This window comes from Phocoena sinus, chromosome X, assembly GCF_008692025.1.
Source record: "Phocoena sinus isolate mPhoSin1 chromosome X, mPhoSin1.pri, whole genome shotgun sequence".
Lineage (NCBI taxonomy): Eukaryota > Metazoa > Chordata > Mammalia > Artiodactyla > Phocoenidae > Phocoena > Phocoena sinus.
The window spans coordinates 100,886,737-100,990,921 of record NC_045784.1 but is presented as its reverse complement, the minus strand read 5'-3'; the positions used below and the strand labels follow the sequence as shown (position 1 = coordinate 100,990,921).

General features: G+C 41.2%; 1 protein-coding gene across 1 annotated transcript; it reads right to left on the bottom strand.

Moving 5' to 3' along the window:
• Positions 1 to 24,062: 24,062 nt before the first annotated feature.
• IL13RA1 (interleukin 13 receptor subunit alpha 1) lies at positions 24,063 to 89,271 on the bottom strand. Its single transcript, XM_032619961.1, has 11 exons — positions 89,064 to 89,271; positions 82,386 to 82,525; positions 76,486 to 76,624; positions 74,579 to 74,699; positions 53,319 to 53,506; positions 50,424 to 50,575; positions 44,500 to 44,547; positions 44,081 to 44,213; positions 40,544 to 40,640; positions 37,425 to 37,509; positions 24,063 to 26,530 (listed from the first exon to the last, which is right to left on the bottom strand). Exons 1-11 carry the CDS (start codon positions 89,140 to 89,142, stop codon positions 26,438 to 26,440), a joined length of 1,275 nt encoding a protein of 424 aa, XP_032475852.1. The 5' UTR covers positions 89,143 to 89,271; the 3' UTR covers positions 24,063 to 26,437.
• Between the last annotated feature and the right edge of the window lie 14,914 nt (positions 89,272 to 104,185).

Genomic DNA, 104,185 nt, shown 5'->3' with positions numbered 1-104,185 from the left:
CCGCGGCGAATAGCGCGGACCCCAGAGATGGGCATGAGACGCTAAGGCTCCTGCTGCCACCACCAACGGCCCTCTGTGCGAGCACAGGTCACTATCCACAGCCCCCTTCCGGGGAGCCTGTGCAGCCCGCCACGGCCAGGGTCCGGGGATCCAGGGACAACTTCCCTGGGAGAACGCACGGCGCACCTCAGGCTGGTGCAACATCCCGGCGGCCTCTGGCGCCGCAGGCTCACCCCGCACTCCGTGCCCCTCCCTCCCCCCGGCCTGAGTGAGCCAGAGCCCCCAAATCAGCGGCTCCTTTAACCCCGTCCTGAGCGAAGAACAGACGCGCTTCAGCGACCTACACGCAGAGGCGGGACCAAATCCAAAGCTGTGCCCCTGGGAGCTGTGAGAACAAAGAAGAGAAAGGGAAATCTCTCCCAGCAGCCTTAAAAGCAGCGGATTAAAGCTCCACAATCAACTTGATGTACCTGCATCTGTGGAATACATGAATAGACAACGAATCATCCCAAATTGAGGAGGTGGACTTCGAGAGGAAGATTTATGATTTTTTCCCCTTTTTTTTCCTTTTGTGAGTGTGTATGTGTATGCTTCTGTGTGAGATTTTCTCTGTATAGCTTTGCTTTCACCATTTGTCCTAGGGTTCTATCCGTCTGGTTTTAAAAAAAATTTTTTTCTTAATAATTATTTTTTATTTTAATAAGTTTATTTTATTTCATTTTATTTTATCCTCTTTCTTTCTTTCTTTCTTTCTTTCTTTCTTTCTTTCTTTCTTTCTTTCTTTCTTTCTTTCTTTCTTTCTTTCTTTCTACTATTTCTCCCTTTTATTCTGAGCCGTGTGGATGAAAGGCTCTTGGTGCTGCAGCCAGGAGTCAGAGCTCTGCCTCTGAGGTGGGAGAGCCAACTTCAGGACACTGGTCCACAAGAGACCTCCCAGCTCCACATAATATCAAATGGCGAAAATCTCCCAGAGATCTCCATCTCAACACCAGCACCCAACTTCACTCAACAACCAGCAAGCTACAGTGCTGGACACCCTATGCCAAACAACTAGCAAGACAGGAACACAACCCCACCCATTAGAAGAGAGGCTGCCTAAAATCATAATAAGTCCACAGACACCCCAAAACACACCACCAGACATGGACCTGCCCACCAGAAAGACAAGATCCAGCCTCATCCACCAGAACACAGGCACTAGTCCCCTACACCAGGAAACCTACACAACCCACTGAACCAACTTTAGCCACTGGGGACAGACACCAAAAACGGGAACTACGAACCTGCAGCCTGCAAAAAGGAGACCCCAAACACAGTAAGATAAGCAACATGAGAAGACAGAAAAACACACAGCAGATGAAGGAGCAAGATAAAAACCCACCAGACCTAACAAATGAAGAGGAAATAGGCAGTCTACCTGAAGAAGAATTCAGAATAATGATAGTAAAGATGATCCAAAATCTTGGAAATAGAATAGAGAAAATGCAAGAAACATTTAACAAGGACCTAGAAGAACTAAAGACGAAACAAGGAACGATGAACAACACAATAAGTGAAATTAAAAATACTCTAGATGGGGGCTTCCCTGGCGGCACAGTGGTTGAGAGTCCGCCTGCTAATGCAGGCAACGTGGGTTCGTGCCCGGGTCCGGGAGGATCCCATGTGCCGCACAGCAGCTGGGCCCGTGAGCCATGGCCACTGGGCCTGCACGTCTGGAGCCTGTGCTCCACAAAGGGAGAGACCACAACAGTGAGAGGGCCATGTACCGAAAAAGAAAAAAAAAAAAAACTCTAGATGGGATCAATAGCAGAATAACTGAGGCAGAAGAACGGATAAGTGACCTGGAAGATAAGATAGTGGAAATAACCACTGCAGAGCAGAATAAAGAAAAAAGAATGAAAGAACTGAGGACAGTCTCAGAGAATTCTGGGACAACATTAGACACACCAACATTCGAATTATAGGGGTTCCAGAAGAAGAAGAGAAAAAGAAATGGACTGAGAAAATATTTGAAGAGATTACAGTTGAAAACTTCCCTAATATGGGAAAGGAAATAGTTACTCAAGTCCAGGAAGCACAGAGAGTCCCATACAGGATAAATCCAAGGAGAAACATGCCAAGACACATATTAATCAAACTGTCAAAAATTAAATACAAAGAAAACAGATTAAAAGCAGCAAGAGAAAAACAACAAATAACACACAAGGGAATCCCCATAAGGTTAAGTGCTGATCTTTCAGCAGAGACTCTGCAAGCCAGAAGGGACTGGCAGGACATATTTAAAGTGATGAAGGAGAAAAACCTACAACCAAGACTACTCTACCCAGCAAGGGTCTCATTCAGATTTGATGGAGAAATTAAAATCTTTACAGACAAATCTTTACAGCAAAAGCTGAGAGAGTTCAGCACCACCAAACCAGCTTTACAACAAATGCTAAAGGGATTTCTCTAGGCAAGAAACACAAGAGAAGGAAAAGACCTACAATAACAAACCCCAAACAATTAAGAAAATGGTAATAGGAACATACATATCGATAATTACCTTAAATATAAATGGATTAATGCTCCCACCAAAAGACACAGATTGGCTGAATGGATACAAAAACAAGACCCATATATATGCTGTCCACAAGAGACCCACTTCAGACCTAGAGACACATACAGACTGAAAGTGAGGGGATGAAAAAAGATATTCCATGCAAATGGTAACCAAAAGAAAGCTGGAGTAGCAATTCTCATATCAGACAAAATAGACTTTAAAATAAAGACTATTAGAAGATACAGAGAAGGACACTACATAATGATCAAGGGATTGATCCAAGAAGAAGATATAACAATTGTAAATATTTATGCACCCAATATAGGAGCACCTCAATACATAAGGCAAATACTAATAGGCATAAAAGGGGAAATCGACAGTAACACATTCATAGTAGGGGACTTTAACACCCCACTTTCACCAATGGACAGATCATCCAAAATGAAAATAAATAAGGAAACACAAGCTTTAAAAGATACATTAAACAAGATGGACTTAATTGACATTTATAGGAAATTCCATCCAAAAACAACGGAATGCACATTTTTCTCAAGTGCTCATGGAACATTCTCCAGGATAGATCATATCTTGGGTCACAAATCAAGCCTTGGTAAATTTAAGAAAATTGAAATTGTATCAAGTATCTTTTCCGACCACACTGCTATGAGACTACGTATCAATTACAGGAAAAGATCTGTAAAAAATACAAACACATGGAGGCTAAACAATACACTACTTAATAATGAAGTGATCACTGAAGAAATCAAAGAGGAAATTAAAAAATACCTAGAAACAAATGACAATGGAGACACGACAACCCAAAACCTATGGGATAGCAGCAAAAGCAGTTCTAAGAGGGAAGTTTATAGCAATAAAATCCTAGCTTAAGAAACAGGAAACATCTCGAATAAACAACCTAACCTTGCACCTAAAGCAATTAGAGAAAGAAGAAGAACAACGAAAAAAACCCAAAGTTAGCAGAAGGAAAGAAATCATAAAGATCAGACCAGAAATAAATGAAAAAGAGATGAAGGAAATGATATCAAAGATCAATAAAACTAAAATCTGGTTCTTTGAGAAGATAAACAAAATTGATAAACCATTAGCCAGACTCATCAAGAAAAAAAAGGAGAAGACTCAAATCAATAGAATTAGAAATGAAAAAGAAGTAACAACTAACACTGCAGAAATACAAATCATGAGAAATTACTATAAGCAACTCTATGCCAATAAAATGGACAACCCGGAAGAAATGGACAAATTCTTAGAAATGCACAACCTGCCAAGACTGAATCAGAAAGAAATAGAAAATATGAACAGCCCAATCACAAGCACTAAAATTGAACCTGTGATTAAAAATCTTCCAACAAACAAAAGCCCAGGACCAGATGGCTTCACAGGCGAATTCTATCAAACATTTAGAGAAGAGCTAACACCTATGCTTCTCAAACTCTTCCAAAATATAGCAGAGGGAGGAACACTCCCAAACTCATTCTACGAGGCCACCATCACCCCGATACCAAAACCAGACAAAGGACGTCACAAAGAAAGAAAACTACAGGTCAATATCACTGATGAACATAGATGCAAAAATCCTCAACAAAATACTAGCAAACAGAATCCAACAGCACATTAAAAGGATCATACACCATGATCAAGTGGGGTTTATCCCAGGAATGCAAGGATTCTTCAATATACGCAAATCTATCAACGTGATACACCATATTAACAAATTGAAGGAGAAAAACCATATGATCATCTCAATAGATGCAGAGAAAGCTTTCGACAAAATTCAACACCCATTTATAATAAAAACCCTGCAGAAGGTAGGCATAGAGGGAACTTTCCTCAACATAATAAAGGCCATATATGACAAACCCACAGCCAACATCGTCCTCAAAGGTGAAAAACTGAAAGCATTTCCACTAAGATCAGGAACAAGACAAGGTTGCCCACTCTCACCACTCTTATTCAACATTGTTTTGGAAGTTTTAGCCACAGCAATCAGAAAAGCAAAGGAAATAAAAGGAATCCAAATCGGAAAAGAAGAAGTAAAGCTGTCACTGTTTGCAGATGACATGATACTATACATAGAGAATCCTAAAGATGCTACCAGAACACTACTAGAGCTAATCAATGAATTTGGTAAAGTAGCAGGATACAAAATTAATGCACAGAATCCTCTGGCATTCCTATACACTAATGATGAAAAATCTGAAAGTGAAATCAAGAAAACACTCCCATTTACCATTGCAACAAAAAGAATAAAATATCTAGGAATAAACCTACTTAGGGAGACAAAAGACCTGTATGCAGAAAACTATAAGACACTGATGAAAGAAATTAAAGATGATACAAATAGATGGAGAGATTTACCATGTTCTTGGATGGGAAGAATCAACATTGTGGAAATGACTCTACTACCCAAAGCAATCTACAGATTCAATGCAATCCCTATCAAACTACCACTGGCATTTTTCACAGAAGTAGAACAAAAAATTTCACGAATTGTATGGAAACACAAAAGACCCCGAATAGCCAAAGCAATCTTGAGAACGAAAAACGGAGCTGGAGAAATCAGGCTCCCTGACTTCAGACTATACTACAAAGCTACAGTAATCAAGACAGTATGGTACTGGCACAAAAACAGAAAGATAGATCAATGGAACAGGATAGAAAGCCCAGAGATAAACCCAAGCACATATGGTCACCTTATCTTTGATAAAGGAGCCAAGAATGTACAGTGGAGAAAGGACACCCTCTTCAATAAGTGGTGCTGGGAAAACTGGACAGCTACATGTAAAAATATGAGATTAGATCACTCTCTAACACCATACACAAAAATAAGCTCAAAATGGATTAAAGACCTAAATGTAAGGCCAGAAACTATCAAACTCTTAGAGGAAAACATAGGCAGAACACTCTATGACATAAATCACAGCAAGATCTTTTTTGACCCACCTCCTAGAGAAATGGAAATTAAAACAAAAGTAAACAAATGGGACCTAATGAATCTTCAAAGCTTTTGCACAGCAAAGGAAACCATAAACAAGACCAAAAGACAACCCTCAGAATGGGAGAAAATATTTGCAAATGAAGTAACTGACAAAGGATTAATCTCCAAAATTTACAAGCAGCTCATGCAGCTCAATAACAAAATAACAAACAACGCAATCCAAAAATGGGCAGAAGACCTAAATAGACATTTCTCCAAAGAAGATATACAGACTGCCAACAAACACATGAAAGAATGCTCAACATCATTAATCATTAGAGAAATGCAAATCAAAACTACAGTGAGATATCATCTCACACCAGCCAGAATGGCCATCATCAAAAAATCTAGAAATAATAAATGCTGGAGAGGGTGTGAAGAAAAGGGAACACTCTTGCATTGCTGGTGGGAATGTGAATTGGTACAGCCACTATGGAGAACGGTATGGAGGTTCCTGAAAAAACTACAAATAGAAGTACCATATGACCCAGCAATCCCACTACTGGGCATATACCCTGAGAAAACCATAATTCAAAAAGAGTCATGTACCAAAATGTTCATTGCAGCTCTATTTACAATAGCGCGGACATGGAAACGACCTAAGTGTCCATCATCGGATGAATGGATAAAGAAGATGTGGCACATATATACAATGGAATATTACTCAGCCATAAAAAGAAACGAAATTGAGCTATTTGTAATGAGGTGGATGGACCTAGAGTCTGTCATACAGAGTGAAGTAAGTCAGAAAGAGAAAGACAAATACCGTATGCTAACACATATATATGGAATTTAAGGAAAAAAATGTCATGAAGAACCTAGGGCTAAGGCAGGAATAAAGACACAGACCTACTAGAGAATGGACTTGAGGATATGGGGAGGGGGAAGGGTAAGCTGTGACAAAGCGAGAGGGTGGCATGGACATATATACACTGCCAAACGTAAAATAGATAGCTAGTGGGAAGCAGCCGCATAACACAGGGAGATCAGCTGGGTGCTTTGTGACCACCTAGGGGGGTGGGATAGGGAGGGTGGGAGGGAGCGAGACGCAAGAGGTAAGAGATATGGGAACATATGTATATGTATAACCGATTCGCTTTGTTATAAAGCAGAAACTAACACACCATTGTAAAGCAATTATACTCCAATAAAGATGTAAAAAAAAAAAACATAGATGGAAAAAAAAAACATAGGTGGAAACAATACAAGCCCAAAATAAAACGATAGCTTGAAACGTAAATATACTAATAATTTTATTAAATGTTTGTGGGCTAAATGCTCACGTTAAAAAATAGTGTCAAATGGGATTAATTAATACACCCATATGCTGTTTAAGAGAGACTAATCCAAAATATAAGGATACTGATAGGTTGACAATAAAAAAATTGAGAGAGATAAATCATGCAAATAACATTTAAGTGATAGAAAACTTGTATACCTGTGTTTGTATCAGACCAGATACACTTAAAAGCAAAAAGCATTATTAGAGATATAGAGGGTTATTTTATAATGATAAAAAGTTCAATTCACCAGGGATGATTATGCACTTATAACAAAACCTCAAACTACATAAAAGCAAAGTTAACTTACTAAAAAGACAAATAGACAAATATACAGAATGGGAGGTCTCACACCTCTCTCAGTAGTTGATCAAGGAGAGAAAATAATGTCTCTGAGAATATAGAATATTTGAACAATACAATTAATAATTTGAGCTAATAGCCAATGTATAGAACACTGCCCACCAACAACTATAGAATACACACACAGAACATTTATAAAATTTGACCATGTACTAGGCCAGAAAGCAAGTCTCAATAATTTCAAAAAATTGAAATCTGATGATAATGCAAATAAGTTATAAATCGATAAATATAAAAGATAACTGGAAAATCTCTGTGTGTTTGGAAATTAAGGTACACACTCTGAAATAACTGATGGGTCAAAGAAGAATGACAGTAGAACTTAAAACATTTGTAGTTGAACAATAATGAAAATATATCAAAACTTGTGGGATGTAGCTAAAGCGGTGCTTAGAAGGAAAACTATCTTTCAGCAATGACGAAAGGCCAAGAAAGTTCATGAGTTAAGTATCCATTTCAATATTTAAGAAAGCAAAAATGATATGCCCAGCAAAATTAGGAAAACATGAAATGATAAAGATAAGAATATAAATTAATGACATAGCAATAAAGACAAGTCAAGAATGTCCTCTCTTGACGCTTCTATTCAGCATTGTATTGGAGTTCTAGCCAGGGAAATTAGGCAAGAAAAAAGAAATAAACAGCATTGGATTGGGAAAAAAAGAAGTAAAACAATCTCTATTTGTAGAGGACATGATTTTGCATATAGAAAATCCTACAGAAACCACGAAAAAACTTCTAGGATGAATAAATTAGTTCAGCATGATTGTAAGATACAAGATCAAGATACAAAAATCAACTGTATTTCTATACACTAGCAACGAACAATCCAAAAATGAAATTAAGAATGCAATTTAATTTACGATAGCATCAAAAAATAAAATATTTATGAATAAATTTTAGAAGTGCAAGACTCCTACAAGGAAAACCACAAAACATTGTTGAAAGAAATTAAAGATCGCAAGAAATGGAAAGCTATTTCATCTTCATGAACTGGAAGACATAATATTGCTAAAGTGGCGATATACAGATTGATCCTTGAATTCAGTGTAATTCCTATCATAGTCCCAGTTGGCGTCTTGGTAGAAGTTGACAAACTGATCGTAAAATTCATGTGGAAATGCAGGGGACCCAGAATAGCCAAAACAATCTTGAAAAAGAAGAATAAAGTTTGAAGATTCACACTTCCCAATTTCAAAAGTTATAAAAAGCTACAGAGTCAAGACTCCCTGGTATTGGCATGAGAATGGATATACAGATCAGAATAGAACAGAATTGAGAGGCCAGAAGTAAACCCATACATTTGTGGTCAGTTGATTTTTGACAAGGATAGCAAGACCATTCAGTGGGGGAGAAGAATAGTTTATGCAACAAATGACACAGGGACAACTGTATATCCACATACAAAATAATGAAGGTGGACCTCCTATCTCATACCATGCACAAGAATTAACACAAAATAGACCATAGACCTAAATATAAGAGCTAAAATGATAAAACTCTTAGAAGAAGTCACAGAAGTAAAAATTTGTGACCTCGAGTTAGGCAAAGACTTCTGTGACACCAAAGCACAAGCAACACAGGTAAATTAGAAAACATAGATAAGTTAGACTTCATCGAAGTTTAAATATTTTGTGCATCAAAGGACACCGTCAGGAAAGGGAAAAGACAATCCATAGGATGAGAGAAAATATGTGCAAATCATATATCTGTATCTAGAATATATAAAGTACTTTTATAACTCAATAATAAAAAGACAAATAACCCTATTAAAAATTGGGCAAAAGATCCGAATAGATCTTTCTCCAGGGAAGATATAGAAATGGCCAATAAACACATGAAAAGATGCCCAACATCATTAACCATCAGGAAAATGCAAATCAAAGCCACAATGAGATACCACCACTTTATACCTACTAAGACGCCTGTAATAAAAAAGACGGGCAATAGCCAGTGTTGGGAAGGATATGGAGAAATTCGAATTCTCAAATATTGCTGGTGGGAATATAAAATAATACAGCCACTTTGGAAAACAGGCTGGAATTTCCTCAAAACGTTAAATGCAGAATTACCATACCATGCAAAAATTCCGCTCCTAGGTGAATACCCGAGAGAAATGAAACCATATATCAACATACAAACTTGTACACGAATGTTCATAACAGCATTATTAGTAATAGCCAAAAAATGGAAACAACCCAAATGTCCATCAACTGATGGATAGTTAAAAGGAATGAAGTTCTGATACACGCTATAACATGGATGAAACTTGGGAACATTATGCCACATGAAAGAAGCCAGTCACAAAAGGCCACATATTGTATGATTTCATTTATAGGAAATGTTCAGAATAGGCAAATCCAGAGAGACCGAAAGTAGAGTAATGGTTGCTGGGAGTTGGGGAAGGAGGAAAAAGAGGGTGACTGCTAATGGGTACAGGGTTTCTTTCGTTTTTTTTTTTTTTTTTTTTTGGCTGCACGACGCGGCATGCAGGATCTTAGTTCTCAGACCAGGAATCGAACCCGTGCCCCCTGCAGTGGAAGCACGGAATTTTAACCACTGGACCGCCAGAGAAGTCCCCAGGGTTTCTTTTTGAGGAGATGAAAATGTTCTAAAATGATTGTGATGATGATTGTACAACTCTGAATGTACTTTTTTTAACATCTTTATTGGAGTACCATTGCTTTACAATGGTGTGTTAGTTTCTGCTGTATAACAAAGTGAATCAGTTACACGTATACATATGTTCCCATATCCTGAATGTATTTTTTTAAAAAACACGGAATTGTACACCTTGAAAGGTGAGACTATATTGTTCAGACATGCATTCAGAGATGATAAAACTAAAAGAAAGCAAGGAACTAGTAAATATATAAATATTAAATAAAGTCAAGATAGTGGTTACCCTGCGGGTGAGGGAGAAGTATTGATTAAAAAGAGACCTCCAGAGGGCTTCCGCAACGTTCTACTCCTGACCTTGATTTGTGGTTACATGGGTGGGTTTTTTTTCTATTTCTAAAAATGTATATACGTGCTTTGTGCGCATTTCTGTATAAATGCCCTATTTTGAATAACACGGTAAAATTAAACTCATTTGTATGAGTTTATGTGGACTACACTAAATTGTTAAAATGTTGGACTGAGCCAGGTTATTTATTCCAGATATTTAAAGAAAAGAGTTGCTGTGTTAAGTGTCCGTGAGATTAAGAGAGGGTGTAGAGGTGGAGCGGGAGTAGGGTAGAGGAAGCAAGAAGAGGATTTGACTTTCCTAAGAAGTACTACCCCTTGGGATCCTGAGCAGAGCACTAAAGATGGGGTAATAGTGGTGAAGTATCCAGGCTCTGCAGCCAAAGCAACTAGGTTCAAATTCTGCATCTGCCACTTAGTTCTTAGTTTCTGACTCCTGTGCCTCAGTTTCCACATCTGTAAAGGCAGTTTATAATCGCATCTAGCTTAAATGTTATTGTGAGGGTTAAAGAGCTAACCCTTGTAAGGTCTTGAGAATGGTTTTTGACACACAAGTGCTCAGCAACTATCATTTGTTATTATTTCTTCCTAAAGCTCTTAATAAGGTGAAGAAATTAATTCTGAATCCCTGTTGTACGTCTGCTATTGTCCTACTTTCCATTTTTCGTAGATACATGAAAATATTAAAATTTCATTAAAAAAATCTACATTTCTGACGTTTCACTCTTTCAGACGGGTTCTGCTTCCTCAGCCCAAAGGAGCAGTCAGGTGTTAGACATATGCCAACTCCCTTAATCCTCAAACCTATCCTGTGAATTGCTACATTCAATAGAAACTGACACTCAGAGAGGTTAAGTAAGAAGCCTGAAGTTGTACAGCTTGGAAGAGATAAGGTCACGTTTTGAAAACGGGTCCCTCTAAGTCCAAAGTCCTTGCATTTCCCACTGCATCATGTTGCCATGGGGTTGAACATAACCATTAATCCATAGGATTAATATACTGGGCTTGATTGTTTTTTTTTCCCTTACCATTGCTAGTGTCAGAGTTGGCCCTTTGTGTAGCTGGAGTAGCCAGCCTCTTCCATGGCCTGGTGTTGAAGCAGCTTCAGTGTTCCGTTAGCCTGAAACTATTTCCCCTGACACGCTCTATAAACAGGTCAGCGCTGAAATAATAATACTAACATGTATTATGTGTTTACTGGGCCAGGTACTGGTTTAAGTGCTTTGCATGTATTAACTCATTATGTCTCCAATCTCCCCCCACCCCCGCAGCATGCTGCTCTTATTATTCTTATTTTAACAATGAGGCATCTGAAGTTCAGATAGATTTTGATATCTTAATTTGGTTCAGGTCCAATATGTTAGAACATTTAAGACATTATGTTCTAGTTCAACTGAGTGCATATGGAGATTTAAAAAATTGGTTTAATTCTTAAAAAACTAAAAATGAAAGAAATCAAAATCTAGTATTTCAAGAGTTCAGGAAAATTAATATTTCTTTATCTACTTATATCTATTCTTTTCCGAAAGGGGCAGTCTAATTTGGAGTTATTTTTTAAAATTAATTAATTTATTTATTTAGTTTATTTTTGGCTGCATTGTGTCTTCATTGCTGTGCGCGGGCTTTCTCTCTAGTTGCGGCGAGTGGGGGCTACTCTTCATTGCGGTGCGCGGGCTTCTCATTGCAGTGGCTTCTCTTGTTGCGGGCCACGGGCTCTAGGCGCGTGGGCTTCAGTAGTTGTGGCAGGAGGGCTCAGTAGTTGTGGCTCGCGGGCTCTAGAGCGCAGTCTCGGTAGTTGTGGCGCAGGGGCTTAGCTGCTCCACGGCATGTGGGACCTTCCCGGACCAGGGCTCGAACCTGTGTCCCCTGCATTGGCAGGTGGATTCTTAGCCACTGCACCACCAGGGAAGTCCTTGTAGTTATTTTTTTTATCTCTATTTCTGTGTTTCCTGATTTTCTGATTGTTCTTGTTGTAATTATTATTTTGATTTTAGACACACACTTTTCACTTTAACTGACATGCCAATTCAGGATTAAAGATTCTCCTAGGGATTGTCTGTGTAAAGCTTGGAGTCTCCCTACTGCACTATCAATCATTCTAGAAGACAGAGGAACCAAGAGGATTGCTCCTTCTTTGCCCAGCCTTGTGGGTTTCATATTTTTTAGAAGTTAACTCCTAGCTAATTCTGACTAATCCTTCAAATTTCAGCTTAAATGTCACATCCTTAGAAAAGTTTTTACTCCCCTTCAAGACTAGGTCGGGTTCCCTTGTTACCTGCTCTCACTGCATCATGAACCTTTCCTTCATAGCAATGATCACACTTAGTATGATTATTTTTCTGTCTTTACAGTTAGACTGTAATACAACTTTTTGAGGGGTCCCATCTGCTTTTGTTCCTCAATGTATCCTCAGTACCTAGCACACTATAGCCACTCAATAAATGTTTGTTGAACGAATGAATGAAAGGATGAAGGTCCAGTTCCATTACAGAAAAGGAGGTTAGCAAACGAAAACATCAACGAGAAGTGGTGCCCCTGCAGGCAAAAAGTAAGATGTTCTACGGCAGTATCAGAAGTCAGAGCCAGCCAGTGACTCAATCAAAGCCAGGGATTTGGTGGGTCCAGCAAGGAGTTGCGGTCCAGGCCGGAACTTTGGTCAGTAGCTACCGGATAGCAGGAGCAGCAGGAAAGATCTCAATTCAGTGCTGGGATGCCAGACTGGAAGCAGTCTGTGGTCAAGGTCAAACCCTTCTGGAAAGAAAGGATGCTACAGAACACGTGCCCCCATGGTTTCTTCATTGGGGACCGAGAAATCAAGCTAGCTAAAAATAATTCGAGGGTGAATTCCCTGGTAGTCCAGTGGTTAGGACTGGGTGCTTTCACTGCCATGGCCCCGGGTTAAATCCCTGGTCGGGGAGCTAAGATCCTGCAAGTCTCAGGGCGTGGCCAAAAAAAAAAAAATTCCAGGAAGAACTGTAAAAGACTTTTTAAAAAAAACATCTTTATTGGGGTATAATTGCTTTACAATGGTGTGTTAGTTTCTGCTTTATAACAAAGTGAATCAGTTATACATATACATATGTTCCCATATCTCTTCCCTCCTGCATCTCCCTGCCTCCCACCCTCCCTGTCCCACCCCTCCAGGCGGTCACAAAGCACCGAGCTGATATCCCTGTGCTATGTAAAAGACTTCTGAGAGGCGAGGTCTTTCTTGCTGGCTCCGAAATATGTCCCCTGTCACCAAGCGGCTTTCGCAAAGCTGCCATTATAGATTCTACATGCTGCCCCCAGATGGCAGCAGTGCGTTAGTCTTGAGCTGGAAGGTACTGGTGAGCGCTCTGTCTCGCTGGCAGTCCCGTGACTGCCCCATAGTAAGCTTAGATTTCGGGTTTCCTCACCCTGTGCCGTGAAGGCTTGCAATGCGTCTCCTTCTGCGAGTGCTCGCCCCTCCTCCATTGGTCTTTCCCCGGCGCCTGGCTCCCGCGACCCCAACTCTTGAAGTCGTTCTCCTCTCACTGCCATCCCTGAGTGCCCTCCACCCTGATGGAAATCACGACCCGATGGTTCCCTCCAACAATCCAAGTCAACATGTCCAGAACAGAATTCTTCTCATCCCCCCATCCCCGACCCCCCACTCAAGTCTCCACTTCTCTCTGTCATCTTAAACATCTTCCATCCATTCCTGGTGAGCCCACCTCTAAAATACTTCGGATCTGCACCCTCCTCTCCAATTTGCCTGGCACAGGAGATCCTCAGCACCTCTCGACTGAGCTCCTAACACATCTTCTTGTCTCCATAATCTTCCCCCACAACCCAGCCTGGCACCATGATCCGTGCCTTCGCTCAAACTCCTCCAAGGATAAGAATGTCCCCTTTTGTTAATCTCGTCAGATTCTACTCACACTTCAAGACGCAGATCAATTAGCACCTTCTTTAAGAAATTCTTCTATCACTATTTCCCCTGCCTGTCTACAGCACCTTATTTGGACCTCTTTTTATAGCTCTAATTTTTAGCATTCTGCCTTGCAGATTATTCATTATTTATATAGATGAAGATCTCCCTCCATCCCTTAGCCCAGGGTGGCAACTGTGTGGCACAAATGCTTCAACTCACCTCCCACCGGCACACAGTAAGAGACATCACTATTTGATCCTAGCTGTCTTGCTACTGGGCCCAAATTCAATCTCAAAATCCTTCTCGAAACAGTACTCTAGGCAGAACTGGCCCACAAGATTAAACAAATTTTCCATCCCTGCCCCAGACTACAAGAAACATTAAGACAGAAAGCATGTGCTATTCTTTGAATCCACCACGGCATCTTGCACATAATCTATACTCATTTCAAGGTTTCTTGAACGAATGAATTTTAAAAGTGGAATGGAGGGCTTCCCTGGTGGCGCAGTGGTTGAGAGTCCGCCTGCCGATGCAGGGGACGCGGGTTCATGCCCCGGTCCGGGAAGATCCCACATGCCGCGGAGCGGCTAGGCCCGTGAGCCATGGCCGCTGAGCCTGTGTGTCCGGAGCCTGTGCTCCGCAAGGGGAGAGGCCACAACGGTGAGAGGCCCTCATACCGCAAAAAAAAAAAAAAAAAAAAAAAAAAAAAAGTGGAATGGAGCAGACCCTGGCAGCAGGAATGCTGCTCCCAGATTCCACAGTTCAATTTAATCAGCTTTTTTTTCACTCCAATATATCTACTGTATCCTGCTGGTGATAGACATGGTGTATATCAATATTTCCCAATGGTATTCAAAGCAGCAACTTGCTGAAAGCTGAATGACTAAGTGTACACTCAGCAGGTTTAAGAAGCACATACTTAACCATGCATAACTTTTCTCGGCCTAATATTCAGACCCATAAGCCTGTTTTTCTACCCTGCTTTCAGATTTTCAGTGCACTTAAAAATATCATGAGGGGGTTGTACCATTTTGGTCTTAATCCATGCTGAAATGCTCTTTCAATATCACATTTCCAATGTGCTTAAATTGGTCCTTATCCTGAGGGAAAAAATGATACAACACACATATGCTTTGTACTGCCATATGCAAAACCATTCCCTAGACATATTACAAGTTGGCATTTGGTTGCGTGTGTGTGTGTGTGTGTGTGCGTGTGTGCGCGCACGCAAGCGTGCAGGGTTTTATTTTCCAAGGAAACCTAAGTGCTGGTTGTGTAAGAGCTTTCTAATTTCAAGGCCAAACTTGAGTTTTCACTTCTTTCACAGATGTCATACTGTTCTTATAAAGAATCTCCAGAGTCCAATTGGACACTAAACTTATGTTTAGTCACAGCAATCTGGAAAGGAAAAAAAAAAGCTACTTTGTGGTGACAGGGCCATATTCATTACCAGATGCCAACATGGTATGGTTTTGAGGGCCAACAATTGTTTGTTGCCAAATCCTTGCCCCTACATATCACGAAGCATCAATATTCAAAAATCCACCGTGAGCCTGGTTGGATCCTGATTTGAACAAATTATAGAAAAAAAAATGATGAGACAATTGGGAAAATGTGAACACTGACTGGATATTTGGTAATATTAAGCAATTATTGTTAACTTTTAAGTGTAATTATGGTATTGCAGTTATTTTTTAAATAAAAAGCATCCTTAGTTTTTAGAGATGTATACTGATATGCTTACAGATGAAATGATATAATGTTTGGGTTTTACTTTAAAATAATTCATTTTGTCGGGGATAGAGAATGGGTGGAGGTATAGATGAAACAAGATTTTCCATGTTGATAATTGTTGAAGCCGGGTGATGGGTACGTGGTAGGTCATTTATTGTAACAATCTCTCTACTTTTATGTTTGAACTTTTCTATAATAAAAGATTTTCAAAAATCTACCACGGAAGTGGTAGGATGGTTTTGGGGAGGCTCCTTGTAATATGAATCTTATCCAGGAATAATTATCCACAAACATCCTGGACTTCCTTGACCACATTAGCAAAGATGAACTGATCAAATGTCTTAATGTCTTAAAATAAGGCAGAGGCCAAAAGGAAGAGGAAATGAGGCAGGGCGAGTCTGGAAAGAGGAAGTTGGGAAAGGCCTGCAACATGGACCCTTGCCAGAGTGGACAAGCCACTGCCAGCCACAAAGAGAGCATTTGGGGGCGGTAGTAGCTGGAATAAAATAGTAGACTCAAAAGAGGGAAGGTATCTTGCATAGGCATGCTGGTGAGGGCTAGTGGGATGCAGCTGGAATGTCAAAGCTGTAAAACAAACTCACCTTTTGGGTAGCGCTAGCTTTGTCTCCCCTCTAGTGCCTTTGGAAGCATCATGGCGATAAGACAATTAGAATTCATTCTTAGTCCAATTCTCAAGTCAAACAATAACTCATAGAATCATTTTCTGTTTTTGTCTACATTTTCAGATCTACAAGTCTTGGGTCAGCTGCTGTTTTTCTATATCTGCTTCCACTGTTGTTCTAAAAACAATCAAACGTTATCACTTTATTGACTGTGGAGGTTAGACCTGAAGGGGCTCCTGTAGATCACTTACTCCTTTTCACAGGAGAGAAAAACCGAAACTAAGAGAAAGGAACTGACCTGCCCAACATCGTGCAGTGCGGGGGCGTGGTAGGTTCTCAAAAAATATCTGTTGAAGGTGGAATTGTTAAACTTGAGTCTTGGAGAGTAAGCTGACTGTTCACTGGGTGGAGGGGGGAGGGGGCAGGGAAGGATGTGCAGAGAGAAGGGTTCTGTGCCCATGAGTCTTTAGACAAGTTCAGATTGTCTAACCATTGTTCTATTTGTCCATTTTAGTTAATGTTGCTGTGTATTAAAGAATAAGCAAGTCCTAATGCCCAAAGTATATTAAAAGTAGAGGTAGTAAAATAATCCCTTAATAAATGCCCTTTTGTTGGTTTTTAGGAGTGTCTTCTGGGAGTGTCTATGTTAATCCACCTCTTGGAGCTAGATGTAGTCCTGTACTTAGCTGAAATGCTGGAGGAGGGGTAAGAGGAAGGGTGAAGGGGAGGGCTCTTGGCTATTATCTCCATATCTAAAAGACAGTTTTAGGTTATAACCACAGGTCTATACGTGCATTTTTTGTAAAGTACCTATGTTCATTATGGACAAGGTTCATTCATTATTTTGCAACATCTAGGCTTTTTCGATGTCCTGAGGTGACAATGTATGATAAAAAGTAGAGCTAGTGAATTAACCAATTTGTAAATATCTTTGTTATAGTTGATAAAAAAGCAGCATCTTGGACATGGAATTGTTAAACCATCTCTGAGAAATGTACGTCAGGACTTGTTCATTAGGTTGGCAGCAGAGGGGCAGAAGGAAGTATAAATGGAGGAATGTATGTGGATGTGTTCATATTTATATTTTGATGATAACCATTAATGTGTATGCATCTCTTGGCTGTACTATAGGAATACATTGTTAAGTAATTCAATGGAAACATGCTTCCTTGCTAATACTTTAATAGCTTAGATCGGATAATGAATCCTCTTAGAAGCATTATACTTTGCGTACTCTGTTGTTTCATGTCTCACTTTTAATGGAATATTAAGGGAATGTAGTATCTTAATCATAACTCTGACAATAATTTTATCTAGAAACCTGTTGCTATTTTTATCTTCTGTGAAATCTTTGTCACCAAGAAAGACAGGATTACATTTTTTTCTTCCAGATTGAGTTGGTGTAGTGTATTCTTGGTTATCAAAATACTCATAGCTTTGGGACTTTGAAATGGTAAATATTCATGATGTGCGAAAAAGCATGATACATAACTGGATGATCTTAATTACATAAAAATGGATGCTTAGTTGTATAAATACACAAACGAGACCTAGAAGCACACATCAAATGGCAAACTGCTTGTGACGATGGATGACTTTGTTTTTTGCTTCTCGTGTTTTTTGGTTTCCTATTATGCACATGTTAACTTTTAAGAAATAAATGTTATTTTAAAAACCTTAAAAAAAATCTGTTGAATCCAGGATTGGTACATACTAGTATGACCCTACCAAGAAATTACAGCTAGCATCAGGTCTGATTGGTTGGTGCCCATGTCACATAGTTTTAATATCCCTCCTGGTTGAAAAAAATGAATAAATAAATAGAGAAAGCAAAGTTAGATTGTTCCTGACTTACGGGCTTTCTTCCTCTGTAATTCTAGTTCTGGTCTCCTCGGGGTCCCTACGTGCAGGCAGACCAGCTCTTGGCTGTGAAGGTCACAGCTAATCCAAATCTCCTCTTGGGGCTGGGTTTTGTCGATTATCTGTTAGCCTCCTTAGTGCACTGCACTCCCATCCTGAGAAAATGGTTAGTTGGCCTCCAGACTACCTATTTTACTGTCAAGGAGCAGCTATCGAGCGTTATTTTTCCAGTTTTTAATCTAACCCAGAGGTGAGGGGAGAAAGTGGATCTGTGCAGTCTTTTTCTGACAACTTGAAAAGTAAAAAAAAAAAAAAAAAAAACAGAAAAGGAAAGAAAGAAAAAAACTACTTTTGATTTTAAACATTTTTAGAAACAAATAAAAGAGTTAAGATTTGAATTCTAACATTCTAAGATTCTAATATTGCTAACTAGATTTATACCATATTTTTTTTCTAAAACAGTGCAATTAGAAAATGTCATACCATTACAAACTCAGTACAATGAAGGTTAATAGTATAATAAGATACTGTAAAAGCAAGATATATTGCTGCCACTAGGATTGTCATTTTCACGTAAGAAGGAGAAAGGAACTGGTGCCAGAATAACATTACATACAATCACAGCCATCATTTCCTGAAGTTCACTTCAAATGGTTTATTTCATCAACGTCTCAAAATAATCCTATGAGGTAGGTCCTTTTATCACCATTTTACAGATGAGAACTGAGGCTCAGACAGATCAAGTTAAGGAAACCTCCAAAAAAGTAGAACCAAAAGACAATTAATTGGGCTTCCCTGGTGGCGCAGTGGTTGAGAGTCCGCCTGCCGATGCAGGGGACGCGGGTTCGTGCCCCGGTCCGGGAAGATCCCACATGCCGCGGAGCGGCTGGGCCCGTGAGCCATGGCCACTGAGCCTGCGCATCCGGAGCCTGTGCTCCGCAACGGGAGAGGCCACAATAGTGAGAGGCCCGTGTACCGCAAAAAAAAAAAAAAAAAAAAAAAAAGACAATTAATTGAAACATGAGAGAAAGACATGAAAGTTAAAGAATCAGTCCAGGACATCCAATATACAACTAATAGGAGTTCTAGAAATAGAGAAAACAAAAAAGAGATAGTATGTGAGAAATGTCTCAAAAATGAAAGATGAGTTTTTTGATTGAAAGGGCTCACAAAAGCCCAGCCCAGTAAATGGGAGAAGATGCAGAAGAAGGCATATCACTGTTAAATTTTAAAACACTAGAGATCAAAAGAGAACTTTTAAAGCTTGCAGAAATAAAAGTTACATACAAAAAATAAGAAATCAATACAGGATTAGACTTTTCAAAAGCAACACTAGCAGCAAGAACATATTGGAATAATGTTTTCAAAATTCTAAAAGGAAATAAATTGTTTCTAATTAGGAATTCTTCACCTGGTGAAAATGTTAATGACGTATGAAGATATATTCAGACACAGAAGGGTTTTATTAAAATTACCTCCCATGCAATCTTTCTAAGGAAGTTAGTGCAGGATGTGGTCCAGCAAAACAAGGGCGTAAAGCAAGAAAGTGGACGAGCTGAGAGCTAGGAAACAGAATCTAACACAGAAGAGAAGCAAAGGGAATTCCCAGGATGACAGCCGGGTAGCGGGCCTAGAGGGCAACCATTCCAGAATGGATCAGGGGGGCAGCAAACTCCACTAGGGCTGTCTCCAAGAAAGAGAAATGGAACTCGTAGAATTGAGTATGACTAGATTACCTAATATGCTTGACCATACTGAGTGGAGTTTAATGGTTCTGATAGAAAGTTTGAGACTGAAGTCATGGCAGGTGCATAGCAAAACAAATCGAACCAAATGTACAGTGTGGGGAATATAGTCACTAGCTATGTGATATCCTTGTATGGTCACATATTGTAACTAGACTTATCGTGGTGATCAGTTTGAAATGTATAGGAATACCGAAGCACTATGTTGTGTAACAGGAACTAACATAGGTCAATTACACTTCAAAGACAAATAAACTCATGGAAAAAGAGATCAGATTTGTGGTTACCAGAGGCAGGGGGTGTGGGGAGTGGGAATTGGATGAAGGCAGTCAAAAAGTACAAACTGGCAGTTATAAGATAAAACAAGTACTAGGGATGTAATGTACAACATGATAAATATAATTAACATGGCTGTATGTTATATGTGAAAATTGTTAAGAGAGTAGATCCTAAGAGTTCTTACCCCAAGAAAAAAATCGTGTTTTTTTCGTATTTCTTTAATTTTGTATCCATGTGAGATGATGGATGTTCGCTAAACTTATTGTGGTAATCATTTCATGATGTATGGACATCAAATCATTACGTTGTACACCTTAAACTTATACGTGCTGTCTGTCAATTAATGTCAATAAAACTGGAAGAAAAAATCCAAATCAAACCAAAATAGACTATTTGAGAAAAACAAAATAAAGGAAGTACAGTTAATGGCACTCTACATGGATCAACTGTGAGCAATAATTATATGGTCTAATGCAAATATTGAATATTTAAACCAAAATTTGTTGTATTTGTGGAAGAGAATTATGAGTGCACGTGGTGTTTGTGTATGTGTTGGGACACATATATGAAAGCTAGTTTCTCATCTTCCATAGCAGAAATTTAGAAATAGATAATTTCTAAACCTAAATAAAAATAAGAAATAGCATTAAGTATTAGGGTATAATTCCAAAGTAAAGAGTTATATGTCAAAAGAAACAGCTAAAAATGTTAAAAGCAGTTTTAAACAACACAAATTTATTAGCTCATACTTCTGCAGGTCAGAAGTGCAGCCCAGCGTGACTGAATTCTCTGCTCAGGGTCTCACAAGGCTGGAGTCACGACAGGTCGGCCAGCCTGGGTTCCTATCTGGAGGCGCTGGGAGAAAGTCTGTTTTCAGGCTCATTCAGGTTGCAGGCAGGACGTGGTTCCCTCTGACACTTTCTACATGGCCTCCTCCATCCTCAAGCCGGCAGCAGCACTTTGGGTCCTTTCTGTGTTTTGAATCTGTCTTCCTCTTCTGTTTCCAGCCAGAGAAATTTCTCTGCTTTTAGGGGCTCAAATGATTAGATCTGACCCACCCACATAATCCAGGATAATCTCCCCATTTTAAATTCTGTCATCTTAACCACATTTGCAAAGTCCTTTTTGCCATGTAAAGTAACATTTTCACAGGTTCCAGGGATTAGGGTGTGAGGATCTCTTCCGGCAGGAGGAATCCGGGTTAAGGAGGGGCGGGGCAGGGGATTGTTTTTTATAAGCCCTGTGGTACTCTTTGACTTTTAAAATTATGTACATGTCTAATTTTGATCAAATGAAACCCAAAAAGTTAAATTCAATGACCAAATTTGCAAGTATTGAATTCAAATGGATTTTAGAGAATGCATCAGATGTAGTCATTATACAAGCAATCTGTATTATACAAAGTCCATTTTTGCATTTCTAGGCAAAATGACCTAAGATCTGCAAAGCACGTTAAGAAACATTTGTTAGGCACAGCCATGGCTGGGCCCTTGTGAAAATTCTGATTTGGGCGAACCACAAGGCTCTTCCAATGTATCAATTCCTTTGTTCTTACTGTCGTATTAAAGGGGCGACTCTGGTTATTTTTGGCAGCTACTGCTAATAGCTAACTACCTCCTATAGCAAGAATAAGAAGTGACCATAAACATATTTTCTTGATATGTAAAACAAAAGTCATCATCTTAATTTTTGCAGGATGTCAGAATAGAGCTAATCTAGTCCAGACTCAATTTACAGATGAGAACCCTGAGGCCCAGAGAGAGAAGGGGACCTGCCCGTGGCATTGCTAGTGCACGTAGCAAAGATCCTCACTTCTAAATGAGCTCTACGACTTATGGCCACTGTTATGAGCCTTGGGTGGGATGACATATCACTGTCTAACATCTTCATTTTATAGAAGGGGAAGCAGATGCAGATAGGAAGAGATACCTGCCCAAGGTCATTTGGAACTCCTACATTCTAATCCAGGTTTCTTTTCCTGTACAAAGTAGCCTCCCCCTGACTAAACAGCTGATACCATGACAAATCTTATTCACTTCTAAATTCCTAGTGCCTAGCACATCATTGCCTGGCTCAGAGAGGAATGGACACATGAACGAATCTTAAGACACTGCATAAAGCTCACTTTGCAATTAAATATTTTAAATTCTCAGTCTGTCGGCTGATAAGAAATTTGGCAATAATTTGAAATAAGATGTTTCTTCTTTTGCCTCCTTAGGACAAATAAGTACATCACTGGCTATATTATACAGGCTCTAAAGCCAGGCTGGCTTGTTTTCCGGTTCTCTCAGTCACGATCTGCGTGATCTTGCACACATACACTCAATCATTTTATGTCTTGGTTTCCTTATCTGTAACATGAAGATAGTAATCAACCTATCTCATGGGACTCACATGGGGATTTAGTGAAATAACACATGTAACTTGGCACACAGTAGCTACTCAATAACTATTAATTTTCTCTTTTTTATAGAATGGTCTACCTAATAAATGTTGAAAACTAGCAGTGAAGTATTTTCCTGTTGCTAATGGTAAACTAAAAGTGTGACCATTAGAAAAGATGGCTAAAGGCCAAAGAACCTTCAGGAAGAAATCTTGGGAATTGATGTCAAAAATACCTAGCACATCCAAATGTCAGTAAAACTGCTTCTTCTCTTAAAGTAAAAGCATGCCAAGATTTCGCTACGGTATTTACAAAGAACTTTATTGCTTGATCTAATCATTAGGGTTTAAAAGAAAAGAGAGTCTCTGAAATAAGTGTTCTTGCCCCCTTACTTTCTTCTAAAACTACTAATATTCTAGTAGCATGATATGCTACTCACATGAGCACAGAGCTGTGCTTGGAAAAGAGCAGGACTTCTTGGAAATGACAAAATGGTAAATTACCCTGGAAAGCAAATGGTCTCAGGTCATTCTGGCTCCTCTGCCCTGAGATAAGGTGAACATGTTTGTGGCTACCGGAATTTGTTTTCCGTAGATCTCATACAGATATACAGTCTCAAGGGTCCTCAGTTAAATGTTTTCTGTCATAATACTCAGCGTGTTGATGTGTTGAGGACCAGAAGGTGATTTCTTATTCAAAACAAAACAAAAGTATACTTACCTGGAGATGGATTTCCAGAATCTTCTTGGATCATTTTAGATAGTTACAGAAGTAACCTGAGCAAGATCAGCAGCCCCTACCCATACCCTAGGGCTTGGCTCCTGGAAAGATGCACGGTAATTAACAAATGTTGGGCTAAAGACGCACTCCCAGAACTTAATACAAATGAGAAAAACCCTCCGTGACACTCAAACCGTTTTGCTATAGTTACAGAAAACATGAAACTACATTACCATCTCTTAAGAGGGAAGCTATTGAACACTGATTTTCTTAGTCTCAAATCTAACCTGTTTATGTGATTAATTCATAACTAGAGGTCCCTCATCGTGTATATACCATGACAGTCTCCTTAAGTACATTGCACTCTTTTTGAAGCTTGAAATTAGAAAGGACCAGTTCTCCATTTCCCTTAATTGTCAGAACCATGATTTAGCAAATACTTACGTCCCTTTAGGTACTGTTTGCAAAGGCTGTACTAAACCAAGTGCAGGCCTTTATCAGAAAACACAGGCATGCCGAAAAGAGCAGGGAAGCTTATGATACATGCTTGTAAGATAAAAGAGCTGTCTTGGAATTTTTTCCCAACTTTGCCATTTCCCAATTCTTTTAACTCCAATTTCTTCTGCCACCCACTCCTCACGACACTTTCCCCAAAATAAGACAAAGGAAAACATTTGGGTGACATACAAAAAGACAATTAATATTTATTTTACTCAAGCTTTTCTGTTAAGAAGTTAAACAAAATGATCCCCATTTGAAGGCATTACCAAAAATGTTAACATTGTTTCACATATCCCTTCAGTGCGGGATGAAGAAAAAAACACTTATCTGAATGAAAGAATAAGAAGGACCATCCTTACAGTGGCTTTACTTTGATATGTGGAGAAAACAAATCCATAAAGTTAGACATAAAATAGCACATGAACCTACTAGTTTCCTACAGGCAGTGGGAATTCCACTGATGTGTTAAAGTCTCCAAGAGCTCTCAAGACCTGGGGATCAGTTTTCAGCAGTTATAAAACAGCCATAGGTACTCCCATAATTCACTGCCCACTTTTCCCTCAACTATTTTACCACTAAAAGAGCAAGACGGAAACACCCCCGCTCCCAGCCCACTCCCAGGCCACAGGACCGTCATCAGTAGTTCTTTGGGTAATCAGAATATCAAAGCATCCCCTCCCCGTGCTGCCATCTAAATAGGATGACAGGAAAAATGACTTTGGGTGAGGCATTTAGGTGTTTTGTTTCGCAGAAGTATAAGACCTGGCTAGGAAATAATCTCATCCCTACACAGGAAAACCGAATATTCTTTCTAGAGAAGAGTAGGACAGAATAGAACATCCATGCCCGTCTCCCAGCCTCAATCTGACCTCAAATATAAAAGCAGGGGGAGGAAACACCTTGACATCTGCCATTGCCATGAACCCCAATTTCCTCAGGAAAGCCAGGGCACAGTGGTCCTCCACTGTACCCAAACCTGAAAAGAGCAGGGATGTCTGATCTCCCTTCCCCTAAAAGCAGGAATTGGAAGTAGCATTATCTTATTAATACAAATGGATGAATGTTTGGAGAACCTGTGATATAGAGTTCTCAAGTTCCTACCAGTAATCTGAGTCTATGTGTGTGAGGAGAGAAACATTAGAGGGAACTTCTCATTTCCACACTTTAAATATGGAGGAAGTAGAAGTAGAGGGAATATATATATATGGATAGGTTGTGGGGAATGGGTGAGAATGGAGCCTTAACATATGCAAAAAAAATACAAACGTTGGAGCCCTGGATGGCTGGTTATCAATATAAGAAACAAAACCTACTAATAACCATTTGTGGGAGTAAGGGAAAAGAGAAAGACACAACTATTCTTTTTTTCTCAAGCAAATAGCAAAGTTCTAGGTGAAGACAATACCTGTTTTCTGTTTATAAAATGCATACAGAAACAGTAAATGCCGAAAAGCTTCAAATAAATGCAGAGTCACACAGAAGTTACAAAATATGCGAGAATTAGTCATTGTTTCTCAGTCTACTCACACTTTTCCTGAGATGCAAATTACTCCCTGCTCCTCTAGGTGCTGTGAGCAGATTTATATTCTAATTGCTCATGAGAGGTGAAAGACTACACCGAAGGGAATGAGGGAGATGCAAAAGGGGAAATCGAGGTGGGAAGAGGGGTGTTGAAAGGTCTGGAAAATGACTGGTGGAGAAAGAACTGAGGAGCCCCAACTAGACTGTGAATTCTTTGAGGGAGTTGGTGCCTCACACCTGGGGGCCTAACACAATCTGGACGCAGAGTAGATACTTGATTTGAGTAGCGGAGGTGAAGAATAAACAATGCATCATTAGAGACTGTGTCGCTCAAACTCTAATACCCAATAAGTCATTCTGCCTCTACTGCCCTTAAAAGCCTGAAATGGCTTTGAAAGATCTCAGTAAAGAAGCTGCTTCTGCTTTTTCTGTGGTCACGGCCAACAAGGATGCCTGGGCCTTTCAAAGCAGAGGAAAATGCTGCTGAAGGGGATGAAGACTCCGGACTATTAAAGGGCTTTAATAGCCACAGACATTACTCAGTGGGATCCCAAACAACAGATAACAGATTTTATCGATTTTGTTTGCTAGATGTTCTCGTATGACTCAAGTCTGACTTTTAGCATTTGCACCCAAAATGAATTCTCCTACAAATAAAATTTGTTGGTATTATTTGAGACAAAGAATACAAAGCAGGCATAGGTCCCTCAGGAAGTTGTCACAACTCCTGGTAAGATTAACTCGACTGCCATCATCGCTTTTTGCTTTTGTCCTCTAGTTTGAAGCCTTAGCAAAAGATGTCTGCTTTTTATAATTCAACAGAAATGACTCCACTCTTTTCTCCAAAGGGTCCATTATTATTTTTAGTTTTTCGGTGCACGACTCAACATAAAGACCTGTGGCTCTTATGAGCTGCCTGTTTTTAAACGGTCCAGTAGTTTCGGTTTCCATTTAACAAGTTCCCAGATAACAAATGGAAAACGGAATGAATCTTCACAAGGTCACATTGAAGGTTAAAATAAATTATCCCCATCACTGAGAGGCTCTCTTCAGGCTTTCTATCAGCACTACAGAGTCAGTTTCTTCTTTGGTTTGCTTCTCGTAGATGTCGTACTTCTTCCAGTGCTGGAAGGGAAGAAAAAACACATACACGATGACTTTTCTAAACAGTGTTCTTTCCCTGAGTACTCGCAGCCAATGCTTATTTTTAGGTTTCTGTGCATGGAACCCCGAGTATATGTTTTCCTGTTTTGTTTGGGGTCTTTTTTCTTTGACCTAAGAATCTTCATCCATTTGAACCATCAATTAAACAAAACAATCAGGAATTAACGTTAAAGGTGAAAAACACCGTGGGACTGTTATATGATATTTAATAGCCATCTCAAAAGATAAATGTGGACACCTCCAAAATTGGAAACGAAGTCTTTTGAAGAAGAATAAAAGAGCAGCATGCTTTCCTTACTTCAACTGTTTCTATCTTTATTTTTTTACCACTCAGATTTGACCATTGCTCCAGAGATGCAATAGGCTCAAAAAGGCATCAAGGTGAACGGCAATATATAAAATGTCCCAAAGTCTCAGTGCAGTTAAAAGTTTTGAAAGACCTTGCATTAACAGCTTCATGTAACATCATTTGCGAGACAGGGAATTATGCATACAAGGTAAACTCATCTTGAATTCAATTTAAGTGTGTATCTTACGGTGAAAGCCAATATCCTGGTCTTTGCCTTCCTTCCTTACAAGTCAAAGGAAAGGGTGAAATGGGAGCTCAGTCCCCTCATCTGTAAAATAAAGTTGTTAGACTAAACCAGGGGACTGCAAACTATGGTCTAAGGGCCAAATCCAGCAGGCTGCCTGTTTTTTTAAATAAAGTTTTATTGGAACAGAGCCACCCCCATTTGTTTCTGTACTGTCTACGGCTGTTTTCGTGCTACAACAGCACAGTTGAGTTGCTGTAACAGACCAAAAGGCTTGTGAAACCAAAAATATTTACTGTCTGACTCTTTATAGAAAAAGTTTGCCAATCCCTGCACTAGATTATTTCTAAGCTCCATTTCGGCTCTGTTGTTTTCTGGTTCTAAAGGCCTAGAAAAGGAAATGGAAAGAAGGAAAAATAGAAACAAGCAACAATGATGATTCAGCTGCCTCAGGTTGTGCAACTGGAGATGGACTCAGCAGGTCAGGAGCATCTGGTCTTAGAGAACATATGGAGAGATAAGTTGGAAGACACTGCTTAAAATATCCAAATTCTACTCAGCCTGTGATCTATAGAGCCCACGAGCCACAACCACTGAAGCCTGCACACCTAGAGCCCGTGCTCTGCAACAAGAGAAGCCACCGCAGTGAGAAGCCTGTGCACCGCAACGAAGAGTAGCCCCTGCTCGCCGCAACTAGAGAAAGCCTGTGCGCAGCAACGAAGACCCAACGCAGCCAAAAATAAATAAATAAATTTATTTTTTAAAAAAGAAAAAGTATGTTATAGGACCAGGTTTGGCAAACTTTCTGTAGATAATAAACATTTTCAGCTTTGAGGGCCATATAGTCTCTGCTGTTGTAACATGAAAGCAGCCATAGACAATATATAAATGAATAGGCATGGCTGTGTTGCAACAAAACTTTATTTATGGACGCCGATATTTGAATTTCATATTATTTTCTTCTTTATATTTTTTCAACTACTTAAAAGTGTAAACACCATTCGCAGCTTGCAATCTGTACACAAACAACTGGCAGGCAGGAGTTGGCCCATGGTCTGTAGTTTACAGAGAAATCCTATGAGGAAGGTAGTGGATGGCAGCATAGCCACTATAAAAACCACAAGTAGGAAAGGTAAGTAGGGTAAGTAGGAAAGCAAAGCCAAAATCCACGGACACAATCTGCAACAAGACCAGATGAAAGTGATGCCCCCCATGAACCCTGAAATATGAGTGGGTAGGGACAAATTAGAGATGCTACAAGAGCAAAATGGTATTAGCTATGGGAGAGTATGGAGAGGGAATCAGCAGGGCATCTGATAGATCGGAGAATTCTAAAACAACTCACTCAAACTTCAGCAAGCTAATTTATGAACAATAAGTGAGTCTGGCAGGGGGTTGCACCGCCCAAAAAGTGACCAAACGCAAGGAGTCCACAGAACAGCCTGAGAGCCACCTGAGCCCTATGAACTCTCAGAACCATCCGAAGCTCCCTTCCTGGGCAAAGTCCCACTCTGAAGAGAAACTGATAGGAACAGACTCCACACTGGCTAGGACACAGGCAAGAGACACAAACTATAAAGTCCAGATAAAAGTAGACGAGGTGAACAGGCAGAGCCAGATTTCAGAAAGGAATTCACTATAGTTTTGAGACATTGTCAAAAATAATAGAAGATGGAACTCTATAGCCATGAAATTAGAAAAAAAAAAAAACTATCCTAAATCAAGTCGTCTCCTAAAACTTTAGGGAAACTAATTTCATGTAAAAATAAGCAACAGAATAATATTCTTATGGAATTAAAAGATGCCAGAAAGATGTCCACAAAATATACACAGATGAAAATTATAATCTAATATTTCAAAACTAGCAAAAGTATATTAAGAAAAAGTTATGTGATATGAAAAACTGTGCATGATATCGAAGAATATAAAAATTCAGAATAAGAACAATTCAGAAATGACATGGTAAAACCCAAGAAACAATTAGAAGTAAAAGAGAATAATCATTTCAGAAATGAAGACTAGCTAGAGGAAACACAGGGGCAAATAAACACAACAGATAAAACTTAAGAGAAACAAAAGATGAAAAGGAGGATTTTTTTAATCAAAAAGAAATAAAGATAGATGAAAATTATTCGAAAGGATGTGACAAATATAGAAGACAGGCAAGGAAAATAAGGGAACAGAATAACGAAGTCTATAAGTGAAGACATTTTCACTGAAAGTTTTTAAAAAGATTTGAAACTACATACTGAAAAGGCACACTATATACCTTGGAAAATCAACCCAGAATGACTAATACCAAGACATATTCTAGTAAAATTATAGGACTTCGAAGGAAAAAATCTTTTGACAACCAGGCCAAAAAGACCAAGTGTTTTAACACAGAAAGAGTATTATATTGTCAGCAGACCTTGACAACACTTTATGCCAGAAGAAAATGCATGACATATTTAAGATACCCAAAGCAAGAACATGTAAGCCATGGATTTTATATCTAGCTAAAATGAATTTCAATGATTAATGCAGGAAACTCCATCAATATGTAAATAATCCAGGAAATGTTGGTCCCATGAATCCTTCCTGAGAAAAGTTTTGGAGTTTCAAAAAACCAAAATGACTGGAGAGACATCAACATAAAGATCGGGGGTTAGCATCAAATACATACCATATAGAATTAAGACTAAAGAGGGCTATAGGGAGACAATATAGTATATAATGGCCTTATGCACTGGAAATGTAGATCCTGGACAACTTTAAGAATGGGGAGAGAATGGGAAGAACATATGGAAAAATTGCTGTCTTTAATAATCGTTGAAAATTATTTTATAGTTTGTCAAGAGTTCAGAAATTCCTTCAGTTCCACCTGTTTCCTTTTCAGCTGTTAAACTCAAATAAAGATAAATATGAGCGTTTTATGAAAACATATTACGTAATTTGTTAAAAGTGTGGACTGGAGGATCAGGAAGCCTGGGCTCAGATCCCAGCTCTAACTCTTGTTAGTTAGACGTAGATACTAGCTCTGCTAGGCAGCAGCAGTGTAACCTCAAACAAGTTACATATAATCCCTCTGGTGCTTCACTGTCTTATCTGTATAGTGGAGATAATCCCTGTTGCAGGATGGGGACAAATTAATGAAGGAAGTGCCTAGAAAAGTGTCTAACACATAGCAAAAGTTCAATAAGTATGAACTGCTATTATTATTGTTGTTACTATTATTCCATTTACCAGTAAAAGTGCAGTCAGCCCTCCGGAGGAGGTGCATAGGTTATGTGCAAATACTACACCATTTAAGGGACTTGAACATCTGTGAATTTGGGTATCCGAGGGAGTCCTGAAGCCAATCCCCCACAGATACCAAGGGACGACTGTATTTCCATTCCTCTATGTTGTTCTCATAACCTTAAAGATGATTATAGCTGGATAACAAGATTAATTTTTCTCTTTTGGTTATCTGTATTTCTCATTTCTCTATAATAAACATATTTCTTTTAAAAGAAATATTATTTTAATTTAAAAGATGCACCCTGAATGTTACATTTTCATTGGTGCCTGCTCATTAGACCCAACGCTTAACTGTGTTGGACAGGAAAAAAACAATCAGAACACTGCAGCAGAAATGGCTTCTAAGAAAACATTAATTTATTATTATTATTTTTTTATTTATTTATGTTTTTGCGGTACTAGAGCCTCTCACTGTTGCGGCCTCTCCCGTTGCGGAGCACAGGCTCCGGACGCAGAGGCTCAGCGGCCATGGCTCACGGGCCCCGCGGCTCCGTGGCATGTGGGATCCTCCCGGACCGGGGCACGAACCCGTGTCCCCTGCATCGGCAGGCGGACTCTCAACCACTGCGCCACCAGGGAAGCCCAAATATTAATTTTTTAATTGCCTTTTTTCATTCCTGAAACTCTGATTACTCTCATTTTCACCCATTGTCAGCATCAGGGCCTTTGCCTGAGCACTGCTTCTATGCATACGTCTATGTAAGGTAAAAGGGACAAAAGCAAAGGCTCTGACCTGTTATTCAATTTTGTGAATTATATGTCAGTCTAACTTTAAAATGACTTGTAGAAAAAAAAACTCCACAGAATTACGGTCCATAGTTCAATTCTTACCCTGCCGACTTTTTAAACAAGGTAATTGACAATAGAATAATGGCCAAAGATGAAAAACATCCTAGATGAAAACAAATCAGTGTTTGGGTGGTGAACACAACTGGCTTTTAGTTGTTAGTCATCCTAGAAAAATACATGTATGTATATAGAATTATTTTAAAGAAAGAAACAAACGTCATAGAATAATGGAACATCAAGTTTCAGTTTAAGAGTACCTTCAAGATTTGGTCATTTCACACAGTGAACGGCCAACAGAGGTGAAGTGGGTTTCATGCACCTAAGCACCACGCAAAACACTGGCCTTGTGTGTACAAATCAGCTGATGATGTGCCCCCGTCTTCTTCAGAGCAACAGACACAATAGAAAGTTGTACAATATGAATTGTAGATCCCCACGCCTTAAAAATCACTGCAGCTTAAAAAGAACCTGCTGAATGTGGTGTGGAGGGGACTAATTTGGTACCATTTGAGGTGGCTATCAATTCAAACACTCACTTTGAAAATTGATAATTAAAGGGAAAGAATTAAACATGTTTCCTACCTTTCTAGCAGAAACCGAATTTCAGAACAACTAAGAAGCCTAGTTGAGGACTGAAAGCAGTGCTTTGTAGGAAAATGCTAGCTTATAAATGTAGATTAAATGATAGATGAGAAAAATCATCATCGTTTCACAACCCCTAATGAGATTATTGATTCAAGCAAGGATACTAATTGGCCAATAAAAAGCATCAGCTGAAGAGTTGACAGGGTGCTAACATTACCACCACACAGATTATCTTCAGGTGGCAAGGGGAGGAAACGTGTAGATGGCAGGAGGGGACATGCTATTATCGCCTTAAATACAGTGGTCCATCTCACTAATGGTGGGACAGCTGGATATTATCTGTCTCCTGACAATTGGGACAGCTGGAAATATTTAAATATGGACTGAGTATTAGATGATATTAAGGAATTAATAATTTTTAAAGCACAGCCATGCTATTTTGGCTATGTAGGAAAGTGATCTTAGCTTTTAAAGATACACACTGAAGTTAAAAAAAAAAATTCAGCAGTATTTGGAAATCAACTCCAAGTTAAAAAGCTGCTCTCCAATCAGGAATTCAAAACTGGCACAGTACTGAAAATGTAAGTGGTTTCCGAGAAGCAGAGGAAGAATGGATAATATTTTATGGATGAAAAAGAAATGCAGAAGCAGAAGAGAAGCAATTCCCTCCGCAAAGCCCCCCTACCCCCCAAATATGGCCAGCAGCCCAAGTAGTCACACAGAAAAGGCAAACAGCAAAGCAACAGGAAAAAATGCTGCTGGCCAAAATGTTACTACAGTGATGAGCAAAACATTGTCAAAACAGTAGAAACCTTAAGGAAAATGATACAGAGGATTTAATTTACCGGTGGCTAAACCTAAATAAGTTTTTTTTTTTAAAACAACCACTACTGATGGTGCAGCGTGGAAGAAGAAATTGTTTAGAAAGGGCATGGATTATTTCTTGGGATTAGAAGTTGGTAAATTTGGGCTACAATGGCTTCTACTTCAGGTTCTGCAATTCTCTCTCTATGTGATAGTCCTTGAGAAATTTCTCCATGGTCCCCAATGTCCCCATCTTTAAAGTGAGGAGCTGGACTAGAATTTTGAAAATTTATAGTTAAAGACAACTAAACATGTAAACATACACCTCATTAGATGACCTCTAGGGCAATGTTCACTCCATAATTATTCATTCCCTAATTCGATGATTCTAGAAGTAAAAGGACAGTCTTTCTGCTGTACATGCAGTTCAATTTTCGAGAACTGCTGCCATGTAGAGAAAGTAGATTATTCATTTGGTTATAAAGCAAACATGGAAATTTGTTCTATTACCCTTTCCCCTGTCTGCCACTTTTATTATACTTTTAGTTTTAAACACTGATTTTATTTAATGGTCTGCAACCACCGCAAACAAAAACATCTTATGCTTTTAGTGGTCCACCTTGTCAGTGTATCCACCTCACTAAATTATAGAATTATCTGACTCATCAGGACAACATATTATCCTCTAGACAGCAAATTGAAAAAAAGCAATTCTCCCATCTCTGAGAAAGATAATTGATCTGATTTTGCTGTCAATGTTACCATCATTCACTCTATCACCCAGGCTTGAAACCCTGAAATTATTTTTTACTCTCGCCACCTTTCATCACCCACACAGAGTCACCAAGTCGTAATGAGTTTCCTTTAATAATGTCTCTTGCATCAATCTCCTCTGCTACCACCTAAATTCAAATCCCTATTATCTCACAGACCTGGATGACCACAATATTCTCTTTTCCCTTAATGACTTGTACAGTGTTTCTTTTTATTATAAAAGTAATACATGCTCATTACAGGCAATTTGGAAATTTCAGAAAGGTAGAGAGAGAATAATATCAATTACCCACAGGCTTCCTGCCCAGAGATGATTATTTTGATGCATTTCCTTCCACTCATTGTTCTATGTATATATTGATGCATTTTTAATAAAAATTAGGATTGTAATACACTACACATTTATGATATGTTTCTTACACTTACACCGTGAGTATTTTGCTAGGACATTAAATGCTTTGAAAACCTAACTTTTCAAAAAACTTATTCTTGATTGTTGATGTTTCCTTAGTTTCTAATTTTTCGTTTTAGAAACAAATGCTGCATTGACCATCCTTGTACCATTGTTGGATTATTTCCCTAAAATAGATTCCTAAAGAAATAATGACAAGATCAAAGATTCTTGTTACATTTTACCAAGTTGCCCTCCAGAAAGAACACATACCATTTTACAGGCCCACCAGTGTTGCACAAAAAGTGCCAGTTCCCCACCCACTTGTTAACACTGAATATTATCACTTTTTAGAAATGTATTAAGCTGGAAATGTATATCTCATCAATGCTTTGGCTGTATGCCTTGTATATATCAGTGAGTCCAAACATGTTTTCACAGATGTTGGACATCTGTGTCATGGCACTTTGTCTTCATTCTGCTAAAAGGTGTAGCAAACTCAAATGCTTTTCAGGGGTCTGGCATGTTAGGTCAACATGTGAAACCACAGTGGGAATTAGGAATTCTCAGGAATTCCTAATCTCAGGAATAGGGCCTGAGATGAACTGGTAGAGTGCATGCCCTGCTTAAGATCCCAAATTGAAAAATTTTAAATACACCACGCTGGCCAAACAAAACATCTGTGGGGCAAATTCAGGACTAGGTTCCCAGTTTGCTACCGTGCTAGCACCTCCCCTCTCTAATCCATTCCCTCCAGGTTGTTGTCGGAATGATAGGTGTGGAGAGAAGGGAACCCTCCTACACTGCTGGTGGGAATGTGAATTGGTACAGCCACGATGGAGAACAGTATGGAGGTTCCTTAAAAAACTACAAATAGAACTACCATATGACCCAGCAATCCCGCTACTGGGCATATACCCTGAGAAAACCATAATTCAAAAAGAGTCATGTACCAAAATGTTCACTGCAGCTCTGTTTACAATAGCCAGGACATGGAAGCAACCTAAATGTCCACCGACAGAAGAATGGATAAAGAAGATGTGGTACATATATACAATGGAATATTACTCAGCCATTAAAAAGAAGGAAAGAATGCCATTTGCAGCAACATGGATGGACCTAGAGATCGTCATACTGAGTGAAGTAAGTCAGACAAAGACAAATATCGTATGATATCGCTTATATGCGGAATCTAAAAAAATTGATACAAATGAACTTATTTACAAAACAGAAACAGACTCACAGACTTAGAGAAGAAACTTATGGTTACCAGGGGGAAGGGTGTGGGGGGAGGGATAGTTAGGGAGTTTGGGATTGACATGTACTCACTGCTGTATTTAAAATGGATAACCAACAAGGACCTACTGTAGAGCACAGGGAACTCTGCTCAGTATTATGTAACAACATAAATGGGAAAAGAATTTGAAAAAGAATAGATACATGTATGTGTATAACTGAATCACTTTGCTGTACGCCTGAAACTAACACAACACTGTTAATCAACTACACGCCAGTATAGAATAAAAAGTTATAAAAACAAAGAATGATATTCCTAATACCTTCTCATTATAAGGCCAGCCATAACATGACTCCAAATCTGTTTCTCGGAACTCCCCTATCCCAACCCGGTACTTCTATCATACAGAACTCTAAGGAGGTAGTGAGGTTCTTGAGGACAAACATTCTATCTTACAAAAAGCAATGCAGCAGAGTGGAAAGAAAGGGAAAAGTCTAGAATCAGACAGTCCTGGGTCAAATCTCACCTTATTATCTACTAGCTGTGTGGCTGCAGTAGAGTTATTTAACCTCACTGAGGCTCCATTTCCTCATCCGTGAAATGGTACTAACAGCACCTACACCACAGGGTGGTTATGAAGATGGAGCATTTAATACACTGTGTACACACGGTAGATTTCCAATCACTGGTTAGAGGAGCTGTTAGAATACTTGCACAATTCTCAACCTCCAGCATCTGTCTCAGTAGCTGGCAGAATGAAGACACACGGGTGATCCTAAGGAAAATATCTATAACAGTGATTTTCAAAGCGCGCCCCGTGAATGATCATGCCAGGATAGGAATCACCTTTGGGCTCCTTTGAAATATGCAGATTCCTGGGACCCATCCCAGAGCCGGTGAATCCGAACTTCTGAAGGTAGGGCCCAGGATTCTATACTCCTACAAGCACTGCAGTCGACTGTGACTCAAAGCTGAAGAAACACCGTCACCTCAGTGGCAGTATACCAGCCCTTCATCAGGTACCTGACTTCTAGACCTCCCTGGCTAGTGGTGCCCTATCTGGCACAGTTACCCACTGCCCATGCCCATGACTTGGTGAAAAAATGATCCAGATGGCTCTTCCTCTGACAGCATGGGAGCCTCCCTGCCTTCCTTCCCTAGCCACTGTGTATCACCCGTCATTACAAGAATCGTTTGGGCGTTAAAGATAAATGGAAAGTATTATCAATAGTAATACTAAGCACTAAAACTTACTAAGCACCTATAATGTGCCAGACACACTAAGTGGTTTCTACGTATTAAATTAATTTAATCCACATAACAACACCATGAGGCAGGTGCTATCGTTACCTCCACTTTTTACAAGTGGGAAAACTGAGGCACAGGAAGGTTAAGGAAGTTACCTAAGGTCAAATAGACGGTAGATGACACAGCAGAGATTTGAATCCAGACAATCTGACTCCAGAGCGCAGGCTGTTATCTACTGTGCTGTACTATTTCCCTGAATTAACTGCCCCATGCCTGAAATTACTAACTTAAGACATATACAATAATATCGATATTTATTTCATTTAGTGCCTTTATTATTTCATTTGGGTGAATGTATTTATCAGAGAAGCCTCAAACTCTCTTGTTCCCATAAGGTCTTAGCTTTTCCAGCCACAAATTCTAGCGTGAGAGTCTGCAGCCAGCTAACTCTAACAGTTCGGGTGGGTTTGCTCTAGTTCCATGCCTTCGGAGGCCAGCTTTCCAGGCAATAGCATGAACACAATCTATTTCAATTGTTTACCTTATCTTTCTATTTCCCTAAATCAAGTTTGAAAAATTACTCCAGTCAGAAGACCTGCCTATTGGCTTAGTTTCATAAAGGAGGCTCCTCCCCCTGCAGGTTTAGATCAAATATGTTCCCTACCCCAGAGAGAGAATGAAGCCCCGTGAAACAAGACAGACGAAGTATTCTGGGAACTTCTTAAACGCTATGCTTGGTCTGAGATACAACATTTTAAATCAGCTCTTCTTTAGTCTTTTAGATAAAATGTAGCTTAAAATAACCAATTTTGAAATGAAATTCTGACACATGCTACAACATGGATGAACCTTGAAAATGTTATGCTAAGTGAAAGAAGCCAGACTCAAAAGGACAAATATTATAGGATTCCATTTATATGAGGTACCCAGGTTAGGCAAATTCAGAGAGACAGAAAGCAGAATAGAGGTTACCAGGGCTTGAGGGGAATGGAGTTATTGCTTAATGGGTACAGTTTCTGTTTGGAATGATGAAAAAGTTCTGGAAATAGTGAAGATGGTTGCACAACACTGTAAATGTACTTAATGCCATTGAACTGGATACTTAAAACTGGTTAAAATGGTAAATTTTATGTTTTACCAAATTTTTTTTAAATCCCATAGCCTCCTCCCCCCACAAAAACCAATTTCAAACTTCACAGAGTCAGTGCTTACCAGGGTATCATCATTCTGGTCTCCAAACATTTCTTTAAAAATCTTGCCAGGATCAGGAATTGGAGGGAATATAATAATCTTGAGCCTTTAAGAAAACAGAGACATTTTTGATCAAACCTTCCATTCCACAGAAATGTCCCACTTAAATACAGCCATATTAAAAGAAGGCTTGGACAAAAGACATGGTACACAAGTCATCTTTAGTGATAACGTACTTGTGAAAAAATTTCTAAAACAAGCTGAGAAATCGATCTCCTAAAAGTATCAAGTGTGGATAAAGCAGAGGGCCCATCAGTAGCAGACTACTTATATCCTTTCAATGAAAAAAAATTTTTCCAGCTTTATTGAGATATACTTGACAAACAAAAATTGTATAAATTCGAGGTGTACGAAGTGACATTTTAATATATGTGTACATTGTGAAATGATGATCACAATTAAGCTAATTAACACATCCATCACCTCACATAGTTATAATTGTGTGTGTGGCACTGTGCGTGTTATCCTCTATCATTTAAATAAAAATGGTGCTTTACTTATCACAGATCAGATGGGAGCTTGCTGTTTATAATTTTGAAAAAAATAATCTTCCGAGAACGGGGGCATTCTCTTTAATTTTTCTTCCTTATTTTCCTTGTCTCCTCTCTGTTTTTTTTAATTAAAAAAATTTTTTAATTGAAGTATAGTTGATTTACATTGTTGTGTTAATTAGTTCTGTACAGCAAAGTGACTCAGTTATACATATATATATACATTCTTTTTCACATTCTTTTCCATTATGGTTTATCACAGGATATTGAATATAGTTCCCTGTGCTACACAGTAAGACCTTGTTGTTTATCCATTCTATACATAATAGTTTGCATCTTGGGCTTCCCTGGTGGCACAGTGGTTGAGAGTCCGCCTGCCGATGCAGGGGACACGGGTTCGTGCCCCGGTCCGGGAAGATCCCACATGCCGCAGAAGCGGCTGGGCCCGTGACCCATGGCTGCTGAGCCTGCGCGTCCGGAGCCTGTGCTCCGCAACGGGAGAGGTCACAACAGTGAGAGGCCCATGTATCACACACACACACACACAAAAAGTTTGCATCTTATAATCCTAAACTCCCACTCCATCCCTCCCCCACCTCCCTCCCCCTTGGCAACCACTCCAGTCTATTCTCTATGTCCATGATTCTGTTTCTGTTTCATAGATATGTTCATTTGGGTCACGTTTTAGATTCCACTTATAAGTGATATCATATGGTATTTGTCTTTCTCTCTCTGACTTACTTCACTTAGTATGATAATCTCTAGTTGCTGCAAATGGCATTATTTCATTCTTTTTTATGGTTGAGTAGTATTCCATTGTATATATGTACCACATCTTCTTTATCCATTCATCTGTCAATGGACATTTAGGTCGTTTCCATGTCTTGGCTATTGTGAATAGTGCTGCTATGAACGTAGGGGTGCACGTATATTTTAGAATTAAAGTTTTGTCTGGACTCTCTATTTTTGCATCTGATAGTAGTACCCTTTGGTGGACCTACCTCATCTCCTAGGTCTCTAAATGTTGATGTGTCCCAGCATTCTCTTTTGTCCTCTTTATCTCCCTCACTTTATTAGTGCTCTCTTCCAGTCTTAGGGCTTTAAATCCATTTACATGCCAAGGACTCCCAAAATTCCATCTCCAGCCCAAACCTCTCCCTTAAACTCCAGATTCATGTATACAAGTACCTATTTAGCATCTCTACTTAGATATCTAATAGGTATCTCAAATTTCTCATGTTCAAAACTGAAGTCCTCACCTTTTCCCTAAAGCCAGCTCTCCTCCCAATCTTCTCCATCTTAGTAAATGGCTCTAGCATTCACTCAGTTGCTGAAGCCAAAAATCTAAGAGTTATCCTTGAATCCTCAATTTCCCTCACACCTTCGAAGACAAGCAGCCATCAGCAAGCACTATTAATTCCATCTTCAAAATATATTCCACATCAGACTACCTCTTACTACCTCCTAACTAGTCTACCGGCCTCCACTCTTGTCCAAGTCAAGTCTTCACTCAGCAATACAATGATCTTTTATGACAGTAAATCCAATCACATCCCTCCCCTGATTAAAACTCTCTCATGTTTCCCCATCATGCTTAGGATAACATTTCAATTCCTTGCCATAGCCTACATGATCTGGCCCTGCCAGCCTCTCCAGCCTCATTTCCTGTTGTTCTCCCCCTTGCATGCTCTCCTCTAACAAGACACACGGAGTTCATTCCAGCCTCAGGACCTTTGCACTTGCTGTTCCTTTGGCCTAGAATACTCTTTCTTTGAATATCTGACTGGTTTGCTCCTTTAATTCTGTCCTCAAATGTCACTTTCTCAGAGAGGACTTCCCTGGCATCCTATGTAAGATGAGCCTCATATCACTTCCTAGCCTTTCTCCCCAGCCCAACTCCACAACTTTACTACTCACTAAGTGAAACCATAGATAGGGACTTTGTTCTGTTCATTGCCACAACCCCAGCAATAACAACAGTGCCTGGCACATAAATAGGCACTCAACAAACGTATGTTTCAAGAATACTGAAATAATGATAAAATGTTGATTCTAGAACCAGCTTAATAACCTTATTCCAACTTTAGGTATTTACTGAAAGAGCAAATAATAGCACCAGACTAGTCCCTATGATGAAATTGAGAAAGTAAAACATTCTCAAGGAATGAGTGCTGTAACTTAGAGACAACTTGAAGTTCTCTTTCCTATAGCATTAAGTAGCAACCTGTTTTGCATTCACACTAGACAAGTCATTTAATTGGTAATGGTCTCCATTTCTAAAACTTATGATCTACCAACCAACTGTTGACAAATTAGGCATTTGAAAGAGTAGAGTGAACATAGGTCTTATCAACAATTCTAAAAATATACAAAGAGAGCACTGCCTGAGCAGAGCCCTGGGATCTAACACTTTTCTCACCAGAAAATGGGTACAATAATATTTCTTTGCCATGCCATACTACCAAAAAGCCAGGTATAGCCAAAATGCTTCCAACACACTGGGGAAACATCAAACACACCCACAAAGAAGAATAACCATAGCAACCAGGGCAGCAGAAACTGTCAAGCCTGCCTGGGCAGCTGCCTTACCTTTTCAGGTACAGTAGAAGGACTATGATTGCAGCTGCAACGATGATCGGAATGATGAGTAACGTGGTTATGTAAAATGTTGGATTGGCCTTCTGACCTGGAAAATGAAGAACAAAGAGAAAGACATGAGAAATAAAACCCTTTTAGAAATAAACCAAGCAACAGTTGTATTAGACTAATGAGATTACAGATATTTCTGCCCTCTACACCAACATATTTCCCAAAACTCTTCAATCCTCTTATCTTTTGTTATCTTAATAGTGAAAAAAAAAGTCCTGCTCTGGTGCCTAAAATTCCATGGATGAAAAAGCACCTTAAGGATTATCTGAAACCAGGATATCTTAACTGGTTTCAGACACTATTAACAAAGATGTTATATTTGTTAAATATGTCATCTCATTAACAGTGACTATCTTTTCTTATTGGTTACTTAGCACTATTAGAACACCTAAAATAATCCTAACGACAACTACCACTACTATTCTTAATTGAGCAACTACTGTATGTCTGATATCATACTAGGTAATTTTGCATGCTTATATCTATGCTAAAGAGATAGATAATATTACTTCCCACTTATACAGATGAGAAGTGTAAGGCTCAGAGAGGTTCAGTGGCTTGTCCAGAGGGTTTAGTAAGTGATGGAGTCAAGCCTCAAACCCAGCACTGTCCAATTCCAAAGACTTTCATTAACTGCCTTGCTACACCTAACACTTAGAATGGCATGTCTATTTATTGGGTTGGCCAAAAAGTTTGTTCAGGTTTTTCCATAACATCTTACAGAAAACCCAAACAAACTTTTTGGCCAACCCAATATATGCTCATCTTTTCCACCAGGGCATGAAAATCTGGAAAGCATCTCAGGGCCTAACATTGTGTTAGGCAGCCTCTAAGATGACTCTAAATGATCCCTGCCTCCTGATATTCACACCCCTGTATAATTTTCTCCCCTTAAGGGTGGGCTGGACTACATGTGTGAATAGCAACAGTGATGGGATGTCACTTCTGAGATAAGGTTATAAAGGGCTGCAGTTCTCATACTGGGTGTTTCCTCATATGCTCCTTCTTGTTTGGACTACGCACTGGGGGAAGCCAACTGCCATGTCATGAGGTAGCCCTGTGCAGAGATCCAAATGGTAGGGAACTGAGAGAGGCCTCTGTATTAGTTTCCTAGAGCTGCTGTAACAAATCACCACAGGCTGGTTGGCTTAAAACAGGAAAAATATATTCTCTCACAGCTCTAGAGGCTAGAAATCCCAAATTGAGGTATCAGCAGGGACATGCTCCCTCTGAAGGCTCTAGAGTAGACTCTCTCCTTGCATCTTCCTAGCTTCTGGTGGCTCCCAGGAATCCTTGGTGTTCCTTGGATTTGTAGCTGCATCACTCCAATCCCTGCCTTCATCTTCACATGGCCCTCTTCTCTGTGTTTCTGTGTACCCTCTCTTCTTCTGATAAGGATACTAGTCATTGGATTTAGGGCCTGCTCTAAGCTGGTATGACCTCGTCTTAACTTGCTTACATCTGCAAAAACTCTATTTCCAAATAAGGTCACATTCACAGGTACCAGGAGTTGGAACTTGAACATATCTTTTTGGGGCACATGATGCAACCTGCTATAGCCTCCATCCAGCATCCAGAGTGGAAATGAGGCTTTCCAATGACCATATGAGTGATTTTGCAAGTGGATTCTCCAGCCCCAGTCAAGCCTTCAGATGAGACTGAAGTCCCAGTCAACAGCTTGACTGGAACCTTATGAGAGAAGTTGAGCCAGACATACCTAGCTAAGCTATGCCCAGATTTTTGAGCCATGGAAACTGTGAGCTAGTAAATATGTTTTTTATTTTTTAATTATTTTTTAAAATTTTTTGGCTGCACTGCACAGCACGTGGGATCTTAGTTCCCCAACCAGGGATCGAACCCACGCTCCCTGCATTGGAAGCATGGAGTCTTAACCACTGGACCGCCAGGGAAGTCCCATATATGTGTTTTTTGTTTGTTTTAATTAATTTTTATTGGAGTATGGTTGCTTTACAATGCTGTGTTTTCTTGGTTTTTGTTTGTTTTTTTAAAATTAATTTTTATTGGAGTATAGTTGCTTTACAATGTTGTGTCCAAATATGTGTTTCGTAAGCCACTAATTTTGGAGCTAATGTGTTATGCAATAATAGATAACTAATACAACCTTGCCTGGCACATAGCTTGTTCAGTCTTTCGATTAATAGGGAATTGACTACTTCAATAACCTGTCTCTCTGACTGTTAGCTGTTAGAAAGTTCTTAAGTTGGTCCTGTTTTGGTCCATGGAGCCACAAAGAAAGATAGCCTACTCCCTCTTCTACCTGACAATACCTCAAATATTAGAATTCAGCAATTATGACTCCCTAAGCTTGCTTCGTTAACTGTTCTTCCCCAAATTTTGAGATTCTTCAACATCCTGATTACCCTTCCAAGGAAAGATTCCAGTCTGCCAATGCACCTCTTACAATGTGGTGCCCAGGATGGGATGCTGTATACTTTTGATGTGGCCAGGACACTGTGCCCCACCCTGCAGCATCCCCTTGTTCTGGATGCTGCACTATCACTGCTGCCTATGACTGCAATATGCCTTTGGGGGGTATTTAAGGGACCGATGTTGAGTCACTTTGAGCTTACAGTCAAATAAAACCCTATCCCTCACCCCACAGCACACACATCCATAAGGGACATGTCTTTCCAATCCTGTACTTGACCCTGGCAGATAGCTTGCTCAACCTCTCAATTAATAAATGAAACTGATTTTCTTCAAACCTAGATATATGTTTATCTCTATAAAATGCCATCAAGGTCATTGTCCTACTCTTGATTCTGTTACCAGCACATAGGATAGTACTCTAGCATTGCACAATCTGCAGATTTAATCATGCCTGCCTTCTGTATTTTTGTTCAGGTTGTTAACAAAGATACAGACAGGACAGAAGAGAGGATAACACCATTTGGACTGCAAATTTTCAAAGAGTTGCACATTGTAAATTAACCCTGAGTGATCCAACAATAATTAAACAGAAAATACATTTCAATTGTAAGTATTCTCTGGCTGACGTCGAGAATAAAGAACAGGGACTTCCCTGGTGGCGCAGTGGTTAAGAATCCGCCTGCCAATGCAGGGGACACGGGTTCGAGCCCTGGCCCCGGAAGATCCCACATGCCGCGGAGCAACTAAGCCTGTGCGCCACAACTACTGAGCCTGCGCTCTAGAGCCTGCGAGCCACAACTACTGAGCTCGCGTGCCACAACTACTGAAGCCTGCACGCCTAGAGCCCATGCTCTGCAACGAAAGAAGCCACCACAATGAGAAGCCCGTGCGCCGCAAGGAAGAGCAGCCCCCGCTCGCCACAACTAGAGAAACCCCGCATGCAGCAATGAAGACCCAACGCAGCCAAACATAAATAAAATTTTTAAAAAAGAATGAAGAACAGCCCTTTCCCACAATCAAGTTTCTGCTTCAACTTAGTTTCCATGCATCAATGGTTTAACTTTTAATAAAATCCCATTCTCTTACCTATACTCATTGCTTGACTCCAATTACTCCAGAGTTTGTCATCCTCATAGCATAACTTATTTGTTTTGACTCTTATTCTGACTGTGTTCAAAGTATCAGGAAGAACACCAGGGACCATGAAACAAATTGTACCCTTAGATATAAAATAAAAGCACACAAGGAATATTACCAGCTTATTCTCTTTCTCTGCTTCTGAATCCTAAATATAATTATCTGCCAACTTTTGTATATGATTAAGACTTTGTATTGCAATACAAATTATCTGACTTTAACTCCTGAAAAAGAAAATTGGCAATAATCCACAGAACAAAGTAGTTTGTTTTTCTCAAAGCAGTTCAAATTTAGGATATGCTCACCCTGTCCCACCCCCAATTACTCTATGAGTTTAAGCCCAAATAGCTAAAATTGAACTTACTGACCTCTAGGTTTCCTTCAAATTCTGAATTCTGACATTTGGCCTCTTCAACCTTGAAAATATAAAAAATGAATACATTCAAAAAGTTTTAAAGACCACACTTTATACCATTTAACCGTTTTAACAAGTTTTCTTTTATGCCATTATCAGAGGACCAGGTGCAGTGAAAAGAGGTAGGTTTTTAAAAATAAGTGGTCAATTACATATCCATATGTGAAAAAAAAGAATCTTGACCCCTACCTCACACTATTTACAAAGTCAATTCCATATGGATTGCAGATCTAAATGTGAAAGTTAAAATAAATTAATAAATACATAAATACAGCAAGCTTTTAGATGAGAACATACAACATCCTCATGACCTTAAAGTAGGACGATATCTTAAATAGGACCAAAAAAATATTAACCATAAAGGAAAAATTTTTATAAAATCATCTACATTAGGGCTTCCCTGGTGGCGCAGTGGTTGAGAGTCCGCCTGCCGATGCAGGGGACGCGGGTTCGTGCCCCGGTCTGGGAAGATCCCACATGCCGCGGAGCGGCTGGGCCCGTGAGGCATGGCCGCTGAGCCTGCGCGTCCGGAGCCTGTTGCTCCGCAACGGGAGAGGCCACAACAGTGAGAGGCCCGTGTACCGCAAAAAAAAAAAAAAAAAAAAAAAAAAATCTATATTAAAAAGCTTCTGTTTACCAAAAGATATCCTATTAAGGAAATTCAAAGGTAATGCATAGAGTGAGAAAAGATATTTGCAGTTTACGACAAAGGACTTGCATATATATATAAAATATATATTTATATATAATACACACACATACATATACCTCATAAATTAATAAGAAAAAGACAGACAACCCAATAGAAAAGTGGCAAAAGACTTGAACAGACATTTCACAAGAGGATATTCAAATTGCCAATAAACATAGGAAAAAGTGCTCAACTTCATTAGTTATCAGGAAAATGCATATTAAATCCACAAGACAACGATACACACACCTACTGGACAATACCAAGCGTTGGTGACGATGTAAAGCATCTAGCACTCTCAATTTCTGCTTTTAGTAGTGTAAATCGGCACAACCATTTGGGAAAGCTTATTATCTACTAGAGACAGTCATATGTAACCCTATGGCCCATATATGCGCAACAGAAATGTACACACATGTGCACCAAGAAATAAGTGTGCAAATGTTCATAAAAACTCTATTCATAAAATTCCAAACTGGAAACTATTCAAATGTCTATCAGTGGGAGAATGGAGAAATCAAATGTGGTATATTGACATGATGGAATGAATGCAATGAGATGCACCTTCAACCACAGGCAACAATATCCGTGAATATCATAAACGTAACATTGAACAAGAGAAGACAGACACACAAAAAAGTTCTGTATAATTCGTTTATATAAAGTTTAAAAAGAGGCAACAAAATTAATCTATGGGATTAGAAGTCAGGATAATAATTGTTCTTTGGGAAAGTAGTGACCAAAAGGAGTCATGATTGAGCTTCTAGGGTACTGGTTATGTAAGTGAAAAATCATTTGTGAAAAATCATTGAGCTGTACATAATGACTTCTGCAATTTTTCTATAGTATACTATATATAATAAAAAGTTAAAAAAAGAAAACTATTATGCTCCGTTGTTGAGAGTATAATATACCAAAAATGACTGGGTTAGAGAAAAGAAAGTAAAATGCAATTTTCTCCTCTACACAACTTAAGTCATGCGCTGTCTGAAGTAAAGAGAATAACCAGTTCCTAAAATGTAAATATTTCCAAATCAACACATGAAAATCTGTTGCTTAGTTAAATAGTCTACTTTTGGCCAACAGGTCCATGAAAAGATGTTCAACATCACTAATCATTATCGAAATGCAAATCAAAACCACAATGCCATATTATCTCATACTTGTTAAGTGGCTATCATCAAAAAGATAAGTGATAACAAGTGCTGGAGAGGGTGTAGATAAAAGGAAACCCTCGTGCACTGTTGGTGGGAATGTAAACTGGTGCAGTGACTATGGAAAACAGTATGGAGGTTCCTCAAAAAATTAAAAATAGAACTATCATACGATCTAGCAGCCCCAAGGAAATCCTGCCATTTGTGACAACATGGATGGAACTTGAGGGCATTATGCTAAGTGAAATAAGTCAGAGAGAGAAAGACAAATACTGTATGATCTCACTTGTATGTAGAATCCAAAAAAGTCGAATTCACTGAAGCGGAGAGTAGAATGGTAATTGCCAGAGGCTGGGGAGTGAGGAAAATGGGAAGATGTTGGTCAAGGGTGCAAATTTTCAGTTATATATTCTGGGGATCTAATGTACAGCATGATGACTACAGTTACTAATACTGTATTGTACAGAAACTAACACAACATTGTAAATCTACTATCTCATCACACACACAAAGAAGGTAAGTTTGTGAGGTAATGAATGTGTTAACTTGTTTGTGATAATCATCTCACAATGTATATGTATATTAAATCATGTTGTACACCTTAAAATAATCACATTGTACAACCTAAATATATACAATTTTTACTTGTAAATCATACCTCAATAAAGATGGAAAAAATAGTCAACTTCTATCAAAGAGATGTTTAAACATGGGACAAAGACCAGAACACACGCTATGATCTTTGGCATTCAATGTCATTCACTAAATGGTTCCTACCAGCATTTGTGAAGAGTGAAAGGCCAACTGAATGATGAAGAGCCATCCTATCAATATTTTATATAGGGGCAGAGCAAAGGCCACTCGGGGGCTACTGTACACCAGTGCTGGCCATTCGGAATCAGAGGCCTGCTGGGGAATCACAAGTGCCAACTACCACTTGAGGGACCAGGTTGCAGGCTGATGTCCCCCCTCCCCTGGACCATCTCCCAGATATATATATTCCAAAGTCAGCAAATCATTGTGTAAATTCATAGTTCTGGGCTCTTGTTCAAATGTAAATCTCCTTGTGTAGTTTACCAACTGCTCAGATATTTCCGTGAGAAAAGGAAAACAAGGATACAGATCACCAAGTAGATAGCTGGCGGGGATGGAGGTAGTCAAAGACAAGTCACTTCTTACTTTATGATTCTGTCATGAGCTACCTCTGACCCAGCACCATGTGATGGCACCAGTTCATGTTCCAGCCTACTTCCCCCTCTTAACTAGAACACCAGGCAAAAGACTTACTCAAAAAAGTCTTGCAGAAAGAAACAAAAAGGGTCTAACCAGCAGAGCTCAAAATCGGCAAGCACACAAAAAGCTGATGACATTCTAGGGGAAGAAACAGCTGGTGAACATCCGCTAAGAGAGAGAACATTAAACTCAAGTGTATAAACAGAGTTAACTCCAAATCAACTATAGTTCTGGTTTTGGTGGATAAGTTCCACAGTATAGTGTGCTCCCTTCAGTTCAGAAGTTTGCCAAAAAAAAAAAAAAAAAGGTAACAATTCAACAAGAATTTATCAAGTGGTGACTATGCACATGGTCTTATACCAAGTGTTCTTGGTCAAAGCTTAATACATGGAGACCAACCTCTGAAGTCATACTTGTAAGCTATGTGGCCTGTAGCAAGTTACTTAACCTCTCTGAGCCTTAGCTGCTCAGTAAAATGTAGGTTAAAAGAGAACCTATTCCATCGATTGTTATGAGCTACTGTATAAGAAGTACATAGAAGAGTATATTTGTAACACATCATAAACAATAAGTGATGGCTGCTACTATTAACAGGAAGTATTGAGGTGGTCGCGGGGGTCAGACTTTTACAGAAATCTTGACTATCACTTATTAGAAATATGACCTTACAAGTAACTTCTGGGACCGAGTTTTCTCATCTGTAAAATGGGGACAAAACAACAGGACATTGGGATTTCCCTGGTGGTGCAGTGGTTAAGAATCCGCCTGCCAATGCAGGGGACACGGGTTCGAGCCCTGGTCTGGGAAGATTCCACATGCCGCAGAGCAACTAAGCCCGTGTGCCACAACTACTGAGCCTGCACTCTAGAACCCGCGAGCCACAACTACTGAGCCCGCGTGCCACAACTACTGAAACCCGCGCGCCTAGAGCCTGTGCTCTGCAACAAGAGAAGCCGCCACAATGAGAAGCCCATGCACTGCAACAAAGAGTAGCCCCCGCTCACCACAACTAGGGAAAGCCTGTGCACAGCAACGAAGACCCAACGCAGCCAAAAATAAATAAGTAAATAAATAAATTTATTTAAAAAAAAACAAAACAGGACCTAGATCCTTGGAGTTATTGTGAGGACCAAATGAGACAATTCAAATAAAGTGCTTATTAAAATAGCTAATACATAGTAATTGCTTAACATATGTTAGCTGGTATTAGTAGCAGGAATGGCACAAAGTAACCACCACCTAACTCCTCCCTACAGGAGCTTATATTTTTTGGTAGAGATCATGGGTAACTACCAGGACATAATTCAGTACCAAGTGAGTAATGCAAGCAGCACGTGTCTCAGTATTTCAGACAGAAGAGAACAGTAAAGGCTGGAATAGTCAAGCATATTCGGCTTTTGGATAACTCACTTGGTTGTAAATTCAAGCCTCACCCCCTCCCCACTTGGAAGCCCTTTGCCTTTTCCTTTGTGGCATTATTTGGGGATTCAGGTTTCTGGTACGAATAATGATTATTCTATTTCAGCAAACGCCTTCATTTGCAAATATCCAGAAGAGGTCTGCTCAGCTGTGGACCTGGTCACTTCCTCTTGGAGTTACAGCCTGTTAATACCAGCTTATTTTAGTAAATAAAATAATTTAGTTTTTGAAACTCCCACGATGAGCTAAAGCAAGTGGACCAAGGAATCTGCCCACATGTGAGATTCAGGACTCCTTTAAAAATCAATATAATATACTTGGTGTCTAACCTCTAAAACTCAAATGCACACAGGGCCCAGGCAGGTGGCACACAAATGAGTGGGGCAGTCCACGTGGCCCTAAGGTGCCACCTTATGGCAACTACACTGTCAGGTATCACAGTTTTAAATCTGGGTAAAAAATTCAAATTTAATATACAAGCAAACAAAACCCCACTTTGTTTGTGGTCCCAACAGAAATGTTTGAGGCCCAAGTTCACGGCCTCTGCTGTAAAGCGTAACAATGCGACTGAGGCCCGGAGGTTATGCCACATCCTGTTATGCCCAGTGCCCCACAGTGACCCCTAATTAGCATGTTTTGTATTAGGTTACAAATAGCGTAAATGTACATAATCCAAAAAATACTGACTACTCAGTACTGACTACTTTAGTTGCCACAAACTCCAAGAAAACTGAATGGCTGTACTGGAGCCTCCAAGTATCTACATAATCTGACCCCAGCCTCATGCTCAGACATCTCTTCCTACTATATTTTGGTCACACCAGTCTCCTTTTTCTCACACACGCCAAGTTCATTCCTGCCTCAGAGCCTTTGTACATGCTGTCCCCTCCGCCCCCAGATCGTCAAATGGCTAGCTCCTGTATATCTCAAGTGTCATCACTTCGGATGACTACCCTACCTAATATTCCCTCAGGACTTCCCATCGCCCCCATTTAATTTTCTGCATAACGTTCATTCTCTAAAATTAGCTTGCTCGTTTACACACTTGTTTTCTAGTAGGTAAGCTTCGTGGGAAAAAAATTCTTTTCGTCAGGTGTCATGTGCACATGAAACAGTGCCTGGCACATGGTAGGCACGTAATAAAAAATTTTTGAACAAATGAATTGATGAATGGATGGAATCTTGCAGCCGATGCTACCATAAACTGCCAAACCTCTCACCATACTCTATTTCAGAGAAGTTTCATCATCATCATCATCACCATCACCGTCAGATGACAAATCTAAGAGCTACATTTCACTGATATTTCAATTTATTACACTGTAAGAAATTCAAGTGAAAGAAAAATATCTAAATAACGACTCTCAAAAAAAAACTTACGTAGAAAATATCATGTGTCTCAGCTTGGCTGTTATTGACTTCTACTTCATAAGATAAGCATCTGCTATAAAAATTCTGTGGATTCTTCCATTGCACGTATAAGTCACCATTTTGGAAGGAGAGATTTTTAATATGTGGAGGATCAGGCTTCACTGATAGAAATAGAAGAATACAAATTAGCTTCCAGAGTTTATTTTGATGAGATACACATATGGGTAGAGACAATGAAGGTCACAGAGTAAATCAAAATAGGGCTGATGCTTTTAATGGCCTTACATGATCAGACGTACAGTTCTAGAATTTCTGATTAGCCACGATTAATATAGGGCGCCTAGTAAATGTATCTAAGGAACATCTTTGGGGTGTCTGCCAGGTGACATGAACTCTGATCTGCATCTGCTTAGGACATGGCTGGGGTATAATCAGGACATCTAGCTGCAACAAGGAGGGTAAAGAAAAGAAGTGCTTAGGTCCAGATATGCCTCTACATGATGGGTACCAAGGAGCATCAGGTACAAGCGGTTTCCCCAGGCGACACTCACTTATGCCAATCAAAGACCACAATTAAAACATTAGCATTGGGCTTCCCTGGTGGCGCAGTGGTTGAGAGTCCACCTGCCGATGCAGGGGACGCGGGTTCGTGCCCCGGTCCGGTAGGATCCCACGTGCCGCGGAGCGGCTGGGACCGTGAGCCATGGCCGCTGAGCCTGCGCGTCCGGAGCCTGTGCTCCGCAACGGGAGAGGCCACAACGGTGAGAGGCCCGCATACCGCATAAAATAAAACAAAACAAAACAAAAAAACATTAGCATAGTTTTCCATGGGACAACTAAGCCCGCGTGCTGCAACTACAGAGCCCACGCACTCTGGAGCCCGAGTGTCACAACAAATGAGCCCACATGCTGCAACTAAGACCCAACGCAGCCAATAAATAAATAAATTTTAAACATTAAAAAACAGCCTAATTTTGTCACATGCTACAACATGGATGAAACTTGAGGACATTACGCTAAATGAAATAAGTCCATCACAAAAGGACCAATACTGTATGATTCCAGTCATATGAGGTACCTAGAGTAGTCAGTCATAGAAACAGAAAGTAGGAAGGTGATTACCAGGGGCTGGGGGAGGGAGGAGGGGGACAGGGGGAGGGGGAATTAGTGTTTCATGGGCATGGAGTTTCAGTATTACAGGATGAGAAAGTTCTAGAGCTATGCTGCACAACAATGTGAATATACTTAACACTACTGAACTGCACACTTGAAAATGGTTAAGATGGTATATTTAATGTTATATAGTTATAACCACAATTTAAAAGAAAGTAAAAAACAAAAAATTAGCCTGGTCAATTTAGTTTTTCAGGAGTCAACTATGCTTAAGACCGAGCAACAAAAGAGAATGGATAATTAACAGAAAACAACTTGACAATGTCATCTTCTAGCTGAGAAGGATCTCCCTTTATTTTATTTTTTTAATTAATTAATTAATTTATTTTTGGCTGCCTTGGGTCTTCATTGCTGCGTGCAGGCTTTCTCTAGTTGCGGCGAGTGGGGGCTGCTCTTCGTTGCGGTGCGCGGGCTTCTCATTGCGGTGGCTTCTCTTGTTGCAGAGCATGAAGCACGAGCTTCAGTAGTTGTGGCACGCGGGCTCAGTAGTTGTGACTCGCAGGCTCTAGAGCACAGTCTCGGTAGTTGTGGCGCACGGGCTTAGTTGCCCCGTGGCATGTGGGATCTTCCCGGACCAGGGCTCGAACCCATGTCCCCTGCATTGGCAGGCGGATTCTTAACCACTGCACCGCCAGGGAAGCCCAGGATCTCCCTTTATATCACCACTAATCTCTAGGAAGAAGAGCAGCAAAATGAGCTTTAAAAGGTCCAACAAGGACAACCTGCCAAGCCGGGGGGCGGCGGGGGGTGCAGAGAAGGTCTTTGCTTCAGATGATCCTACTTGGCAAGTTTCCGCACACCCCCCGCACCCCAACCCCCCGCCCCGGCCTACAAACTAAGCTACCCTGCGTGCACTACTAGAATTAATTTCCATGGCTGTCAGAAGCGGCGGTAAACAGTGTTCTACTCAGACTTGGAAACCTCTGTCAATTCATGATTATTTGCCTATAAATTTTCTGTGTACCACTTAGCCAGAATCTGAGCTCTCTGTTGGGATATCACAACAAATAAATAAACGTGACGCTTATACTACTCTGCTATAGAGACTTACAAAACGCTTTCATACAGCTCACATCATTTGGACCTTACAACAATCCTTTGAGGTCAAGAGGAACTGTGTACCCCCTTTTACAGATGAGGAAGCACTTAGAGTGTATATGCCTCGTCCAAAGTGAAGAAGCTAGGACCTTAAGCAGGTCTCTTAAGTTTGTAAGTTGAGGACTCTTTCTAGTGGGCTGAAACTCAGCTGCACTGGTTGTTCTGATTGAGCAGTGCCTGGGTCACCCAGAATGTTAGACAGTTTGAATATCACCCCTGATCACTCCACCTCCAGGCTAAGCTTTTTTTTAACTAAGAGGCAGATTATCCAGGAACTATATTAAGTCACATTTATTCGGCAGCGTCATCCTCCGCAGTGTAAGTAAAAGAGAACAGATCTTGAGTCACAGAGCCCAGCTTCTAATCTCGGTTCTGCCACTGACTACTTGCTCTAAGGCTCAGCGTACTCATATGTAAACAAGGATAAAGCATGTGGCATGTGTGCTCAATAAATATGAGAATTTCCAAGCTTGCTTCTTTAAAAAGGAGCGAAGAAATATATACATAAATATAGTCCCTTTTTTTTCTGGGAAGATCTTCAAACCAAAAATCATCATTTTTTATTACTTCTATTGATGTTCAAAAAAAATAACACTTTTATCCACACTGTCTCAGAGGACTTCTAAAACGTACCATGAGAAGTTAAAGGCACTATATTGAAGGATGGTCTGATTTTTCCTGCATTGTCCTTGACCATTACTTGGACACTGTGTTGTTCAAAACTGGAATCCTTCACCTTAGTCAGAGCAAAGGAACAACCAATGTGTTGACCTTCTCTATAGATGTCTTCACACTGAAGAACTTTTCCTAGGCTGCTGTGCCTGCAAGGTAAAATAAGACAACCTTCTGCATTATTTTTAACCAGATATTCAAGAAACAAAGGTAGAAGTTTATTTGTTTGGTTGTTTTTAAATGACTGAAGATGTCCATGAAAAGCCATATTTGCAAACTGGCAGGGTAGCATTTTTTAAAGCCCTATTTTATAATGTGGCTCCATTTCATACTCTAGGAAGAAGTGAATGATCCTTTTTCATGAATACTGGTACTTTCAATAGTTAGAGAAACTAGAAGAGTCCTGACTCTTTTTCCTCTTCTGTATGGGAGATGGCATGAGGTCAGGATGAGAAATGTTACGCTTCCTGAAAATGCCTCATCTGCTCAATCCCATGGTTCTCCTCTGGGCCCTCTGCCTGCTCCTTCCTTGTTTTCTTGGCTTGCTCCTCTCCTTTCTCCTATTCTCAGAGGATTCACATCCGGTCCTCAGCCCGCTGCATATCCCTCTCTATTTCTTACTCCCTCATCCATTCACCCATTTATCACTTCCACCCCTTGACTAGAATTTCTGCACTGAGGATTTTCCTAATCCTGACCTCTCGCCTTGGAGCTAGTCCCAGATTCCTAACTGCTCCACCTGAGTGTTCCACCCCCCTCAAATTCAGCAGCCACAACGGATGCCCCCTCTTCCTTGCCAAACTGCCTTTTCTTCTAACCATCCCAGTTTCCATCAGTCGGAACTCAGTTTCTCTGGGCTTCTCGATTAGAGCCTTTGAAATCACTCACCTCTCTTCGCTTTCCCTATATTCTATCACCAAATTTTGTTACTTCTTCCTTTGCAAAGCTTCTGGGATTCTCTCCTATGATATTCCCCTCATCCTGTTTCAGGTCCTCATCACTTGAGGCTTCATGGCTTCTCCAGACTGACCTCTCTGACTTTATTAGTGTCCTCCAACCAGTGCCAGATCAATGTTCCAGAACACAATAGCTTTCTAAGTGTCTTACTCCACTGTGTGGTTCTAAATGCTGGTATCTTGTTTCCCATTTCAAAAAACCTCTACATATACCTTTCCCCAATGATCATCTAGCACAGCGCAGGCAGACAATGTGCTCATTACACTTTTTTGTCTAGACTATCAAAGGACTCTGTTTTATAGTAACTGGCAGAAGACACAGAGTCAACCCTTACATTATCAGTCACAAGGGGAGTTGTGCAAAGGTTCTGCAGAAAAGGAAGACAATTTAGAAAATGAAATAAGAGTAGAGAGTCCCAAACCCTCCACCTGTTTACTTCACAATCATCTGTGCTCATTTTAAAAATTCAGATTCCTCAAACCTTCTCCCAGAGAACCCTACTTAGAAGGTTTTGTCCAGGGCCTAAGGATAAGCATTTTGACAGCAATTCTCCAGGGGATTGTGCTGCAAAATCCAGTCTTATAAAACTCAGATCTTTCCCATAAATACAGTCGATTGATCTTTGACAAAGGAGCAAAGGCAAGACAATGGAGCAAAGATAGTCTCTTCAACAAATGGTGCTGGAACAACTGGACATCCACATGCAAAAAAAATGAATCTAGTCACAGACCTTACACTATTCACAAAACTAAACTTAAACTCACAATGGATCACAGACCTAAATGTAAAATGCAAAACTATAAACCTCCTAGGAGATAACACAGGAGAAGAGCTAGACAACCTTGGGTATGATGATGACTTTTTAGATATAACATCAAAGGCATGATCTTTAAAAGAAATAATTGATAAGCTGAATTCCATTAAAATTAAAAACTTCTGCAAAAGATAATACCAAGAGAATAAGAAAACAAGCCACACACCGGGAGAAGATATTTGCAAAAGACACATCTGATAAAGGACTGTTATCCAAAATATACAAAGAACTCTTAAAACTCAACAATAAAACAAACAACCCAACTAAAATATGGGCCAAAGATCTTCACAGACACTCCACCAAAGAAGATATATGGATGGCAAATAAGCATATGAAAAGATGTTCCACATCATATGTCATCAGAGAAATGCAAATTAAAGCAACAAGATACCACTACACACCAATTAGAATGTCCATAATCCAGAACACCAACACCACCAAATGCTGACGAGGATGTGGAGCAACAGGAACTCTCATTCACTGCTGGTGGGAATACAAAATGGTGCAGCCACTTTGGAAGACAGTTTGACACTTTCTTACAAAACTAAACATATTCTTACCATATGATCAGCAATCATGCTCTTTGGTATTTACCTAAAGGAGCTGAAAACTCATGTGCACACGAAAACCTGCATACAAATGTTTAAAGCAGCTTTATTCATCATTGCCAAAGCTTGGAAGCAACCAAGATGTCCTTCAGTAGGCAAATGGATAAATAAACTGTGGTACATCCAGACAACAAAATATTATTTAGCCTTAAAAAGAAATGAGCTATCAAGCTCTGAAATACATAGAGGAACCTTAAATGCATATTACTAAGTGAAAGAAGCCAATCTGAAAATGCTACATATGGTATGATTCCAACTATATGACATTGTGGAAAAGGCAAAACTATGCAGACAGTAAAAAGATGAGTGGTTGACCATGGAGGATAAAAAAATCAGTGGTTGCCAGGGGTTGGGGTAGGGGAAAGGTGAATTGGTGGAACACAGAAGATTTTTAGGGCAATGAAAATACTCTGTGTGATATTATAATGATGGATATATGTCATACATTTGTCCAAACCCATGAATGTAGAACACCAAGAGTGAGCCCTAAGGTAAACTATGGACTCTGGGTGATTATGATGTATCAGTGTAGCTTCATCAATTGGAACAAATGTACTATTGGTGGGGAATGTTGATAACGGGGGAGGCTATTAATTGTGGGGGCAGTGGGTATATGGAAAATCTCTGTACCTTCCTCTCACTTCTGTTGTAAACCTAGAACTGTTCTAAATAATGTCGTTTTTGAAAAAGAAAACAAAAATTCAGATCTAATGTATTTAGTTCTTCAAAAGCTGTGCAAAGAAATGCTTCAGTATAGAAAGTGACCTTGTCCCTTAAGAGATAGTACATAAGGTTTTTCTTGTGGTTGTAGGCCCCTGTGGTTCATGAATGAAACAGTTTTTTAAAAGCTCAGTTACAGCCATGACTAGCTTTTAGATCAGACAGGCCTGAAATGTTTTCCACCCACAGCCAAAAATAAAAAACTAAAGAAACTTATGATATCATTTCTACATAACTAAAGAAAACTATGTAGAAAGTTAAATTTTTTTCAATAATGAATCTTTGAGATTCCTTTTTCATTTTTGTACCCCGAGTATTTCATATATGCTCATGGACCCCAGATATGAAATTAAAAAAAAAATTTGTTGTTCTTTAGAAAAAAAATAGCGAAAGGAAAAATACCGGTTTTGAATAGACAACTTTCAAAATTTTGTGAAAGATTAGATGATAACCTAAGATAGGACGCATTCAAGTGCTTCCTGTTAAAAATCAAACACTGGAATCCACAGAATCATACTGTAGACATAAGGAGGAAATGGACAAATTAAAGACTATTTCCCCACTCTAAAGATGATTAATATGGTAAGAAATTCCCGAAAATTCATTGGCATGGCTAGTCTGTAGCTATTAAGGTCAGGCTCCCTTCAATGCCAGACTATCCCTGCAGGACTTCAAGTCATTGCCCCAGGGCTTCAAAACGACTCTGCGTTTTCTGACTGGTGATTAGGGAAACAGTCTCCGGCAGTTTGTTTGACAAGATTTAAACTGGTACCTAAACCAATTCTGAGTGCTTGATTATGAATGAGCCACATGTCTTTCTTTTGTGGTTTTGATTGGAAAGGACCTCTCTAGGGGAGAGCAGGAAGGAAGAGGTATGGGCTAGGCGCTAATTATGCGAGGTTGGGCAAGAGGCCAGCTATGTATACTGGCTACATCTGCAAGGGAGTGGGGATGAATAATAAAAAACAATATAGCCACCATGTATTGCATGCTTACTCTATAAATGTTAGCAGTTAGGCACAACTCTCAACACTCTTCATATAACAGCCCTCACAACATCCTTAAGAAGTAGCACTATTATTACTACCCCCATTTTACAGATTATAAAACTGAGGCTCAGAGAGAAGTGACTACCTCCAAATCACACTGCTAATAAGAAAGAGAGCCAGGATTTGAACCAAGGCAGTGTGGCTCCAGAAACAAATAAGCTGTGGGGTAGTAAGGGCAAAAGATACAGAATTTATACCAGTACTGTCCAACAACGTTTTCCGGGATTATGGAAACGTTTGAGATCTGTGCTGTCTGATTCAGCAGCCACTAGCCATATGTGAAATTGGCTACCAAGACTGAGCAACTGAAGTTTTAAATTGATTTAAGTTTAATTAATTTAAATTAAAACGTAAACAGTCATGTGTGACTAGTGGCCCTTGTATTGGCCAGCACAGGTCTATGTTACAGAAAGAGTCCATCCACGCTGATGACCAACTCTGGGAACATGTATGACAAGAAGTGGTATTACTGATGCCTGCTCCCCCCACCCCGGGTGCCAGCGAACCCCCACTCTCTGAGGATGGCTTCTTGCGCCACCTCCCATAGCTGTAGATTATCCCCTGCACCAAGGCATGAACTAAGGGCTGAAAGCCAGCCCGAGCACCATCTGCTGTCAGCTTTGGCAAGACACTGCATTGGCCCAGAACGTTTCAGCCCAGAGGAAGAAGAATGCCTTTCTACTTGGTCGGGCCAGTTTTTGTAATTTATTCATCAAGAGGGGATACTGGAGAGAAAGCTTCAAGAAGGCAGAGGAGTAAGCTGTGGAGATCACCTTCCTCCCCACAGATACATCAGAAATACGTCTACATGTGGAACAACTCCTACGGAACACCTGCTGAACACTGGCAGAAGACCTCAGACCTCCCAAAAGGCAAGAAACTCCCCACGTACCTGGGTAGGGAAAAAGAAAAAAGAATAAACAGAGACAAAAGAATAGGGATGGGACCTGCACCTCTGGGAGGGAGCTGTGAAGGAGGAAAGGTTTCCACACACTAGGAAGCCCCTTCACTGGCGGAGACCAGGGTGGCGGAGGGGGGAAGCTTTGGAGCCATGGAGGACAGCGCAGCAACAGGGGTGTGGAGGGCAAAGTGGAGAGATTCCTGCACAGAGGATTGGTGCCGACCTGCACTCACCAGCTCGAGAGGCTTGTCTGCTTACACACAGGGGTGAGTGGGGCTGGGAGCTGAGGCTCGGGCTTTGGAGGTCAGATACCAGGGAGAGGACTGGGGTTGGCTAGGTGAACACAGCCTGAAGGGGGCTAGTGCACCACAGCTAGCCGGAAGGGACTCTGGGGAAAAGTCTGGAACTGCCTAAGAGGCAAGAGACCATTGTTTTGGGGTGCACGAGGAGAGGGGATTCAGAGCACCGCCTAAACGAGCTCCAGAGACGGGCGCGAGCCACGGCAATCAGCGCAGACACCAGAGACGGGCATGAGACGTTAAGGCTGCTGCTGCAGCCACCAAGAAGCCTGTGTGCAAGCACAGGTCACTATACACACCTCCCCTCCCGGGAGCCTGTGCAGTCCACCACTGCCAGGGCCCTGTGATCCAGGGACAACTTCCCCAGGAGAATGCACGGCGCACCTCAGGCTGGTGCGATGTCACGCCGGCCTCTGCCACCGCAGGCTCGCCCCACATCCGCGACCCTCCCTCCCCCAGGCCTGAGTGAGCCAGAGCCCCCGAATCAGCTGCTCCTTTAACCCCGTCCTGTCTGAGTGAAGAACAGACGCCCTCAGGCGACCTACATACAGAGGCAGGTCCAAATCCAAACCTGAACCCCAGGAGCTGTGCGCACAAAGAAGAGAAAGGGAAATCTCTCCCAGCAGCCTCAGAAGCAGTGGATTAAAGCTCCACAATCAACTTGATGCACCCTGCATCTGTGGAATACACGAATAGACAACGAATCATCCCAAAACTGAGGTGGTGGACTCTGGGAGCAACTGTAGACTTGGGGTTTGCTATCTGCATCTAATTTGTTTCAGGTTTTATGTTTATCTTACTTTAGTATTTAGAGCTTACTATCACTGGTAGGTTTGTTTATTGATTTGGTCGCTCTCTTCCTTTTTTTTTTGTTTTTTTTGCGGTACGCGGGCCTCTCACTCTTGTGGCCTCTCCCATTGCGAAGCACAGGCTCCGGACGCGCAGGCTCAGCGGCCATGGCTCACGGGCCGAGCCACTCCGCGGCATGTGGGATCTTCCCAGAACGGGGCACGAACCCGTGTCCCCTGCATCGGCAGGCGGACCCTCAACCACTGCGCCACCAGGGAAGCCCTCTTCCTTTTTTATATATATATATATTTTTTTTTACTTTTTCTCCTTTTGTGTGTGTGTGTGTGTGTGTGTGTGTGTGTGTATACATCTTTCTGTGATTTTGTCTGTATAGCTTTGCTTTTACCATTTGTCCTAGGGTTCTGTCTGTCCATTTTTTTTTGTATAGTTTTTCACGCTTGTTATCATAGCTGGATTTGTTTCTTGGTTTGGATGCTCTCTTCTCTCTTTCTTTCTTCTTTTTATTACTTTTATATTTTTAATAATATATTTTAATTTTTTTATTTCAATAACTTTATTTTTCTTTCTTTCTGCCCTGTGGCAGACAGGGTCTTGGTGCTCCGGCCAGGTATCAGGCCTGTGCCTCTGAGGTGGAGAGCTGAGTTCAGGACAATGGTCCAACAGAGACCTCCAGGCTGCACATAATATCAAATGGCGAAACCGCTCCCAGAGATCTCCATCTCAACGTTAAGACCCAGCTCCACACAACGACCAGCAAGCTACAGTGCTGGACACCCTATGCAAAACAACTAGCAAGACAGGAACACAACCCCACCCATTAGCAGAAAGGCTGCCTAAAATCATAATAAGGTCACAGACACCCCACCGGATGCAGTCCTGCTCACCAGAAAGACAAGATCCAGCCTTATGCACCAGAACACAGGCACCAGTCCCCTCCACCAGGAAGCCTACACAACCCACTGAACCAACCTCACCCATTGGGGCAGACACCAAAAACAACAGGAACTATGAACCTGCAGCCTGTGAAAAGGAGACCCCAAACACAATAAGTTAAGCAAAATGAGAAGACAGAGAAATACACAGCAGATGAAGGAGCAAAGTAAAAATCCACCAGACCAAACAAATGAAGAGGAAATAGGCAGTCTACCTGAAAAAGAATTCAGAGTAATGATAGTAAAGATGATCCAAAATCTTGGAAATAGAATAGACAAAATGCAAGAAACATTTAACAAGGACCGAGAAGAACTAAAGATGAAACAAACAACAATGAACAACACAATAAATGAAATTAAAAATTCTCTAGAAGAATCAAGAGCAGAATAACTGAGGCAGAAGAACGGATAAGTGACCTGGAAGATAAAATAGTGGAAATAACTACCGCAGAGCAGAATAAAGAAAAAAGAACGAAAAGAATTGAGGACAGTCTCAGAGACCTCTGGGACAACATTAAACGCACCAACATTCGAATTATAGGGGTTCCAGAAGAAGAGAAAAAGAAAGGGACTGAGAAAATATTTGAAGAGATTATAGTTGAAAACTTCCCTAATATGGGAAAGGAAATAGTTACTCAAGTCCAGGAAGCACAGAGAGTCCCATACAGGGTAAATCCAAGGAGAAACACGCCAAGACACATATTAATCAAACTATCAAAAATTAAATACAAAGAAAAAATATTAAAAGCAGCAAGGGAAAAACAACAAGTAACATACAAGGGAATCCCCATAAGGTTAACACCTGATCTTTCAGGAGAAACTCTGCAAGCCAGAAGGGAGTGGCAGGACATATTTAAAGTGATGAAAGAGAAAAACCTACAACCAAGATTATTCTACCAAGCAAGGATCTCATTCAGATTCGACGGAGAAATTAAAACCTTTACAGAAAAGCAAAAGCTAAGAGAATTCAGCACCACAAACCAGCTTTACAACACATGCTAAAGGAACTTCTCTAGGCAGGAAACACAAGACCTACAATAACGAACCCCAAACAATTAAGAAAATGGTAATAGGAACACACATATTGATAACTACCTTAAATTTAAATGGATTTAATGCTCCAACCAAAAGACACAGACTGCCTGAATGGATACAAAAACAACACCCGTACATATGCTGTCTACAGGAGACCCACTTCAGACTTAGGGACACATACAGACTGAAAGTGAGGGGATGGAAAATGATATTCCATGCAAATGGAAACCAAAAGAAAGCTGGAGTAGCAATTCTCATATCAGAGAAAGTAGACTTTAAAACAAATACAACAAGAAGAGACAAAGAAAGACATTACATAACTATCAAGAGATCAATCCAAGAAGAACATATAACAACTGTAAATAATTATGCACCCAATATAGGCGCACCTCAATACATAAGGCAAAGGCTAACAGCCATAAAAGGGGAAATCGACAGTAACACAATCATAGTAGGGGACTTTAACACCCCACTTTCACCAATGGACAGATCCTCCAAAATGAAAATAAATAAGGCAACACAAGCTTTAAATGATACATTAAACAAGATGGACTTAATTGACATTTATAGGACATTCCATCCAAAAACAACGGAATACACTCTCTTCTCAAGTGCTCATGGAACATTCTCCAGGATAGATCATATCTTCGGTCACAAGTCAAGCCTTGGTAAATTTAAGACAACTGAAATCATATCAAGTATCTTTTCTGACCACAATGCTACGAGACTGGATATCAATTTCAGGAAAAAAAATCTGTGAAAAATACAAACACATGAATGCTAAACAATACACTACTAAATAACCAAGAGATCACTGAAGAAATCAAAGAGGAAATCAAAAAGTACCTAGAAACAAATGACAATGAAAACACAATGACCCAAAACCTATGGGATACAGCAAAAGCAGTTCTAAGAGGGACGTTTATAACAATACAATCCTACCTCAAGAAACAAGAAATATCTCAAATAAACAACCTAACGTTAGACCTAAAGCAATTAGAGAAAGAAGAACGAAAAACCCCCACAGTTAGCAGAAGGAAAGAAACCATTAAGATCAGATCAGAAATAAATGAAAAAGAAATGAACGGACTTGAGGATATGGGGAGGGGGAAGGGTGAGCTGTGACAGGGCAAGAGAGAGGCATGGACATATATACACTAACAAACATAAGGTAGATAGCTATTGGGAAGCAGCCGCATGGCACAGGGATATCGGCTCGGTGCTTTGTGACTGCCTGGAGGGGTAGGATAGGGAGGGTGGGAGGGAGGGAGACGCAAGACGGAAGAGATATGGGAACATATGTATATGTATAACTGATTCACTTTGTTATAAAGCAGAAACTAACACACCATAGTAAAGCAAATATACCGCAATAAAGATGTTAAAAAAAAAAAAGAAATGAAGGAAACAATAGCTAAGATCAAAAAAACTAAAAGCTGGTTCCTTGACAAGATAAACAAAATTGATAAACCACTAGTCAGACTCAAGAAAAAAAGGGGAAGACTCACATCAATAGAATTAGAAATGAAAAAGGAGAAGTAACATCTGACACTGCAGAAATACAAAGGTTCATGAGAGATTACTGCAAGCAACTATATGCCAATAAAATGGACAACCTGGAAGAAATGGACAAATTCTTAGAAAAGCACAACCTCCCGAGACTGAACCAGGAAGAAACAGAAAATATAAACAGACCAATCACAAGCACTGAAATTGAACCTGTGATTAAAAATCTTCCAAGAAACAAAAGCCCAGGACCAGATGGCTTCACAGGCGAATTCTACAAAACATTTAGAGAAGAGCTAACACATATCCTTCTCAAACTCTTCCAAAATATAGCAGAGGGAGGAACACTCCCAATTTCATTCTACGAGGCCACCATCACCCTGATACCAAAACCAGAAAAACATGTCACAAAGAAAGAAAACTACAGGCAAATATCACTGATGAACATAGATGCAAAAATCCTCAACAAAATACTAGCAAACAGAATCCAACAGCACATTAAAAGGATCACACACCATGATCAAGTGGGGTTTATCCCAGGAATGCAAGGATTCTTCAGTATATGCAAATCAATCAAAGTGATACACCATACTAACAAACTGAAGGAGAAAAACCATATGATCATCTCAATAGATGCAGAAGAATCTTTTGAGAAAATTCAACACCCATTTATGATAAAAAACTCTCCAGAAAGTAGGCATAGAGGGAACTTACCTCAACATAATAAAGGCCATATATGACAAACCTACAGGCAACATCGTACTCAGTGGTGAAAAACTGAAACCATTTCTACTAAGATCAGGAACAAGACAAGGTTGCCCACTCTCACCAGTATTATTCAACACAGTTTTGGAAGTTTTAGCCACAGCAACCAGAGAAGAAAGAAAAATAGAAGGAATCCAAATCAGAAAAGAAGAAGTAAAACTGTCACTGTTTGCAGATGACAGATACTATACACAGAGAGTCCCAAAGATGCTACCAGAAAACTACTAGAGCTAATCAATGAATTTGGTAAAGTAGCAGGATATAAAATTAATATACAGAAATCTCTTGCATTCCTATACAGTAATGATGAAAAATCTGAAAGAGAAACACTCCCATTTACCACAGCAACGAAGAGAATAAAATACCTAGGAATATACCTACCTAAGGAGACAAAAGACCTGTATGCAGAAAACTATAAGATACTGATGAAAGAAATTAAAGGTGATACAAACAGATACAGAGATATACCATGTTCTTGGATTAGAAGAATCAACATTGTGAAAATGACTATACTGCCCAAAGCAATCTACAGATTCAATGCAATCCCTATCAAAGTACCAATGGCATTTTTCACAGAACTAGAACAAAAAATTTCACAACTTGTATGGAAACACAAAGGACCCTGAATAGCCAAAGCAATCTTGAGAGAGAACGACGGAGCTGGGGGAATCAGGCTCCCTGACTTCAGACTATACTACAAAGCTACAGTCATCAAGACAGTATGGTACTGGCACAAAAACAGAAATATAGATCAATGGAACAGGATAGAAAGCCCAGAGATAAATGCACACAAATAGGGTCACCTTATCTTGGATAAAGGAGGCAAGAATATATAATGGAGAAAAGACAGCCTCTTCAATAAGCGGTGCTGGGAAAACTGGACAGCTACATGTAAAAAATGAAATTAGAACGCTCCCTAACACCATACACAAAAATAAACTCAAAATGGATTAAAGACCTAAATGTAAGGCCAGACACTATAAAACTCTTAGAGGAAAACATAGGCAGAACACTCTATGACATAAATCACAGCAAGATCCTTTTTGACCCACCTCCTAGAGAAATGGAAATAAAAACAAAAATAAACAAATGGGACCTAATGAAGCTTAAAACCTTTTGCACAGCAAAGGAAACCATAGACAAGACCAAAAGACAACCCTCAGAATGGGAGAAAATATTTGCAAATGAAATAACTGACAAAGGATTAATCTCCAAAATTTCCAAGCAACTCATGCAGCTCCATATCAAAAAAATGAACAACCCAATCCAAAAATGGGCAGAAAACCTAAATAGACATTTCTCCAAAGACATACAGATTACCAACAAACACATGAAAGAATGCTCAACATCACTAATCATTAGAGAAATGCAAATCAAAACCACAATGAGGTATCACCTCACACCAGTCAGAATGGCCATCTTCAAAAAGTCTACAAACAATAAATGCTGGAGAGCGTGTGGAGAAAAGGGAACGCTCTTGCACTGTTGGTGGGAATGTAAATTGATACAGCCACTAGGGAGGACAGTATGGAGGTTCCTCAAACAACTAAAAATAGAACTACCATATGACCCAGCAATCCAACTACTGGGATTACATATACCGTGAGAAAACCATAATTCCAAAAGAGTCGTGTACCACAATGTTCATTGCAGCTCTATTTACAATAGCCAGGACATGGAAGCAACCTAAGTGTCCATCGACAGATGAATGGGTAAAGAAGATGTGGCACATATATACAATGGAATATTACTCAGACATAAAAAAACAAAACTGAGTTATTTGTAGTGAGGTGGATGGACCTAGAGACTGTCATACAGAGTGAAGTAAGTCAGAAAGAGAAAAACAAATACTGTATGCTAACACATATATATGGAATCTTAAAAAAAAAATAAGGTTCTGAAGAACCTAGGGGCAGGACAGGAATAAAGACGCAGATGTAGAGACTGGACTTGAGGACACAGGGACGGGGAAGGGTAAGCTGTGACAAAGTGAGAGAGAGGCATGGACATATATACACTACCAAACGTAAAAAAGATAGCTAGTTGGAAGCAGCCGCATAGCACAGGGAGATCAGCTCGCTGCTTTGTGACCACCTGGAGGGGTGGGAAAGGGAGGGTGGGAGGGAGATGCAAGAGGGAGGAGATATGGGGATATATGTATACATTAGCTGATTCACTTTGTTATAAAGCAGAAAGTAACACACCATTGTAAAGCAATTATACTCCAATAAAGATGTAAAAAAAAAAAAAAAAAAGCCTATAGTAACAGCTTTCTCCAGACTTCACCACAACATCATCAGGGCCAGGCTACTCCTTTTAAAGCTTAGTTCTCGGTCCCTTTCACTAGCAGTTCTTTCGGGTGGCAGATGTACTCAATCCTCCTCTGTTTTTATTCATCAACTACAATGCTCTTGAGTTGTTTATCCCTCCCTTCTAAGTCCTCACCCCAGTCCTGAATGTTGTCTAACTTTGGATCCTACCAAACATTCAAAACCTATTTATGGAGCACCTACCATGTATCAGGCACAGGGGGGAAACAAGACACAGCCCCTGCTCTCAAGGGAGATGGCAGTCTGGGGAGGGTGACCACTAAGTAAACGGGAAATGCAACACGATGTGCTGAGTATTATGACACAGGAAGGTGCCAGATACTGTGGTACATGATGACTGGGGACATATCTAGCCTTGAGAGGTCAAGGAAGGCTTTCTGGAAGGGAAGTGATGTCTGAGCTAAGAAGGACAAATAAGGGGCATCCAGGTGAAAGGGCAAGGCTTGGGCTGTGAGGGAACGCAGGATGCTTCCGCTATTCTGGCTGAACGTTCGGTTTGGTTGCCACTCTTCTGTTTGAGTGTTTGAAGAGCGAGTTTGAGGAACTGGAAGAAGTTCGGTGTGGGCTGGGAGGTAGGTGCAAGAGGGGTGGGGGTCCATGGGGGAGACGAGACTGACGCTACAGAGATGGGCAGGAGCTGGAGCACAAAAGGCTTTGTCGGTCACGCTGGTGAATTTGGACTTTATCCTACAGCCACCAGGGAGCCACTGAAGGGCTTTAAGTAAAGGAGAAACAACAGGTACCACAAGCGGACAAGTGAAACTGCAAAACCTCAAGTGAGAATGATCTGTCCTGAGGGGTGGGGGGGACTGAACTGCACGATCTCAGTCTGGCTTCGCCTGCAGTGCTTCTCAACTTGGCCGGGAGCACCTCTGGGGACAGGGGAGGAGAGTGAATGCTAACGCCCCGGCAACTTGGGAGGTTTTTGTTAAAAAATTCATGTGATATTTTTATACTTTAAACATATTTTTTTGTACAGAGTGTTCATTCTTGAATAAAGTAAGTTCAGTGTTGGCTTGTAGATAATAAAAAGAAAGTATTTGATTTTGATTCAATAAATGTTTCTCAATCCTGAAAAAAAAAATCGTGGTTGTTTTGTGTTCTATTGCATGACGTAGCCGTGAGTGTTTTCATATACCAAAAATATTTTACAGCAAGTCATCAGGCAAAATGGACATTCCAGGATAAAGGCCATGTTTATACTATAGCTTAAGAAGTCCTGGATGTGGCCTTTCACACCCCACTCTCTCAGAAACAGTCTGAAGGAGCAATAGACTGGGGGACAAGGGCACATGCAGGGCAGACTGCCAACACTAGATCTCCTGCTTCCTCACCTGGAATCACACAGACTCAATGACCCCAGTCCTCAGACCACTCTTGCCCGGTGCCACCTCCAGCCTCGGAGACTCCACCCCGACCAGGCAGTGCACCCCCTTTATCAAAGCCTCTCAGCCTCGCTCCGCCACCACCCCAAGCTCCACCGTCCCACCCCAAGCTCCACCGTCACTTCCCACAGAGTCTGCCTACGCTTCTGGAAGCCTCCATCATGCACTCTTATTTTATATAGACAATTGTGCCCGGTGCTGTCTCCTCCAAATTTGAAGCTTTAGGAGTGAAGAGACATGTTTCTTATCTCTGCTGCCCATTCAGTGCTTTACCCACAATGTGTGATAAAGTTTTACTGAATTGAATTGATTATCCTGGCCCTTTCATCCTTGTTCTGCTGTTATTAATTCTAGGCTCTAGAGAGAGCAGACATCAGAAGCAAGAAGAACTACGATCCTGCAGCCTGTGGAACAAAAACCACATTCACAGAAAGATAGACAAGATGAAAAGGCAGAGGGCTATGTACCAGATGAAGGAACAAGATAAAATCCCAGAAAAACAACTAAATGAAGTGGAGATAGGCAACCATCCAGAAAAAGAATTCAGAATAACGATAGTGAAGATGATCCAGGACCTCAGAAAAAGAATGGAGGCAAAGATCGAGAAGATGCAAGAAATGTTTAACAAAGACCTAGAAGAATTAAAGAACAAACAAACAGAGATGAACAATACAATAACTGAAATGAAAACTGCACTAGAAGGAATCAATAGCAGAATAACTGAGGCAGAAGAACAGAGAAGTGACCTGGAAGACAGAATGGTGGAATTCACTGCTGCGGAACAGAATAAAGAAAAAAGAATGAAAAGAGATGAAGACAGCCTAAGAGACCTCTGGGACAACATTAAACGCAATGACATTTGCATTCTAGGGGTCCCAGAAGGAGAAGAGAGAGAGAAAGGACCCGAGAAAATATCTGAAGAGATTATAGTCAAAAACTTCCTTAGCATGGGAAAGGAAAGAGCCACCCAAGTCCAGGAAGTGCAGAGAGTCCCATACAGGATAAACCCAAGGAGAAACACGCCGAGACACATAGTACTCAACTTGGCAAAAATTAAAGACAAAGAAAAATTACTGAAAGCAGCAAGGGAAAAATGACAAATAATGTACAAGGGAATCCCCATAAGGTCAACAGCTGATTTCTCAGAGGAAACTCTACAAGCCAGAAGGGAGTGGCATGATATACTTAAGGTGATGAAAGGGAAGAACCTACAACCAAGATTACTCTACCCGGCAAGGATCTCATTCAGATTCAATGGAGAAATCAAAAACTTTACAGACAAGTAAAAGCTAAGAGAATTCAGCACCAACAAACCAGCTCTACAACAAATGCTAAAGGAACTTCTCTAGGCAGGAAACACAAGACAAGAAAAGGACCTACAATAACAAACTCAAAACAATTAAGAAAATGGTCATAGGAAGATACATATCGATAATTACCATAAACATGAATGGATTAAATGCTCCAACCAAAAGACACAGGCTTGCTGAATGGATACAAAAACAAGACCCATATGTATGCTGTCTACAGGAGACCCACGTCAGACCTAGGGACACATACAGACTGAAAGTGAGGGGATGGAGAAAGATAATCCATGCAAATAGAAATCAAAAGAAAGCTGGAGTAGCAATTCTCATATCTGAGAAAATAGACTTTAAAACAAATACAACTACAAGAGACAAAGAAGGACATTACATAATGATCAATCCAAGAAGAACATATAACATTTGTAAATATTTATACACCCAACATAGGAGCACCTCAATACATAAGGCAAATGCTAACAGACATAAAAGGGGAAATCGACAGTAACACAAACATAGTAGGGGACTTTAACACCCAACTTTCACCAATAGACAGATCATCCAAAATGAAAATAAAAAAGGAAACAGAAGCTTTAAATGACACAATAGACCAGATAGATTTAATTGATATTAATAGGACATTCCATCCAAAAACAGCAGATTACACTTTCTTCTTAAGTGCAGATGGAACATTCTCCAAGACAGATCACACCTTGGGTCACAAATCAAGCCTCAGCAAATTTAAGAAAACTGAAATCATATCAAGCATCTTTTCTGACCACAACGCTATGAGATTAGAAATGAATTACAGGGAAAAAAATGTAAAAAAAACAAACACATGGAGGCTAAACACTACATTACTAAATAACCAAGAGATCACTGAAGAAATCAAAGAGGAAATCAAAAATACCTAGAGACAAATGACAATGAAAACACAACAATCCAAAACCTATGGGATGCAGCAAAAGCAGTTCTAAGAGGGAAGTTTATAGCTATAAAGGCCTACCTCAAGAAACAAGAAAAATCTCAAATAAACAATCTAACATTACACCTAAAGGAACCAGAGAAAAAAGAACAAACAAAACCCAAAGTTGGCAGAAGGAAAGAAATCATCAAGATCAGAGCAGAAATAAATGAAATAGAAACAAAGAAAACAATAGCAAAGATCAATAAAACTAAAAGCTGGTGCTTTGAGAACATAAACAAAATTGATAAACCATTAGCCAGACTCATCAAGAAAAAGAGGGAGAGGACTCAAATCAATAAAATTAGAAATGAAAAAGGAGAAGTTACAACAGACACCGCAGAAATACAAAGCATCCTAAGAGACTACTACAAGCAACTCTATGCCAATAAAATGGAAGGAATGGACAAATCCTTAGAAAGGTATAACCTTCCAAGACTGAACCAGGAAGAAATAGAAAATATGAACAGACCAATCACAAGTAATGAAATTGAAACTGTGATTAAAAATCTTCCAACAAACAAACGCCCAGGACCAGATGGCTTCACAGGTGAATTCTGTCAAACATTTAGAGAAGAGCTAACACCCATCCTTCTGAAACTCTTCCAAAAAACTGCAGAGGAAGGAATACTCCCAAACTCATTCTATGAGGCCACCATCACCCTGATATCAAAACCAGAAAAAGACACTACAAAAAAAGAAAATTACAGACCAATATCACTGATGAATATAGATGCAAAAATCCTCAACAAAATACTAGCAAACAGAATCCAATAACACATTAAAAGGATCATACACCATGATCAAGTGGGATTTATCCCAGGGATGCAAGGATTCTTCAATATATGCAAATCAATCAATGTGATACACCATATTAACAAATTGAAGAATAAAAACCATATGATCATCTCAATAGATGCAGAAAAAGCTTTTGACAAAATTCAACACCCAGTTATGATAAAAATTCTCCAGAAAGTGGGCATAGAGGGAACCTACCTCAACATAATAAAGGCCATATACAACAAACCCACAGCAAACATCATTCTCAATGGTGAAAAACTGAAAGCATTTCCTCTAAGATCAGGAAGAGGACAAGGTTGTCCACTCTCACCACTATTATACAACATAGTTTTGGAAGTCCTAGCCATGGCAATCAGAGAAGAAAAAGAAATAAAAAGAATACAAATGGGAAAAGAAGAAGTAAAACTGTCACTGTTTGCAGATGACATGACACTATACATAGAGAATCCTAAAGATGCCACCAGAAAACTACTAGAGCTAATCAATGAATTTGGTAAAGTAGCAGGATACAAAATTAATGCACAGAAATCTCTTACATTCCTATACACTCATGATGAAACATCTGAAAGAGAAATTAAGGAAACACTCCCATTTACCATTGCAACAAACAGAATAAAATACCTAGGAATAAACCTACATAGGGAGACAAAAGACCTGTATGCAGAAAACTGTAAGACACTGATGAAAGAAATTAAAGATGTTACCAACAGATGGAGAGATATACCATGTTCTTGGATTGGAAGAATCAATATTGTGAAAATGACTATACTACCCAAAGCAATCTACAGATTCAGTGCAATCCCTATCAAATTACCAATGGCATTTTTTACGGAACTAGAACAAATAATCTTAAAATATGTATGGAGACACAAAAGACCCCGAATAGCCAAAGCAGCCTTGAGGGAAAAGAACGGAGCTGGAGGAATCAGACTCCCTGACTTCAGACTATACTATAAAGCTACAGTAATCAAAACAATATGGTACTGTCACAAAAACAGAAACATAGATCAATGGAACAGGATAGAAAGCCCAGACATAAACCCATGCACCTATGGTCAACTAATCTATGACAAAGGAGGCAAGGATACACAATGGAGAAAAACAGTCTCTTCAATAAGTGGTGCTGGGAAAATTGGACAGCTACATGTAAAAGAATCAAATTAGAACACTCTCTCACACCATACACAAAAATAAACTCAAAGTGGATTAGAGACCTAAATGTAAGACCAGACACTATAAAACTCTCAGAGGAAAACATAGGAAGAACACTCTTTGACATAAATCACAGCAAGATCTTTTTCGATCCACCTCCTAGAGTAATGGAAATAAAAACAAATATAAACAAATGGGACCTAATGAAATGTCAAAGCTTTTGCGCAGCAAAGGAAACCATAAATGAGACGAAAAGACAACCCTAAGAATGGGAGAAAATATTTGCAAATGAATCAACGGACAAAGGATTAATCTCCAAAATATATAAATAGCTCATGCAGCTCAATAACAAAAAAACAAACAACCCAATCCAAAAATGGGCAGAAGACCTAAATAGACATTTCTCCAAAGAAGACATGCAGATGGCCAAGAAGCACATGAAAAGCTGCTCAGCATCACTAATTATTAGAGAAATGCAAATCAAAACTACAGTGAGGTATCACCTCACACCAGTTAGAATGGGCATCATCAGAAAATCTACAAACAACAAATGCTGGAGAGGGTGTGGAGAAAAGGGAACCCTCTTGCACTGTTGGTGGGAATGTATATTGATACAGCCACTATGGAGAACAGTATGGAGGTTCCTTAAAAAACTAAAAATAGAATTACCATATGACCCAGCAATCCCACTACTGGGCATATACCCGGAGAAAACCATAATTCAAAAAGACACATGCACCCCAATGTTCACTGCAGCATTATTTACAATAGCCAGGTCATGGAAACAACCTAAATGCCCATCGACAGACGAATGGATAAAGAAGATGTGACACATATATACAATGGAATATTACTCAGCCCTAAAAAGGAATGAAATTGGGTCATTTGTTGAGACGTGGATGGATCTAGAGACTGTCATACAGAGTGAAGTAAGTCAGAAAGAGAAAAACAAATATCGTATATTAACGCATATATGTGGAACCTAGAAAAATGGTACAGATGAACTGGTTTGCAGGGCAGAAATAGAGACACAGATGTAGGGAGCAAACATTGGACACCAAGGGGAGAAAGTGGTGGGGGGTGGCGGTGGTGGTGGGATGAATTGGGTGATTGGGATTGACATGTATACACTAATATGTAGAAAATCGATGACTAATGCAAACCTGCTGTATAAAAAAACGAATAAAAGTAAAATTAAAAAAAAATTCTAGGCTCTAAAGAAAGGAAATGATGAAAGATTAATTTAGAAAAGAAAGAAAATTTTAATAAATTTTGTAGATATAGTCACAAACATGAAATGTAAGTTATTTTGTGGGGGACTAAACTACTTTTTAACCCTGGGAATGATTTAAGTTTCCTTTTGAGAGGTAGATACCAATCACTCAGACATTGTTGATGGGAATGTAAAACGGTACAGCCACTCTAGAAGATAGTTTGGCAGGTTTTTTTTTATAAAACTAGATATGCAATTACCATATGATCCAGCAATTACACCCTAAGGCATTTATTCCAGGGAACTGAAAAGTGATGTTCACATAAAAACCTGAATATGAATATTTATAGTAGTTTTATTCATACTTGCAAAAAATTGGAAACACTCGAGATATCCTTCAATGAATTAACGGTTAAACAAACCAATACATCCATAGCATGGAACGCTACTCAGCAAGACAAGGGAATGAACTATTGATACACACAACGGCTTGGATGGATCTCCAGGGTATTATGCAGAGGCTAAAAAAGATAAAGTCAGCCTCAGACAGTTATATGCTGTATGATTCCATTCCAGTTACATTCTTGAAATGACAGAGGTTAGAGACTTGGGGGAGAGGAGTGTGGGGAGAGGGTGTGCAGGAGGGAGGTGGGTGTAGCTATAAAAGGGCAACTCAAGGGATCCTTGTGGTAATGGAGCTATTCTGTATCTACACATATGATAAAAGTGCATAGACCTACACACACACACAAATAACTGGACGGAACACCAGTGAAATTTGAATAAGGTCAGTGGACTGTACCAATGGCAATTTTCTGGTTTTGATATTGCACTCTGGTTATACGAGATGCTACCATTGGAAGAAACTGGGTGAAGGGTAGATGAGATCTCTTTGTATATATTTTTGCAATCTAATTTTGCGGATCTATAATTTTTTTAACATTTTTGTTGGAGTATAATTGCTTTACAATGGTGTGTTAGTTTCTGCTTTACAACAAAGTGAAACAGTTATACATATACATGTTCCCATATCTCTTCCCTCTTGCGTCTCCCTCCCTCTCACCCTCCCTATCCCACCCCTCTAGGTGGTCACAAAGCAGCGAGCTGATCTCCCTGTGCTATGCGACTGCTTCCCACTAGCTATCTATTTTACATTTGGTAGTGTATATATGTCCATTTACACACTACCACTCTCTCACTTTGTCCCAGCTTACCCTTCCTCCTCCCTGTGTCCTCAAGTCCATTCTCTAGTAGGTCTGCGTCTTTATTCCCGTCTTGCCCCTAGGTTCTTCATGACCATTTTTTTTTTAGATTTCATATATATGTGTTGTTAGCATACAATGGAATACTACTGAGCCATAAGAAGAAACGAAACTGAGTTATTTGTAGTGAGGTGGATGGACCCAGAGTCTGTCATACAGAGTGAAGTAAGTCAGAAAGAGAAAAACAAATACCGTATGCTAACACGTATATATATGGAATCTATAATTATTTTTTAAGAGTTTGTTTTTTTTTTTAAATGAGACACCAAAAGCAGATGCATTTTCCATGAAGCAATGTGTAGAAAAGAATAGGCTGGTCCATTTTGGGTTTTGTTTTAACTAAGTTAGGTGCAAAGGCTCCCAACGCAATCACGGTCAGTCCCTCTCCAGGAAGTCTCCTGTGCATATACTCACCAATAGTAGAGAGTATAGTTAGTGTCAGGATTTGTATTCCTTCCAGGGAGCCAAGAGCACTTCATGTAGCTCAGGTTATACCAAATGCATTGTAGTTCAGTAACAGCGGACTCAGGATCGCCTGGAATATGCAGCCAAGAGTTTAGGACCCTTGTCTCCTTGCCCTGCGAGCTGGCCAGTCACTCTAGGGGCTGGGGGATGGCAAGCGTGCTTCCGGCTGCTTCTCCGGAAAGCTAATCCCTAACCTCTCCCTAACCATTTGACCCAGAAGGCACCCAGGCAGAAGAAAACCCAAATCTAATTTGTTCACAACTTTCTCTCCTTACTATCACTGAGGGACCCTAACTCCTGTATTCCTACCTGGAGAGAGAGTCTGAAGGTCAAACATTTCAGTCATAGGAAACGACCATGGAATTTCCCAAATGAATGTGAAAATATAAACAACCATTATATCTACCTGCCTTTTTAAAAAACAAAGCAAGTGTTCTGAGTTATAATTTACCTTGTCTTTCGAGCAATACTGACACACCTTGTTTTAACAATTAAACAAGCCTTCCTCCTGAGGCAATCTGGGGAAAGGTAAGCAAAACGTAACTCTCAGTAGTTGTCTATTGGGGGTTATGGCCTTAGGAGCCCTAAAATCTTGATGATCTGAAATCTCTACCTTTATAAAGCCTTTTGAATTAAGACATCACGTCTCTAAATTAAATGCCTATGTTTAAAATTCAAACCTGTTATCCCTCGTGCTCCTTAAAGGAGTACCACCCACCTTTTCGGCATAATACAATTTAGTTTCTTTCAGATTATTAAAGTCCTCAAGAAACGAGTATAGGGGAGGTAACTTGCTGTAAACCATGCTCCCAGCCTCCTAGCAGTACTGAATTTTATAATTTTACAAATATTACTTCATATACTTTTGATCTGTGCATACAGGTAGAGAGAACGTTCTAGAAAACAAGTCATGTAGTGTTAAGGTTTGGAGGTAGGAGATGGGACCTTGCCCAACCAAAGGGCAACATGATGTGAATAGATAATATGTATCTAGCATTTACTGTCTGCCAGGCAGTATTCTCAGCACCTCATGTGTACTGATTGATGTAATCCTTTCAACATTCCTGGGAGGTAAGTACTATCATCATCCCTTTTTACAGGTGAGGAAACTGAAGAGAGAAGGGGCTAAGTGATCTGCCTAAGGTCACACAACTAGAAGCTGGCAGAGCTGAGATTTAAACTTGGACATCTGGGCTCTGGTAGCCCTGCTCTTCCTGAGTATATGCTACTCCCTGCATGTAACATAAGAGCTGGGAACAATGATCAAGCTGACTACTTGACAGCTTTTTCTAGGGCTAGTCTTGAGTCACAGCTGGGCCAACATGCCCACTTTCCTCTTTTAACATCTTTCCCCAAATATATCCTGTATATCAATCTAATCTCTCTATATAATGAGTGAGACACTATCAATATTTTCATTTGTTTAAGGTACTGGACCTGGGACCTGAAGATCTACAGCAACTCACTCAGTTCCCTTCTTCCTCACAAAATAGATCAGGGTAATAATACATGCCTTGCTCATTTCACCGAATAAGCTTGAGAAGCTCAATTTAGGGGAGAAGCGTACGTGTGTGTGTGTGCGTGCGTGTGTGTGTGTGTGTGTGTGTGTCACTTTCCAAATTATTAAGTGGTCTATAACCATCAGGCATTGTTATTCAAGTTGTCTGTGAGCACCTCAAAGGCAGAGATGTCCTGACAGTTGTTGGTGTGTTGTCAGCATCTAGTACCAGTGCCTGACACTTATTAGACTCAACAAATGTTTGAAAATTAAATGAATTAATGAACACTGAACATAAGCATATGGATAATTTGGATTTATTCTCTAAATGCCAAGAGACAGTGCTTTTAGCTGTTACCTTCAGGGGGTGAGATGCACTTTTCCACCAAAATGCTAGGCTTCTCACTTTCGTTGGTGCTACACTGGGACCCCACTTGCAGACAAATCCTCTCATTCAGGGGCACTTCTTTCGAACGATAAGTTTCTGGAGCAATTTTCTAAGATAAGGAAATTTAAAAAGGCATTGCAGTAGCAAACACACAGAAATACAGCTGTGTAAAGAAAATGGAAAGTTATCAAATGGTATACAGTTCAGTGATTCTCAGCTTCGGGTGATTCTGTTCTCCCACTCCTGGGGGACATTTGTTAATGTCTAAGAACATTTTTAGTTGTCATAACTTGGGAGGGGGCTGCTACTGGCATCTACTGGGTAGAGGCCAAGGATGCTGCCAAACATCCTATAATGCACAAGACAGCCTTCCCTCCCCCAACAACAAAAAATTATCCCGCATCAAATGTCCGTAGTGCCACCATTGAGAAACCATGGTATAGATAAAAGACAGTTTCCTGCATTTTCAATGTATAAACATCATGACATTTACTACAAACCTACCATGCTAACACATATGTCTAAGAGCAATTTCAAAGGAAACACAATAAGCTTATCAAAATTCAATTCCAAGTAGATGCAGTATGACATCAAGATCAAGGTAAAAAGGACTGCTTTAAGAATCTGGCAATCCTGGTCACCTCTGAGGAGAGGAAGTAAAGAAGGGGAGCCTGAGGGCTGAGGAGACTTTTCAGGAAACACCTTTCTGCACTGTTTGACCATTTTGACTATCCCATATACACATATGAATTATAAGGGTTGATATTATATGCACTGAGTATAGCACGCTCTTATTCTAAAAGGTAGATAAGCTTTGTGGAACCACGGAAAGCCAACTTATACACAGCTTATGGATAACAATCACAAGCCTGGTTATTATGATTTAGAATAATGAGATTAAAGGCTCCTGAGGAAATTAACATTTTCCAAGGTGACAGAGTTGGGATAATTAAGAACAGAGCTGCTTTTAATCAGAGCTCCAAGGAGCTTCCTGTTTTGCAATAGTTTCTGACTCAAGTTGGAGACAGCATTTCCTTTTATATACGAGCTGATAGCCATGAAGGGAAATTTTGTCAGAGTTACCTTTATCTACCACCCTAAGGGGTACTCTGCCATTTCACATGCCTGCTGCCAACTGAGCATGAGGGCAACTGTGAGAGACTCTCAAAACCAGGCACAAGGATGTCCTCTGAGAGGTAGCCAGCAAATCATCAATTAACGAACCACAGCAAAGACATGGGGAAGAAAACAACACTTTGTGCAGACCGAACAGCTCTTAGGCCCAGTCAAGAAAGCACTCTAAAAAAGGAGTTAGCTGGTCAGCCCTGGAAGAAGAGAAAAAGAAATGCCTGCAAACAAAATTCTGACAGGGAGAAAAGAGAGGGTGATTCAGCTCCATGGACATTGATTATTTTTGTCCCAGCAGCAAAGTCCTGCCTACCTTCAGTGGGGCCTCCAGCTATTCTGAGTCAAGTACATTTTCACAACAAATTCCTGATTCCTTGCCAAGAAACCTACTTATCATTTGGCTTTCCATATAGTTGCTGCCTACAGGAATAGAACATACTAATTGAGCCAAGAGAAGGCTCTCGAGAATGTTTCACCATTATAGCTCTCATGGCGAAGTAAGGAAACTGGCCCTTAATTGATGAATGTGTGCTGAGGAAACAAGGATTGTTGGTAATGGTGGCAGGAAAGCGCCGAATGCAAATTTCACCAACCACACAATTTTACTAAGCAGAAGTCCCATATACCCCTGAAGGAGCCACCCTGACCCAAGAATCCTTGATAACTCTTGTGTGGAAGCTGCATTTGCCCTCTGAGGACACCCGGGGGAAAATGTACGGTCAAATGCCATAAATTAGAATCATTATGGAAAAATCCCAGTTCTCTTATATTAGATATTGTTCCAGTGAGAGGGCTGAGGAGTTTTATTACACAAGTATTTTTAATAAATGGAATTTCTGAAAGTAAAAACATACTTTAGCATCTAAATCTGAACCTTTTTTTTTAAAAAAAACCTTCATTTTCAAAGTTAATCGGTTATTGATTCAGACCCTTTATCAATTTATTTATTTTGGGCTGCGCTGGGTCTTCATTGCTGCGGGCGGGCTTTCTCTAGTTGCAGCGAGTGGGGGCTACTCTTCGTTGCAGTGCACAGGCTTCTCATTGCGGTAGCTTCTCTTGTCGCGGTGCACGGGCTCTAGGCATGCGAGCTTCAGTAGTTGTGGCACGTGGGCTCAGTAGTTGTGGTTCACGGGCTTAGTTGCTCCGCGGCATGTAGGATCTTTCTGGACCAGGGCTTGAAACTGTGGCCCCTGCATTGGCAGGCGGACTCTTAACCACTGCGCCATCAGGGAAGCCCTAAACCTGAACCTTTTGTTTTGGGCATATGAATAAAAAAATAACTTAGAAAAGACATGGTAGGGGGAAAGATAAAATACTTCTAAAAAATCTCTTTCAAAGCTCAAGGCAAATAATATTAAGTTGGCATGAATAAAGTAGGAACCCCAATTGTCAATGATCGCCAAGTCAAGTGCACCTCTCTGTATCAGACAAGGAACTAAATACCTCCCAGAAGATCTTGATGAACTATGTGTGATCGCTCCTACGTGACTTTCGGCTGTGGTGACTCATTCCACTGGTAGCTGCTGTATGACATTATGTTCCATCTGTCAGAGAGTCTGGGCTCCTTTGAAAATTTATCAAAAATCAAGGCCAGAGTCCTGAACCGATCCCTCCCCCTCAAGACCAAAGTTCATCTGGCAAGATCGCAGCTTTCCCAACTGCTAATCCTTTCTCAGAAGGAAAGGGGAGTGAGCTTCAGCTTCAGTCTCTTTGGATGCCTAGACAGAACAACATCCTTTTAATTTATTCGCCTAGTAAGACTTGCTTATCTCTTGGTGATGAAAGAGATCTAAAATCTGATGCCAGATCCTTCTTCTAATTGCCAGATTACGCATTGCTAAAACAATGGTGAAGGGCAGCCACTTAAGCTAGTCTTGTATTGAATTTTTTTTTTTTAATCATCTATGGGGCTTCCCTGGTGGCGCAGCGGTTGGGAGTCCACCTGCCAATGCAGGGGACGCGGGTTCGTGCCCCGGTCCGGGAAGATTCCACATGCCGTGGAGCGGCTGGGCCCGTGAGCCATGGCCGCTGAGCCTGCGTGTCCGGAGCCTGTGCTCCGCAACAGGAGAGGCCACAGCAGTGAGAGGCCCGCGTACTGCAAAAAAAAAAAAAATCATCTATGATTCCATATCTCTCATCTTAATGGTCCTCCAATCTGAAGATTGAAAATGACCTCAAGGATTTACCTCATTTAGCAATTTGGGACTGTTAGACGGTCATAAAAGCCCTGTAACATGTACAAACTATCATAATGCCACTGCTTCAACATGCTTCAAAGCATATATACACCCCGGTGTGGTCTGATGACATTAATGCTGTGTCCAAAGGACAGGAAGAGGGAAGGAAAACCACTCCTCCCATTGATTCTGAGTCTCAGGATTGTAAACTTCAAAAAGGTCCAGACAGGAAATCCCCCATCACTGACTGGAAAGAATAATCTGTGTTTATCACAACTGCCGCATTGGCAGCCTTCAAAGCTGTCAAATGGCTGGAATAAAGGAGCGGGCCTTAGGCAGCGGCCACCCTTTATGGTCTCCATCTGGTCTCTTCAGGGGCAAAACGGAGGGACCAAGATTAAACGATAATATTAGGTTGAACCATATAATATGACCTATAAAGGCAACAATTTCATATGGTTGAATCTAACAACAGTAATAATAATAAAAGCTAACAATTATTGAACACTAACTCTGGGCCAGGTGTATCACAAACATTATCTCCTTTAACAAACACACACCATTCATATGAAGTAGGTACTTTTACTAGCCTTTCCCCCCAGCACTCTACAAACAAGGAAATGGAGGCTCAGGCTCAGATAGGTTAAATGACTTAGGCTCAGATAGGTTAACTGACTTGCCTAAGGCCACAAAACTTGAAAGGGAAAGAGACAAAATTTCAAACCCAATTCTATCTGATTCCACTGCCTCCTAAAGTTACTTTCAAGTCTAAATTTCTGTAACTATACTGAGGAATTAGCCCCATTTCTACACTAGCATATCAGCATGTCTACCTGACTGATCCTTGAGCACGGTTGACGGGCTAATGAATAAGGACATGTTAGAAAGATGGTGGTGACCTCTCCTAGGGGTTTCAGTTAGATACTTAGGTGACGCACTAAAGGGTCTTTCCTGGAATTTCTCAAGGCTGAACTACCAAAAGTTGCCACTAAGACTCCAACTGTCTAAGGCCCCTCCTTAGGAACAAGAGGAAGCCAACAGTGTGAAAAGGGGAACTGGCCTACCAGGCTTCTGCATTTGGAGGACCTCTTTTAAAACACAAATATTTCTGACCAGCCTCAATTCCTTATCAATCACACCTAAACTATAATTAACACCTCTGCAGGAAAGCAGGAAGGCAGATTAGCAAGTTTCCCTCTAGAGGAAGAGCCCATTCCACCCTCACTTCATTAAGTTTCCCATACATTATTTTTGGTGGACCAGCAAGCCAGAGATGTGAGTAGAGCCACACTTTACACATGAGGAAATGAAGGCTCACAGAGGTTAAGGAATTTACCCCAGGCCACTGAGCTAGCTGAATGGTGCACTAACTAGTTCTCCAGACTCTTCCTGCCACCAAACTGCTCGAACATGGTGATTCCACAGTTCACTGAGCCAAAGTACTGTCATTAGTAACAACTTCTCATTGGCCTTCTCAAAATCCAGGACAAATTCAACCCCAAACATCCTCCACCTCCCCCACCCACACACTGAAAGAAGATACAGTCATCCCTCTTACACCCGAGGGGCATTGCATTGGTTCCAGGACCCACCACGGACACCAAAATGCATGGATGCTCGAGTCTTTAATTAAAATGGTGTAGTGTTTGCATATGACCTAGGCACATCCTCTCCTATACTTTACATCATCTCTAAATTACTTATAATACCTAGTGCAACGTAAATGATATGTAAATAGTTGCCAGTACGAGGCATTCAAGTTTTCCTTTTTGGAATTTCCTGGAATTTTTTTTCCCTAATATTTTCCATCTGCAGTTGGCTGAATCCACAGATGCAGAACCCAAGGACTGTATAAAGATATAAAACAGTTTTGAACAGACGATATGATGCTTTGAGGAACCTGTCAATTAGCAGGGGCTACAAACCAATAAGGCTCAAAAGGAACTTCCATTGAATAAGACTATCATAAAGAATCCGAAATTATCCAATCTTGTTAACAAACATTCACTTAAATCGGTCACACATCCGACTGGAAAGGCTGAAAGTTTCTCTCATTTTTCCTCAAGCATCAGGGAACTGTCTGGTCAACCCCACCTGCCACTGACATCTTATTTTTTCATTTTCCATATGGCCATTTACTTTTGCATCACGTAGTTCTTGCGTATCTATCTGTGCATGTGATTAGTGAGATGGTAAATTTGAAAATTCCCTGAGGAATGGAAAGTGTTATATAAATACAAGGCTTCAGGCAGCAACACAGAAACCAATGTTAACATAATTAATTATTCACTGGGTGCCTACAGGAACCAACTTTAACATAATTATTTATTGAGTGCCTAGTATTTCCTAAAAGAGTAATAATCTCAACTGTATTTGATTGGCAAATATTTTCTAATGTTCAATTTTGTCAACAGTTGTTTCCATAATTTTCCCAGTTAAAACATTTGGACACAACTCAAAAATAAAAATCCCACTTCGAAGTAAGATTAGAATTTGGCTTATTCTTAGCTCCAACTCACAGGGTTCACTTTACCTTATCAATGCAATATGTTCCAGAAAACTTACCTTATCTTGTTTGTTGCCAAAATGACTAAAATACTTTAGACTACAATTCGGGCTGGCTCCCTCAGGAGGATTCCATGTCCATGTGACTGTGCAGAGGTTTTCAACAGACACACTCAAATTCGTCACAGGTGGCTGAGTTTCTGTTCAAATCAAGCACAAGAAATACATTTATCCACAGCAGCCAGTGTTTTCAGTGGTTAATTTAATCCATTCCTCCAAGCCCTGGAGACCAAGAATCAGGAAACTGAGTTATCAAGAGCTAACATTTATTGAGCCAGGCAGCATTCTAAGTACTCTCCACAACCTTATGAGACAGGGACTCTCAGCCTCATGTAAAGATGAGGCAGAGCTGAGATGCAAACCCAGAAAGTGTGGCTCCCAGGCCGCATTCTTTTTTTTTTTTTTTTTTTTTGCGGTATGCGGGCCTCTCACTGTTGTGGCCTCTCCCGTTGCGGAGCACAGGCTCTGGACGCGCAGGCTCAGCAGCCATGGCTCACGGGCCCAGCCACTCCGCGGCATGTGGGATCCTCCCGGACCGGGGCACGAACCCGTGTCCCCTGCATCGGCAGGCGGACTCTCAACCACTGCACCACCAGGGAAGCCCCCCAGGCCGCATTCTTAACCACCTGCTATGGTGTGAACACAGAGGAGAGTATATTCTTAAATGTCCAAGTTTTCCTCCGGTGGGTATTTGGGGTCCCCTACACTGCGCGCCCAGGCCCACTCAATACAGACAGTTCAATCCCAGCAGTTCTGCAAGTCAGTTTAAGTGGCTCATCTTTAATCGTGCTTGCTAACGTGACCTGGCAATTGTTCTTATAACTTTTCCAAAGAAGTACTGAGAAAGAGATCTAACAACCCTGTTGCTCCCCTGAGGTCTGACACTAAACAACTGGAACTGCAGCTTTGACAAATCTGAAGAGGGATGAAAAGAGGAGAAACTGTGAACCAGTGTCTTAAAAAATGTGTTTCATTTTGAGAAAACCCACCACTGTCTCCACCAAATATTTACTGGCTCTATTATCCTGGGCCCAGCTTTAGGATCGGGGATAGGAGTTTTCATGCTTCTGCCAAATGCAGGGAAGTACATATAGAGGAGGGAAAGGAAACATCATTTCAAACTTCCCTGAGGACTTCTCCTGAGGCCAAAATCGTCCCCCGGAAACTGGATGAGGGCTCCTCTGTCCTATCTTTGCAACTTTTCTGTAAGTCGAAATTTATAAAATAAAGTTTATTAAACTAATTTTAAAAACAATCCCCCCAAATTGTCTAAAGTGGCAAACTTAATCATTATTAATTACTTAAGGACTACAGTTTTATTAATTTATGAATCAGTAGTTCTATTTTATACTCTATGCCAACACTTTGGAGTGCTCTGGGCCTCTTACATAATCTGCAGTATTTATGCCATTACCTTCCTCTTTAACTGAACAAAAAACACCATTTGTGCCAAAACATCAACCCCACAGGCACTACAGAGGTGGGATTCCCCCCTAAGTCAGGTTTATACACAGCAGCCTGCACAGACCCTGAACTCTCAATATTCATTCCGCCTTTCCTAACTCGACTACCATTAGGCTTTCTGAAAGGTAGACCAAAGGCCCAACCGTGGGGAGGAGGAGGCCACAGCAGGCCAAGTCCTTGTGGAAGCACGGGGTTCCTATTGCATTGCATTAAAACCCAGCCAGTGCCAGGAGCAACAATGGCTCAGGCGACAGTGATTTTAAGTTAGGATTTTAAGTGATTACAGGAGTGTATAGCTATTCCAGTTTGGCCTTTCGAACATCACGTCAATGATATTTTTTATTTATTTATTTATGTTTACCGTACGCGGGCCTCTCACTGTTGCGGCCTCTCCCGTTGCGGAGCACAGGCTCTGGACGCGCAGGCTCAGCGGCCATGGCTCACGGGCCCAGCTGCTCCGTGGCATGTGGGATCTTCCTGGACCGGGGCACGAACCCGTGTCCCCTGCATCGGCAGGCGGACTCTCAACCACTGCGCCACCAGGGAAGCCCACGTCAATGATATTTTTGAAGGCAAATTGTTTATCAGGTATAGAGTCTCTAATGAAAACTTTGTTCCTACTGAAGATTACAATTTACTTTAGGATTATCTCCCTTAACTGTGCAGTTTCCAGAAACACACTAGAGCAAAAGTCCAGGATAGCTGGCTTAGCACTTCCTGACACTCTGCCTTCCCACAAACCTCCCACTCCCACACAAAAATTAAAGCCCTAACAATAAAAATATTACCTATTTATGGTTTGCTTAAATCATACCCCAATTTTCAAGGTAGTCTAAGACCTTTTTAAATCTATTTTTTAACCTCAGTATTTTAATAGAACAATAGCCGGCCCTATTTCCAATCTCTCAAACGGATTTCATTTTCCCCCATCTGTTCTGAAGTATCCTTTAATCAGATCTTCTAACAGGTTTGCATTTTAGGCTACTTGTGGCTATCTGCCATCCTTTTTCCCCCCCTAATGGTTCCTTCCATTTCTCTTAAGATTTTTCTACTTCCTATACTTTAAAAAGCACACACGCTCACAGAAACTCTTTTTTTAATTTTTACTTTTTTAACATCTTTATTGGAGTATAATTGCTTTACAGCGCTGTTTTAGTTTATGCTGTATAACAAAGTGAATCAGCTATACATAAACATATATCCCCATACCTCCTCCCTCTTGCGATACAATCTCCAAATGTTTAAATATATCTGAATATATGTATGTGCGTATAATACATCCAGACACATAAATAAGTGGAGACTGTGCTTCTTGTAAAAGTCTGTAACAGCTCCTCATCTGTAAGACACAGCATTTCAGTGTAGTGTAGTGATTAAGAGCACGGACTCTGGAGCCCTACTGCCTGAGCTCATATGCCAGCTCTGCTACACACTAGCTGCCAAGTTACTTAACCTCTCTCTGCCTCGGTGTTTGCATCTATAATGTGAGGATGATAACAGTAAACTAATGAAAAAGGGTTATTATGAGGATTAAATGAGTTAATACAGATAAAAAAAAACTCAGAACAGTGCCTGGCACAGAACAAGTGCTGTGTAAATGTGTGCTGTCTGCTTTCTTTCTTTTTGAAGAGACGAAACAGTTCTAAACGGTTGCTTTGGTTTTCTCTGGAATTGATATGTGTCCGTGGCCTTAGAGACACAAGCTTCTCTCCCTGATAAGCTTTCCTTAAGCATCTAATTCTAACCATTTCTTAGGGGTTGATCACTCACCAGAAAGGGGAGTGGGAAGGAGAGAGGGACTCAAGTAGCTCCCTCAACTAAACTTCAAACCTCAAGTGAGTCTGTGTGGACATCTAGCACAAGATCCCATTCGAATTATGAATTAACATGATCAATGCTGTTTCTAATAATAAGGCATGTTACTTAACTAAAAGTTTTTGCTCTCGTTCAATCACAGGAGCTGGCAGAAGCATGCATATTTCGGGAAAAGTCAAGGAAATCACAAGAGTTATACACGAGTCATTCATCTCCTTCCTTTACATCTACCCAGTCATCAACCTCTTTCAGAGCTTTTTGCAACACTTTTTAAAAAAATAAATTTATGTATTTATTTATTTTTGGCTGCACTGGCTCTTCATTGCTGCCTGTGGGCTTTCTCTACTTGCGGCGAGCGGGGGCTTCTCTTGTTGCGGAGCACAGGCTCTAGGCACACGGGCTTCAGTAGTTGTGGCACGCGGGCTCAGTAGTTGTGGCTCGTGGGCTCTAGAGCGCAGGCTCAGTAGTTGTGGCGCGTGGGCTTAGTTGCTCCACGGCATGTGGGATCTTCCCAGACCAGGGCTCGAACCCATGCCCCCTGCATTGGCAGGTGGATTCTTAACCACTGCGCCACCAGGGAAGTCCTGTTACACCTCTCTCAATCATCCCAATCACACTAATGCGCTCTGCTGGGCCCCGTGAGCCAGGCAGACATACAGCAGTAAGGCACGGGCCTGGACAGAAGGCGTGCACAGCACATCTTTCTAGTGGCCACCTCCAACCCTAGATCCCTGCGTCGCTTCGCACTCCAGTGATTCCCCACACTCAGTCAAGTCTCCCTGCTGGCTTCTCCTCCAGTGTCATTTCCCTCACGCTGCGTCCCACTCACCTTCAAGGGCAAATGAAGCCCTTCTGCCGGGACTGATTTTGCCAATGCACCCTCCTGCCAAGCTGGGCTCCTCGCTGAGCACAAAAGGGCACCCTCACCCTTACCTCTGGGCCTCTGTAGCTGCTATTCCCCCCAACTGGGAATAACTTCTCCTCCACCTACTCAAATGTCACCCACCCTAAAAGTCTAGCTCAAACTTTAGCTCTTCCACGACACTCCCAGCCCTCAGTTTCCCCTCTTCTGAACGCCTACAGTACTTATTGTTTGGACTACACAGTCTGGCAATTATAAAGCAAGTCTCCAATACATGATCATTCACTTCATACCAATGGCCTGTACATACTTGCATGGGTGCCAATCAGTCCTGCCCTGCTACTCTGGGAGGGGCCCAGCTCCTCTCCCAGCCAAGGACTCCCTTCACTTCTGCAGAGAGAGGCACTGAATACAGTGGTTAGGGGCACGGCCTCTGGAACCAGGCTGCCAGGGTCGGAAGCCAAGCTCCTCCACTCTGTCACCTACGAGAGCTCTGGGCCTTGCTGTGCCTCAGCTTCCTCACATACAAAACAGGACTAATAACAGCACCTACAGGAGGGTTTTGTGTAAAAATTAAATGAAATAGTTCAAGTGGAAAACTTAGAACGCTGCCCGGCAGAGTAAACACTATATAAATGCTAGCTGTTATTAAGACATGCCACAATGTGGGCTACCAATCTAAACAGACTAAACAAAGCTGGTAACCTAATCTTTTATAGACACTCAAAAGATTAGCGCTGAAGAGCCCTTAAAACTTATGGAGTTCAACCTCCTGTCACAGATGAGAAAGCTGCTGTGCAAGGGAGGGGAAATGACAAGCCCTGAAGTCCCACACCTGGGAAATGTCAGACCACTAAAACTCAAGTCCCCTGACTGGTTTTTTTCTTTCTTTTTTTTTTTTTTTTTTTACCATGCAATTCTATCAATATTTCCAATGGGAAAAAAGTTTTTCTATTTCTAAGTAACCAAGTTACTAATGAACTTCTGTGACAAAACTGATTAAGTTGGGGGTTGCCAGTATTACTAGAAGGCCAGCTGTTTGTTGTTCCAGGTGCGTGGGGGGAGGAAATCTGTGGGAGGGAGGGGGTTAGAGTAGCACTGTGAAAATCAGGAGACTAATGAGATGGGTGACCCCCTCCCTTCTTTGGACTGCAGCTGCCCCATATGTTTATGGGAATCAGATCCCCCCAAGTGAACTGGGGGCAACGATTACGCAGTATACTCTAAGGTTCTAAGCCAACCTACAGAGCCTGGCTCAGTACTAAACAAGGCAGGCACTTGAATCATTGACTGTCAAACTTCAAACCTCCCTCAAGTCTCTACTCAAATGCCACCTTTTCAGTGGAGGTCTTCCTACTCCACCCTATTTACAATGGCAACCCCCTTCCCTGTTTTGTTTTTCTCCATAGTACTTATCGCCATCCGACATACCTTATATTTTACTCCCCCCCGCCCCCCCCCCCCCCGCCCCTTCCTCTGACTGCCAACAGCATATAAACTCCAAAGGGCAGGGACTTGACCTGTTTTGCTCACGGCTCCACTCTCTGCCCCTAGAACACTGCCCAGCACAGAGGAGACTGTGCATACGTTTTGTTGACTGAATCAATAGAGGCTATCGAGGTTTCCTAATCAACATTTCAACTTGAGTTTCAAAGCACAACACACTGGTTGAAAATGCAATAAACAAATTGTGGGTGTTTGTGTCAATGTGACAATAAGACCTATCGAATTTGGGGCTAGAATTTGGAGTTATACTATCGTCACCAAAAAAGTCCATTAGGCTGCTCATGGCAAAAGCTGGCCGTGAGGAATTCATTAGCCCTCAACTTTTCACAGTAACTCTGGTTGATTAATTTAAATTGCCGCACCAGGGTGAGGGGTATACGAGAACTCTCTATACTATCTTTGCAACTTTTCTGTCAATCAAAAATTATTCCAAAATATAAAGGTTAATAAAGGAAAAGGCATCCACGTGGATGCTGCTCCGAGATTCCCACCGGATTTCTTGGACGCCAGAGGTGGCCGCGACGCTCACGTCCTTTTCCTACAGGGACTAGGAGCTTCAGAGGTTCCCTTCGACTCCCGCCCCCTCGCTGGACCGGCCGCGCAAGAAGCCCCGGCGCGTCCCAGCTCGCCCGGACCTAGCTTGCCGTCCCCGCGGCCTCCCGGCCCCTCATCCTCTCCCGGGGGCACCGGCGACATTCCGGCTCCCGACCCCGCGGCCCTCCGATGCCACGGACTCGTTTCGGCCCCGGGCCCCGGCGCTAGGCTCGGCGCTTCCCGACGACCGAGGGAAGAGCGGCGACAAGTCGTCGTCCTCCGGCCCCGCCGCCGCCCCCGCCGCCCGGGATCCGGAAAAACCCGGCCGCTCCGGTTCCCCCACCTCTAGCCGGGCTAGGGAGGCGGCGGCGGCCGCGGGCGCGGGGCGTCGTGGGGACGGCCCCCGGCGCCCACCCCCGCCGCGGCGCCCCCGGAGCGCCCCTGCTGGCCTCTCGGCCGCGACCCCCGCCGCCCCGGGCCCCGGCGGCCGCACTCACCCGCGGGCGCGGCCACCCCGCCGCCGCCGGCGCAGAGCAGCAGCGCCCACAGCCCGCAGAGCCGCGCCGGCCGCTCCATGCAGTCCCTCGCTCGGAGCCCGGCCGGGCTGCAGCCGCTGCAGTCTCCGCCTCCTTCGCTCCCTCTCCCACTTCCCGGCTCCGCCGCCCTGGAGGCCGGGGGCCGGCGCAGACTGGAAGAGCCGCCCCGCCCACAGGCCGCAGGTAACCCCAGGCGGTCAGCGAGGGTAGAGGGGCGGGGCGCCCGCGGCTCCCGCGGCGCGACGCCTGGCCCCGCGGCAGCCGAGCCGCCACCGCGCCCCCGGAGTCCGATCGCGGGCCAGACAGAACTTCCCTGACCTTGTTGCGGCGCGGCCCCCCGCCGCCCGGCCCGATGCGGACTGTGCAGCCTGGCTGAGCCTCGGACAGGCCCCGGGCTGTGCCCTGCCGGGCACCGGGCCCGGGCGGTCTCCGGGAAGGAGCCTTGCCCTGGGAGTCTGGAGACGAGGCTTCCAATCGTTGGCCTCTGAGTCCTTGTTTCCTAAATTCTGACCCCGGGGTTAGTAAACCCAGGCCTGACCTCACAGGGAGGACTTGGAAGACCAAGGAGGGGACTTGGCGGGAGTGTGCTTTGTCAACGGGACAAAAAGTATATTTGAAAGCTGGTGAGACATAATGTTGAGTCGAAGAAAAAAAGAAAAATTCTAAATATGAGGGACAGTGCCATACTATGTACTTCGATTTTTCAAAGCTCACAAAGAACTTTCTTCATCTTTCTTTTTGATAGATATATATTGAGAGACGGAAGGTGAGCGGGAAGGATACACATTGAATATGTTGAAAGTGGGTGACTATGAAGATTAATGACGCTGAGGGTGGAGGAAAACGGGAACCCTTTAGTTTCCTGTGCCTGCTGTAACAAATTACCACAAATTTAGTGACTTAAAACAACCCAGCTGTATTATATTAGAGTTCTGGAAGTCAGAAGTCTCCCTGGGCTAAAATCTAGGTGTAGGCTGAGCTGCGTTCCTTCTGGAGGTTCTAAGGGAGAATCTATTCCTCGCCTTTTCCAGCTTCTAGAGACTGCCTACATTCCCTGGCTCGTTCCTGTACCACTCAGACCTCTGCTTCCCTCGTCACATACTCTGACCTTCCTGCCTTCCTTTTACATTTATAAAAACCCTTGTGATTTGATTGAACCTACCAGATATAGAGAAGGAACTAGTGGTTGGGGGGGCATACAGGGGTGGGGGAGTGGGAGGTACAAACTACTGGGTGTAGATAGGCTATAAGGATGTATTCTACAACACGGGGAGTATAGCCAATATTCTGTAATAGCTGTAAACGGAGTGTAACCTTTTTAAATTGTGTACAAATTTTTAAAAATTGGGGGGTGGGGGATTTCCCTGGTGGTCCGGTGGTAAAGAGTCCGCCTTCCAGTGCAGGGGACGCAAGTTCGATCCCTGGTCGGGGAACTAAGATCCCACATGCCTGCGGGGCAACTAAGGCTGCGCGCCACAACTACTGAGTTCAAGCACCTCAACTAGAGAGAAGCCCGCGTGCGTGGCGAAGATCCCTCATGCCGCAACTAAGACCTGATGCAGCCAAAAATAAATTTAAAAAAAATTTTTTTAAGGAAAAAAATAGATTTGGACCTACCAGATAATCCATGATAATCGCCCTATCTCAAAATCCTTGATTAATAACTAATAAGAACCTACTGTATAGCACAGGGAACTCTACTCAATACTCTGTAATGACCTATATGGGAAAAGAATCTTAAAAAGAGTGGATATACGTATATGTATAACTGATTCACTTTGCTGTACACCTGGAACTAACACAACATTGTAAATCAACTATACTCCAATAAAAATGAATTTTGAAAAATCCTTGATTTAATCACACCTACAACGTCACTTGTGCCATATAAGGTAACAAACATATTCACAGTTGTCTGGGATTAGGTCATGTACACCATTGGGGGGGGATTATTCTGGCACTATCCCGCCAAAAAAGTGTCATGTCTGGATGGATGATGAGACCCACTAACTAGGGTGTATTTGAGTTGAATTAAGCCAATGGACACACCTGAAATCTTTTGCAAAAAATATAGCAATAAAATTGTGGATAATACACCTAGTCTAGACCCTACTCAAAGAGCCTGGGGATGTTTAACCTATCCGACACAAAGGCCTCACTCTCGGAATTAAGGCCCTCAAGTTCAATAAATATTACTGTCCTTCTAGAAACTGCAGTAGACACTCATTAAAAGCAGGCCCTGCCAACAAAGAGCTGCAGCCAGTGTGAGGGGCGATCATAAGGTCAAGAACAGGGAACTGTGGGACACAAAGAAGGGACAACCTATGGGAGGGCAGAGGCAGGAGAGGCTTCCAGAGGGCAGGCCTGCCCGCGCTGAATTTTGAGATATTGAGTCTTGCACTCCAAAGTTCAGAATGAATCCTTGCCTGTGTATATTACCGAACAAAATAATGTTTATGAAAACACTGTGTAAACTATTGAATCCAGCAAAACTGAGAGATTACTATTATTTCTAAGTCGCCCCGCAAATAGACTAGCCACTCTCTAACCTAAGACCTCCCCTTCCCCATCACCACACACATACACTTGTTGACATTTGCTATAAACATTATACAATAAGTTTATAATAATGTTTCCAAAATGATTATGTCATCTGCCTTTTAAGAAGTCTCCAGTTGGAACAGGAGCCCCTGGGGACTGGCTGAGTGCCATCGTGGGCACCGCCTGGCATAGACTGAGCAAGTCCTTAATGAAATGAACAGTAATGGCTGCAAACGATTAGAAAAATAAGGGTTACGACTTGTCATTAGCCTTCAGAAAAGGCCCTGAATGTGTGCACATTGTGAGGGAAAAAAACCAAGCGTGGTGGCATGGCCTTGACAGTCCTGGCCTGCTGTCATGGGTAAGACTCTTATAGTCAGTTCCATTTCCTCTAGACCCTAAACGTCATGCAACATTTGAAAAAAAAGAATTTTTTTTGTAGGGCTAGGCGAGGGTTAGGAATGCTGTTTCTTCAGCATCAAGCTTTTATTTGTAATCTCTGTGTACTTTTACTCAAAGAACATCTTGATTCAGTTAGGCCACTGGCCCCGCGTACAAGAAGATGAAGACAGATGCAAGGCTTTCCAGGAACTGCAATAAACAAAGAGCTCTCATTTTGGCTTTGTGTAATCAAAGTCCTGATGAGTCAACATCAAGTTTAGCTTTAACCTTTAATCCATTGAGCCCTGATGACTTGGGTGTGAGATTCCCAGTTGCAGTTCTTTTCCCTTTGGCTGGTCGTGGCTTGAGTTCTGGGCTGACTGGTGCATCCAGTTAGCTTTCTTGATTTTTACCCTTCTCACTAAGGCTTTCTTCTTTTCTGTAAATGGAGTTAGAAAGAGGCACAAACAAGAAAGTATCTGGGGGGAGAGAATGATGTCCCCCTTTCCAAAGTCAGATCTCCTTCCAGCCAGCGAGAGGCCCCCTGCTGAGTTCATAAAGGACACAGACCCGGGCTTCCCTCATGGTGCAGTGGTTAAGAATCCGCCTGCCAATGCAGGGGACACGGGTTCAAGCCCTGGTCTGGGAAGATCCCACATGCCGCGGAGCAACTAAGCCCGTGCGCCACAACTACTGAGCCTGCGCTCTAGAGCCCGCGAGCCACAACTACTGAGCCCACGTGCTACAACTACCGAAGCCCGCACGCCTAGAGCCCGTGCTCCGCAACAAGAGAAGCCACCACAGTGAGAAGCCTGCGCACTGCAATGAAGAGTAGCCCCCACTCGCCGCAACTAGAGAAAGCCCGTGTGCAGCGATGAAGTCCCAATGCAGCCAAAAATAAATTAAATTAAAAAAAAAAAGGACACAGACCAAGGGCTTAGTCAAGAATTTTGGCTCCTTAGGAAAAAATCTCACAAAAGGTCTTCTACCTTTTACTAAGCGAAACCAGAACAGACCCTCAGCACCACTGCAATGCAAAGAAAAAAGGGAAGTAGCAAACAGGGAATTTCCCTCCTGACACTAGAGATGGTTCCCAAACAGGGGCGATTTTGCCTCTGCGGGGGAAGCAACGTCTGGAGATATTCTTGGCGGTCACAACTTGAGGGATCTAGTGGGTAGAGGCCAAGGATGCTGCAAAACATCCAACAATGCACAGGATGACCCCCCAGAACAGACTTCCCCGGCACAAAATGACAATAATTGAGAAATTCTGAGCTAGCGTACTTTGTTATCTTTTGTACTTTATTCCTACCCAGCCACTGTCCTCATGCCCACCAAAAATCAGTGAGAGATTAATGCTAAAACTTATCCTTGACACCTCCCTTCCCTGTATCTAGTGTACATAGTCTGACCACCCCGCCAATTAGCCATGAGGTCGCTTAGACGGGAAAACATCTCTCAGATCTACCCTTTCCCCCTCCTCACCTCCACTTTTCTGTTCAGGTCCTTATCGTCTTGCCCTTATAGATCACAATGGTCTTCAAATCCACCCTCCAGGAGACAGACCTTCCCAATGTGAAAATCTGACCGTTTCACTCCCAGCTTAAGCTTCTTCAGTGACACCCCCTCCCCTCAAATGCCACAAAAGGCAGTCCCAACTCCTTTGCCTGCAGGCTTGTTTCTTCGTGACTGATTCCCCAAACTCTTCCCAGCTTTATGTCCAGCCAGACTCCCCAGGTCACTGGAAGCTCTAACCCTCCTAGCTGCTGGCCACCTTCAGGCTGAATGTCCCTTGCAGGCAATTTTGTTTGGTTCACAACATGTTTGTATTTATTTAGATGTAGATGCCAGAAATGAAGAAAAAAAATAAACAGGCGATTTTGCATAACACCGCAGATCTTTAGCTTCTCTTAAGAAACCAGAAGTTCTGCTAACACTGGACCTGCGTTTCACTGTGCCAGCTGTCAGAGGGCGCTAAACAGGGCTGCCACCTCACCAAGAGGGCATGTGCCTCCTTGTCTGCACAGGCCCTAAGCTCCCTGGCCTGGCCTACTCCCCTTACTTACTACTTGTTTGTCACCTCTGGTATTTTCTCACTACAGACCTTTCCTCTTGCTGTTCTGTTGTCCAGAAAGCTTTTCCATTCTTCAAATGTCACTTTTTTTTTTAGCTTCTTTAACCCCCAAATGCAAAATACTTTACTCCCTCCTATACGTGTGCCCATAGCACTCGACAAATTCCTCTACCATAGCAAATAATACAGAGGTTTGCGTGCAAGTCAATTTCTGTCACTGGATTTACGTTCCTGGAGGCTGGAGACTCTCTCCAGGGTGACTCCAGGATTTCCACCTAGGAGGAGCTTAGGGCCAGCAATCTGATTGGAGGCCATGCATACAGCATGCAAGCACACTGCCCTGACTTAGGTTATAAGTTTATTTGGGGTGGCTGTAGGGAAGACAGCGTCTGGCACCACAGAGAATATGAAGATGAATGTAACATGATCAGTCCGGATTTAATTGACTTAAAGGTTCTTGCTCTTCAGCAAGTGGTTTTCTTCTAGAAAAGGGTGCACTCGAGGAAGTGCTGTTTGCATAAGAGGCCTGTGACAGGACTGTGGCCGTTCCTCACACAGGCCAAGCGCACTCCTGCCTCAGGGCCTTTGCCCTGCCTGTTTCCGCTGCTACTTGCCCCACTCCCTCACCTCATTCAGATAGCTCATTGAGGCCTGCTCTGGCCGCCTCATCAAAAATTGCAAACCCCGTCAACACTCCCTATCTCCCTTCCTGGGTCACTCTGTCTCTCTAACACTTGAATGTAAGCTTCAGGAGGGCAGGGAATTTTTTCCCCCAGCTGTATCCCCAGCACTCAGAACTGTACCTGACACATAGTACATACTCAATAAATATGTTTGAATGAATGAATAAGCTACACTTTGATAGGTGCTATGAGGGATACCAACCAACCAACCAACAAAAGACAACAGTTCTCGCTGTTGCCCTCGGGAAACTTCCAGCCTAAGTATGGAAAGGTACATAAAACAATTAGAGAAAATGGAACAAACAAACATAAATGGCAAAAATGCTCTTTTGTGGTACAGGTTTCAGAGAAAGGCGAGACAGATCAGTATGGTTGGAATTGCTTTTGAAGTCTTCTTGGAGTAGTTGGGAGTTGAACTAGACCTTGAAGGATGACCAGAACTTAGGGAAAGGGGTGGGGGGAAAGGGAGGGAGGGAGAGGGAGGGGGAGGTAGGGACAGAGAGAGCATAAGCCAACAGCAGTCAGCTCAAGGCTAGATCTCAGAAGTAATAAGGAGACTTTTACCAGCAAGGTGGTGACATACATAATAAAAGTGGCGTTTAGGAGATCTGGTTGTCTAAGAGGAATTATCAAGACTTCCTTAGGTCTTGCCCAGAGGGAAGAAGGCTAGGGAAAGACTATTTGAGGCTTGGCAGTCAGGGACAGGGTCAGCCTCTAGGCAAACTGCGGGCTCCACCATCAGACCCCCGGGGCTGTGAGGCCAATTCTTCCCTGGGCCAAACAACTTGGGGCACTGTGTTGCAAAGGACGTATGCCTGGGGCCTGGCACCCCTACTCTCTCTCTCCCTCTCTCCCCTGGAGAGCATTCAAGATCCCTTTCAGGGACTCCGTGGTCTCACTCCCTTCAGACCGCAAACCCTCCCTCTACGGAGCTGGCCCCGTTCTGCTTTCCGACACTTTCTGTGCCTTGTCGGGAATCCGGGGCTCCTCCTTTGGCCTCAGGTTGGGGTGCTGTCGTTGGGCCCACTACCCCAGCATCTCAGCCAGGATTCCCGCAACCTTCTCACTGTACCCTCTCCACCCTGGATGTAAGACCCTATTTAGGTACTGGCCCCTTCCCTGGCCCAGGCAGGACCAATCTTTGCACACTGCCAAGCACAGCCTTCAACAGTCCTATCTGTGCTAGCGCCTCACCACTCAGGACTCTTCAGTTTAAAGATTCAAATGCGTCACTTGCATGTTAGTTGCCTGCATCTTTTTGTCCTGAAAAGTCTCCGTTGTTTGTCTTGAATGTGTAGGGTAGTTACTATTTACATTTGAACATAGAACCCTCCAGTCCCTCTTGCCTCAATCTACTGTGCCTCCCAGAGGACTGGCTAAGGAATCAGTGCTCCAGTTTGCACATCCCCAGAGGTCACTTCGCCTATCTGGCTGTTGCACAGTGCCCTCTGAGGGATTGAGGCCTCAATTTTCACTTGGAAAACACCAGGCTTGGGGGAGGGCGGGGGAGCAGCAAAATCCGTTTCGATTTAGTTCCTGAATTATGCCATATCGCCCACAGCCCTTTACCTGGATTGCCCTTTCTGACTGGGCTGTTTACAGCAGGATGGCTGCAGCACGACCACGTAGTGGGTAGCATTCCTGGAGCTGGGCCATGGCTGTGTGCATTCTGCGCCACGCTCCCCACTTCTCAGCCACGGAGGCAAAGGCCGGAACTTAACTTCTCTGCATCCTCCCTTCCCAGGATGGCACCAGGCCTTGCGGATTTGATGAGGTTTGCTTTATGACACAATGTATACTTCATTTTTGTAAGTGTTTCATGAGCGTTTAGAGGAACAATTCTCCAATTATTGGGCCAAATGTTCTACATGTGTCCATTATATCAAGTTTGTGGATTGTGTTGGTCAAATCCATGTACTTGCTGAGTATTTTTTTTTTTTCCTGTTGGACCTATCAGTTACTGAGACGTGTTAAAATCTCCCACCATCATACTATGATGGTGTATCTGTCAAGTTCTCCTTATAATTCTGTTGATTTTTGCTTTATATATATGTGTTTTTGAGGCTATTTCATCAGATGCATGCAAGTCTAGAACTGTTATAGCTTCATAGTAAAGCAAGTCATTAATCATTATGAAGTAACTTTCATTAATCTATGGATGCTTTTGGCCTCAGGGTTTATTCTAATATTAGTATAACTTCATAAGCTTTCTTGTGGTCAGTAGTATGTGCCTCGTACGTTTTCCCCGCATCCTTACTTTCCTGTCCCTGCTATTATGTTTTAGATGTGCTCTTGGAAAAAACATATAGTGCAAATTTGTTTCTTTTCTATCTGATAGTCAATCATTGTCTTTTTTTAAAAAGAAGTAGATCTTTATTGGAGTATAACTGCTTCACGATACTGTGTTAGTTTCTGTTGTACAACAAAGCGAACCAGCCATATGCGTACATATATCCCCATATCCCCTCCCTCTGGGGAGCCTCCCTCCCACCCTCCCTATCCCACCCCTCTAGGTGGTCACAAAGCAGCGAGCTGATCTCCCTGTGCTATGCTGCTGCTTCCCACCAGCCAACTATTTTATATTCAGTAGTGTATATATGTCGATGCTACTCTCACTTCGCCCCAGCTTCGCCCTCCCACCCCATGTCCTCAAGTCCATTCTCTATGTCTACCTCTTTATTCCTGCCCTGCAACTAGGTTCATCAGTACCATTCTTTTTTTTAGATTCCATATATATGCATTAGCATACGGTATTTATTTTTCTCTTTCTGACTTACTTCACTCTGTATGACAGACTCTAGGTCCATCCACCTCACTACAAATAACTCAATTTCCTTTCTTTTTATGGCTAACTAATATTCCATTGTATATATGTACCACATCTTCTTTATCCATTCATCTGTCGACAGACACTTAGGTCACTTCCATGTCCTGGCTATTGTAAATAGTGCTGCAATGAACATTACGGTACATGTCTCTCTTTTTAAAAAAAAAAAAAATTAATTTATTTATTTATTTTTGGCTGAGTTGGGTCATCATTGCTGTGCGTGGGCTTTCTCTAGTTGCGGCGAGCAGGGGCTACTCTTCGATGCGGTGCATGGGCTTCTCATTGCGGTGGCTTCTCTTGTTGAGGAGCATGTGCTCTAGAGCGCAGGCTCAGTAGTTGTGGCACACGGACTTAGTTGCTCCGCGGCATGTGAGATCTTCCTGGACCAGGGCTTGAACCCGTGTCCCCTGCATTGACAGGCGGATTCTTAACCACTGAGCCACCAGGGAAGCCCCCCCTCCCATGTCTCTTTTTGACTTGTGGTTTTCTCAGGGTATATGCCCAGTAGTGGGATTGCTGGGTCAGATGGTAGTTCTATTTTTAGTTTTTTAAGGAGCCTCCATACTGTTCTCCATAGTGGCTGTATCAATTTACATTCCCACCAACAGGGCAAGAGGGTTCCCTTTTCTCCACACCCTCTCCAGCATTTATTGTTTCTAGATTTTTTAATAATGGCCATTCTGACCAGCGTGAGGTGATACCTCATTGTAGTTTTGATTTGCATTTTTCTAATAATTAGTGATGTCGAGCATCTTTTCATGTGCCTCTTGGCCATCTCTATGTCTTCCTTGGTGAAGTGTCTATTACGGTCTTCCACCCATTTTTTAACTGGATTGTTTGTTTTTTTTATATTGAGCTCCATGATCTGTTTGTATATTTTGGAGATTAATCCTTTGTCTATTGTTTCATTTGCAAATATTTTCTCCCATTCTGAGGGTTGTCTTTTTGTCTTGTTTATGGTTTCCTTTGCTGTGCAAAAGCTTTTAAGTTTAAGTCCCATTTTTTCATTTTTGTTTTTATTTCCGTTACTCTAGGAGGTAGGTCCAAAAAGATCTTGCTGTGGTCTATGTCAAAGAGTGTTTCTCCTATGTTTTCCTCTAAGAATTTTATAGTGTCTGGTCTTATATTTAAGCCTTTAATCCATTTGGAGTTTTTTTTTTCGTATGGTGTTACCTAGTGTTCTAATTTCATTCTTTTACATGTAGCTGCCCAGTTTTCCCAGCACCACTTATTGAAGAGGCTGTCTTTTCTCCACTGTATGTTCTTGCCTCCTATGTCATAAATTAGGTTCCCATATGTGTGTGGTTTTATCGCTGGGTTTTCTATCCTGTTCGACTGATCTATATTTCTGTTTTTGTGCCAGTACCCTACTCTCTTGATTACTGTAGCTTTGTGGTATAGTCTGAAGTCGGGGAGCCTGATTCCTCCAACTCCATTTTTCTTTCTCAAGATTGTTTTGGCTATTCGGGGTCTTTTGTGTTTCCATACGAACTGTAAAATTTTTTGTTCTAATTCTGTAAAGAATGTCATTGGTAGTTTGATAGGGATTGCATTAAACCTGTAGATTGCTTTGGGTAGTATAGTCATTTTCACAATGTTGATTCTTCCAATCCAAGAACTTGGTATATCTCTCCATCTATTTGTATCATCTTCAATTTCTTTCATCAGTATCTTATAATTTTCTGCAAACAGGTCTTTTGTCTCCTTAGGTAGGTTTATTCCTAAGTATTTTATTCTTTTTGTTGCAATGGTAAATGGGAGTGCTTCCTTAATTTCTCTTTCTGATTTTTCATTGTTGGTGTATACGAATGCCAGAGATTTCTCTGCATTAATTTTTTATCCTGTAACCTTACCAAATTCTTTGATTAGTTCTAGTAGTTTTCTGGTGGCATCTTTAGGACTTTCTATGTATAGTATCATGTCATCTGCAAAGAGTGACAGTTTTACTTCTTCCTTTCCAATTTGTATTCCTTTTATTTCTTTTTCTTCTCTGATTGCCGTGGCTAGGACTTCCAAAACTATGTTGAATAAGAGTGGTGATGGGCTTCCCTGGTGGCGCAGTGGTTAAGAATCCGCCTGCCAATGCAGGGGACATGGGTTCAGGCCCTGCTCCAGGAAGATCCCACATGCTGCGGAGCAACTAAGCCCCTGCATCACAACTACTGAGCCTGCATGCTGGAGTCCACAAGCCACGACTACTGAGCCCGAGTGCCACAACTACTGAAGCCTGCACGCCTAGAGCCCATGCTCTGCAACAAGAGAAGCCACCCAATGAGAAGCCTGTGCACCGCAATGAAGAGTAGCCCCTGCCCACCGCAACTAAAGACAATCCCATATACAGCAGCAAAGACCGAAAGCAGCCAAAAATAAAAAATAAAAATAAAAAAAAATAAAAGAGTGGCGAGAGTGGACATCCTTGTCTTGTTCCTGATCTTAGTAGAAATGATTTCAGATTCTCACCATTGAGTATGATGCTTGCTTGTGTGTTTGTCATATATGGCCTTTATTATGTTGAGGTAGGTTCCCTCTATGCCCATTTTCTGGAGAGTTTTTATCATAAATGGGTGTTGAATTTTGTCAAAAGTTTTTCTGCATCTATTGAGATGATCATATAGTTTTTATTCCTTAATTTGTTAATGTGGTGTATCACATTGATTGATTTGCATATATTGAAGAATCCTTGCATCCCTGGGATAAATCCCACTTGATCATTTTGTATTGTATGATCCTTTTAATGTGTTGTCGGATTCTGTTTGCTAGTATTTTGTCCAGGATTTTTGCATCTACGTTCATCAGTGGTATTGGTCTATAATTTTCTTTTTTTGTGATATCTTTTTCTGGTTTTGGTATCAGGGTGATGGTGGCTTCGTAGAATGAATTTGGGAGTGTTTCTCCCTCTGCAATTTTTTGGAAGAGTTTGAGAAGGACCAGTGTTAGCTCTTCTCTAAATATTTGATAGAATTCGCCTGTGAGGCCATGTGGTCCTGGACTTTTGTTTGTTGGAAGATTTTTAATTTCATTGCTTGTGATAGGTCTGTTTATATTTTCTAGTTCTTCCTGGTTCTGCCTTGGAAAATTGTACCTTTCCAAGAATTTGTCCATTTCTTTGTGGTTGTCCATTTTATTGGCATATAATTTTTTGCACGAGTCTCTTGTAATTCTTTGTATTTCTGCAGTGTCAGTTGTGACTTCTCCTTTTTCATTTCTAATTTTATTGATTTGCGTCCTCTCCCTTTCTTTCTTGATGAGTCTGGCTAAGGGTTTATCAGTTTTGTTTATCTTCTCAAAGAGCCAGCTTTTCATTTTATTGACCTTTGCTATTGTTTTCCTCATTTCTATTTCATTTATTTCTGCTCTGATCTTTATGATTTCTTTCCTTCTACCGACTTTGGATTTTCTTTGTTCTTCTTTCTCTAGGTGTTTTAAGTGTAGGGTTTGATTGTTTATTTGGTATTTTTCTTGTTTCTTGAGGTGAGATTGAATTGCTATAAACTTCCCTCTTAGAACTGCTTTTGCTGTATCCCATAGGTTTGGGGTCATCGTGTTTTCACTGTCATTTGTTTCTTTGTATTTTTTTATTTCTTCTTTGATTTCTTCAGCCATCTCTTGGTTATTTAGTAGTGCACTGTTTAGCCTCCATGTATTTGTGTTTTTTACAGTTTTTTTCCTGTAATTGATTTCCAATCTCATAGCTTTGTCGTCAGAACATCTTGGGTCACAAATCAAGCCTCAGAAAATTTAAGAAAATTGGAGTCATATCATCAGTCTTGTCTTTTAACTGTACAGTTTAGTTCTAGTATGTTTATACTTATTTCTACTATCTGATTTTGTGCTTTCTGTGTGTCCCTTTTTTTTCTGTTCCTTTTTATCCTCTCCACTTTTGACTTCTTTTAAATGTTGTGTGTGTATGTGGGGGGGTGTTTTTTCATTGCAAGAGCATGTTTTATTTTTCATAAAATATTCACAATAATACTGCCTGCCACAGGTTTTGTTGTAAGGATTAAATGAGATGAAGAAACTCACATAAAATATTTATCCAGTGCCTAACACATAGTAAGCACTACTAAATGGGAACCATTATTAGAAGTTGTAGTACTCTTTCACATTTAGGGTTCCCTTGTCTCTCACGGTTCTGCTTCTGTTGTTCTCCTTTCTGCTGACAATATTCCATTTGTTCTCAGTCCCTTTTCTTTCATTTCTCCTTTCCTGCCATTTGATTTCCTGTTTCTGCTCACCCTTTCATCCCCAAGCCAGCTCCATGTGCAAGCTGCAGTGGTGAAGCCCCTTGGGGAAGAGAGTCACCATGGAGGGGCTCTGTGGCGCAGCAGGGGCAGGAGGAGAGACAGCGGTGCCTTGTCCACTGATTCCCATTTCACAAGGTGACAAAGGTACTGCCCAACACGCGGCCGAATCTGTGTGTCACTCTTGGCTGACCACGGTGAAACTGGATCAGCTGCAATCATCAGTTTCTGTGAAATGGGTATAAGGCCAGAGAACTCACAGCTAGGATACAGTTTAATTCCTTTGCACCTGTGCCTAGAGAGGATGGCCGGATCCTCGCTGTCTGCTCTCAAGAAGGAGTCCTGCTGTGGGACGGTGGGTGTCACCTCACTAGGAATTTGCATATGTACTAACCAGAGCCTGGAAAGAGGAAGCATTTTTACTCAAACACATTGTGGTCAGAGGAAAATTTTGTCACCATTGTTGCGACAGAACTGCAACTAAATTTAGCAAGCTATGTACTTTGTGTGTGTGTGTGTGTGTGTGATGCTTGGAGAAAGCAACACATTATGTTTCCAAATAGCAAAAACTCCCCAGACCAAAAAGAAAGCCCTCTTCTCATCTCGTATTTGATTGCCATGATGATTCCTTACTCCACCTACTTCAGATCTTTACTTTTTCTGTGTCCATGACATTCTTCCAAGAGAGATTATGTCACCAGAGGCACATTGGAACTTGGTTGAGTTTTGGGTAGTTTTCGGTTCTCTGGTGGTTTCTGTACTTGGATTGAAATAAGCAGCGGTGTTGTTCATCCATATTTTGAATGGGCCTCACGGAAATATGAGAGTCTAATCGTTTGATGGCAATTCAGCATATACTTTTATTCTTCACAATAAACTTTAAATAGACGCTGTTGGTATTTTTTGAAATTTCTTTATTACAAAAGTGCAATTTCAACTTACAATGTAAATGAAATGCAGTACACCCCTGTCAGCATACACAATAACAAAATGCCTCTCTGTGATTCAGAAGTTCTAAAAAAACAAACTATATATAATGTATTGTATTTATCTTCATCAAAGAGGATGCTACTGCCAGCATGGAAACAGGAGCAGTTTAATTTCTTGCAATCCACAGAAAAGGTCTGGAGGAGAAGGTGAGATAAACATATGCTGGAGACAGGGATGCAGAGTGAAACACATCAAGGAAGGTGAGAGAGTTTTAGGATAAAGTGGGAAAAGGAATGAAGGTCAGAGAGAGAGAGACAGAGAGAGAGAGAGACAGACAGATTGGAAATGGGAGAGAGGGTCTTCCAATTTTAGTAGTCAGGTAAATATTTGATTGATTGATTCATTGATTTTTTGAATTTAATTTATTTTTTTAATAAGCAGGTTCTTATTACTTATCAATTTCATACATATTAGTGTATATGTGTCAATCCCAATCTCCCAATTCATCCCACCCCCTGCTTTCCTCCCCTTGGTGTCCACACGTTTGTTCTCTACATCTGTGTCTCTGTTTCTGCCCTGCAAACTGGTTCATCTGTACCATTTTTCCAGATTCCACATATATGCGTTAATATATGATATTTGTTTTTCTCTTTCTGACTTGCTTCACTCTGTACGACAGTCTCTAGGTCCATCCATGTCTCTACAAATGACCCAATTCTGTTCCTTTTTTATGGCTGATATTTGATTTAAAGTGACTCTGAGGGGGTTTTACCTCACCTAGTATGCTCTAGACTGTGGATCTCAAATTTTTTGATCTCAGGACCCCTTTAAGCTCTTAAAAATTATCGAGGACCCCTCTCCCACAGCTGTTCATCCCAAGGGCACTCCTTACTTAACAGCCTGCACTCTGAACTGTCTCAGAGTTCACTTCCTGGGGGAACTTAACCTGTGACAAGTGTCCAGCACAGGACCTACCATATTTATGCTTAAAGTATGGCAGCAATCAGTTTCCTCAGCTACATGTGGGGATTATTCATTTTGTAAAGACGTTTTTAAAGTCTCTTAAGGTATTTCTTGGATAATAGGATTTACAAAAAATAAGGTATAATCATTAGGGAAATGCAAATTAAAACCACAGTGAGGTACCACATGACACCCATTAGAATGGCTATTATTAGAGAAAGAAAGAGGGCTTCCCTGGTGGCGCAGTGGTTGAGAGTCCACCTGCCGATGCAGGGGACACGGATTCGTGCCCCGGTCCGGGAGGATCCCACATGCCGCGGAGCGGCTGGGCCCGTGAGCCGTGGCCGCTGAGCCTGCGCGTCTGGAGACTGCTCCGCAACGGGAGAGGCCACAACAGTGAGAGGCCTGCGTACCGCAAAAAAAAAAAAAAAAAGAAAAGAAAA

Bases quoted from the DNA above. Each gene is read 5' to 3' on its own strand.
- IL13RA1 (XM_032619961.1), bottom strand. From the start codon at position 89,142: ATGGAGCGGCCGGCGCGGCTCTGCGGGCTGTGGGCGCTGCTGCTCTGC. The intron at 82,526-89,063 runs GTGAGTGCGGCC...TGATTTGAACAG, and splicing joins CGGGGTGGCCGCGCCCGCGG to AAACTCAGCCACCTGTGACG. The intron at 26,531-37,424 runs GTAAGCACTGAC...CTTCCCTTCCAG, and splicing joins ACCAGAATGATGATACCCTG to CACTGGAAGAAGTACGACAT.